Source organism: Ascidia mentula, chromosome 2 (assembly GCF_947561715.1).
Source record: "Ascidia mentula chromosome 2, kaAscMent1.1, whole genome shotgun sequence".
In the NCBI taxonomy this organism is placed as follows: Eukaryota; Metazoa; Chordata; class Ascidiacea; order Phlebobranchia; family Ascidiidae; genus Ascidia; species Ascidia mentula.
Window position 1 is genome coordinate 6,465,048 of NC_138567.1, and position 139,652 is coordinate 6,604,699.

Sequence of the window (139,652 nt, forward strand, 5' to 3'; positions counted from 1 at the left end):
TAGGATTTTTTTAAATTGTGCACAGGGATGGCCTGGAGCCTGCTGATGAACGTGGCATAAGTTAAAATACCAACTCATTTCAAATTTCCCAGCGAAATGGATTCAACCGCAGGTCAACGACTGTGACGAAATAGAGGTCGTTGCCCGATTATACCTTGGCGACAAGGTCTCTTGTATAGGCGAACATTTCAAACCTTTCCGGGACATAGGATTTTTTTAAATTTTGCACAGGGCTTGCCTGAGGCCTGCTGATGAACGTGGTATAAGTTAAAATACCAACTCATTTCAAATTTCCCAGCGAAATGAACTTAACTGCAGGTCACCGACTGTGACGGCATAGAGCCCATTGCCCGCGTACAGCTTGGAGACAGGGTCTCTTGTATAGGCAAACATTTGACACCTTTCCGGTCCATAGGATTTTTTTAAATTTTGCACAGGGATGGCCTGGAGCCTGCTGATGAACGTGGTATAAGTTAAAATACCAACTCATTTTAAATTTCCCAGCGAAATGAACTTAACTGCAGGTCACCGACTGTGACGGCATAGAGCCCATTGCCCGCGTACAGCTTGGCGACAGGGTCTCTTGTATAGGCAAACATTTGAAACCTTTCCGGGCCATAGGATTTTTTTAAATTTTGCACAGGGATGGCCTGGAGCCTGCTGATGAACGTGGTATAAGTTAAAATACCAACTCATTTTAAATTTCCCAGCGTAATGGATTTAACCGCAGGTCACCGACTGTGACGAAATAGAGGTCGTTGCCCGATTATACCTTGGCGACAAGGTCTCTTGTATAGGCGAACATTTGAAACCTTTCCGGGACATAGGATTTTTTTAAATTGTGCACAGGGATGGCCTGGAGCCTGCTGATGAACGTGGTATAAGTTAAAATACCAACTCATTTCAAATTTCCCAGCGAAATAAACTTAACTGCAGGTCACCGCCTGTGACGGCAAAGTGCCCATTGCCAGCATACAGCTTGTCGACAAGGTCTCTTGTGTAGGCGAACATTTGAAACCTTTCCGGGACATAGGATTTTTTTAAATTGTGCACAGGGCTTGCCTGGAGCCTGCTAATGAACGTGGTATAAGTTAAAATACCAACTCATTTCAAATTTCCCAGCGAAATGGATTTAACCGCAGGTCAACGCCTGTGACGGCATAGAGCCCATTGCCCGCTTATACCTTGGCGACAAGCTCTCTTGTATAGGCGAACATTTGAAACCTTTCCAGGACATAGGATTTTTTTAAATTTTGCACAGGGCTTGCCTGGAGCCTGCTGATGAACGTGGTAGAAGTTAAAATACCAACTCATTTCAAATTTCCCAGCGAAATGGATTCAACCGCAGGTCAACGACTGTGACGAAATAGAGGTCGTTGCCCGATTATACCTTGGCGACAAGGTCTCTTGTATAGGCAAACATTTGAAACCTTTCCGGTCCATAGGATTTTTTTAAATTTTGCACAGGGATGGCCTGGAGCCTGCTGATGAACGTGGTATAAGTTAAAATACCAACTCATTTCAAATTTCCCAGCGAAATGAACTTAACTGCAGGTCACCGACTGTGACGGCATAGAGCCCATTGCCCGCGTACAGCTTGGCGACAGGGTCTCTTGTATAGGCAAACATTTGAAACCTTTCCGGGCCATAGGATTTTTTTAAATTTTGCACAGGGATGGCCTGGAGCATGCAGGTGGACTTGGTATTAGTTGATATACCCACCGGCTCCATAATTCCCAGCGAAACGGCCTCAACCCCAGGTCGTTGTGTGTAACGGCATAGAGGCTGTTTGTGAGCGTAATGGCGGCGGAGACATCTGGACATATAGGCGAAAATTCAAACACTTTCCGGGCGATAGAATTTCGTTAATTTTGCACAGGGCTTGCCTAGAGGTTGCAGGTGAACGTGATACAAGTGAAAATTCCAACGGGCTTCAAAATTTCCTGGGAAATGGACTTAACCGCAGGTTATGGTGGGTGACTGCATAGAGGCGGTTGGTTGTGAGATGTAATAAATTAACCTATTTTGTATCAGTATGCCGGTATTGGTATAAAGCCGCTACACCACGTCAAAGTTCCGGCAATCGTAGTGGTTTTATTTTGCAGATAAAACTACATTTGGATGCAATCACATCCAAATGAAGAAAAGAACTGATCTGAAATGTAAACATATTGTGTTATTCTGAATGTATAACAAAAACATAAGTGATAAGTTAGTTCACATGCATGGTTGTGTTCCTATACACTGGTTTAGAACCATTTTGTAGTCAGCCACCCCCTTCCGAAAAACTCTTGTTTATCTAAAAATGTATACCAAATGAACGGGAAAACAACAAGTATACATAAGAAGGCTGGCAAATTTAACTGCGTCCTTTTAAACACAAATCGATGGTTTGGAACCGACCCTTCTACACGTTTCCTCGTATGTACTGCTACTCGTACTCATTAAATAGCAAAGTACAAAACGTTTTTTAGGAAAAGTTCACATTCAGTATTTTGTCAATCAACATTTCACTCAACATGCTTCCTTCCACAATCAAACCTGGTTTCAAATCTCGGCCGCAAAAGGATTCACGGAAAACCTGACTACCAACAAGTCGTTGACGCACGAGACGTCGACAAAACGAATATTCAACGAATCGCATTATATTGTTCATTTCATCCTGGGAAATTGTAAGGGGGGGAATTCAGTAAAAATTCAGTGGGGTCTTGCTGCTCATTTAAATTATAATTAGGGTGACTACAAACGTCTTTAACCAATTGCAAGTATGATGAGGAATCAACGTTGTTCAGTGTAAGATGACAAACTAAGTGACCAATCCTACCTTCTATCGTTGTTTTACTGGGAAAAACTCAAGGGCGATCTAACAAACTTTGAAGAGCTTGTAACACAGAATTTAACCAACAGTTATTGTATAAATTTGTAAGACCGGCCAAAACTAGCTTGTTTTTAACAATCCAAGTATTTAATTTGTCACTGCAACTGATCGATTCCTGGACAAGCGCAAACACCATCCAAATACGATATCGCGCAACGTCGAACTCAATCTTATCAATCCCAATTACGTTGTTTACAATTTTTTCTACGGTGAAACATACACACAAACCGCAACTAGACAGATCGCTTTGATGTACTAGTGAGTCGGATTTAAAAGAAACATGACGACCGGTTATTGAAACAAAACTCGAAATTAAAAATTTTCTTACTAAAGACCTGAGTTCCTTTCGCGAACTTCCAGTAGAATCATAAAGAATAAAGAACCATTTCGTTCTCAAAATTTTTAAACCACAAAATCACAAAATGCCCTTCGAAAAGAACTGGAATAAAAACATGCTCACACAAACGTTCGTTGTGAAACATACCATGAAGTGCTTTGCGAATATTTTTGAATTGTTTGCCCTGCAAAATTTCTCCCGCTGTAATAGTTGACACAAACCCAAAGGCGCCGTAAATTACAATAACGGAGTGTTCTGGAAATATAACAACCTACAACGTTGTCCGTTAACCAACTAATTGTTAAGTCGTCATGTGTTTTCGCCGGGTTTTGAGTTAAAGCACAATAAGTTTTCCCACGAGGTCTACTGCAAAGGGAACACAAATCTAACCAAGAAACTGACTGACGACAGGGCATGACGAAGGCGGTGTCAAAAATTGAAGTTGGGGTTAAAGGTATATGATTCCAAACGAAATCTGCAATTTTCTTACAGTCGTAAATTTTGTTTTGGACAGTTTGTAAAAAATGTCATCGTCGGGGTGCATTTAAGTGTTGACATTGGTTTCGGAGAAAGTGACTTTTCGTTTTCGTATTTCAAACGTTTACATATGATTTCCGAAGAGTAAAAACTAGTTTTGTTTCTTTTCCTCTTTTTAAACTTTGACTCCACAACCAATGTTCGTTTAGCGGTTTTAGTGTTGTTTGGGTTTGAAGGGGATTTGTTCGGTTTTCCACGAAAGCTCATTAACGAATCGGCAGAGTTTTTCTAAAACTTTAATGGCATCATAGTATTTCAAAGCAAAATCGTCTATTCGAGCTATTCGCTTTCCATCAATTATGTTTCGTTTTCAATCTCGAAAATGTTGCTCAATAATTCCTTGAGTTTTGTTGTTGTGAAGGATTGTTTGGTGGAGGCAACTCTTTATCACATTGCAATCTTTCGAGTACGTAATAAACATGTTGGCCTGTTCGTTGGTGGATTTACCGTCGTGGAATTGCCGTGACAAATCCCCAAGCATTATAAGTTATAACTTAGACGTTGAACATATTCTGCTTAAAACCACATCTATTAAACGTTCACATAATTTCGGATAGTAATAGACATTGGCGCCAATTTGTGAGGAAGTTCCAGTGCCAGTGGAATCAAAATACGCAATATCAAACGCGCACACGCGATAAAATTTTTTTATCTGTGCGTCGGAATACATTGCCACCATAGGAAAATGCGCCGAAATACAACGAATAAATTTTTTATCCATTTTTAGTCGCTGCATATTTAAATTTACAAACCATAAATCGCTTATTCGTTTGCTGCCACTATGTTCGCATTTAATGTTGTTTAAAACTGATTGTGAAGGCAAATATGTGCAAGCCCCGAACCAACGTTCCTCTGGCAATAATTTGTCAAACATATCGCGATATTGTTTCACAGCAGTTTGATGCTGCAGTTTTTTGCGAAGTTCTTCCCTCATTAGTCCACACACACGTCTACATTTTTTACAAGCGCGGTGATGGTTTCTTTTTCCAGTAATTTGTACGTGGCCTTCAACTTTATCCACAAACGACCAAAACGTCACTTTAAATTTTACCTCACAAACACAATTTTCACATCTTTTGTGCGTACAATACAAGTTTACCCAACCTTCCTTATAACATTTGTCAAAGTTCTTGATATTCTTCACGCCACTACAGTTAACCAAGTAATTTTTAGCTTTGTTCGGGACACAATCCGCGTAAATTTTCCGAAGGTGCATTACTGTGACATCAACGTACGCTTTACTACCAAAGTGACTTGCGAATCTATTTTGATTGCCATTCCTGAAGTGAAAGAACGAATTTACTGTCTATCGCGACGTCGGCTGCATATTGATGGGTTTCGAAACTTTTTCCACCAAGTTCACTTGTCACATCAAAATTTTCATGTAATATCGAATTAAAGTTCATGCCATTGTTTTCATTGGTCAAATTATTGTGAACTTTTGCAGATGCCTCATCACTTCTAAATTGTGTATACAGCTGTCAAGGGTGTAGTAAAAGCAGGTAAAAGTGCGACAGGTGAACTTGTTACATGCGACTGAAAATCTAGTCCAGAAAACGATGATGGAAACATCCTTTCATCGGTGTCAATCACTCTTTGCTCTCTATTATTTGTCACAGTTTTATCACCACCAACAGCAAAATCATCGGATTTTAATGGCCTATGTACAAAACAAGATTTCGAGCACAAATCAAATCCAGGACAAACCAAATGCGACCGTTTCCATTGATTTTCCGTTAAACCTACAGCGACGGCCGTTTCCTCAAATACACATCTGGGATGAAACTATTGCTGGAAAGATTCATATTCAACCATTAAAGTGCCATCATAGGGCGCGTTATAAATACAAAATAAAGCCTCACCGAAAGGCGTTTTGGGCTGTGTGGACAACTTCGGTGATGGTTCGCAACAATTACGTTGTTTGAAATACGACTGTGCCGTTTTGCGAAATGATTTATCTTCTAGCCAAACTTTTTTACTTTCATCCTGTTTTTTTCATTTCCGGGAAGTTTGCAATGTTTCAAAACTGCTTTTACGGCCCTGTTTGGTAGTTTTAACTTGTGGGGGTATTCTTGTAGGCACTCCACTAAAGATGGTAATGTGGCGTAAAACAAATTTTGCTTTTGGTGACCTGGGCTATGTGGAGAAAGATCAAGACGTTGAATCAATGTGTTTTGTAATTTATGGACTTCACAAAAATTCAGCAACTTTTTAAATCGCCTGTTAACTTGCATTCCGGTCCAAAGATCTTTGGAACGAAGAAAGTTCAAACGACTTTTCGTGGTAAACTTTTTCAATCGATGTAAACGCAAATACTTACAAATTGTGTCAATTTTTTCATTGCAAGTTTTACACCGTGAACCACCGGTGAGAACCAGGCGACAAGACAACTGCACCGGCGTTAATAAAAACAAACCGGGAATGCCACTATTTCGAATGATTTTACGAGTTAATCGCTGGACTCCGGAAACAAAACCAAAGCTATTTAAGGCGAAACAACAAATATACCCAAACCCAACCGAACATGTTCGCTTATATACAAGTGACCTTGTCGCCAAGCTGTATGCGGGCAATGGGTTCTTTGCCGTCACAGGCGGTGACCTGCAGTTAAGTTCATTTCGCTGGGAAATTTGAAATGAGTTGGTATTTTAACTTATACCACGTTCATCAGCAGGCTCCAGGCAAGCCCTGTGCAAAATTAAAAAAATCCTATGTCCCGGAAAGGTTTCAAATGTTCGCCTATACAAGAGACCTTGTCGCCAAGTTGTATGCTGGCAATGGGCACTTTGCCGTCACAGGCGGTGACCTGCAGTTAAGTTCATTTCGCTGGGAAATTTGAAATGAGTTGGTATTTTAACTTATACCACGTTCATCAGCAGGCTCCAGGCAAGCCCTGTGCAAAATTTAAAAAAATCCTATGTCCCGGAAAGGTTTCAAATGTTCGCCTATACGAGAGTCCTTGTCGCCAAGCTGTATGCTGACAATGGGGTCTGTGTCGTCACAGGCGGTGACCTGCAGTTAAGTTCATTTCGCTGGGAAATTTGAAATAAGTTGGTATTTTAACTTATACCACGTTCATCAGCAAGCTCCAGGCAAGCCCTGTGCAAAATTTAAAAAAATCCTATGTCCCGGAAAGGTTTCAAATGTTCGCCTATACAAGAGACCTTGTCGCCAAGGTATAAGCGGGCAATGGGGTCTGTGTCGTCACAGGCGGTGACCTGCAGTTAAGTTCATTTCGCTGGGAAATTTGAAATGAGTTGGTATTTTAACTTATACCACGTTCATCAGCAGGCTCCAGGCAAGCCCTGTGCAAAATTTAAAAAAATCCTATGTCCCGGAAAGGTTTCAAATGTTCGCTTATACAAGAGACCTTGTCGCCAAGCTGTACGCGGCCAATGGGCTCTATGGCGTCACAGGCGTTGACCTGCAGTTAAATCCATTTCGCTGGGAAATTTGAAATGAGTTGGTATTTTAACTTATACCACGTTCATCAGCAAGCTCCAGGCAAGCCCTGTGCAAAATTTAAAAAAATCCTATGTCCCGGAAAGGTTTCAAATGTTCGCCTATACAAGAGACCTTGTCGCCAAGGTATAAGCGGGCAATGGGGTCTGTGTCGTCACAGGCGGTGACCTGCAGTTAAGTTCATTTCGCTGGGAAATTTGAAATGAGTTGGTATTTTAACTTATACCACTTTCATCAGCAGGCTCCAGGCCATCCCTGTGCAAAATTAAAAAAAATCCTATGTCCCGGAAAGGTTTCAAATGTTCGCTTATACAAGAGACCTTGTCGCCAAGCTGTACGCGGGGATTGGGCTCTATGGCGTCACAGGCGTTGACCTGCAGTTAAATCCATTTCGCTGGGAAATTTGTAATGAGTTGGTATTTTAACTTATACCACGTTCATCAGCAAGCTCCAGGCAAGCCCTGTGCAAAATTTAAAAAAATCCTATGTCCCGGAAAGGTTTCAAATGTTCGCCTATACAAGAGACCTTGTCGCCAAGCTGTACGCGGGCAATGGGGTCTGTGTCGTCACAGGCGGTGACCTGCAGTTAAGTTCATTTCGCTGGAAAATTTGAAATGAGTTGGTATTTTAACTTATACCACGTTCATCAGCAGGCTCCAGGCAAGCCCTGTGCAAAATTTAAAAAAATCCTATGTCCCGGAAAGGTTTCAAATGTTCGCTTATACAAGAGACCTTGTCGCCAAGCTGTACGCTGGCAATGGGCTCTATGTCGTCACAGGCGTTGACCTGCAGTTAAATCCATTTCGCTGGGAAATTTGAAATGAGTTGGTATTTTAACTTATACCACGTTCATCAGCAAGCTCCAGGCAAGCCCTGTGCAAAATTTAAAAAAAGCCTATGTCCCGGAAAGGTTTCAAATGTTCGCTTATACAAGAGACCTTGTCGCCAAGCTGTACGCGGGCAATGGGCTCTATGGCGTCACAGGCGTTGACCTGCAGTTAAATCCATTTCGCTGGGAAATTTGAAATGAGTTGGTATTTTAACTTATACCGCGTTCATCAGCAGGCTCCAGGCCATCCCTGTGCAAAATTTAAAAAAATCCTATGTCCCGGAAAGGTTTCAAATGTTCGCTTATACAAGAGACCTTGTCGCCAAGGTATAAGCGGGCAATGGGGTCTGTGTCGTCACAGGCGGTGACCTGCAGTTAAGTTCATTTCGCTGGGAAATTTGAAATGAGTTGGTATTTTAACTTATACCACGTTCATCAGCAGGCTCCAGGCAAGCCCTGTGCAAAATTTAAAAAAATCCTATGTCCCGGAAAGGTTTCAAATGTTCGCTTATACAAGAGACCTTGTCGCCAAGCTGTACGCGGCCAATGGGCTCTATGGCGTCACAGGCGTTGACCTGCAGTTAAATCCATTTCGCTGGGAAATTTGAAATGAGTTGGTATTTTAACTTATACCACGTTCATCAGCAAGCTCCAGGCAAGCCCTGTGCAAAATTTAAAAAAATCCTATGTCCCGGAAAGGTTTCAAATGTTCGCCTATACAAGAGACCTTGTCGCCAAGGTATATGCGGGCAATGGGGTCTGTGTCGTCACAGGCGTTGACCTGCAGTTAAGTTCATTTCGCTGGGAAATTTGAAATGAGTTGGTATTTTAACTTATACCACTTTCATCAGCAGGCTCCAGGCCATCCCTGTGCAAAATTAAAAAAAATCCTATGTCCCGGAAAGGTTTCAAATGTTCGCTTATACAAGAGACCTTGTCGCCAAGCTGTACGCGGGGATTGGGCTCTATGGCGTCACAGGCGTTGACCTGCAGTTAAATCCATTTCGCTGGGAAATTTGTAATGAGTTGGTATTTTAACTTATACCACGTTCATCAGCAAGCTCCAGGCAAGCCCTGTGCAAAATTTAAAAAAATCCTATGTCCCGGAAAGGTTTCAAATGTTCGCCTATACAAGAGACCTTGTCGCCAAGGTATAAGCGGGCAATGGGGTCTGTGTCGTCACAGGCGGTGACCTGCAGTTAAGTTCATTTCGCTGGGAAATTTGAAATGAGTTGGTATTTTAACTTATACCACGTTCATCAGCAGGCTCCAGGCAAGCCCTGTGCAAAATTTAAAAAAATCCTATGTCCCGGAAAGGTTTCAAATGTTCGCTTATACAAGAGACCTTGTCGCCAAGCTGTACGCGGGCAATGGGCTCTATGTCGTCACAGGCGTTGACCTGCAGTTAAATCCATTTCGCTGGGAAATTTGAAATGAGTTGGTATTTTAACTTATACCACGTTCATCAGCAAGCTCCAGGCAAGCCCTGTGCAAAATTTAAAAAAATCCTATGTCCCGGAAAGGTTTCAAATGTTCGCTTATACAAGAGACCTTGTCGCCAAGCTGTACGCGGGCAATGGGCTCTATGGCGTCACAGGCGTTGACCTGCAGTTAAATCCATTTCGCTGGGAAATTTGAAATGAGTTGGTATTTTAACTTATACCGCGTTCATCAGCAGGCTCCAGGCCATCCCTGTGCAAAATTTAAAAAAATCCTATGTCCCGGAAAGGTTTCAAATGTTCGCTTATACAAGAGACCTTGTCGCCAAGCTGTACGCTGGCAATGGGCTCTTTGGCGTCACAGGCGGTGACTTGCGGTTAAGTTCATTTCGCTGGGAAATTTGAAATGAGTTGGTATTTTAACTTATACCACGTTCATCAGCAGGCTCCAGGCAAGCCCTGTGCAAAATTTAAAAAAATCCTATGTCCCGGAAAGGTTTCAAATGTTCGCTTATACAAGAGACCTTGTCGCCAAGCTGTACGCGGGGATCGGGCTCTATGGCGTCACAGGCGTTGACCTGCAGTTAAATCCATTTCGCTGGGAAATTTGTAATGAGTTGGTATTTTAACTTATACCACGTTCATCAGCAAGCTCCAGGCAAGCCCTGTGCAAAATTTAAAAAAATCCTATGTCCCGGAAAGGTTTCAAATGTTCGCTTATACAAGAGACCTTGTCGCCAAGCTGTACGCGGGGATCGGGCTCTATGGCGTCACAGGCGTTGACCTGCAGTTAAATCCATTTCGCTGGGAAATTTGTAATGAGTTGGTATTTTAACTTATACCACGTTCATCAGCAAGCTCCAGGCAAGCCCTGTGCAAAATTTAAAAAATCCTATGTCCCGGAAAGGTTTCAAATGTTCGCCTATACAAGAGAGCTTGTCGCCAAGGTATAAGCGGGCAATGGGGTCTGTGTCGTCACAGGCGGTGACCTGCAGTTAAGTTCATTTCGCTGGGAAATTTGAAATGAGTTGGTATTTTAACTTATACCACGTTCATCAGCAGGCTCCAGGCAAGCCCTGTGCAAAATTTAAAAAAATCCTATGTCCCGGAAAGGTTTCAAATGTTCGCTTATACAAGAGACCTTGTCGCCAAGCTGTACGCGGGCAATGGGCTCTATGTCGTCACAGGCGTTGACCTGCAGTTAAATCCATTTCGCTGGGAAATTTGAAATGAGTTGGTATTTTAACTTATACCACGTTCGTCAGCAAGCTCCAGGCAAGCCCTGTGCAAAATTTAAAAAAATCCTATGTCCCGGAAAGGTTTCAAATGTTCGCCTATACAAGAGACCTTGTCGCCAAGCTGTATGCTGGCAATGGGCTCTTTGGCGTCACAGGCGGTGACCTGCAGTTAAGTTCATTTCGCTGGGAAATTTGAAATGAGTTGGTATTTTAACGTATACCACGTTCATCAGCAGGCTCCAGGCAAGCCCTGTGCAAAATTAAAAAAAATCCTATGTCCCGGAAAGGTTTCAAATGTTCGTCTATACAAGAGACCTTGTCGCCAAGCTGTACGCGGGCAATGGGCTATATGCCGTCACAGGCGGTGACCTGCAGTTAAGTTCATTTCGCTGGGAAATTTGAAATGAGTTGGTATTTTAACTTATACCACGTTCATCAGCAAGCTCCAGGCAAGCCCTGTGCAAAATTTAAAAAAATCCTATGTCCCGGAAAGGTTTTAAATGTTCGCCTATACAAGAGACCTTGTCGCCAAGCTGTATGCTGACAATGGGCTCTTTGGCGTCACAGGCGGTGACCTGCAGTTAAGTTCATTTCGCTGGGAAATTTGAAATGAGTTGGTATTTTAACTTATACCACGTTCATCAGCAGGCTCCAGGCAAGCCCTGTGCAAAATTTTAGAAAATCCTATGTCCCGGAAAGGTTTCAAATATTCGCCTATATCAAGCGACTACACCACTATCTGCCTAATACATGATCGCATCAAATTTACAAGTTTTGTCACCTTAAAGTATATCTTATGTGAACGAATATTATCAGATTCGGTAGCATAGGTATGTTAAAGTTACATTTGATGTTTTTCGATAGTCAATGTGTTCTAATTTGGGTATGTAGTTGTGTTTTGTTTTTTTTGAATCCCTTGAAGTGGTGTTCATTCATGCGTGAAATATATTTCGTTGAACCAAAAAAATATTTCGCCGAAATGACAGTAGTGAGTGGTAGACAGCACAGCAGCAAGCCTGGAAGTCACGCAACGATCACGCCTTGAAAAGCAAACTGGTAATACATGGACGACTTTGAGAGAAGTGAGTCAATGTGGGAGAGCGCGTGTCAGTGTCATAATTTTGCAACGTGATCTGCACAATCACCTATCTTTGTCATGTCATTGCTATCGGTATGTAATAAACACGGGTGCACGTGTGCCTGGTCAAACTACCTGCGTGTCGACCATCACGTAATTTTGTGCTGCGTGTGCAACATACAAGCGGACAAGGGCTTCGTTGCAATAAAATGACAGAACTTATTACGCAATGTTACATTTACCAGATGCAATGCTTTCGCTAACGTCTATGCCTAATTGCTAACTTATGTTTATCGCAACTCTGGACTACCGGAAGTCGGTGGTTTAGGGTTCGGCTGCAAACGTGATTGTACGGTTTGAATATTTTTACTTAATTTAAAGTTTTGTTTAAAATCCGCTTCCATTCATCGGTTTTATAGTGTTTGTGCGGTTATGTTTCTTTTGAATTTGTTAAGAAATATATGTTTTTTGTTGACAATTTAGGTTAGATTTGTGCTTGGTGTTCTGTGTAATTGCTTGGTGATTTAGTAAAACATAGGCTGTCTGTGATGGCTGACCCTCCAGCACTTTTTACATTTGAGGTTGCTCTTGAAGTAGCCAACAAAGGTAAGTAATATTAAAATGTGAAACAAATGACATTTGGTTAATTGTTTATTTAACTATTTTGTTTCCCAGTTGGTGGAATATACACTGTTATAAGAAGCAAAGCAGAGTCCACTGTTGAAGAGCTTGGGGAGGACTATTGCCTAATTGGTATTTGCAATGAGAAATATGTGGCAATGGAAGTGGACAAAATGGAACCATCCCTTCCCCAACTTAAAAAAGCTGTCGACAGCATGCGTAGTAAAAACATCGGGGTTGGTTTGAATATGTTTTTGTATGTGTACATATATGTTTAAGAAAACATGTTATTCAAATTTAATCTAAAGGTTCTAGAAAACTTGGAGTACTAATTAGATTTCAAAAGGTTCTATTAATAACCAACACAGAAAAATTCTGTAAACTCCTAGTTTACACAACATAAAATTTAATGTATATCTTCAATACAAACAAAATAGCCAATGCAATAGTTAAGAACTTCATGCTACAGACGTTGGCTATTTTCGTTTGTATTGAAGATATATAAAAACATCAGTTATATTCTTAATGTATATGTAATTGCCCTCGTGAATGGGCAGTTGCCTAGCATAAAATTTAAAATGTTGTCATTGGCTTTGTTGAGCTATTATTGAACTCCCAATTGATAATTAATAAATGCTAAAAGATTTCCCTTTTTCTCAGGTAGTTACGGGAAGGTGGTTGATTGAAGGCTACCCCAAAGTTGTTTTGTTTGACCTTGAAACAGCATGGTCCCACTATAACAGTTGGTCATGGGAAATGTTTGAAAAAACTGGGATTGGCATTCCCGACCACGATCTTGAATCAAAACGATGCATTTTATTTGGCTTTTTGACTGCATGGTTTCTGGGAGAAGTGAGTCTTGACAATTGTGAAAGTATTTTATTTGGCAATGTGAATGTTTTTTCACCTTCATGTTTAGTTCCGAGCCCAGTGTGGGGAGAAGCCGGTTATTGTTGGTCATTTTCATGAGTGGTTATCCGGTGTCGGTCTCCTTATGACCAGAATGAGACAGATCGATGTTTCTACTGTTTTTACAACCCACGCCACTTTGTTGGGACGTTATTTATGTGCAGCAAATGTTGATTTTTACAACAATTTAGATAAGGTTTGTGTTAAAAAAATATGTGTCAAGGCAATAGTATTTTACTTGACTTGAAAAAAATTATTGTTTTTGCATTTAAATTTACCACTTATAATTTGTGTAGTTTGAATGTGATGTGGAGGCTGGTAATCGTCAAATTTATCATCGGTACTGTATGGAACGTGCTGCAGCACATTCAGCTCATGTTTTTTCCACCGTTTCTGACATCACGTCACTGGAAGCAGAGCATTTACTCAAACGAAAACCAGGTGCAATTAAATTTTGATGTTACTATTTCCCATTCCCCCCCGACATTACTCAAATGTCTGTTATGGTTTCTGTTTCTATTTGCGTCAGTTAGGAAACAGACATGTCAGCAAAATGTTTAACACTGGCTAACTTGTTATCAGTAACACTTGTTGTTGTGCATGTGTATGTGGTCGTGTTTCTCCGAGAAGTAAACATGTGTGTTTGTTTATTCATAGGTCTCTTTATCTTATAAACCTGTATCTTGCATATATATATAATATGTTCTTCCAAATACATTTAAAAATACTTGCCATGTATGGTTTATGTGCAGCTTTTCACTTACTTATAATTTTAGACCTTATTCTGCCAAACGGTCTCAGCATCAAAAACACTCAGTGTCTTCATGAATTCCAAAACCTTCATGCCATCGCAAAGGAAAAGATTCACAGCTTTGTAACTGGGCACTTTTATGGGTGTGTTTCTACACATGTGCATACCTGTAATTAGTGGCTAAACTTTTAACCTCAACTCTTTGCAGGCACTTTGACCTTAACTTGGATAAAACCGTGTATATGTTCATCGCCGGCAGATATGAATACAGCAACAAGGGTGCTGACATGTACATTGAGTGTCTCAGCAGGTTAAATCACAGGCTTAAGGTATTTACACAATATGTCTTTGTGTTTGAAGGTCAAACTAATGTTAAATAGGTGCAATATATTGTGTGTTTGATACGTAAAAATACGTTTTTGTTATTGCAGATGACAAACAGTGACGTGACAGTTGTGGCTTTCTTAATATTTCCAGCTCCCACAAACAATTTTAATGTTGAAAGCCTCAAAGGACAAGCTGTTGTTAAACAGCTCAAAGAAACTGTTGATTCGATCAAAAACAATATTGGAACTAAAGTCCTTGACCAATGCCTTAGGTTTGTATAATTAAATAAAAACTTATTTTATGATTATTGTTACTTTGTGCAGGGGTGTATATTTAAAAACGTAATCTTGTTACAAAAAACAAAGTGTCAGTATCAAGCTCATCTTTTAGGGGGAAAATCACTTAGATGCCCGTTTCTTGATGTAAAGAAGTATCTCTGCCATATGCATCATACAGTGTGAAGAATGGACACTCACCAAATTCAGTTTAAACATATCTAGAAATATTCTCGTAAACTTTCTTGATCCTCAAGTTATTTCAACTAATGTAGAAATATTTTTTATAATTTCAGGGGGAAGATGCCAACCAATGAGGACTTGATTGAAAGAGATGACTTAATAAAACTGAAACGTTGCATGTATGCAAACCAGAGCACCAGTCTGCCTCCCATTGTCACCCACAATATGGTCGATGACGGAAACGACCCTAGTATGTCTCCTTAACTGTTATAACGTCACATACACCTAGCTGTTTTTTTTTGGTAATATTTTTTATGTTAATAAACTTACATATATATTGTTTTCAGTCCTGAGTCAAATAAGGTCGACGAAGTTGTTCAACAGCAAAAGCGACCGGGTAAAAGTCATCTTTCATCCCGAATTCCTTTCGCAAACCTCCCCCCTCCTTTCAATGGATTACGACGAGTTTGTAAGGGGTTGCCATCTTGGCGTTTTCCCGTCCTATTACGAGCCTTGGGGATACACTCCAGGTAATTCGCAACCCTTTAGGAAATGCACATGTAACACCCGTTTACACTATCGCCGATTTTGTTTGTGAGCAGATAACTAGTAGGCGTTTTCCTTTTGATCAGTTTTGCTTTTACAGCACGACCTGTTACGTGTTTACGCAACATGGCATTCAAGATATTATGTATATTGGTCACAAAACAGCGAGATTACGTCATTACAGTTCGGAAACTGTTAATTCGACTTGAATACGGTGTTAAATAGGTCAAATAGGAGGGTATGCGCATACGTCAGAGCATCTCATTTTAAAACGGCCGTTACAGTAAATTCCTATACAGTAGAGCGTGATTCTCCGTGCGAAAATCACCACTCTTTGTGCGCTTACGCCGATAAACCCAAAGGTTTCATCGGTGTCCATGCTATTTTAACTTTTGCATGTATAGTTCATATACGTTGTAGCCTTCTGCGTAAAAATATACATAATTTGATTTGAGGTAATTTACGTTCGCAACACGTTAGAAATTTAGTTCCGTCACGCAATTATACTAAAAAATCTACTGCCTTGCAGCCGAATGCACGGTCAAGGGGATTCCCAGCGTGACGACAAATCTCAGTGGGTTCGGTTGTTTTATGCAAAGTCACCTCAGCGATCCGGAAGCGTACGGAATATACATCGTTGATCGAAGGTTCAAAAACGGGGATGAGTCTTGCCATCAACTCACTGACGTACGTACAAACTTGGAAGCGTATAATACTCTCAAGCGGTTTCACTGTATAATTGGTTACACACAAACTGACTTTTACTATGATGATGTTGATATTTTTTACTGCTGGCTGCAAAATAAGCGTTACTGGCTCTATTGCTCCTACGTTAATATTAATGGCCAAAATCAGCGTAAAACAATTAAAAACACTATATCACGTTGAAGATTCGCAAGATTTATTAACAAGTGTTGTGAAATGCTATAGCGGGGTATATGTACACAAAACACAATCCATACACATCGGTATTCTTGCAACCTAACAAAAACGTGCGTACGTTTTCAGTACTTGTATCACTTTTGCCGAATGTCTCGGCGAGAAAGGATCATCCAAAGGAACCGAACGGAGCGTCTCAGTGAACTGCTCGACTGGTCGCGTCTTGGAATGGTAAGAGTCTCGAACTGCGGGTCGATGTATGAATTAACAAAGTGTGTAATTGGAATTGCCTTACTTTGCAGTATTACACAAACGCCCGACGTCTTGCAATCGACCGCACGCGCCCAGAATTCTTGGAACAGCAAAGAAGTATTTCACCGGTATGACTTGCGGCGTTTTTTTTTAATCTAAGCTGTTTTATTCTGCGTTTGCATGATCCTAAAAACAAATAATTTTTTTAAAATATGATACGGTTCCAGGGATCAAATTACCCATATGATAACCTTACAGGTTTTAATTAAAGTGTTTTGGTTTGCTCGTTTTGGACAAAAAGTTTGCCTGGTTTTACTTCTGGTTGTACTAACACGTTTTAAAGTTGCGACTTATTTTACTCCACAGACCGCTTCAGTTAGACTGCCACGCCCCTACTCCGCCCCCAGTTCTCCGTTCAGCTCCAGAGCTGCCTCGCCCTATCAGTCTGATGAAGACGATGACGCGAAGGTAAGAATTGTTACGTCACAAACCCATTACCGCAGACACGGCAGCACATTTGCCATTCGGTTATCTAAAAACCAATCGTAACAGCTCGGTGGACAACTGACTTACTTTCGTATGGAGATTTGGGCATTGACTCGTAAATCCCTGAGGATTAAGTTTGGCACAGGAACATTGATGATATCGCAATCTTGATTTTTGACGTCATCGCATTTACAGGCTTATGATGACGACGATGACGACAGCGGGCTTCACACCGGTAATCTCGTTTCGACCGACACGGATAGCGTCGTTTGACCCTTGACCCCTCACCACCCTTTCTTCTGCCAACCTACCGCTGCATGTGACGTCATTTTTGTGCTTAAGCGATTTCTTTGAGCAAATCCTATACAGCTTATATAACATGTCTAACGCCGTTGTGTCCTTTCTTAAACTAACCAATCTTTATTTCTATATCCTCACAAAGATACAGTATTGTATTTGTCACTGCGATTTTTCTGTCGTCATGAAATTTGAATCAAATGAAATACGTTTTACTTGTGCGTTTAGTGGTAACGCCCACCAGCGGAAATTTTGTGTTGTTTTATTTGCCCTCTGGTAGCGCCCGCGCTTCTCATTCGGGTATTTTCAGGTACGTGTTACATTGCAGAGAAATAATGAATTGCATCTGAGAGTTTTTACATAATTAGAAGTATTTCCAAATATTAATGGTACAGTAATTTGTCATACCTCCAAAGTAGGATAGAAACGTTTTCCAATGCATGTTGCATGTGTGATTGGTATTGTGTCAGCGTGTACAATTCTGTCCAGTCGTTTACTCCAATGTAAAACGTACCGAACTCCACTGAATGTAATGTTAGCAAAAGGTGCGCGGACCCTCTTGTTTTAACGGCTACCAAGTACTGCGGAATGTTACATGCGATGTGCATGAATGAGAAACCCGTATTCCTGCTTGTTGAGCGCCTTTTCGTTGGTTTCGATTATGCTTCAACCAATTTGATTCTTGTTCTCGTGGTTGACTGCTGTTTTCAAAAATTTTCACCCTTTAATTGCTGACAAACGTGCAGCGAAATAAATACGCACCGCATGATGAGTCGGTGTTAGTCCAGTTTGAGCGTTGGGAAAACACGATACTTTGGTCTGCTGAAACTCCGGGGTTTTGTTAAACGATATATTTAGCGATGTTGAGTCACAGCGCAAGGAAAATGTCCAGACACACTTCGGAAAAACAAACCGCTCGCTTCGTGCTTCGAAAACACATTTGGTTTTTGACATTCGCCGGGCAAATTACAACAGTCATACACAGCGTAAAACACTGCTGTTGCACGCCATGCTAACGATTTTCGGAATTCACCAACGTTCGCGACTGAATGCTCAATAATTAACAATTCCTTGGCTATTACACATCATCAAACCTTTTGGTGCATTCGTGCTTGCCCGTTCTCCTTTCCAAACACATATCTCCACAATCGCCGTTCATCGTTTGTTTGAAAACTTGTGGCTCAACACGCTGATGTCACGTCTTTTCGCAACACAAAACAATGCCATACCAGGCTAACACTGAAAAGCAACCAAACAAGAGGAATGACAACATGTCTGAAACAACCCCCGGGGCTTCGTTGAAGATTACCAAACCGAAACTAAGCTAGGAACACCTTTAAGCGTTATGTCAAACTATACTGAACAAATTGCTCTTGTATTTGCATTCAGACACCCTTGTATTTGCATTTTGTTGCAGAAATTGCCATTTCTCTTTGGTATTTTCTTTTTGGCACGTACGTTTGAACCAATTGCACTGATACCAGTCAACAGAAGTTACTGCAGGCGTTTACAATATGCTTTTTGCCGCGCGTTGGTCGGTATACCACAAGGCATTTTGAAATTATTTTGAGCTTGCATCAAAAACCCACGTGACAAATAGATAGATGTAGACATAAACGTTGCCATTTTATCCCCAAATCTTCCCTATAGGGCTTAATGTTTGAATTACCTTAACTGCATCAGAGAATAAGCGCCTTTTCCAAGTATAAAGTAACTCTTATGTGACTTCCAAGTGCCAGAGAAGATTAGGTTGTATATTTTTGATTAGTTGATATTCACTAGCTCTGGAGGTTGTTTCTCCCGCGCTGTGAGCTCGCGACCCACCGATAAGCAAATCAAACACTCCCGCCCAATAAGTGCGGCAAAGAATTCAGACTGACAGCTCCCGACTCGAGTCACGTGATCACGGTTGTGCTTAAATGTGCACCTCGACATAATTGGGACAACAGAATTTGTCTAGCTGCGGATTGCAACGGTTGGAACGACCGCGAGGTTCGGCTGTGTTTTACAGCGGGAAGCATATTGGACGCGTACCTGCATTTTAACCCAATGCTGAAATTGGCAATGGGGAAAATCTGACCTCAGACATTGGTCGTTACGGAGGCCAATACAAAGGAGGACGTGGGCCCCGCATTGTTCAAGATTTGAGTATTTGGTGTAAACGTTAAAGTTTATAGAACGCCCTTTTTACAAACCTCTCTTTTACGAGTTTTTCAGCGAACTGGTGTTTAAACATGGGCCGTCACCGCTATTGTAAAGGCTTAGTTGTTTGAGCTTGTTGTGGTCTCAAGTTTTAGGACAATGTATATTTATATAAATTTTGATTTGTTAGCTGTGCAGGGCGTTTTTCTTATGTGGACAAACGCTAAAGAAATGTAAATTTTCTCAAAACTGTGTTCTCATGGATCACGTTATTAGTTCTATTGTGTTAGTTGCAATGCAAGACGCTCGCACCATCGCTTTCTAGTGAAAAAGGTGATTCATCAGACGTGTGTGATCTCAGCGGTTTGCTTAAATATATAGAACGTGTTAGATAGGAGAGGTTATCGTTTAAAGCAAATAAAATCCCAATAAAGAAAATCAAATGACTTGCAATATCAATTTGGCCCAGATCTAATTGCACCTTGCTTCGTTTGCGCAGCCTCGCCAGTCGTGGATAGCAAAGGTGTGGTTGATTTATCATTCGCGTATAGCATGCCAGTGAGTTATAGCATGCCAGTGAAATGTTTTAATGCTGGTTCTGTTTCTTTAAAGCAGCTAAAATTCTCCTAGAATCTGTCTCTCTCCCTTGTTTTCGCTTCCAAACAAAAACCAGTGTCATTGAGAATGGTCACCAAATCGCCATCCAACTTTTCGCTGGTTCGCTCTGATTCCGGGATTGACATAGCGAGTGACTGTGGGATCCACATGGACAAGACGCACTCAACCGACACCCCGTCAACTCCAACCAGCAGTCGGTCGGATCCGGACGAAGGGGCATCTCGATGGTCGTCATGGAAACACAAGCTCTTCCCGCCGCGAGGTTCCCCTGCCAAGTGGTTTACGTGGAGTAAGTTTTTTTTGTTTGTGCGAAGCCAGCGTAAGTCGCCAGGAATTTTCCATCCGGGAACTTGTCGATTTTCATGCTCAAAAATATGGTGTTGAATCAAAAATCAAATCTTTGATCGAGCAGCACTAGTTTTGTGGTAAAATAGATGCGCAAGTTAAAGATAATAGACATCTTCAGCGGCACCAGCTCTTTTTATGTGTTTTTTTTATTTTTTATCAGCACTTGTTCTCGCCCTTGTGTTTGGTGTGATTTGGGCTTTGGCCCCTAACGAGATGCAGCCGGGAAAGAGTTGGTTTGGACTCACCATCACCATCCTCCTCTGCTTCGCTTCCGAGATCCTCATCGTCAAGATTCCAACCCCGCGGGGATTCCCCCCTCCCCCACCACTTCTGGGTGAGTGTATTTTACTTTCCACCTGTTTATTTATGCCTCGTTCTATAAAAACGCGTAACCGTAGAACAGAGCTTTGATAACCTTGGTAATTCCTTCATGCACAAGTAGCGGTTATCGGAGTTAAATGCAAGAACCAAGACCAATATTTTTCGTTATATTCTTTTCAAACGGCACATTTTAGAGTAATTTGATTTAATGCGGTAGATTCTGTCTTATAATCGTAATGAACGCGCGGAGACAATACGTACATTTGGTCAGGACAAGAAACTGTGACTAATTTTATTTTTTCAAACTATTTTCAAATTAAGAAACAAAAAATCTGTCACTAATTTTATGGAAAGGATGTATTGCATGTGGGCTTAAACAAATCAATGCTGGTGTGTGTTCGTTCAGAATTTAATGACAATCCCTTAAAAAGGTTTATGATTATCAAGGCCTATATGTAACCCTAAATCAAAGGTGTTTACCTATGTAAGCCTAAATTTATACACAGCATCCCTCTTGATGGGCTTGGCGCTGAAAAACCTTCCTGCACCTGTGAATGTTGCGGCTTACATCTCGGATGACAAGAGCAGGACGCTACGAGAGCTAGCCCTCACTGTGATCCTGACCAGAGCTGGATTGGAGATCGACCCAGAGGTGCGCGACCTCATAACTATCTCAAATGAGTTAAAGCTAACACACCTGCCGGTATCATGTTTTGGCGCTTGACAAATACCGTCAATAGCTATAAAGAATGTGGTAATAACAGCCTAAGCGCTAAAAGGTGTCTGCACAATAAAATCGGTAAGAATTCAACGATTCGCCAGACCGTGATGTTTCAGATTTCAAAGTTTTGACAAGAAAACGAGAAGCCGTCAATAACTTTAAACGCATTTTCACCAAACTTGCCAAATGCTTGTTTTGGCAATTCGCCATCATACTCAGAATTCTGATACGGACTCCACCAAGCGTCATCTCGCAGAAGAGGGTCAACGATTACTTTGCAATTTACACAATACACAAATGCCCACTTGGCTCGCGGCTAAAAAAGGCACCAGCTTGCAAAGCGTGCCAACTCAAACGATCTGAGTGACGGCAACCTAAAACAAACAGGTTTTGCAATGTTTTGAGTCCAATGTATGGCGACAACGCCTAGTGAACTGGAACAAGAGCACAGATAATGTGTAGCACGAGACGTACAAAAATGTAATAAAACAGTATAGTCACACAGGGTCAGTCACATTTGGGTAAATGTTTGCGTTTCACCAATGTCACGACCGAATTCCACCTCATAATGTTTTCCAACGAAACAAAACCACGAAGAACTCCCAAGTTTTCGAATCCTGTAGCTTGCCACGTCCGATAATGTCGCACAACATGTAAATTTTCGTGGTTAAGGTTGTTTTGCACCGTATATTCTCAACGAAAGAGTTGGTGGCAACGCTCACCACGTTGAAACTGTCGTCAGATCTGTGTGTACATGTTCTAAAATTAGCGCAATTAATATCGAATATGGTTGCTTTACAGGCGATGGCGAAAGTAAAATGGGCCGTTGTGAGACTTGCGTTCTTGCCCTGTCTCGCCGAAACTGTTACTTTCGGTGTGATCGCCCACTTTTTGTTGAATTTTCCTTTCGAATGGAGCTTCATGACGGGGTCAGTATCAGTAACACACAAACTATAAATATATTGTAAATATTTTATGTTTAGCATATACACGTTGCTATATAGAAAATTTAAGGCTATTAAGTGTAGTACGACGGTTGAAAAATATGACATGATATCATCGAATTAACAGAAAACTTTTCAAAGCCTTTAATCCTACTAAGTGCTAAGAAATGAATACCATGACCGTGCTGTGCTTGTTACAAGTTTACGACACCAGCTTCCAGATGTGTCCACACTTACAATAATTTATTTATTGGTCAAATCAAGCTTAATTGTGACAGGTGGAGCGGTGACACCCAATTTGTAAACGCGTTCAGACCTGTACAAATTGCAGACATTGCACAAAGTTTGCTTTCCGCGCCTACGCCGAGCCCACTGAGAGGCTTGCTCGGCGTGCAACAAATAATGTTGAACCATATATTTAGGGATCGAAGGTTACTGGTACAGTCACAAGACAAGAGACTAGTTTTGCCTACAACTAATTTGCCTGCCCTTGGGAAAACCTTTTTTCGAAATCAATCAAAACAGAAGAAAGTATTTCTCGCTCTATATTCTGTTTTCAGCATAATCAATGGTTTGCATCAACAGCGCTGCCTCTGCTGTGCTTCAACAAGTCTGTCTTACAAAATCGAAAACAATAAACAGTGTTTTATGACGTCACACTTTCGGTTTCAGATTTATGTTAGCTGCCGTTTCTCCTGCAGTGGTTATTCCTTCACTAATCATCTTACAAAGCGCAGGCCTCGGTGTGGCTGAAGGCGTCCCTTCATTGGTTATGGCTGCCTCTGGAATCGACGATGTTTTGGCCATTGGTAAGGTTTTTTTACCTTTATCTGTGGTTTATAGAGTTATTTGACTTCGAAATATAAATATGTGTATAAGTATATGGAGCAATCGGATTTGTTAGTGCGTTGGTATATTAAAAAAAGCGTTGGCAAAAGCGAATATAACACCAAATGCATTCCATTGTTCCGTTTGTTGAAAATTTACTTCAATAATGAGACAAATGTGAACCAAATATGCCACAAAAACCTTTTTTCATTTAAGGTTAATTTTTTGATTTTGTATTTTCAACTTGGTATTATATTCATACCAACGTAATTCGTTTCTACGTCAAAAATTTGCAACGACCGACGTTTCGGTCGCTATCGACCCGACCACAGTAAAGATACCGCACAAATCCTGCATTGCGTTGTGTACTGCTGGTCTACAATTGAACAATCTTCGCAGCCGGGTTTTCGGTTCTTCTTGGAATTGCGCTGCCCGGGGGTTTAGAGGAAGAAGTGATAGGCGGTCATCAAATGGCACTCGACCCAACAACCACAGCGTTTACGTCAGTGACGGTGAACGGCACGACAACAGCACCAGGTGAAAAAAATATATAGGAATATTGCTCTAGGCATAATAGATAGTTTTTGCGTCTCAACACTCTGAAGGAAATGTCAACATATTCTCCACCAAATATAATTTTATTTCAAGTTTATGAGAAACAAATTTAAATATTTGCTTCTGTCGCCAACGCCTGTTCAAATACTGATGGCGACTTTAGGTATGGAGTAATATGAAAACAAAAATGTAATGGACTACAAAACACACTTCCGAATTCAGCTGAACGTCAACGTAATGTTATTTCCGTGTTGTTTGCTTGTGTACATGATCCTAAAACACAACAAAACTTTAATTGACTTTGTTTGCTCCGTTATAAGGAAAGTTCCAATACGAGAACTTCAATCGAAATATTCCAGTCATCTCGGTGCGGGTTCTGGGAATCGGATTGTTTGCATACTCCTATTGCTTGTTATGATTGCTGGAGAAAACAACTGACTCTTTTGTATTCGCAGTGCCACATAACGTAGGCAAGGAGATTGCCGGAGCCGTGATTGAAATTGTGATCGGCATCACTGCTGGTCTCCTGCTTGGATTCTTCATCTCCTACATTCCGTCACAGAAAATGCACTATAAGGTACTTTTTTGTGCTTGTTGTTGTCGACTTCGCGCGCCTTTTACTTAATGGAATGTTATGCTGTTATTGTATTCGACTACAGTTGGTCTGGACCATGTTCTTGTATTTTCAAAACTTGGCAAACTTATTTAAAAAAATTAATATAATTGAGTTGGTAATTGTAAGTTTATGGAAAAAGTTTTTGGTTTAGAATCTTTCCCGCAACTCGTAAAATAATCCTTTATTGTAATACCCAAAGTGGATGAAAGTCGTTAACGTGACTCGTTGCAGAGCTTTTGTCGCGCTTTTCTTCTGCTGTCGATCGGCATCTTTTTTGTGTTCGGAACGGAAATATGGGGAATTCCCGGATCTGGAACCCTGTGTGCCCTCATCATGTCTTTCGTTGCGGCCTTTCACTGGGGGGATGGCACGGTAAGTCCGTAAAACACACATTTCAAGCCAAGTTGCCTGAGCGACACTCATGCGGGAGCTTGCTAAATTTTTGCAAGACAACATCGAATTCAAATACATGAAGATAATAAAAAAAATAAACTGTAGTGATTATCTGCAGCAGCAAACTACAACTTGGTATTTTTGTTGTTCCCAATTAATAAAATTTGCTGCTTTAAACGTGAACACGCCGCAATACAACAAAGATCAAGGGAAAGTCTATTATAATGAGATAAACGCAAGTCGCCAGAAAATTTAAAAAAATGCATTTTAGCCGCAAAATATCACCTGGTAAGGTTACAACAGGTCAAACTATTTTAACCTCCAGTCACGCCCGTTTTTCACGTTTACCAACTACGTGTTGGGTTCGTCGTTTTCCAGTAATTCTCAACATGTTGTTTGGGCCTCAAACACTCCACTACCTAATACTAAACACCCCTAATATATTAGTGGGTCGTAAATGCTGCACGCTTTGCATAGCCCTTTATACAAACAGTAACGTAGGTCATCGCTGCAGATAATTTTGATGGTAAGAATTGTCCGTTTGCAATCAGCCAAAAATTTAGATAAATAAACGTGTAAATGAACACACTGTAGGTATCTATCTAAAAAAACACACTCATTTTTAAATACGAACGCGCGATGTGCATATTGCGCCAGGTGTCTCTCCAAATCGCAAACAACAATTGTTGTTGCCACCGTACATTCTTTAGGGCGTTTTTAAACTTTATTGTCCTGGGAGGGGGCAGAAACGTCATGGCATTCAGCCGTTTTATCTCCAAACGAACAAAGCGATTGTGCAGTAAAAAGTTATGCACGCGACCAAGTTTCACAACTGAACAGCCACCTGTCGTTAAATTGGTTTCATTGTAATTCTGTTTATTCCCTCCACCGCCTGTTTAAATATTACATTATGCGCGGATGATGCGTTACAAAATGTTTGCCAAGCGTTCTTGGTGTTTGCTCCAAATTAAATCAAAGACGCTGTACATTTGTAATCATCGCGATGCTTGTTTGTTAGTCATCAACAGCCTCCATTTAACGACGCGGACAGAACAAAGGAATGGAAAGTGTACCTCAGTTTTATTGGGTAATTTGTAAAGTACCGTCAAGCGGGCGTGCGGGTAACAGTTAAGTCGTGTTGGTTTTCTACATTCCAGCGTCTGTTCCGCACAGATTTTCCAAAATCGAAGCAAAACGTTACGCGTTGCCGCTACGAGTACAAACAATACATACAATATTTTTAAACGTTCTGTTCCGTTTGATTTATGTTCACACAAATAAATCTTCAGAGCATTGTAACCTTTCTAAATTGTCTCGCAAATTATTTATCCAAAGTACGTTACTCAGCCAAAGTACGTTACTCAATGCTGATATCATTACAAACAATAGTTAACAGAACTTCCCCAAGATCTCATATATTAGCATCAAACACATACTCAACAAACTTGCTCCAATTCTAACCGAGATTTAAAACACCGCAGGAGCCACTGGAAAGAATTTGGCATTACATGTGGTTGATATTTCAACCTATCCTGTTCGGACTGACGGGTGCTTTGGTGGACGTCAATATTATGGACCGTGAGTTAATTTAAATTTAAATTTTCAAATAAAGGTTACAAGTTCAAATAAAGGTTACAAGTTCAAATAAAGGTTGTTTTTTAAAGGTTACAACATCGTACTTTTCTTTGTTGCGTTTTTGTCTAGAATTAGCTAACCATTAACGTGGCGTCGCCCACAAATGACGAACGTCACAATGTCCAACTTAACAAAGACCAAATAACAGTTTAAATTTATACCCTTGTACTCGACATAAGGCCTTGCCGATGTTGATTCAAGCCGTACTGCGTTTGCGGAAGTAAGGAACAAAAGAATTTCTGCAACTTTGCATTTATCGGTTTAGTTTCTACAATTAGGTATGAGCAGATCGTCGCACAGTTAAGTTAAAATCCTGTTTGACGGTAAATGCTGAAGAACCTCATCACATCCAGGTCGACATTCTCGCCCCACATACAACCGGCCTAAGTCTGTAAAACAACCAAGTCTGTAAAACATAGAAATATGCGCGTACGTAAACGTTCAGGTGTTAACAAAGCAACCACTTGTTATCTTTGGTTAAGGATTGAAATTAAAATACAAAACCAAATTGTACTGTCAACGTTGGCAGTTGGCACACATTTCTGTTTTATGTATACTTCTGTGTGGGTCCAGAAAAGGCAACCTGCTGGCTGTGATGTTTGGTTCTTTTTATCATTTACCCTGTTTGACACCTCTCTGACCTTAGGTCAGTGCAAACATTATCACGTGGGTTGTTGACCGTTCCGACATAGAAATGTTACAGCGGCATGTGGTATATTTTCGACACTCCCTTGCGCAAATACCCGTTTGGCGCCAAGTGTTTTGACAAACATCATAGTCCATAGCACGCCTAACAACACCTGGTAATAAATATAGGTGAAAATTTTCCAGCACACTTTAAGTGTTTGCTTAAGGACTTGTAACTCTTCGGACATAATGTTATGTCGTTAAGCGATTATCTGCACGTTTTGGGATGCAGTTACTTAATGACGTATATGATTGAAACTTTCGGAATTAAACACGAAAAAATACCCAAAGAAAAAGATTGAAGTGATTGTTTCGGCTGTAAATTTTGCAAAATTTTTTTTAGAAACGAATGTAGTTTATTTGCGGTTTAAGGTTTTTAATACTACTTACAATCAACGTATACATGGCTTATACTTTATATTGCGACGAACACAAAATGTTACAGCTCAAATGTTGGTATCATATCCCATACATTTTGGCTTACGCGTTGCTGTTAGATAATCACAGCAAGAGTAAAACTAAATCAAAAGCAATAATTTTCTAACAGCGACCACTTGCGGACTCGGCATCGCTCTCCTGGCTTGCTCAATGACCGCCCGATTGATCACAAGCACCTCTGTTACCTTCGGCCTCAACTTAAAGATGAAGGAAAGGATATTTGTTTCCATCTCCTGGATACCTAAGGGCACAGTACAAGTACGTCTTATATACATTTGACTTTTAAAAAGTATGAAGACAGGTATATGGTGGAAATGTTTCAAAATTAGAGTCTCCTATTTTGCACCTGATCTTTTCCAAGCCAACCAATGAATTTTTCCCAAATAGCTGCTATTTTGTGCCCAGCGAAATAGTCATGGCAAACAACCATTGTCAAAACACTGCGATTACAAAATACGGTGACTGGATCCAGACCGATCAGATGAATCAGTTATGTGTAATATTTACCCAGCTTTATCTTTCCTCCTGGGTGGAGTTTAAACAACAACCTTTGAAAGGTGACGCCCTGTAAACGTTGGTGAAAAAAAATGTCAGGACCATATCCACCCCGAGTTAACTTATAAACCTTACAAAAATGCAGATAAGACAGACTGCTTCGACTCGTCCAAAGTCCTTATTAAAGTTAGGTAGCGTTAGTTTACTCAAGAGCACGTTTATCTAAAACTAACATGAACACGCCGGTGGTTGGGGTTAAAATTGAAACCTGTACGAAATAGGTGATCCATGTTTCTTGTTGATATGTTCGCATTGCAATCATTTTTGCGTTGGACAGAAAAACTAAAAAGTTGGAAATAATGCTACAGAATTTCCACACAAAAACAACAAACAAGCATTTACATGTTTTTGACGGCAATCCCCTAAAACAGTCAGTTTGAATTAAAGTCAGCCCAGACTGGGTACTTTGCCCGTTGTCTAGCTGACGTCACAAAGAAAGCCGATTGACGTCAATGTGTGAATTATGGTCGTAATAATAATTGCTCAACAGAAGTAGTTCGTGTATTCAAGTTAAACTTTTAAACTGAGTCATCGCGGCTAGGTTTCCCCCTTTGTGTTGAAACACAAACACTGATCTACTGTTTCCGATTAAACCACCTAAAATCTTTCTCTTTGTTTCATTCTCGAAAAACTACTTCATCTTGTTCGAAAATCTTTTTTATTCAATAAATACAACACATGTTCTATTGCATAAAAATGTAACTTTTATGCGAAATGAAATTGAAATAAACTATCTTTGTTGCCATACGATTATGACAAAGTTTTAAAATTTGAAACACGGAAAATTACGCTTTTAATTACAGCTGCGTATCATTGAATGATCTCAAAATGGCAACTTCTTTAAATTGCAGGCAGCCCTAGGATCGGCAGCATTGGACCAAGCGAGAAGACTCGGATTTCCACCAGGTAGTGTCGAATACCACAGAGGGGAGCAGGTAAATCTAAAAACAGTTGTTTTAACACATGACTTACTGCAGTGAGTAAAAACACTCGCCAGCAAAAAAATTGTTAGTAAAATGTGCTGTACGTATGTTTTCATACAGATTTTGGTGCTGGCAGTCCTTGCAACTTTAATAACAGCCCCCATCGGAGCGTTTGGGATAAGTTACTTTGGGCCCAAGCTCCTCCGAGCACCCCCCGGCTCCGCTATCAACCCCCATGACAACGAGGCATTCCAAGCGTCAGATGAAAGCATGACCGTCGTCGACGATCACGACGGTAACAAACACAGTCACAGGCACTCGCACCTCCCCGGCTTGCAAGTAGTGGTGGACCACACACTGGATGAGATCCAGGAAGAGGATACGAGCGACGACGGCTTTACGGACGAGGTTGATGCCATGTAGCATCCGTTTCCCAATATAATTAACTTGTTTATTTTGCCAATTAAAGTCGTTTTATCGCGCTATTTTACTGCTTGCTCTGTTGGTGATATGGTTTCCATAAAAAAACAGGATTTACAAACATTACCGAGTTTTTATGCTCTAATCCTTATGTTGGTTACCAGTTAAATACACCAAGAATAATGCGGGCAAACTAATATTGGCGGAAAACTTTAACACAATGAATGAAATTATGACTTTACAGAAACTTGCTTCGACTTGTAATTGCTTGCACCTCGGTAATCCGCGTAAACGTATCGTGGTTATGCGGCGACATCTGGCGACAAAACATTGCACAGCTTACGAAAAACAATGAAGTGTTATTTGAGAAACCAATGAACATGTGATTAAACAATGACTTTTTTTAAATCGACTTCAATGCATGTGACACTTACACAACATTCGTAAATATCAACAATTTAGATCTCCTGATTTCTCAGTTGCAACATCTCTGCAGACTTTCAGGACTTCAACAACGTTACCGATTAAACCCTTTTTATTATTAATTCGCAAACAAAAGTGGAGTCCATTACAAGAACCGTGTGCATTCATGTCAAGTAGTTGTATGGTTGCACTTGCACCAACGTTATGCTAATAAACCCTCACGAAAAGATGTATGTGTATGCGTTTTTCAATCTAGATTCTAGACACAGTTGATTGCTGAAAAAATATATGTGAAATACAAAAATTGCCAAAATTGCACCTTTTCGCATGAAAACCATGAAAAATCGTGGTAAGCATCTCTTCACGGTTCAGTACACGCCGCAAACGGAAATTTCTGAAAAATAGTTTTTCTTAGCGAACAGTGGAGCAAAAGAAATTTCACGTGGCGTTGAGCTGTGTTTTCCTCGAGGAGTTTGTTATGGGTTTGTGAACAGTTTACATACAGGTATATTTTTTGTTTCAATATACTTTGTGTTATTTGATGAAATCTAACATAAAATCGTTCGTAACCAAGTAACGTAGGCCTAACTTCTAAGTTTTTACGTGTAACTTCTAACCACCGTCAAAACCGTAAATTACGACAAAGCAAATGTAACGTCATTAACCGAAGTTCCCACTGCAATCCATGCATCCAACCTGCGCTGTTTATTTGTATTAATAGGAAACGATTGTCATATGTGTGCTTGGTAATGTGTTTAATTTAATTTTGAATTTAGGGTGTCTGTGCATGAAGAATGTCTTATCCAAAGCAAGCAACATATCCTGAGCAGGCAGCTAGTCACAGCATTATTCTTAGTCCCATAGTGCAAGCGATTAATCAAAACTCTCCCAGAACTTGTTTGGATTTACTGAAAGCAGACCCGGATAAAGTCAATGAAAGGGTGAGGGACTGTTAACAATATTGTTTTGTGAAAATTTTTGCATAAATAGTAATTGTAAGCCCACATGTACTAAAGCCATACTTTTTGTGATATTCCAGGGATTCAACGGATCTACCCCACTACATCAAGCATGTTTGAGAGGTCTACTCGCAATCGCTCAAATACTTTTGGATAAGGGAGCTGATCCAAATGCAAGATCTGATTTTGGTTTGTGTTTTCAATGCCATTAAAAAATGGATCATTTTTTAATCTTTAACTACCTTAGTATAAGTTAAAGGACATTGTTTGATCTAGGGTTAAAATATCAACAACAAACAAAGTTAATACAGGATAAGTTGTGTAATCCAAACAATCTTCTGTTAACAGAAGAAACACCCCTTTTGTATGCTTGTCGTCACGGTAATGTCTCCCTAATTCATCTCCTGATAACATCTGGCAGCGATGTTGACATGACAGATAAAAATGGCAGTGGTTGCATGCATTATGCTGCCATGGGCGGAAGCATGTAAGTTCGAAGTAGGAATTACAATATCCAAATTAAATCTTTACAAACTAAATCATGTTAGTTATCATATATTCAATTTGGCAATGTGATTGGTGTTTTTTTATGTGCCAAATTTAAATGTTGGTGTTATTTTTCAGTGTTGCTGTGCATTACATAGGAACACAAACCCATTTGAACTTCAATGTACAAAACAACAATGGAGATACTGCATTACATTTAAGTTGTCAAAACCGCAGTATAATGCTCACCAATTATTTACTGAGAAACTCTGTAAGTAATTAAAGACTACTTCCAGCACCAACGACTTTACATAAGCCATAGTCATATGCCAACTTAAAACAATGTGCAAACATATTAACCCTCAGACAATTTGATTAGCTTGTTAATGACTATTTGTCAAGCTGTTTTTTGTATAGCACCTAAAGTAAGTTTATTCCTGAATTTTTAAACAAAGTGACTTATCAAACTTTCATGATATTGTTTTTCTCAGAGGTGTGATCCACACATACAAAATCGCAAAGGTGTTACTGTCCTGCACACTGTTGCAAAACTCGGAGATAGTGGGCTTTGTTGGAAACTTGTTTCTATAGCGACCTGTGGTCTTTGTCATATCAAAGATGACACAGGAAAGACGCCTTTAGACGTTGCGCTGAGTGAATCTAATGCAAGGTGGAGATGTCCTGACGTTGTCACTTTTTAAGTGGTTTTTATATTTTACTTGTGCTACAGAAATAAGTTGCTTGTTGAACAACTGGCATTTTATGCCAAGCAGGATCCAAAAACCCCACCCAAAGGTCCCATCGGTAAGTTGGTAAAATTTGCAAAAGCTAAGGTTGAATATTTAAAAGTCATGATTGTTTTTAAGTCTCCTTGACAGCTTTTCAACAATAAAATAAATAGTTTTGCAAAGTAATGTCATGAAAGTAAGTCACGAAAGAACACATGCATACTTATGCCAACTACAGTCCCGATTAGTGAATGCTGGACCAGTATACATCCATCAAGTTATAATTAATTACAAACAGGAACATGGGTGATGCTTGCCATTCTCCCATTCGTTTGGGCTGGAGCAGTGTTTGCCTTGTCAAGTTACTTTGGCAGTTTTGCTGCTATCTTTGCACTTCTATCATTCTTGCTGCTCATTGCATTTGTGGCCAGGTGGGTTTTTTGTAAAGGGAATTTGACTTAAAACAGGTTACATTGGGTTGAATAGGTTCAATAACCTGTCTTTCCGCCATCAGACAATTCACAAAATTGAACGTAACGGGGATGGACCTAAATTTACACAATAGATTATCAATACTTCAGAAAATATTGCATTTTTAGGCAAATATGCATGTCAATGCCTCATGTCTGTGTGAGGAACATAAAAATATTGTTTAAAGCAAAATGTATTATTTATCACGTTTCATTTTTAAAAGGCAGGGACACAGAATACTCCATCCATGTGGGTGGCCCAATCCCATATTTCTCGGGGGTTTCGCTGGAGGCATATTTCACTGCATCATCGGAACTTGTTTCAAGATTATTCCTGATATCCTTTGATAATTAGCTTGGCGTGTTGCTTGCCAAAAAAATTGATTGGACACTTGGTGTGCATATCTTGCAAGTGTCAACAGTAAAATTGTTTATCCTAAAAACTGTATTGAACTTTAGCAGGAATGCAAAATTTTGCTAGTTTAGTATAAATTGGAAATATTCTTGTTTTACTTATGCATTTGAAATATTATTTCATCATCTGAATTTGTATTTTACCTTAATTTGTGTCTTACAAATGTGGCCATGTCCCATCCAAGCTATCATAATATTCACCATGTGTGCCTTTTGTCTTTATTACCTGCACTATTTGGTTGTTGGCGACCCTGGTATAGTTCGGCATGGCCGTATAAGTAGCGACGGTAGAGAGTTGGCAATAATGGATATAGTTCGAGGAAATGCCCTAGAAGCCGACTTTTGTCCATATACAGAGGTCGGCAGTTGTCATTGAACTAAATGCCCTTAAAAAAATCAACCTGCCTTGTGTTAATATGATGACTTTCCAAAGGAATAACAAAGTATTTTTGAAAATAATAGCAAAATGGCAACATTGAAAATCTCCTGGTTATACCACTACTTTAAGAAACATAATAAATTTAGGTAATCAAACCTGAATGGACAAAATACTGCCGCTTGTGTGAAAGAACAGTAAAGAACATGGATCACCACTGTCTCTTTCTCAACAACTGCGTTGCTGTCCTCAACCACAGGACATTTGTTGTGTTTTTGATCATTGTCATGATGATGCAGGTATGTCTAGGCCGATCTAGAAAAAATATTAACGGGGTGTTCAGTTTCGTTACCTAATTAATGAGGGCGTTGGATGCGGACTTATAAGGTCGCGCTTTCGAAAACGGTATTGTTGACGGGTTACCAACGGCACGACGAACGATTGTTTTAAAAGATAAGCGGCCATCGCCGCGTGAATGCAGAGCGCAACCGATAAACAAAGCAACTGTGGAGACGAACACTCGGTCGTAGTAGTGTTCGTTCCTGCGTAGCGGAAAGTGACACTAAAAGTTCTGACACTGAAGTATAAATATTTTATCCATAGTCTTCAACACAATTAATGCAACAACCCAATCAAATCACTTTTATTTTGCCAGCTAATTTACTACACACGTGAACAGTAAGCATAATACATAAAATGGCTCGGACACCGATAAAACCATAAGGGGAACAACCAAAAACATTTATGCTGAATTTCTATTTCAAGATGTATTAAAGCATAAGAAGTAAATTAAGAACCCCAAGTATTTCTAGTGTTTTGTCTTGCAGGTGTTGTTCGTTGTGGATGTGGTGATGATCACTGAAACAGATTCGACACTACCTCAATCCCTGATCAGCCAAATTTTTCATTCCCAGCCCTGGTTGTTCGATTTGGCTCTTCTCTGTGTGCTTTCTTTCACATGGGAGTCTACACTCGTTATATCACAACTTCTAAATATTGCAAGGGGACAAACCGTGTATTTTAAAAGGTAAGAAAAACAGCACTGCAAAGGGGGTGTTTTACTGAAATACCTATATTCCATTGCCAATTAAAATTATTTGCAGACGATGTGGTATCGATAATTTTCACACAACAATAAATAAAAAATATTCTCAGGTGCCAAGGACGTCTGTCCAAAAAAGAAGCCATTCTTAATGTTATTCGGTTCTTCCTCAACCGCCAACCAACGCCTGACAGTTGCACAGAAAAATACACAAACGATGAAAATCCTCTGCTTTTCGCATAGCCCATGTGTTTGCAATGTTACTTACCAGTAGTGCTGAATGAGGATACAGAGTATTGTTTGCCTTATCTTACCTTGCAAAGGACATTTTATCTTTGGAACCTAAATCTGTAGCATTGTTTCACTGTAATATTGCTGTACTTACTCAGAAAATCTGGTTTTATGGACTTAGTCACTGTGTTGTGTTGTTTACTGATTGCATAGCTTTGCGATACACAATACATGACATCATAGCTCAAAAATATATATTTTATTGTTGAAATTGCTTTTAAACACAGTGACAAGTAAATAACATATTAGCACCGTTATTGCTCTTGCAAGGTGAAAGTGCAATTCATAAGTTTGTAAAATGTTGTTGGAGTCTTTTAAGCAGATCTTTAGAATCAACATGATCTGGAAATGCTTGAGTAGCCTTCAAAGATGATGTGTAGCTGCTTTGTAAGTCTCCAACCTGAAAGAAAGGTTAATGTGAAACTATTTAGTAATTGCTGGTAACAGAGTTTCAAGCAGCAGTCACACTTTATGGCAGAAATTTTATAATGGTGATTGTTAAACCATTTGCAAAATGAATATCTGAAATTGTGTGGCATGTAACAATGAGTGTTTGCTAAATTCTCTTATACTTAGGAACAGTTGTGTTAAACATTTATGAAATGAACATATACCCACCGCCTCTGCTATGGTGGCTTGGTTGTAATGTGCTTCATAGGACATAGGAGCAAGTTCGGCAGCCGATCTAAACAATGCTTTAGCTCTTTCAACATCACCTCTTTGCAGTTCAAGCACAGCAAGGTTATTGTAGGCTTCTGCATGTCCATTGTTAGTTGACAATGTGAGGCGTAAGCATTGGTAAGCCAGGGTGTTGTCACCAATTCCCTGTTAAAAATAACTTGACATCTCAGCAAGGTTACTCAAAGCAGAGTGAATGTGAAGCACTGAACAGCCATAGGTAGATATCTACGCAGAAATTCAGATTAGAATTAGAGATGACTTTCCAAATAAGATTACCAACATTTTGCTCTAATTTGCCAAACTAGAGAATTATTTACTAGAGAATAAGTGTACACTTCATGATTTACTTCCTGCTGATATTGATACAAACAATTGGAACCTTAACACATATGGTGTAACTGTACCAGTGCCAGATGGGCAATGTTGTACCACACATCAGCCAACTCATCATCATTGGCAAGATCCACAGCCCTTTCAAAGCACTTCAGGGTCATGTCGTACTGCTGGGCATAGTAACAGCACAATCCCAGGTTGTTGAAAAGCTCAACATTGTAAACTCCCATTTGCATTAATCTCCTATAAGACATGAAGCTTTTGCATTGATATCCCGATAAGCGATAAATGTGTATTTTTTTGCTCAAAAATCCTTGAAATGCAACCGCATACATTATGTTAATTGTTAGGATATGAACAAAAAAAATAAAGTATATATTGCCATCTAGTGGCAATTACGAAGGGCAACATCTCGGAAATTAATTGGTACATTTTTTTAAAACTTAGAATTTTTAGTTATTTTATCAGCCAATTATTTTATCAGCTGCTGGGTAAGTTTCATTTGATTTGAAAAGAGTCCTGTCAGAAAAGTGATTGAAATTGGGTAATTTTATATGAAATCAAAAAATTAACAATTAATTGGGTTGGTAATCACGTTTTGGATAAATGGAAAAGTGAAATGACCCATTTATTTTTGATAAATAACAACAAATATTACGACAATACCTATACCTATACAGTCGGATTGCAATTTCTGGTTGGTCGGAGTAGAAGTAGTTGGCAGCGATGGAGGCTATTGCTTCAATGTTGACTCCGTCACTTTCAAGAACATCTTTGTACCACTTTGTAGTGTTATCCACATCATTCATACCTGCGGAAAACATGTTTAAATGCAATTTAATTTGGATGATTTACAAGATGTTTTGCTGTGTTAGTAACAACATTAAACAAAAAACAAGAACACAGTTTAAACAACGAACCAAAAAGATAATCATCATGCATAATTGCCTTCATTACTTTGTCCCAAAACTTCCCTGATATTACTTTGTCCCAAAAAAGCAGCACAGCACTAACTTGGTGTTGGTATTGCAATCACAAGACTCAACCACAATATTTCTTTTTTGCAAACTTACCATCGTATATTCTTGCTGTAGCAACAAGAAGACTTCCTTCTTTTGGAAACTTCTCCAGTCCTTGTTTGTATGTTTTAATGGACTGAAGTGGTTGGTCAAGTCTCTGGTACACCTAATTAACAATATGCAAACACAATAGAAAAATGATGCACAACACCGAATAGCAAAAAAAATTTTTTTTTTTACTGTAAATAGACGTTTGTATGTAAATATTACCATGTATTACTGGGTTTACAAATACATAAACTTTAGAGGATATACTTTGCAGTTTTATTTTGCCAACACATTTTAACAGAAGTTTACTTTTCCAAGCAACAACACAGTATCGAGCATGACTTGTTGCTTCAGTGCAGATTTGTATTGCTTCTCAGCATCTCGAAACATCCCTAAGCGGTGGTAACATTTTCCCAACTGCACTTTCCACCACCAGTCTTTAAACTGTTGATGCTCTGATGCTAAAGCCGCCAACTCTAACGCCTTAGCAAAAAAAGAATTTTTTTATTTATATGTTGTTGTTAAGAGCTTGCTGCAAAGTAAGCTTAAAACTTATTATCATATTGTTGTTTGGATCGTATGATTAGGGTGCCTCTGCAACATATACATACATGTAAAATATGTGCAGCCAGAGCAATTTACATAAAGCTTGCAATAAACATAATTATTTCTGTTATAGAAGAATTTGAGAACTCACGTTTCTCACATCGTTTTCATGGTAGAAGATGTACTCAAAAAGAACCTTCAAAAATAAACAGCTTTACAAAACAATGTAGGCTCAATGTTTACTTTGAAGTCATTAGTAACTACCTTTGCCAGATTTGGACGTGCGGCATATTTGTTGTAATTGAGCCTAGATAAATTGATGAAGGGGCCTCCTGGATGGGAAAGCATTGATGCCTGCTCACAAAATACATTGTTTAAAGCAGTTCATGTCAAATAAAAGCGTTAAGACTTACAGTTCCAAGGCGGACAAATCTGCCACTTGCACTGGTGACAGGTCGTGCAGTGTGAGCTGTACGTGGAGTTCTTAATGCTTGTTCCATTGTACCAGGTCTACCAGACTGAGTACCTTGTCAAAAAAGTACATATATATGACCAGGGGCGTATCCAGGAATTTTTAAAGGGGGGGGTCCAATTTTTTTTAGGGAATTCCCCGATTTTCAGGTATAAACTATTGTGGGCGAGAATCGCAAAACACGAACGCCGGTGTTCGCGCCAATCGTCACATAAACGGTGGCTTTCTGGCTTGCGCAATTGTGTAACGCTATGGAAAGTTTAACAACTAAACTAATTGACTTTCACGCAAGTAAACCGCTTGTCATTACAACGTGGCCACTAAAAAACGACGTTTCGTCCAAGAACTGACGAAAAATGACACTTGTTTCGTAACAATGCAACATGTTTGGTAACAATGCCAAGTGTTCGGTAACAACGCTCCCTGTTTGGAAACAATGGCGAATGCAACACGATGCGGTTTTTAGGTCAACGTCAAAGAAAATTTCTGGTTTTCACGCGGATTTTGACGAAAAAATACAGCGGCGTTTGTTCGGCTATCAAAAAAGACCAAAATATTTCACAAAAGGGGGGGGTCCGGACCCCTCGGACCCCCCCCTGGATACGCCCATGTATATGACCGATGTAATACAAATGCCTACAGCCGCCAATAGAGAAAAGTTTCTTACCAGGTCGAACAAAACCACTGACAGGACGTCCAGATTGGGACACAGGGCGAACTGCTTGATTAACTCCACTTGCACTAGTTGGTGCTTTTAAGCTTGTGCCTGGGCCTGTAAAATGTAATTCGTTGCTCAACATACTGGTTGCCAACTAGGTTTTTATTTTTAATTTGCTGTAATACCAGTTAGTTAGTATAGCAAAACTTGGTTGCGACAGTCTTTTTGAACTTTTACAAGTTTACTTAAAATGTCCACAACTTGCCACAAAAGTATTAAACACTATGAGAAAAAATCGAAGGAAATGTTGATCATAGTCAAGTGCACAAAATTTCTTCACTTACGAGAAACTTGGGCCACTGATGTATCATCCATTACCATCTCCGCTATTCCCTGGTCATCAGCTTCAACTTCATCGATGTAAACTTGCTCTGTCAATGCCTTGGCCTTGAGAGCCCACGCAGACTTGGAAACAAATTCAATTTTGCATGTGAAAGTTATGTTTGGTATATTACTGGTCTGGATAGTCACACCAATTACCTGGTCATAAGGATTTTTGTCTAGGATTTGCGTACATGCAGTAACGCAATCTTCAAATTTCCGCCTCTTGTATAAACTTAATGCCATGAACAGAGGATCCATCATGCACACTGTACTATTTTACCTGCATATGGAAAATATTTGTTCACATTTAAAATGATTCTGCTACAATGTTCAACAAAAACAACAAGAAATGACCCAGGATTAACAATATATGTACCATATAGATATTCAGTACTTCCCACACAAATAATAGTTAAGATTGAGAGTGATTCATAAAATTTACAACACAGTTTCAAATTGCACGATACATGGTCATGTCAATATAAAAAACAACACTTCAATCATAACGGCATGTTGCTAAATTTTCCACATATGTTTTGATCAAAGTCCAGCCCTTTTGCGCATAATCCAAAAGTAAAGATCGGGAAATAAAAATCTGATCCACACAGCAATCTTGTGGTGAACAGGAGCAATCATTTCATCTTTGTGCTGCTTGACAACAGAGTTAACTACTTGGTCGGCAGCATATTCCACATCCATACCACTTTGTATGTTGCTATCTGTCTTCCCATATTGTGAGCCATCACCTGAAATTCAATAAAACATTTCAGATGAATATGTTTTGTATGGTTAGAAGTTATCAGTTGCATGCTGGTTTTTTTGTGTCATTTATCTGTCATTGACCCAATTTTTTTAGAAATGTCACAAAAAATAAAAGCCATTTCGGACACAATGTCCCAAAGGAAATTGGCTGGTAGATTATTCAAGTTGCTTACATTTTATGAACGAAAATATTATACCGTAAATGACCAAAATAAATTGAAAATGTCCTAAATTTTTGCTGGCATTTCGGTCATTTGACAGAAATTTTTTAGTGAAAAAAAAAATCAGGTTGCATGTTCATAAAAAAGAAGATAAGGATAAAATATATTACGTTTTAATAAAGAAACACCAATGACAGTTGCCGAAATGACTATGGACTTAAATGCCAGTGTTGTTACAGAACTATTTCAATATTCCCAGATATTTGAGCACTTCATGTTTATCAAGAGTAAACCATGGTTGGCTGAACCAGAAACTTACCAACAAGTGCATTTTTGGATATATTTGTCTTGATATAACTTGGGTTAACAGTGGTCACTTGAATGTTATACTGATGAATTTCCGGACGCAACGCATCATAAAATCCCTGTGAAGCATGCTTGGATGCAGAGTAAGCTGCTCGTAATGGGACAGCAATCTTGCTCTATAGAACATTTAACTTTTGAAATAGCTTGCAACTATATAAACATTCAACAAGAAAATCAAGTAAAATAAAAATGATAGAAGTAATATAATCCAATTGTCTGCTAACTATTTTAATTCAGGTATATACTATGTGATGGGTTATGTTGCTTAAAACTTTTAGAACATTATTTGTTCTGATAAATGTGACTACAATTAGTTACCTGTACACTTCCAATTCCCACTATATGACCGGAACCTTGTGCGACCATGAAAGGCAAAACAGCTTTGGTCACTGCAATTTGGCCCAACAGGTTAACGTTAAAAATCCGCCGAAATACATCAGTGTTTGTAGCCAGGACGCTGCCTTTTTGACTCAAACCAGCATTGTTAATCAGGATATCAATTTTTCCATCACAGTGTTCAACAATGTTACGTATTGTTTTGCCAACATTTTCAATATCGGTGACGTCAAGTTTAAAAACGGCGGGTGGCTGTGCGATTTCATGCAGTTTAGTATTTTTCTCTTCCAGCTGCAATTTGACTTTTTCTAGATCTTCAACGTTCCTCGAACATAGCACAACTTTGCAGCCGTATTTTTGAAATGCAAAGCAACAGGCCTTTCCCAAACCTGAGCTTGCGCCTGTTATCAAAACCACTTTGTTTTTCAAACTGATTCTTCTGGTTGATTCGTTAGCCGGAAGTTTTTTCACAAAAATCCAGAGAAAAGATAAGACTACGATAACCAACATAATTAAGGAAAAATCCATGGTCACCAACCCCACTTTGTTTTCCAAAACAAACGTTGCTGCTAAAGTACAAGAAAGGAAAATTAGTTCATGGTTTCCACAGTTTAGCATGTGAAACAATGCAAAATCACAAGAGGCGCAATAGACTTGAAATTCACATTACCGTACTTTGTTATTATTTTTATTCCAGTTACAAACGGCCCTGTGGGCCTATGGAAAACCGCCCCCTAATAGTAGAATATTCACTTTTCTAAATGTAATTTAATGCGTGAAAAAATTGGCGGTTGCAAGTTGAAAAAGTGAAGGCGATGGCAAACATGAATCACGCTGGAATCCTTCCAAATATGCAACAGCCACCAATCATTCTCGTACTATCAATAAGTTATCGTAATTGCTGGCAAACATCCACAGCTGGCGCTGAAACCACAGTATTTATACCAATCCCGACACTCTACAAGCCAATAATGGTTGAGGCAGTGCTTCTCAACCTCGTATTGCATACGACACCCACCAAAACACAAAAGCCACCCATATGGAAAAAGCAATGAACGTCCGCATAGTAATGTTAGGCTACCATAAATATAACAAAAATCTCCATAGTGAATACATGGAAAAAAGCTAGCGACACCCTTAAAGAGTTACAAATGGCACGTATTGATGCCGCCGCACCCTTTTGGGAATCACTAGGTTGAGGGCTTGTGCGTGCCGTTGTCAGCTCAAACCAGAGGGATGTTAGTTAACAAAAAAATCGCCAGTTAACAAACTTTGGATGTGGGTAACTCAGTCATCTTACGAGGTAGCGCCTTAATATTTTTCACACGTAATAGATCATAGGCTGAACTTTTGAACGATATACAAATTATGAAAAAATTATACATATTATTATTTGAATATGAATATAACATGTGTGTTATGACATTACTCTAAGCAACTATACGTTTGCCGCTGGCAATATTTTTTGTCTCCATTCTACCAAATAATACCAAATTTTGCCCTTAAAATAAAACTCGCACATTGTCAAATTTGCAAAACAAAAACCATACCATATTTTCCTATGTTTTGCGCACGTCACGATCACATATCGGCCATAAAACCTTGCCCCAACGTATGCCGTTGAAATCCTCAACAACCTTACACACTCCTGCTATCGAATAAAATCAAATTTGGCCTTCCAAAAAAACGCGCACTTTCTTAAATTGGACAAATATTAACCATAACCCCCATATGGGTGCACAACCGCATATCAACCATGAAATTTAATCATTAATTTATCACTGAAATATGAATTAAGGCCAGTCCTACTCAAAGCGCCTCTGTGTTTGGTTTGAGACAAATACGCCACAAACAACCCAGAGACAAACCTGAAAAGTACTTAAAACATTAATAAGCCTGTACCTGGCCTATACTATAATATTGCGCTGGATACGTTGACATTTTCCGGAAAATCAAGGTACGTCCTCGATTTTAGGTTCATCCGGTATGGGGCGCTCGAAACATTCGATGAAACCATTCTTCTCATTTGGTACACTCAACCAAATATTGCTTGTGTATTTTCCACAAAACTACAATTACAATAAATCGCAACTGTCTCGCTGTTCTTTCTTCTGTTTACGATAAGATTCTTTATCTTAAAATTCTTTTTTGCGCAACATTGTTTCTATATCTGTTTGCAGCGATGCCTCGTTAAAATTGAGATGTTCCGGATGGTGGTTAAAACATAAAGCGACCGCAAACGCAATGGCGTACACCCCACAGTTACACCAACGAGACGCTAGTCGACAAAACTTTTACCTATACCAAACTGTTTTTGAACATTAGTGAAGGAAAATAAGAATTTAGAACCCTTTTGCTGAATAATATCTTTAATAACATAACACATTTTCAATCACGGCTTACGCATAAGAAGTATGTGTTACGCATAAGAAGTTTACCATTGGGAAAAACTATAATTCGTGTTTTGCTTTTCTATGCCAAAGGCCTATGCCACAAATATAAAAAGTCTATTACAATGTATGTCATGCGATAAACTTTGACTCAGTAAATCGCTTTACTCCGACCCTCCAGCATACTAAAAATGCCTCTATACACTGAAGTAATTTAAAATAAAATAAACAAACCAAAGGAAGTGTCATTGCCAATGCACCTCTTTGCACATAGCGAAACTAAAATATGACGAAACTTCTGCAGCTCTAAATAACTTTTGAATTGTAAGTGTAGCACCACGCATATTTCCCGACCTAATTCCTCACTAACTGGAACGCAGACGGAACGAAGGGTGAAGAGGGAGGCTTTCCTACAGAACTCGCACAGTCTTCTGGCATCCGGCTCGACGACTGACCTTGTCATAAATAAGTGTTACCCGTTCGTAGTTCATTCATCCACCCAACCAGAACCTACTGACTGACATGCGCTTACCTGAACAGAATAAAGGTTAACTCGCTCATTCACTACCGCGCTTTGACAATTTAACTTAAACTAACTGATATTGCCACGTGTCTTTCAATAAATAATAAGCCAGCTCATGAAATCCATTTAGTAGTCTACAGCAAGAACCGGCATGTCTCCACAAACCAACTCTTCCGGAATACGTCTACATGACAAACTAACCCGAGAAGATTGGCCTTAAACAGGCTCTGTTTCAGGTTGGCCAAGAAACCGAATTGCACAAAACCCACATATTCGAAGGCATTTAAGGAAACCGATTAAATCTTCAAGAAGTGTTATATTTGTATATTGTTTAGTTCAATGAAATTCTCATTTGTATCCAATGCAGAATATCTGAACTGTTCGTGGGTTTAGCCTACCAGATCGCTGTAGAGGGTGTGGAACGACCTTATGATTACTAAGCTAAATGATCAAGTAAATCCTGTTTACCATGTGAACCGTTATGTGCTAGTTCATGCGTTGCAGTCTAGCGTTTGGTCATTCATTCTATTTAATGCGAACGACACGTGCAATGCTACCTCTGCAACGTATACTGTTTGGATTTACAAGGATTAAAAGAATAAACATATTTTGATTGGAAGGGACTAAGAATATTTTAATGCCGAAAAAAACGAACAGGGAATCCGGAAAGTGAGGAACCGCACGCACAAACTAAACGCTATATATATTGCGCCATTCGTTTCAGGTGCATAGGATGCACATGATTTGTGTTTCTAATGTTGAACTTTTTCTCTGGATTTGAAATGCAGAATATTGCTATTTTTGGAATTTCACGTTTGGAACAGCAAAGAGTCAAAAGTCCCAACAATTAATTTTAGCAATGAGCAGAACAGTAGTTGACTAATTTCAAATGTCCTAAGAAACATGTGTTTAAATTAAATTGCCATGTGGGCCTGCAATTCAAACATCCTGTTGTATATTACAACACCAGTTGCATCAGCTAATGTTTTGGTAATCTCTGGAGACACACACATAGTGATTGCTAAAGTTTTTTTTTACAAATCTTACAAATGTCATGCAACTACTGTGGATATATCACATAATAAAAATGCATACATAACAAGTGCATGATACCAGGTGCAGAAAATTAACTTGAACTTTATGATACAAAGATCAGAAAATCACTACAGAAACTGTCGAAGATATAAAGCAATGTACAGGCATTAACATCAACCAATCTATACATAACAAAAACCACTCGTAAACTCCAATAAGGCGTGATTTCTTTTAGTTTTTCACCATGTACTCAATTGACAAGGCAAAGACTTGCTGAGAATGTTTAACACAAACATCATCTGGAATTTTGTCACACCAGGCACTGTCTGCATCATCTGTTTTTCCATCAATGTAAACTTGTAAAATTTCACCCAAACTGCAAAATAATATTGGGTATTTAATTAATTGTTCTTTCGGGCAAGCTAATACAAAATTACCCCCATTCAGGTTGCAATTCTGGACCAACCATCATTAGAGCATTAAGCTCATTCTGCAATCTTTCGATATTAACTTGTCTCAACATCTTGTGTAATTCAGCAGTTAATTTATCAGACATTTTTTCATCTGCAAAAACTCAGTGCTTATATTTCTAGCCCTGACTTACATAACATTTTGTTTCAAAGCAAAACATTACCTGTAACCATACTGATCAGCTCAAATGGGTTTTGTCCATTGTTAATGGTCCTTATTGTTCTATGCCATGAGAGGCGCTCGTAAAGAGCTAAAACATGACATATTTTAGCAGGCCGTGGAATCATTGCCGTATCATCATTTGTCAAAAGCAAATCCTTTTCAGCATAATCACAAATGGATTGTTCAATTTCGCCACCAATCTGTGTTCAACAAAAGTTTTTATTTAAAGTTTGCAAGATGACAAACTTTTAAAAAGTTACAAACCTTTGCAAGAAACTGTATTATCAGGGTAACAGTTCTCACTGCTTCACAGATATCTGCAGTTCTCGCATCCTTAACAAATGTGTCAACAGCTTGGCAGAGTTTTTGTGGCAAAGGTTCCTAGTAACAAAGACAATTCTTAGAGGCATTGAAATTGTGTTTTCGTGTGCTTCATGTACCTGCTCAAATTTGGTTTGCATTTCAGTACAAACTTTTCCAAGTCCCACATCTTGAGGATAAGTCATTCGAGGAATTGTCTAAAGCACATATTTTATTGAGTTCTTTAAACCCCTTTTGCAGGTAAAATACTAACCTCTTTCTTAATCAGACACCTTCGCAAAATAAATTGCTCTTCAACCTGCAAAGTAATTTCAACTGTAAAGATTAATAATTCTATGCATTGCACATTATGTTTATGCCTTTTGTTCCAAAAGATCCAAGTTATAGGCAATACTATGTTTTGGTCCATTGTCTTCTGTGGTTGCTTCATATTGAGCATTTGCAAGGATAAGTGGCAAGAGGTCACGGTTCTCAGTGATGCATATCAAAGTGTTCTGGGTAACACTACTTGCATCAATTTGTCTAAAGCTGAAAATTTGATGTAAATACACATGGTCACTATGAACTCTTTTTTTTCTCACTACAACATACCTTGGATTGTCTACAATCAGTTCTTTGCATTTTAACAAAACATCATTTTGTTTTTCAATCAAATATTCTGACAGAACAAGTGCACAACCTCCACGACCTCGATCACTAGGAAGGCACATGGAGATTGGACTATCCAGCGTCATATTTTCAGTAAAATATTCCCTCAAAGTATTGTATTTGTCGAAGACAGCCAAACTTTGCTTTATCTACAAATTTGTTTGTTAAATAAACATCAACATTTGAAAGTGTGATCACTCAGTCATTTTCTTTTTGCAAAGAATTTGTACTAATTTCAACAAGAAATTTATAATTTTGTTTGTTAAATAAACATCACAAATATAGAACATTGAACAAAAGAGATTCAAAAGGCAAAGTTAATTTAAAATTATAAATTTCTTGTTGAAATTAGTGCAAATTCTTTGCAAAAAGAAAATGACTGAGTGATCACACTTTCAAAATGTGCTTATAGTTTAATTTTTTGACAAGTCGCAGCATTTTTTAATATATGAATTTACCTTGTTCCACACCCTGATGTACTGTTTGATTTCTGCTTTCATATAACCTTCCGTGTCAGCAAGAAACTGATTAATGGTATGTTCATCAGTGTCTTTAATGTCAACCTTGTGTCTGTACCTGTGCATATGTGTGTAGTATAATATATCGTCTCGAAATGAGTAATGTTCTATTTAACACTAACCTTTGAATAAAAATAGTCTGAACACTAAGGATTGTACCAAGATGTTGAAGTTCACTAAGATGTTCGGTGTTCAAGAGCAATTTTAGTACAGCACCACTTCCTGCAACATGCTTTATCATTTCCTGCTCAATAGTTTACATAAATTACAACATACCTTCTCCCTTTCCATCCACACCCTCAAGCTTCAAGCGTAAATGCTGCACTGTGATGTGTGTTCTGTATTTCCAAAGCTGTGGACAGTTCCACTCAACCAAGCCTTGCGGAAAATCATCAGCCATGTTGTACTCATGAATTATTCTGAAATATTTTTTCATTATGTTGTTACATAATAATTTAAATCAACTAATTTATATCCAATTAACTTTATACTTCCAAATATTGGTCAATATACCTCTGCAGTGGATTTTTCATTTGTTTTGCTGCATCTACAATGGTTTGCTGGGATTGGTTGATGATGTTATCAGTGTCCCTAAAAACCAGAGATAGAAACTCTTTTTGAAATGCTTCCTCCCATTGTTTTCTTGATGCCATCCTGTCAAGTTTTATTTCTCTTCCACCATCAGCAGTCTTCAATATCCAAAAAAACAATTGGACATTACATTGTGAAAATTCCCCATTGGCAATTTTGTAAAAACCTACCCGCATATTATGAAATATTTTCTGCATTAGGAGAATTGCATCATCATCACTCTTTCCTGTGCACTGTGCAAGATGCCTTATGTCCTTGACCAACTGGTTCATTAGAAAAGGGCCTACTTCTTTTTGACTTTTTAACTTTAAAGCTCTGAGAAACAGTGGCAGGAATTTATTTTACCACAATGCAAAATTTTTTTGCAGCCATACATACCTTTGAACATCATTTCCTTGTCTGGATGCATGTAGCAATGCTAAATGTAGACATGCCCTGGTTGCACACGCTGAAGGCTTTGTCATACCCCTTTCTGGTACAGGCATTTTTCTTTCTTCAGCAGGTTTAAGTAAATATCCTGCTTGTGATTCCTCAGTCAAATCTCCAACCTTGTTTCCTGCATGAAGTAATCCATATTTTTGTCCTCCAATCTTTTCACCACACTCAGGACATCTACTAGCTTGAACAGGGTTTGTGCATTCTCCAATGTAGTATGGATGGTTGTTTGGACACATATACAGTTTTGGAGATGTGTGGTGGCTTATTTCTTGTCCCATGACATCTTTCACATCAAAGTAATTAGATTGTGGCATTGTTGGAAGGAATGATTTAACAATTATTCCTGGATTGGAAATAATATTTCTGAAAGCATTCAGTAGTCCATGATTACTTGTTTTCCAAACAAGTCCAGACAAAATTATTAGTTCTGCGAGTTTATGCTGTGTCAACTTGGTAAGATTTCGAAGTCTGAATTCATCCAATGCACCAGTAGATATATCTTTAAAATACTGAACATCAGATCTTCCAGTCAGGTGTGTTTGTAACTTTTGAGCAATTTGGTTGTACGTATCCTTACGTAGATCTTTTGAAACATTGCTATGTGCAGCCCACACTGAGAGTGCAAGCATTATTTGAAATATGCTGTCATTTGCTTGCTGAAGTTGGTGGATGATTTGGTCATTGGTTTTTGTTAAATCACGACTTTGGGTGACGCTAAGCAGACTATCTTTTGTTCGAACATACACTTGGCCACTGAGAGCAAATGAATCAGCATTCAGGAAAAAGTTGCCATCATCCTTGTTTTTTTGTGGAAGAAGATTCGGTGGGACAAGACATTTTTTGTAGTTTTGGTTTTCAAGCAGAATCTCAAAAGCATCTGTTCCATATCTCCGGCACAAAAATTTAATAAGGTACTCTTTCATTGCTGTAAATTTTTGTCCCTGACATTTTTTGCATACTTTGTCAATGAGGGCCTTCAGTTCATTGGGTCGCTGTGCTTCACCGTTGTGCACCAAATATATACATTCTACAACTGTTCTTGACAAAAACTGTAGGTCGGCACACAGATCCAAATTTTCCACTTGATTTAAAGTCTTTTTCTGCTTCAGTAACCAAAGTGCATTTTCCAAAAGGTCCTCTACAAATGTCGTGTTAATTTGGATTGTCTCATCAAGAGCATAACAGCGATTAAGCAGCATGTCCTGCATCGTTTGTATATAAACATCAACAAGTAAACTTCTGTTTTGCACAACTTCTCCAACTTTACTGAAATGTTGGTTGAGCTGATCTTGTACCAGTGCTTTGTCACATCTTAAAAGCAATTGCAAAATAAAAGATCTTGCCGTTGGGCTTGCATCAAATGAATCAAGGTAGGGAGAAATTTTCTGTGTCTTGCCATCACATATAACTAGATTTTCCAATGCCAATAAAATCTTTTCATCTGGTGGTTTGAGGTTGTCTTTCCTGCTGGCAGCTTGGGGACTTGGAAAGCAGAAAGTTGAAAGATATTCCAAAAACAAACTTGTGGTTGACATTTTAAACAACTCAAACTCCTTTTTTTGGTCTTTTGTAAATGTAAGTGGTTGCAGTTGGTGAGCATTGGGAACAGGAATTCTGCATATTGGACAGTTGCTTGAGTTTCCTTCTTCAATAACAATGCAAGTTTTGCAAACGTTATGGCCACATGGAAGTTTTACAGGATCTTTCATTTTATCACTCCGACAAGCTTTACAGCGAACGTCTTGCCAATTGCACAGAACTTTCAACTTAACAGTTTTCGTGCATGCCTGCAGGGTGTTGGTAATAATTGTAAGAAATTGGACATCAGCAAAGTCTTTTACTTTGCTGGCACCCATCCAAAGACGACGAGCAAGTGGAGATATTGTCTTTTGGTATTCATTTACAAACTTTGAAGTACGAGGAACCAACTGATTAAGGAACAATTCAATGAAGGTTATTTGTTTCCAGGATTTAATCAATTCTTCATCTCCATCTTCACTTTCGATTATATATTCAGCCACACGCTTCATCTCATGAACTAGTTTCTTCCATTTTTGGCAACTGTCCAGCTGGCCAATATCTGAAGCATCCTTATCCAAGTGTTTCAAAACAGATTTGAAGGCCGAAATATGAATTGTTATTTTTTCACTGTTTTTTTGTGTTTCAAGCCATTCATCTGATGGCTCCATTACAGCCGGGTGAGAAGCAATTATTTCACCCAAACATTCAAGTTTAGGTAGCATCTCCATGTAGATAGTAAAGACCTCCAAAAGCTGGTTGTGGAACTGGGATTGGTCTCCTTCCCGTTTACTTTTAAACACTGCCAAGATAGCATCTGTAATAATTTCGATTTCTTTTGTACCATCCTCAGAAAATGGTTTGTAGAGGATGTAAAGAAGATCACTGGCAAATCTTTTGCACAAATCTTCCTCTCTGCCATTTTGCATAGCTTCATGTACTATTCCAGACAAACTTGATCCCTCAATTCTTTTGTAAAAAGCCTCCAGATTACCTTCTGCGATGTTAAGCTGAGCAACAGTTGACCAATGCTTAGACATCTCATTGATCAACAAACGGCTAAAAGGGAACTGACAGAAAAACTTTGTTTTGGTTACAACTGTAAACTCAGCTCCATACGCCACATCTGTCCATTTTATGCCACACAAGTGTTTTGACTTGAAAAAAGCAAACCATATGTTAACCAGATGTTGGCTGTTTTCAACAGAAGTTTGAACAAGGTCAAGATTATGGTCCGAATCTGCAATGCTGACAAGTTTTGCAATGACTAGTCCAACAAGTTGCTGCAGTCGTAACCACAATGTTTTTCGGAAAGATCCACCTTCTTGCAAAGCAGTTTGTGAACAAGCTACTTGTAAATACCAGGTATGTTTATTGGAACTCTCTTGATCTTTCATTACATTAATCACATGTTGAAGTAGTGTTTTACAAAATTGTGAAGAGTATTCCCATTCAAAACATAGGTCACTGACAATTTTGACATGATTTCGTGTGGTTCCTTTCTGTGTGTAAGTTAACCTGGCCATTGCATCAGGAATGCAATCCTTCAGTAAAAATCTTATGTCAATTGGAAAATGGCCAGACTTCTTTTCAGTAATACCTTCCATACTTTCATTAATGATCTGTGAAACAGGCATGTTCCAAATCTGGTTTAAAGGTAGAATGTGCTGCTGTTTAGGGCGCATCTCATCTATGTATATGGACATACAGTCACTGCTGTAAAAAGTGGTGAATGTCTGGGATGTTTTAGTCAAGGTTCGTTCCAGAGTAAAGATGAAAACCACAATAATGAATGAATTGGGTTTGTGTTTTTGTAATTCCTTAACCTTGTTCATTGCACTGTACTTGGCACTTGCAATTAAGTTAGTGTGCTGTTGCGCATTGGGACATTGAATAAGTAAAATCCAAGGTTTGTCTCTGTCATCTCTGGTAGAATCCATGGAAAAATTTAAGAAACTACTTACAGTTGTGTTGTACTCTTCCATAGTCTGCAACTGTAGTAGTGTGACAAGTTGTATTCTGTAGTTGGGAAGTTTAAGCTTTTCCTCAAGGTTAACTCGATCCTGTTCATTTAAACATTGAGAAAATGAAATAAGCTCCAGCAATTTAAATGTATGTGATGAATCTTCAATTTCCATCATAAGGATGTCCAGCAATGAATCATGAGATTGCTGTGTTCTGTAAATGCCTTGAAGCTTTTCAATCTCCCTAGTCTTAAGGTTTGATTTGTCTAGTCGGACAATTGCATCCAGTGTAGCAGTCTGAAGCAATATCTCTTTTGCAAGATCACTTGCATCTTTTCCTTTGTTTTCTACTAACAAAACAGCTGATGCTGCAGTGTCATCTTGGTAGCCAACAAATGCATCATCAGGTTTGAAGTGTTGCTGCTGCTGACCTGTTACTTTTGAAAAATGATCTATCCATTCATCAAGGTTATGTACTGCATCAAGCGTTTCATTTTGCAAAATGCTTGTGATGTCAAAGATGTGTTTTTCTAGTCGATTGATAAGAGGTATAGGAAATTCATTGTATACCACTTCTTTTTCTTCAATAACAATGAGCTTAAACTTTTCTGCAATTCTGCACTTAACCCTGTGTCCTCCAAGTCCAAGATCAACATACCTTTGACCTGCAAAGGTAACATAATGTTGATTGAGAGCATCATATAAAGACTCATAGAGATCCTGAAGATTGAGTAACACTACTGTTGTTCCAGATTCCATGCAAACTTTAATTTTGTTTATGTTGCGACAAACTTCTGTGTAGTCATGATCTCTTGGAAAACTTGAACCAAAAATTACCTGGAAATCATCCCCTTCAATCACCTTTTTCAGAAGGTTTACAGCAGCATATTGTTTTGTTAAGAGAAGAAGAAAGCGACTCTCCTGTTCAGAGTATAAGTTTTCTTGCACCAGAGAAACCACTGTAATGTGTGGCTTCTGGAAGCTGGGCCATGTCTTTTTTAAATATTTTTCAAATATTTTGAAGACATTGAAATCTTGACCACTAAAATTCCGTAAAACTGCCACTGAAATATCATTAGAACGCAAATACTGCTGCTCTTGAGTGACAAGAAAAAAGATATTTTTCAAAAGTGCATAGTAGTCCCGAAGGCCAAAAAACTCTCTGGTCTGTTTTGAGCACACCTCAACATAAGCGTCAGTGATGGCAGATACAATTCCTGAATTTTGTTCAAACACTGTTTTGTTTGACTGAAAAATGGCTGCTGCTGTTTTTCGCAAGTCCTGTTTTGATGGTTCACCTCTTGTTACAAATATACCCCTGTTCATCTTAGCAGGATCAAGAGCCCAATTGGAGATGCCAACAAATCCAACCTTGTTGTATTCAGGCACATCAAATCCAGTGTGTTTTGTGGAACCAACTTCTAGTAGGGGATGAAGGACCTTAAGAGGCATTTTGGGGGAATCTTCTGCCAGGCCAATTTCATCCAGAACAACCACAGCAACAAATTTTTTTATATCCTGTTTTTTCTGTAACTGCGTGCACTGGTTAAACATTGTTTCAATTCCCACAGCATCAGACACAGCACTGCACTGAAAGGAAAGCACATGGATTTGTTTTAATTGTTGGAATAGCTTGCTTCTGGAGTTGCGTCCTTGCATTGCATCTGTAACAATGGTCTTGGCCAAAGATTTAGAACTTCCTGGTTTGCCAACAAGAAATAGAGGAATCCTCATTTCTGCACACACAATAATCATGAAAACATTTTCTCTAAGTGCCTCATTACAGGCAATATCCTTGTCCAATTGAATTTCATTAAGAAACACTCTCTGACATGCAATAATTTCTTGTTCTATTTCAGTTTCTGGCATTTCAGCAAGGTTAGCAATACATTCTGAAACCAACTCCCTGTACTCCTTGCGATCATAAAGTGTTGCATGATAACACATTCCAACAGCTTGTATAAATGCCCTGATGGCGTATGCAACATTTCGCTTTGCTCCAGGTGCTTTGGAGGCTTCAATCATTGGATTTAGCCATCCAAGTCTTTCATAGAACCACTTAAAGCTTTTGATGGTCCTTTCAACATCTCTAAGGCTGACAAAGCTGCACACATCTCTTCTTTCTCTCATGTGCTTCTGTGAGTCAGCCAAAATTTTTGTCATGACCTGTATTAACTCCCTTGTGAGACGTGGAACATTTGGCATTTCTGCTATGTCTTTTTCCACCTTTAGAACCATTTGCTTAATGTATATTTCTTCTGTGTTGTTGTTAAGTTGCCCAAAGTCCCATACTAATGGTTTCATGCTTGGGGGCAAAGGAGTGACACGGTAAACAAGGTGTCGCATAGGTATGCCTCCAAACCTGTCCATGACATTTTTAGACTTCACATTAAAGCCTAGGCCTGACTTTTCCATTGCTGCGATTGTTTCATCTGAATGCTTGCGGTATGGGTTGCAGGCAGCAACTATTTTTAAACCAGAATCTTGAAAGGGCTGACCATGAACAGTTTTGTCACAGACCACTTCTTTAATGGCATAAATGGCTTCAGTGGTGTTTGCTTCATCCAGAAAGAGAATGGTTTCAAGTCTTCCTTTAGCACAGTTTTGTTGAGCAAGACGCACAGCTTCTCGTACCTTTTCATGTATAATTGGAACTGTAATTCCACCATGTACTTTAATTACAACCATATTCTTGATTTTTTCTTTTTCAGGTTTCAGGTCATTTCCTTTGCCAGCTTTCAGCTTACTCATGAACTCAACCATTCTGGTTTTGCCACATCCAGTTTCTCCCATGATAACAACAGGAATGTCACATCTGAATCTCATGTGTATGGCAAGCATCTTCAGGACATTGTCTGTTGTCAGTTCATATGTTGGATCAGGATCAAAGACAGGCTTAACACCAAAAACATTGCACAAGGTGGTGAGTTTCATATGGCGACTAAGCATATCAAAATTCTTCTGAAGACTTACACCCTGCAATCTTAAACCTTGGTGTAGGTTGCTGCCCATTATGCCATCTTCGATTACTTCATTAGTATTAGGGTGACACAAGTTGCCTTGCCTGGATATGTTAAAATGCACAAATGACATAGTTTCATGGTCATCATTAAAGAACATGTAAGGATGCAAGGCTGATTCCCATCTGCGTCGGAGTTGATGAAGCTCAAATAGATCACCTTCTTTCCTAGCATCTTCTTCATAGGTCTCTAGTGAAGGTGTAGCAAAGTCCTGCGACATTCGAATCATGAATTTTACAACAAACATCTTAAATCCAGACAAGCCTATTTCAAAATTTTCATCCTCAAACATTGCAGTGTTAGTAAACAGAGAATTTTCACAATCAACAAGCTGTGTGTTCAAAAAACTTGAAAAATGATACAACTCAGCCCAAGAAGGTTGTTTTATGCTGCAAAACTTGAGTAAAGTTTTAAGACATTCATCAGCATTTAACTTGGGTGTGGTGTACATAAATTTATCAAGGTCTGTGCCCTTTGTAAACTCCAGTAGGTATTGGTAGGGACGTTGGTACACATCACTGGTCAACATTTCATAGTCCATCATAAGTATTGCATCATCATATTTTTTGTCTGTCATTAGTTGCAAAACATTTCTTGGTGAAGCACATTGAACCATTGGAAAAAGATCAAGTACATTGAAGAATGGTGCTATGTTCTAAAACCGAGTTTAATTTTCTTAAATAAAAATTCTTATAAAAAATAGTTGATAATTACTATTTCCAACCTGTAAGTTTGTTTCAGTGTACTCAATAGCATAGAAATGATTAGGATGCCTCTTCCAAACAACACCACAAGTATTTTGAATTGACCCAAGAATAATCAACTCAAAAAAGAATTTGTCGCCAAATTTTTCAAGCTAAAAAAAACTTATTGATAGTTGCAACATAAGTTACAATTGTTCCTGAAGACAATGCCAACTTACAGATGGAGTTGCATCAATGTGTATGAAATGTGGTTCCGAATACTTTACATCCTTGCTCATATAAAGTGTTTCTACTACGTCATCAATATTGACTATTTTGTCAAGAAATCGTAATGTGGTATTTTGCCAAAACACTTTGCCATCAAATGTCTGCTGCAATGCTTGTCTGCATCGACTTATGTGAAGTGACTTTCCTATCAACGCAATAAGAATACTGTACTTGCCAATTTCAAAACTATTGACGTCAGTAATGATTGGGGTAAAATAGAAACTATAAACCTTACCCATTCCAGCAATTGAAGACACCAAGCGAACAGAGCTGCGGTCTTTGTCTGCTACTGAAGCACTATGTTTATTTGCTTTATCAACCTGTAGCTGTTTTTTTAAGTACAGCTTGATTTTCTCTTCTCTGCATAGGAATGGAGCTAGCCTTTGATGCTAAAACATATTTGTTGTTTTACTTCTTAACATTTTATCACAAACTGCAGTAATTTACCTCATCAAAAATACAAGACACATAGTGTTGTAGTGAGCTAGTAAGTATTACCAAATAGTATTTCTCATTTTTGTTTTCCATTTGTACCAGTTTTTGGTATGTCAGTTCCAATTCCTTAGCAACACCAAAACCAAGTTTGTCCGCACAAGCAAGACAATACCCATGAACACCTTCATATTAAATAATTGTTGCATAAAGACTTACGTCATATACTTGGATATTGAGCTGTGTATATTTGTTTGTGAGTCTGACATTATCTTTTGTCAGTTAGTTAGTAGGCTAAAAGGAGGAAGGGTATTGTTTGGAGAACATGATCTCTGCAAAGATATCACCAATATGCAGGTGTTCCATAACCTTTTTGGTTCATTTCTCTTCTTGTGTTAATTTTTCATCCGCAAAATGTTTTTTGTGGAAATAACAATGATATGATACTTCTCATGAAAACAAACATGTGGTACATTACTAAGTAATGGCAGCAGTATTCTGACGTTTGATTGCTTTTCCAAATCAACAAATGGCCTTTCTAATTATACAAGAGGAAGATGGAACTGCAATTCCGACCATACAGGTTTTTTAAGTTAGTGCAAATTCTTTTTTAAATAGCACCTTTGCTTAATCACCTTGCTACATGTTGGTAATGTAAATATTATCCAAGTGTACAGGTTTCAGCTTTTGTGTGTTGAATGAACTTAATCTATGTCATTGCAAAAAATTATATAGTGGTACAGAGTAAATTATGACATAATATTGTTTAAAACAAAAATACTTTATAAAATTGTTAATGCTCTTATTATTTAACAAATCCAGAAGTTAGATATGAATTCACATAAAAATGTAATGAAAACATATGGCTACATTGGTGATGTGTACCTTCATGTGGTTGAGGACTTATTGCCCTTCGAAGGAAAAGTTCTATGTCCTCTGAAGTAGTTGTCTCAGAGCAAATCAAAACTTCAGAGGCAGTTGGTAGTGTTGGCTGTTCACCTTGCATGTAAATTGATATCACATTTCTCCACATAACATTTTCATTGCAAACAACAAGATTTGGCTTTCCAGGAACAAACACTTGTGGCCAAACTCTGTGGGGCAGATTGTCTTCTTTGTTACTCTCCCCCAGCAATCCCAGAAATGTTCCCAAATGCTCAAGACTAACACAATCACTAAGTGAAGTAACCTATTTTACAAACAAATAGATGATTAAATTCGGAATAACATAAATCCTTAAAAAAAAAAGTACTAAAAAACTTACAGCTGTTCTGCTGAAATAGCGCTCACAAACAGTGTTAACAACTGTGCTAATGTTTGCATCAACAACACTTTGCTGGATCATATCAATAACCCCTGTTAAACCAAGGTTCAGTCGTTCACTGACAACATCTTTAATCACTTCGATGTCATTTCCATTTGATGCAAATCCTTCAATAACAGAAAAAATAATTTGTGTTCCTAATTACCATAATCTTTACACCCACCAATTTCCTGATCAAATTCTTTGACAAGTCTTAAAATTTTTTCTTCATCATACTCATTTTCCAAAGCCCATAGGTAGCATTCATCTAAATCCAAGTTCTTCACTTCCTGGACAGCTGCTTTCGCAACATTTTCTGACAGCTCTCCCCGGACAAGTTTACGCACAACTTTTTTCTTCTTGCTAACTAAACTTTCATTGCTCCTATCTGCACAAAAATATTGTCCAGAAGTTTAATAACATTTATAGATCAAATTAAATTTATGAATTGTTAAAAAAGGGGGTGGAACAATTTACCAATGTCATAATCAACATTGACGTCATCATCTTTGTCAGTTATGCGGGTTGCAGTGTCTAACTTATCCAAAATTTGTTCATGAGTGACATCTGGCAAAACGCTTGACAGTAAGCAATATACTTGATCATTGTACTCATCATTTTCATTTTTGACAGCAAGGTTTTTGCACAGGTAGGTGATTTGGTGAATGTTGAAATGATTTAAATGGTAAAACTTGCTTCTTTTTTCATTTAAATATTTGATCCATCTGATAATACAAATAGTTTTACACAATACTGCAAAAGTGTTCAGTTTCAAAATCTTACTCTTTGTAGGCTGTATTTAAGACTGTAGTCAGTTTTTGTAATTCTTCGATTATCAAATCAGTGGTTGTAATAGCAGAAGCTGTTTGGTCAAAAAAAATTGATAGTGTTACTCCCCCCTTTTGATCATTGCACCTAAATGAAAACATTGTAACCACAGCATTGTTTGCAATGTAAATATACAAACCAAATTTGAGCTTTCCAGTTGTTAAACAGCATACATCCAGAACATTTTAATTTGGTGTAAGTTTTTGCCAGGTTTTCAACATGAGACAAAACAGCAACAAATCTGTTCACATCCTGTCGCCCTTTCTCAGCCTCTCCGGCAATTAGCATAAGTCGTGATTGCAAATCACGCAGCTCAGTCAGGGACATAATGATATCCTCTGTTTTAAACATCATTCATTTATCACCAGAGTTAATGGCAAAGTTTATAGTTTGGTTTTTTACAATCTTACCTTTAATGACTGTTGCATTGGATTTGAGTACCTTTACTTGTAAGCATTCATCAACCATGGGCATTACTTTATTTTCACTGCCAACCACATACATGCCATGTTCATTTATCAATTGAGCTCTTGTCAGTGATGAATTTTCTACTGAACCATGAAACTCTTTTGTAGCTTTTAGCCATTCCAAGTGCAAAGCAGTATCATTCTATGTAGATATATAATATAATTGCACATTTACACATCTTTTCTTATTTAGTAATATATTTTAACTATACCCATTTTTCCTTAAGACTTGGATCTCGTGCCACATTTGCCCACACTTCTTGACATGCTTGCATAAATCGTATCCAACTGGCTGACTTTGGCAGATCAAATATAAGAGGAGCGAATCCCATGACAGCACTGAGGAAACATGACACACGGTCAACATCCATGGGAGTTTCTCCAGCTGAGATCATGGCAAGGTCGCTCATCACTTTTACTTCTCCAACATCTGCAATGTGCAAGAATTTTGTAAACTGTTGGGTGGTAATAGTAAATAAACATTATGGTTTAAATATGCTAATTAAAAAATGATTAAACCTATTTTTGTGACAATGTTTTGAGCTGCATTTTTATGGTTACTTACTTTTCATGTTCTCCATCAGCCACTTCAGAAGGTCTTCATGTTTCACAAAGTTGCCAAGAACAGAAAGCTTTTGCTGTGGTATGTCCCCAAACATCTCTGTTACAGTTTCCATTTTATCAATATTTCTCAATTTCAAGTTTTCAAGATCTTCTGCTTTCTAAAGGACAGATTTTTTTGCTAAATGTCTATTGCAAACTTGCAAAAAATGCAACTCACCGCAAAAGTGTCAAAAATTGGAAATTTGCCAGTCAGTTTCAAAATTGACCTTAGTGTTTGAATTGCATCAACAGTTTGTTTGCTACTCAAAATCTTTTGGTAAAGCACTATTCGAGCAAGACACCTGTGCAAGCCTTTAAGTCTGGGATTTTGTGTCAAGTCGGAGTGCAAGTCATGTAAGCGATACAACCATTTTACTTGGATTGCAATCACTTTTGATTGTTCTTTGGGTGTTTTTTGTGGCCTCAGCAACCAGTTTAAGTCCTTTATTGGTACAGCACCTGCAATTTATTATAACTAAAGATACATTTCGTGATAAATAATTTAAGGTACAAACCTTTATCTAGGTTTTCAGCCATTTCTAAAGCTAAACATTTCACAGGAATCCATATTTCATTTAGAATGAAGTGAACAGTGACTGAATTTGAATTATTCTTTAAACTTTGTGCTTTTTGTTTCATTATCATTTCACAATACCAGTTTGAAAATATCTTGAAAAATAAATAAAGCGTAATTGACCACAAAGGATAAATTAAGCACACATATTGTTATTTTAATGCAAACCTGAGTGTTGAATATTGTTTTTAACTCAAAGTTTTCATTTTCAGAAATCCCAAAATATTTGTTATCTGTTCTGAGCATTGCCTCCTGGGGTATTGCATTTCTTATAACACCACAAACTATAATTTCTGACAGTTTTTTGTCCTCCACATCAGATTCAATTTTTTTTTTCATGACTGCAGCATCCACCCGAAAAATACCTAAAACACATACAAAATGTAAATATTTCCATAAACACATTCTTCTATTTCAGATCCTAACCATCAAACCACAATTCACAAATGCTAATAAAACTCTGTAGAGCCAAACGTGCTTCAAAAAATTCCTCAAGTTGTTTCTGACGATATTCAATAACATTGATGAATTGTTCTGAAGTCAGTTGTTGAACATCAACAGAAGCCCCTTTAATCTATCAAATATTTTTTGACATATTGAGTAGTTGAACATTAAAAATGAGAACATTTTGCTAAAAATACAAACAACTGTTTTACCTTGGGCAGTTCAGACATTTCTGCAAATATCTTTTTATTTTTGACAATTTTTCTCAGTACTGATAAGGAAATATTTCCATTCAACAATCCATTGGTAAGTTCAGTAACAGCATCATCAACTTCAGAAATTATTATGGACACTTTATCATTCAATTTAACATCTTTGCCCCCTAAAGTAAACAAAACTTTTTTTTAGTTTGAATGCACAAAATGTTTGCACATTTATTGTATCATTGGTGCACGTACCTAAAATTCTAACAAAGGTTGCAGCAGGTGCCCATCGAGTTAGAAAATTCATAACCTTTTCGTAATTGTTGGCGAGAGGGTATGATTCTATGACAATTTTCCATTGCTTGTTTACCAACTTCATACACAAATCTAGTATTTTTGGTTTTTTTGCATAGCGGTGCATTAGTCGTGTATCCTTTAGTTTCTCTTCCACATGTTTTGTTACAACATCAGTAAAACAATTGGTAACTGCTTGATTAGCACCAAGATTATCAAATGTTTCAGCATAAAATGTAACAAGTCTTTCTGCATCATCTTTGAATTTCTGAACAAAAAACTCACGTATGTTCTCTTTCTTAGTACTTGTTTTACTTTAAAAATATTTACAAGTGTTAGTTTACTATTCAACTTTAATCTGTGCTTTCACAAAATTAACCAACAGAATTTGCTACTGTTTTCGAACAAAACTATTAATGTCATCTGTGAATATTCAATAATTGATGATAGAACTGGAGTTCTGGCAGTAAATCCTGGCCATAAGGAAACAACAGCTGAATCAGTGACCCATTTTTTAACATGTTTTTCACATATTTAAGCAAATGCTCAAGACTAACACAATCACCAAGTGAAGTGAAGTTTTTAAAAAAACTCAAGCCAGATTTTATGTTTTTTTTTATCATTTCTAAACTTACAGCAGGAAGGGCCATAAGCATGTACCCCATGCAAGCTTCGTGCCATTTTACTTGAAAATCACCACTCCACTTCCAGCTTGTAAGGTAGTTCCACAGCTACATAGCACAAAATGTTAAAATGTCAGAGAAATCATACACAAATATTACCTCAACTTCGTTTTTGTTTAACTCTTTGTCCATTGTAGAAGTAAACAGAGCTTTTAGTGTTAGGTGGAGGAACTGAGCTTGTGTGTCGGAGATAGTAGTTTGCAAAAGAAGATGTTCTTTGAACTAAACCACATTGAAAAAAATTCAATGTCAATGTTTCCATGATACATTTAGTACAGTAAAACTTAGTTATTTCTGTTTCTGTAAATATGGATGTTTTCCTAATTTTGAAAATATTAAGCAACAAATTATTTTGTAACCTCCTCACAAAATGCTGCAGATAATATGGATTATCTAATTCAGATCTTACTAAATTATGAAAGTTAATTTTTTCCAAATTTTAATGACGAACTTGTTACTGTTTCAGTTTTAATAAGACAGTTTTAAAAAGCATTTTTTCAGTACAGATCGAGTATTATCTTGCATTTTATACTGTGTAGTAGAAACACTGGTTTTCTCTTTTAACAAGTGTTAGTTTACTATTTAACTTTAATCTGTGTTTTCACAAAATTAACCAATAGATTTGGCTACTGTTTTCGAACAAAACCTTTAATGTCATCTGTGAATATTCAATAATTGATGATAGAACTGGAAGAGTTCTGGCAGTAAATCCTGGCCATAAGGAAACAACAGCTGAATCAGTGACCCATTTTTTTAACATGTTTTTCACATGTTTAAGCAAGTTTAGACACTCCTTCTGCAAATCATTCATTCTGTAAAAATAACAGAAACAGCATTATTTCTTGCAATTTGATTCTTTCAACAGAGCAACCTTTCAATCATTTGTGGCAACGCTTTTGTCATATTCTGTACTTTATTGCAAATGTATGAACATAAACATACAAGCATATTTTCAGTCATATCCTAAAAAACAAAACGTTTTTTATTACATTATAGTAATTTTAAAAAGTTCAAAATTTATATCAACCTTGTTGCGCCGGCCCACTTCAGCCCAAAAGAAAGTAAACTTTCTGAGGATTACATTCAAATCAAACAATTGTTGAAATGCATATCTTTCTGCAGAGAGCAGTTGACATGTTGTTTGTAAACTCAACATATCTTGATAAGTTGATTGTAGCCAGGGGAATTGCTTTAGTAAAGGCATTATTTTTTCTGCAAAATCCTGGAGTTGCCTACAAAATCAAAAGTTTGGAGCTATTTGCTAAGTTCTTGGCACAATGGTTAAGATTACCGTTGATGTTCTGTTTTTCTAAATGCATACACTAAGTCTTTCCATGCTGCATGAAATGGCAAATTTGGGGCACTGGTGGCAGTGATATATTCCTTATTTCCCAGTAGTTGCAGCCATGGAACAACCATAAGGCATTGTGGATGATCTAGGCAAGCATGGATAACTTTTTCAAGGCTATTTGTTGTCCCAAAGCTCGACCTGGTCAATCTGTAACAGCATAAATATTGTTTTACCCAAGACAACAATCCTTGCTGAACGAAAAATTTATGAAAAATAAACTAAAGGTAAACTGCTTATGCATTTTCGTAAAACAACTGATAACACAATGAATGCCATAAAGATTATTCAAATACCTTTTCTGGTGTTCAGCATACTTTGCAACTTCGACAACTACAACATTTTGTTTTTCTTCTGTTAAGTCATGTAAACTGAGACACTGGCAAATAGCAGTAGAAAAATTCTTCGTTAATGGAATGTTTTTGCTGGCAAGTGCCATAAAATATGCGATTCCAGATAAGACACGACGAACTTCAGGTGAGGTAACTTTTGTTTGACACAAAATATTTAGCTGAATGCTGATGTATTGACTGATGGTTTCATCCTGATAAAATATAATATTAAAAAGAATTAGTACAAAATTTCATAAAAATACCTTGGTGCGTATTGAAATATTTGACATTGAATTGGAAATGCCACATCCACAGCTTCGAGCTTCTAACCACTGTTGCACCATTTTTATCATTGCATAGAAAGGAATATGGTTACTTTCATTCTCTGACACTTTAATTAGTTCAAAAGCTGGAAGCAGCTGTATAAATGACTTTTTGTAAATATCTTCATATGTATTGTTTGTTTCTGATTTCATATGGACAACATCAAAAGCAATAACATGTCCTTTCCAAGCACCATCTGAGTATGCAAAAACATAGTGCCATCTCATGAGGTTGTCATTGTCAAAATGTAATGTAAAAATATACGCAAGAAACTTAAAAATATAAATTTGATAAATTAAATAAAAACCTCCGAAGTTCCGCACTCTGTTTCTATAACCCCAACTGTAGACATTAGGAAATTCTTCCCAAACTTGGTTTCCATTTCTCATGATAGAATATTTGTAGGAAACAGACATCAAAGAGGTTTCTCTTTTAAACTGATACACATTTCTCCTAGACAAATTCACCAATTTTTATGGATGAGAAATACATTGTATAATTCAAACATAATACTGACTAAAATCCTAATTTTAATATAAGTGTATTTAATTTAGTGATGCAGTGAAACAGCATTTTTTTATTTGGCCAAAACCGAATATTCGCCAAAGTTCCCGAATAAATTCGGCCGAATAAACCGAAACTAATTTTGGTATCCCTCTCTTTAAATGCAATAAATTTAAACAAAACATGTGCTGGATTGGATACAATCTTATCAAACAGCCTTTTTTAGCACTCAGAGAATAACCTTGACTGCTGTACCAACTGCTTAAAGTTGATTTTCATCATGTCGGTGACAGTAAACAAATAAAACGAACACAATCGTGCAGTTTGAACAATGATTCTAATCTATGCTAAACTTTGCGTAAACCTTAGTTCAGGCCGAATAAACTCGGCAAACCAAACTTTTGGTGCATTCGTAATTTAATTCTAACCTTCTGTCCAAGTGCATTTGATAGAAAGTTTCCTTCTGATTGATATAAACATACAAAACATCTCTTGGATGCAAATCCTGAGTAACCACAGCTTGGAACTCCATGATAAATCGACCTACAAAAACAGTCAACATTCCAATCAATCAAAATACAAAATGTTACAAATGGAAATTACCATGTGGTAACCTCCTATTTGATGTGTAATGATCATAACTCCATCCTGTATAGTCATGTTCATCAAAACTTGCGGCAAACATCTCTGCTGTTTTTCTGTCATCCAGAATTTGTTGCTGTTGTTGTGCCTCTTCTGGCAAAAATGTTTTATTTTTTGAAATCATTTTAATACTAGTGTGTTTCAAGAATTTGCAAAATTTGTTAAAACTGAACTTACTTGCAACCAGGATTGTGTCTGAATAAAATTGACTTTCTTCAGATGTCTGTAACACACAAACCCAACCATGTAAAATTTTTTAACATATAAATCCACTTTTATAGCAACTTTTATATCAGTAAATAGAATATACACAAAATAAAAACCTTTTTTTTAGCTTCACTTCCCAAGCCAGCAATAGCGAAAGTCTCTGAAGTTGGTAAAAGTTCTTCCTGCAATATATGCAAAGTTTACATGTAGTTTACACTCAAACACCACTCTGCCTTACCTCATCAATCTCCTCAAATGGTTCCTGAAATGATTTAAATACTTTTTACTATTGCTTTTATTGTTGAAAAAGTTAAGCAACATTAAATAAATAAAACACTAAAAAGGATCAGAAAATGCAAGTTCTTTTTTGCTTTTTAAAAATTAAAATAATCAGCCGCTGTTCAAATCAGGTACTGCACATAAGTCTGTTTGGAGATTTGAGTTCTGTCTTAGCCACTATTCAACAACATCTAAATTTTGGTCTTTTTCTTGAGAACAAACTTGTGCACACTTTTTTAACCGATAATCCAAAGCAGGAAAAAAAGCAATTAAACAATCTAAATTCTGTTGACATAGATGTTAGAAGCTTACCTCATCACTAGTTTTCTTAATATCGTGTTCATTTTTCCAGCTTGGATGTGATGTGAGATCTTTTATCACATCTTTCATTCGACTATTGTCCATTTTTGTTGCATTTATAATGAAATGCAAAGACCATCTATGTCTAAACAGAAAAGCAGTACAAAATTGCAATAGCCACAAAAAATCTCCATAGAAACACTATACTGTATATCATCAGTATATTTCAGTCAACCAAACTCTGTTAAATGTAACACCAATGTTTTTTTTGTACAAATGAATTTAACAAAATGAACAAACAATACAGAACTGAAAAACAATAGCTAAACCTGTTTAAAATCAGTTCTGGGTATTTTTTGGCAACTTCTTCAACACTTTTCTTGTTTTTAGAGAAAATTCTCCAGTTTAGAATCAACCATTTCCAGGTGGTCTGTTCAGAGCTTTCAGTTAAAAATGCTTCAGTAATTTTCTGTAGTTCTGGATCTATTAAGAGCGATACAAGACACGGTTAAAGTAGAGCTCAAGGGTCAAAAAATCTGTAACTACCAATTTGTTCCAGAGATTCCAAAAAGTCTGTTTTCCAAGTGCTTTCTGCATTGTCTCGAAAACAATTAAGCACACCTTCAACCTCCTGATTCCCAAGATAAACATCTAAAGCAACTTCACATTGAGCTTAAGCAATGATTGACCATTTAAAACTGACTTGTGAATAAGTCACACTTGAATAATTTTTCCAACAACTATCATTTCACTTGTTTAATTATAATCATTTTAAATACCTTCAGGAATGTGGTGTAGATTTTTCAATATTTTGCACAATTGTGTGACTTGAACTGACTTTAAACAATCTTTAAAAAGGGGAACCAATGGAAATAGAGTTGACTGTATCATATTTGCGTTAGTTGGTGAAAGCTAAAAAACACAGGTCAACAATATGTTGTTTGCTGAGAAGCATTACTATTATAGTAAAGTTACTCTGTCCAACTATTGTCCAAAAATAATAAAAAAGAATTTTCTGCATGGCGACATTATTTTACCTGAATGGCTTTCTTTTCTTGCGATTCTAATGTCACTGTTTGGCTCTTGTTTGGTTGCTTTGCTGATTTGTTGTGTTGATCACTTGTAGTCTGAGGCACACAATACAAGAAATGTACATTCATAGTAGTATTGGTTGCATATGAAAAAAAATTGGCCAGTCGATAATTTCTGAGTAAACTACACATGGGAATATTGTAGCAACAGTAATCAGGTTTTATTTGATAGAATTCTCACCCTTATAAATATTTATAAAACTTATAAATATTTGAATTGCAAAGTTATATGTTATACAAGGAGGTTATGGTTGTATATATATTCTTAAACATATATATAAATGAAAAACACTGGTTACTCTTTTTTTACCCCTTCCGGTAATTTATTTTCTATTTTTAAGTCTTATCATAAAGTACTATCAGTGTTTTAACATCATACTTAGTCAAATTAAGGATGGGAAAATGGGACTGCTTATAGACCAGAAGTGGAATGGAACATGACCGTGTTAAAAATATCACTTTAAAGTAGCAACACACAGTTACTGAAACAAAATCTTTGCAGCCCATATACTGAAGTTCATTTTACTCTTGCTTGGATATATATAAAATGACAAACATAGATTTCACCAAATGAGGTTAAACTAAGTCATACCTTTGATTTTATGTGAGCGCTTATTAGCGAATCTTTAAGAGGCTTAAGATCTTTTTTTCTTTTGGAAGTTGAGAGTAATAGCTTCAACAAATGTTGTTGAAGGTCATCATTGGGAGATCTTAAACAATTTCTTGTTAATTAACCGCAAGAATTTAAAATTGACATTGCTTTAAAATGATACCTCTTGCACAAAGCAACGGAGTGCTCTTCAACCAGTTTTTCTGATCCCATCAAATAATTCCAGTGTTCCACCAACCATCTCCAATCCGAATTTTCAATTGATGTTGAAAGATATTTGCCAATAATATGCTCCAAATAAGGTCCTGATGGAAATTATAAATGAATATTCAAACTTATTTAAAGTGATGTAATTAGGGCTTACCATGTCTTCTGAAAATATGAAGCCATTTGTCTTGGGGTATTCCATTCAAAACATCCAATAAATTTAGTAACTTGGTGTTCATGTCCAAGGCCCCAAGTATTTTCTGAAGTTTTTCTACAAAGGCACCATATGGGTAGTATTTATAAACTATTATATCTTTCAAACAAACCATCTGAAGTTTGTCCATTAGTGTGAAGTTCAGCTGCAATATCATTAACATCCTCAATTTTAAGACATCCTTTTAATAATGGCAAAAGTGATTTCAAATTCCGGTTCCTTTCTATGTTAGTTGGTTTCTAAACAAAACAAATTCTTTCTCAGACTTCATCCACAGAATTTTAGAACTTAAGAAATATTGCAGTTTATAACCTTCGCTGTTTTGGGTTTTGCCTGTGCTGCAGATTTTTTATCTTCCTGCATGCTGGCAACCTGGAAAAATTCTTTTAGACAGTTCTGCATCTACTCATTTTAAAACTAGCATACCACAGTTTCCTTATGAACAAGATCTTCTTTTAAATTTGTAATTAAATTTTCAACTGCTGAATCTGTGCTTGTTATGCACATCAAAATCAGGTAGAGTATGTGTTTCCTGCTAGAACCAGTCTCAAATCTGCAATTTTGATTGTTGAGTTAAAAATAAAACAAACAAGGCTATTAAACAACTGTATACAAATTTGTTAGTATTGGAAATATTCGGCATGTAGTTTCCTTTACAATGGTTTCATGGTCTAGAAGGTATTTCCAGTTGTGTACAAACCAGCTCCAAGGTTTAGACTGATCTTGAAAGTAGTGCAAAGCAAGCATTTTCATGTTTTTACCAGCTAACAAATAAAAGCAAATGTAAATATTGGTGTTCATAGGAGTCCAGGCGGAAAACCTCACCATATGTATCAAGGGCATTAAGAAATTCACTTTCCCAAGTTTTTGTGGCACTTCTTTTTAAACTTGCGATGAGTTCATGCAGTATCTGTTTGGTCGATTCCACTTTACTTACACTTTTGTCTAAACATATTCAATAATATATAGCATCACATATTACAGTTCAGTTGCACCAGTTTTAAATAACATACCTTCAATCACAATTGACATGTTCACAATTTGTGAAGCTTGCTGTATGCTGAGGTGATCATTAAGCAAAGGAACCAAAGGCAAAAGTTTTTTCTCTATGTCCTCCAAATACTCTGACTTGGGTTCAACCTTTACAACAAACTTTGTTTGTTGAAGTTTCTTAAAGTCACAAGTATTCGGTGAGTGTTTGCAATGACGTCTCATTACTTTAGTGTGTTTTTGTTATCAACTCTTTTTCTGTTTCTTACAGAAAACGCATGTACGCATTTGCATGTACACATGTATCTGTGCTCTCAAGTCGATCAATATATCCTTGATGATAGTACATGTTGTTTGAGATACTTATAGTTGATTAGTTTTCGCCGCCAAGACAGTGAATATACTGTTAAACACAGTGACTGTTTTAGACAAAAACACGGCAGTCACAAACATCATACTTAGTCAAATTAAGGATGGGAAAATGGGACTGCTTATAGACCAGACAAGTAGAATGGAACATGACCGTGTTAAAAATATCACTTTAAAGTAGCAACACACACTTAGCTCTTTAGGATAAAAATGAAACAAAATCTTTGCAGCCCATATACTGAAGTTCATTTTACTCTTGTTTGGATATATATAAAATAATATAAAATGACAGAACATAGATTTCACCAAATGAGTTTAAACTAAGCCATACCTTTGATTTTATGTGAGCGCTTATTAGTGAATCTTTAAGAGGCTTAAGATCTTTTTTTCCTTTTGAAGTTAAGAGTAATAGCTTTAACAAATATTGTTGATGGTCATCATTGGGAGATCTTAAACAATTTCTTGTTAAGATAAAATTAACTGCGAGAATTTAAAACTGACATTGTTTTAAAATGATACCTCATGCACAAAGCAACGGAGTGCTCTTCAACCAGTTTTTCTGATTCCATCAAATAATTCCAGTGTTCCACCAACCATCTCCAATCCCAATTTTCAATTGATGTTGAAAGATATTTGCCAATAATATGCTCCAAATAAGGACCTGATGGAAATTATAAAAGAATAATCACACTTATTTAAAGTGATGTAATGAAGGTTTACCATGTCTCCTGAAAATATAAAGCCATTTGTTTTGAGAAATTCCATTCAAAACATCCAACAAATTAAGTAACTTTATGTTCATGTCCGAGGCCCCAAGTATTTTTGAAAGTTTTTCTAGAAAGGCACCATATGGATATAATTTTTAACTATTATTTCTTGAAAACAAACCATCTGAAGTTTGTCCATTAGTGTGAAGTTCAGTTGCAATATCATTAACATCCTTAATTTTAAGACATCCTTTTAATAATGGCAAAAGTGATTTCAAATTCCGGTTCCTTTCTATGTTAGTTGGTTTCTAAACAAAACAAATTCTTTCTCAGCCTTCATCCACAGAATTTTAGAACTTAAGAAATATTGCAGTTTATAACCTTCACTGTTTTGGGTTTTGCCTGTGCTGCAGATTTTTTATCTTCCTGCATGCTGGCAACCTGGAAAAATTCTTTTAGACAGTTCTGCATCTACTCATTTTAAAACTAGCATACCACAGTTTTCTTATGAACAAGATCTTCTTTTAAATTTGTTATTAAATTTTCAACTGCTGAATCTGTGCTTGTTATGCACATCAAAATCAGGTAGAGTATGTGTTTCCTGCTAGAACCAGTCTCAAATCTGCAATTTTGATTGTTGAGTTAAAAATAAAACAAACAAGGCTATTAAACAACTGCATACAATTTTTTTAGTATTGGAAATATTCTGCATGTAGTTTCCTTTACAATGGTTTCATGGTCTAGAAGGTATTTCCAGTTGTGTACAAACCAGTTCCAAGGTTTAGATTGATCTTGAAAGTAGTGCAAAGCAAGCATTTTCATGTTTTTAACAGCTAACAAACAAAAGAAAACGTAAATATTGGCGTTCTTTAGAGTCTGGCAGGAAAATCTCACCATACGTATCAAGGGCATTAAGAAATTCACTTTCCCAAGTTTTTGTGGCACGTCTTTTTAAACTTTCGATGAGTTCATGTAGTATCTGCTTGGTTGATTCCATTTTTCCTACACCTTTGTCTAAACATATTCAATAATATATAGCATCACATATTACAATTCAGTTGCAGTTTTGAAATAACATACCTTCAATCACATTTAACATGTTCACAATTTGTGAAGCTTGCTGTATGCTGAGATGATCATGTAGCAAAGGAACCAAAGGCAAAAGTTTTGTCTCTATGTCCTCCAAAAACTCTGACTTCGGTTCAACCTTTACAACAAACTTTGTGTTTTGGTTTGTCTTCACAACAAAAAAATTAGATTACATTTTCAGATGCAGTATCCATTCCAAAGCTATCAGGCAAAATGCTTCCATTTTCACTTTGCACATCATCATTTGTAGGATTGTCATCCAAAGAAATATTAGAGTACTGTAAATTCAAGAAGGTCCTTTTGACAGGGAATTCTCGCATTTAAATTGATGGAAGTGCCAGAAAACTACTTACTATTGAAAAACCCATTTCTGAAGTTTTTTGTAATTTTTCAAGACAGTCTGTCAGCTTGCATACATTTTTTTGAGAACTATTGAAACAGATCAATATGACATCCAGTAGACACTCAGGATAAGGAACATCAGTGAACCTTGGATTGTGAAAATTTTAATATACCAACATTTAGTAAACTTTAATTGTTACAGATTCCAAAAAGCTTACAATTTTGGAAAAATTTGGTTATGTTTGGACAGTTCTTCCTTGACGTCCTGCTCATTCTCTGACAAAAACGTCCAGTTCTGAATAAACCACTTCCAACCAATGTCTTTTGAGATATTGGCAAAAAACACCTCTGATACTTTTCTGAACTTGGGGCCAACTTCAACAAACAATTGAAATTAAACATTGTAAACATCCATTAACTTAAAATATTTTTTCACCATGTTTCTGCAGAGAGTTTAAAAACTGTTTTTCCCATGGTTGGTGAGAAACAGATTTTAATGATGATGCCAAAGCATTCCAGAGACCTAATTGATCACCAGCTGTTTGCCGTATCCTTGTTAAACTTTCTGCACAAGGTTTTATCAAAAATTGTCAAAAATACAGAAAATACAAAAATAAATATGTAAAAGATCCACACACAAACCTTCAGTTACACTGCCATGTCGTTTCATGTCATAGGCAATTTGCAGAGCTTTATCTTTGCTCACAAAATTCAGCAATAAAGGCACCAGTGGCAAAATCTTTTGCTTATTATCCAAAATTTTCTCCTGTTTGGAAATTTATCAATTACATGGATGAAAACTGGTTTAAATTTCTGTTAAACCTGATATGATTCTGAATCAGTGCCAGTGTTTGAAGAAACTAGTACAAATGGTTGTATGACATCTTTAGTTGTATGCTTAGGTGAGACATCAGTTCTTACACTTTCCATTTCAAAACCACTTCCATGCAGGGATTCCTACAGTAATGCTGTTTCATTGAAACTGCCAATATTTGCCAGTCAGGCATTTATTTAACTGTTTCTTAAATATTTTTAATTTTATAATCATCAAATACAGACTAGCACAACTATGTTATTTAACACTCCATTTGCGGCAGTCAGAAAGTCCACATACACTGTTAAATTTTTGTGGGGTTGAAGAATGGACAGGTTCCTTCAATGCATCTAGTGACGTAAATGCATCTGGAGTTGATGGAGGTGTGTCAGCAACCTAGTAGTGTGGGCTTGTTAATGTACATGACAAGTTACATGAGACAAATTTTGTTTTCAAAACAATTTACATCCGGAAAATGTTCCTGATCAAAGTTCAATGAGGTTTCTACAGAAGGTTTTGTTGGTGACTTGTTCACTGTTTCCGTCATTTTAACGTCATGTGTGGGAGATAATTTGTTTTCCGTCTGCGGTTTCTGAGCACTTGTTTCCTCCTCAGAATCACTTGCAGGCAAGGAAGTCTACACAATATAAAATTTAGTAAAACTGTCATAAAGATTATTATTTCAATGAAAATTCAGAGTGTTTATTTTTGCCCATAAAATTAATAGTATTTTTTTTTGCTAATTATCCAAAATTCTTTACTTGTATGAGAAAAATGATTATCTGTTACAATTAGTATACAATTTAGTTAAATTTTAGATTTTAACTTGGACAAGATGGCTTGTTCAACTCCCCTCCTTTATGTGCATGTTTAAGTAAGGCAAAGCATTATCTTAACTACTACATTAACTACAATCTGCTAAATCATTTCTGTATTCATTATACCAATTCAAATGAATATTAAGCCATTAGTATTAAAGTCATGAAACACAGGATATAAATACAAGATTCTTTGAAAGAAGGAAAAAAGTGGCTCTTACTTGAATGGGATGTAAATCAGGTAAAGACATAACTGGCTTCTCGTCTGCAGATGCATATGAACTTGATGAATCAGAACTCTGTGAAATGATAAACATATTTAAGTTTCAGTTTCACTGACACAGTCCAGGCATTGTAAGCTGGATCAAAGCCATGTTTTTCTGAAAAGTCAGAGCATGATATAAAAATTATTGCACCCAGTGATGTTTGATCCTACGACCCTGGCCTAACCAGGTTGATTGCTTTTTCACACGAAATAACCACTTTTTGTGCTTATATTCCACTACCTCTTCAAAACTTTGCAGGTACTTTTATTGGTACTGTATACTTCGTGCAATTTACTAACATAAACTTTGACATTATGCAACACAGGTTTTTTAACTTTATTGTGTGTATAACAACAAAATTTGAATCTGACATTTTTTACCACTTTTTCACTTACATCATCACTTTCATGAGAGGTCGAATCAGTGTCTTCTCCACTTCCTTCACCTTTCAGATTATTTTTTAGTTTGGTTTGGAACTTATTCACTTCAGTGTCAGATGAGGTGGAACAGAAGTAAATCAACTGCAGGAGCCATGGTTCACTTCCTTTTCTGCGAACACAAAAATTTTGCTGATAAACATTAACTAATTAGTCCATCATGCTGCAATGCATTGTTTACCAAAATATGTTTTTTTCTAGTCTTGTATTCTTTTGTAAAAAACATGAGACAAAATAGGAGGATCTATCTTACTGGGTTGTGGTGTATGTAAGCACTTCTTTGGCAGTTGATTCAACTTCACTTTGAAATGTTTTCAACATGTCCCAACTGCTAATTATCCATTCAAACCCACACTGGTTTGTTGATGATTCCAAAAGCCACTTGCAAATGACTGTATGTAGTTTCTTTTCTTGAGATCCTTCAAAATATTCACAATTTGTGTAACTTCTCATTAGTTTTGCAACAATAGGGTCATACCAAAGTTTTCAATGATGTCAGTTAAATCTTTTTTCCATGCTGACTTTGCATTTCGTTGTAAGAATTCAGAAAGTTTGTTTAGGATTTCTTCTGAAGTCATTGTGGCTTTTACTTTTTTCTTTTGACCTTTAAAATGGTAAAAAGGATTGAATAAGAATGGGCAATGTGTGACTTTCAATGTGACATAACATACGAATACACGTACCATCTGAAATATGCTTCTTTTTTTGCAGTCTTTTAACTAAACTTTGGAGTTGTTCATTTGACAAGCAATCTTTGAAAAGTGGTACCAGAGGAAAAAATTTGTGATTGATCTCTTCAGAAAAGTCAGAGCTTACCTAAACAGTATTAAGAATATCTGATAAAAAATAACTTTTTTAAGAATAAATAGACTGGCCCACAGTGCTGAAAATATTGGCATGTTTGTATTAATGTGTGTATAACTGTGTCGTGAAGAATAGGAAGCTCATTTTATGGTCACCTATTTTTTTAGCAGGGCAATTCAGATTGAGTTAATCATTACTAAATACCAATGATAGGTTGACAAAGTTGTAAATTATTTGGTCAGACAACATTTATTTAGGCTCCATACATTGTGAACAACTAGTGATTTAAGCCATGTTTTGTTATTTTTAAAGTTATTAATTAATGGACAACAAATGTTGTATTAGCTTTTCTTAATTAAACAATTAAAAAAAAAAAAAAATTTAAGCTATCATGCAAAGTTTTTTAGCATTAAACAGCAAAACATAAAATATGTGGGTTTGTATACTGGAAACACATTGGTTAATAAACAATGCTCCTATATTTTCCTCCCCTAATGGTGCAGATTATTGCCGCATTTGGGGATAATTTATGCTACACCTTAGAAATTAAGTTTGCATCAGAGACAAGGCATTGCATCCAACTTTGATCGGCCACTTTTTCCAACAAGCCGGAGCGAAAAAGGGCCTGCGCCTTATCATGTGATAGCACATAACACTTCTTTCTTAGGAATTAATACAACATATGTTTTTACCTCTGTAGTTGATTTTGACAAACTTTTACTGCCAGCAACATGGCTTTGTTCTGGTGTGGACAAAACAGGGCTTTGTTCTGGTGTGGATTTTTTTATGATAATTTCAATAGCCTTCCTTATTTCACCACTTTCATCAGTTGCAACAAGATGAGCAAAAGCTACAAGCCACTTGTCCTTGGGTAATTTTCTGTCATTTAATGTCGATTATTGTCAAAAAATAGGTAATAAGAATCTTATAATTTTGTTGCAATACATAGATGTAAATAAATTTTGAAGTGCACCAAAGTTGTAGCTAAAAATGTCTTTTTTTAAGCATAAAAAAATTCCTTATATATTCATAAGTGGCACATACTTTTATTAGTTTATATTTTTCTATAGTACACTACAGAATACAATTATAAGTCAAGTCAGAAGTTTTTTTTTTTTAATAAACTAAACTTACTTTTTTTTAACTGAAAGTGTTACTTCTCTGACAGCAGTTTCCTCTTCCTTTAGGTCAAACCAGTTTTGCAAAACCCAGAGGACTGACTCATTCTTGTTAAAACTCTCCTCTGTGATCACGGAAAGATCTTCCTTGCCTAAAAAAACATTTGAAAGGAATAACTTGCATAAGCACATTTGACACAATATGATTTACTTATTGACATGTCTAAATAAATTGGTAACTGTGATTCCCATCCTCTTTTCGATACAGTTTTAATGCTTCTGAAAACAGTTGTAATTTTTCTTAATTTGTCTTTTCCTTTGACGACATCCACATCTGCAAACATAAATATGTTAAATTATGTGTTACTGTTGATTTCATGTACCCAATATTTCAATTAGCATAATAATTGATTAAACTTGAAATAAGATGTCAATAAGAGAGGTGTGCTTCACCTTCAGAAATAAGTTTTCTCTTTTTTAAAGCATCCGCAAGTTTGTGGATTTCTTTTTCTGTAAGAGCTTCCTCAAAAACAGGAATAAGTTGTGCTAAAATATCTTCATCTTCCTCCATTGTTGGCAATTCTGCTTTTCATTCAAACTCGCCCAGTTGGAGGATTTAAATTGATAAAAACAAATACCACCATCACAATACCCAAATTGTAAATAATCTGCACTCTATATTAATGCATAATGTATTATTTATTCAAGAAAAATGTTATTTCAAGTTTACATATCTTGGCAATTAACACATATCTTGATTTGTCATGAACTGAAATATATTCACTTTGCATTTTTCATGCAAAATTAAAACACCTTTCGGCATATTTTATGCTTCAAAAGGGTTTTGCCAAAAGTAAAATCTCTATTTCAGTCTGACACAAACACTGAAACACAGCGCCAAACTATCATGCTTCCTGCATAAAAACGCAGGTTGGTGTAGGCTGACTGATTCAGATAGAGATTACTTGTATTTTACTATAAGCTATGAAGGGTAGATAAATAAAACACTCATTACGTAACATAAAGTCAAGTGAGTATGCCGCGTTTCCAAAGAGCAATGAACACCTTTTTTTTATTTTTCTTTCTAAACACAAAAGACCAACACACCCACCAATTTACCATAAATAACTGTTTTCGTCTTTGTGCTCCATCGGAATGGAACTTAGTTCCGCTTTTCCCTTTTTCTTGTCGAGCGAAACAGGAACCAATTTTTAGTTCAAAGGTCAAGCTAGCGTGCAGGCATTTCTGCAGCGGGGAAAGTACCTTTAGTGCAAAGTACCACTAGAAGCGCTCGTCTATGTTTAAATATGCAATGCTGTTTTAGGATTCTATGGTTCAATTGCTATTTTTGGCGATTAGCTGGATTACTTTACCAGTACATAATTTTTAAGTTTAAATTTATGAAGTTTGCGCACCATAATCTTTTTGCTCATATTGCCGTGATAGGATACTGCTATCATCTCCGAGACTTATTTCGATTAAACTGTTTTAAATCCAGCGGAGTGACGGTTAGGGGGGAAAGTGACAGTTAGGGGGGACTTAAAAAATTATTAGCTTAACCTATGGCCTCCCACAGAAAGTTGGGGGTCAGTATTGGGTAACCATCCCAATCCCTGCAAGTACATCACGCGACATTCACGTTTGCATTGTAAGAAAATAGTCATTTGCTTGTATTAACCAGCACGTTTTCAAGCACCATCATTGAATATCTGTTGCCGTGACACCACCTCCTGGCTTTGAAAGAAATCCCGTCCTTGAGCATGTAGTCGTTACAAAGTGTCACCGTTGGAAAGCGAACACGCCTACGTGTCATAAAATACTTTGCAATGTGACCCGAAGCTCTCAAAAGCGTTTTAAGAACACAATGGTTTGTACTAGTAACAAGATGTGAAATTCCATGAACACCATGTTTGAAAACATTTAACAAAAGAAAGGTTGTCGGTTAGTGAAAAATGACCACAAATATAACTACAGGCTGTAAGGTGACAGTTTTAAACTTTTCATTTGTTGTGACAAAACTTTGTATGCAGGCACAAACATCACACAAATGTTGACGTGTGGACAAACACTTGTTTGGTCAACCTTGCAATACATGCACACTGCACAGGTTCATTGCGCCGAAAACCCACATTTTTAAACATGCATTTGCCACTGGTTTTGGCAGCAGCGCACCACTCTGCTAGTACCAAACACAAACATTTGGTGGTCGCTTACAATTATAAAGCCTCCGGTACTACTTTTTGATAACAGCACAGCATTAATGGTGCATTAGTGGAGGTCTTCTTGCAATGCGTGGAGCGTCCCTTATAGTACGCCGATCCCCAATTTTGTAATGTCGTTTGGCATGGGGTTGTCCCCTGGAATATATGGGGGTACGTGATCCCACATCATATCTGGTGAGATAACGGTTAAGTTTTGGAACGACTCTTCCTTGTTTGTTGTGCTGGTCTTCCTTTCCAGGTAAAAGATCTGCAAATGCACACAAAATACATCATCATACCACAAATTCTTTTATTACATTGCGATATGTATTTAATACTATTTGTTTTATCAAACAGTGTTTAATTGCAAAACTGAAAAAATATTAACAGTAACTTTTTTCCAATGAAAGGTTTTAACAAACTATGGGTATACTAACTTTATAATTTACCAACTAAGCTAACATCACATTGCTGGCCATAATATGGAAATAATAGCTTCAAGATGAACACTTTGCATCAAGACAATATTGCAGAATTGCATTATTTTTGGTTATATGTGGGAAGATAAATCCTAAACTTGAACCAATGCTTTTCAAAGATAATAGAACCCAGACAAGTGAGGAAAAATTACAAAAAATTTAGATTTAAAAAACAAACTATTCTAAGTACATACAGAAGTGATCATTCAAATACAAACAATTAAATTTTAGTAATTAAGGCCAAATGGCATCTTGTGGTGTAACAAGGGCAGGTACAAAATATTATGTGACTTAAACGTGATCACATTTTGAAAAACTAAAGATTGCTGAACTCGTGCTTATAGTGTCTACATCAGTGTTTCTCAAACTTTTTCCAATCACGTACCGCTCATTTGTTTTTTAATACACTGCGTACCACCGTATTACTATACCATAACTGTTATGACATAACACCAATGAATAACAATTTAGCCAATATCACCAGTTGCTTGGTTTTCTTTATTGTGCATTTGTGACGCAATAGTATCAACATGAAATTGTTGCACAGTTGAATACACGATGTCAGAATTACTTCAACAGTGCAACAATTTCACGTTGATACTATTGCGTCACAAATACACAATAAAGAAAACCGACATCATGTATTTGCAGCGGTTTTGGCTTCTGCAAAGTGCGGCAAATTGTATAGAGTAGACTAAATCGCATACCACTTGAAAAGCTCTCGCGTACCACTAGTGGTACGCGTACCACAGTTTGAGAACCACTGGTCTACATATTTGAAACCCCATTAGTAATTGTCCTACTTCCGATAAGTCAAAACAATGAAATAAGTAGTATGGCTTTATAGCAAGGAGTGCAGTCAGCATTCCGGCACAAAAAGCTGTGCACGCAATCGCATTACAGGGTATGAGCTATGAGATAAGGTTTGAAATTATAAATTTGTTGCATTTCACAACAGTAATAATTTAATAAATCCTTACTTGCTCTCTGTGCCATTTTGACACAGGCCAAGACCTTGAAGAACTCATGCTGAGACAAATTGGTTTGTTTGCGGGGCAGCATTTCACCAGTACTGGTAATAAACTGCTTTAGTATCAGCACATCCTAAACATTCATGAAACGCTTTAATATACAAATATTATACTTTTTCAAGAAGTGGGCACCTCATATGTCACTTGTATTCCCCTACTTCTTATAGGGCATGGGTCTGATTTCACGCTTTTCCGGACATACGGAGCATTCCAGTCTTTATAAAGCTTTCCTTTTATCTAAAACATAAAAACATCATGCTGCAAAAAATGCAACGATCGTTACCTTGGCATTCTGTTGTTACCTACCACTGTAACTTTGTCACCTTCTTCTTTATGCACTGCAAAATTAGAAAACATAATTATGAATCTTGTGATTGATTATGAGAATCTTATGCACATTTACAATCGATATTTTATATTTATTAAAATGGTCCTTACACTTTCTGTAGCATCTACTGGGAATCCAAGTGGATGGTATATAATATGCTTCATGGAAGCAAGACTTTAGGGCACTTTTTGTGCCATTACTGCAAAGGGATGACAGCAATCTACCAACCAGTGGCATTACAGCCATCAGACATACAATACAAACCTACACTATGGTAAGGAGGAACACAGCTTTAGAAATTGAAACATATACATAGAAAGCAGAACATAAAGCAGCAAAAACGAAACTCGATAACAGAACCCACACCTAAAAAAATCAGCAGTATCGGTATCGGAATATAAAAACTGGGCAGTGTTTCAATATTCACAAATCACAAATAAACAGTCACACATTTTAACACAACTGTTGAATTTTTTCATCAATGTCATCAATGGACTGCTTGAACTTTTGCCACTGTTCAGCTTGTAGACTGATTCCTTTCTTGCCTGGCCTCAATTCTCCATTGTTTTCATAAAACTCCCGTATGTCTATTAAAATTTTTCCCTTAAATTCCCTGACAGACACAAACTTCATTTTTCCAAGGGAAATTTTTTCATCAGCTCCTCCGCTGCCACTTGCCTTGGAAGCTTGGGGTGCGACTCTTTTAGCATTTGTGTTGTTTTCATTCTGGTCAGCTTTGCGCTTTTTTGATTGATCTTTTCGCAACTTAGCTTTAAGTTTTTTCTCTTGATCGGAATCAGAATCGCTAGAAGTAAGCGAATTTGTTTTTGGCATAGTTGCACAATTATATGCTGCTAATGCTAAATAAAACAGACCATCTATTAAAAGCTTATAATTTACAGAGTAAAATATGATACATTGTGCCAGTGTGGCCAATGCTACTTTGCAAGATCATATAGTACAGTCTAATAGTGAAAGAAAAAACAATTCACAAATCTGACCTTGCTTCAACAATGGGTCTGAGGTTACAATGCTGCAGGTATAAACATTGGCAGGAAATGCATTGGTTAAGATAGAGTGTTTTGGTCAAGATAGAAAAAAATTATGTTAAAAGGCAAAGCAGCAATGACCAGGGAATACAAATCAAGCACCAAAAACTAAATTTTCCGTTTAAACCCAGAAAACATCGGCAATTAATATCTGGAGCATATAGGGCAGGTATTTAGTCTTGTATTTTGCTTTTTACTGCAGCAAAGCCCATGTGATAGAAAATATGAGGGCAAATGAAACAACAAACAGGTTTTCCCAATTCATTGAATATTTTTCAAAAAATCCTGTAAAAGGTATTTGCACAAAAATTCCAACTGCAAATCACGAACAAAAACCAAACCAGATAAAAATTCCACCTAAACGTACAAATTTTGATGGCTGGTAGCGACGTATTTGGATGAAGACCTTTTATCTAAAACACCACATATCAGCAGATCTTTAACAGCAGCATTGTGGCGTAAGACCCATTGTTGGCGGGAGGTCGCATGTATGAATAGCTAGATGTGCTCTTGTGCTTGTTATGAAACTTTCCAGAATTGCCCAAATTGTGGAAGTTAAAAAAGTAACCGGAAAAAAACTATTGTCATTCTGGCAGAATCCAAAATTATTGTTTCGCAAAATGCGTTCCGCATCAATGAGCAGCATTGCACAAGAAGGTTTAACTTGTACAAAGGAGTTTATTGTTGGTATATATCATACCAGTAAGCATTATTTTGCAAAATATTTCACTTCTTAATCATTTCGTACCAATACCTCTGTAGAAGTCCCAAGTTTATATTCAAAATAACCTGAAATACGGATCTTTTTGCTCATTTTTGCATTGCCGGTGACGTCACTTTCAATCAAATGCCAAACCACTTTCCGCTTCATAGGATTTTATTTAAATCTCAGTATCTGTCAACGATAGAGTCCCGAATAGCGTGAAAGTAATAAAAATCGGTAGAGATCCCACGTATTCCATCAGAATGACCTGAAACACCAGTGTTTTTGCGCTTTTTTGCATTGCCGGTGACGTCACATTCAATCAAGTGCCAAACCACTTTCCGCTTCATAGGATTTTATTTAAATCTCAGTATCTGTCAAGAATGGAGTGCAGAATAGCGTGAAAGTAATAAAAATCGGTAGAGATCCCACGTATTCCATCAGAATGACCTGAAACACCAGTGTTTTTTCGCTTTTTTGCATTGCCGGTGACGTCACTTTCAATCAAGTGCTAAACCACTTTCCGCCTCATAAGATTTTATTTAAATCTCAGTATCTGTCAAGGATAAAGTGAAGAATAGCGTGAAAGTAATAAAAATCGGTAGAGATCCCACGTATTCCATCAGAATGACCTGAAACACGGGTGATTTTTTTTCGCTTTTTTGCATTGCCGGTGACGTCACTTTCAATCAAGTGCCAAACCACTTTCCGCTTCATAGGATTTTATTTAAATCTCAGTATCTGTCAAAGATAGAGTGCAGAATAGCGTGAAAGTAATAAAAATCGGTAGAGACCCCACGTATTCCATCAGAATGACCTGAAACACCAGTGTTTTTGCGCTTTTTTGCATTGCCGGTGACGTCACATTCAATCAAGTGCCAAACCACTTTCCGCTTCATAGGATTTTATTTAAATCTCAGTATCTGTCAAGGATAGAGTGCAGAATAGCGTGAAAGTAATAAAAATCGGTAGAGATCCCACGTATTCCATCAGAATGACCTGAAACACCAGTGTTTTTTCGCTTTTTTGCATTGCCGGTGACGTCACATTCAATCAAGTGCCAAACCACTTTCCGCTTCATAGGATTTTATTTAAATCTCAGTATCTGTCAAGAATGGAGTGCAGAATAGCGTGAAAGTAATAAAAATCGGTAGAGATCCCACGTATTCCATCAGAATGACCTGAAACACGTGTGTTTTTGCGCTTTTTGCATTGCCGGTGACGTCACATTCAATCAAGTGCCAAACCACTTTCCGCTTCATAGGATTTTATTTAAATCTCAGTATCTGTCAAGGATAAAGTGAAGAATAGCGTGAAAGTAATAAAAATCGGTAGAGATCCCACGTATTTCATCAGAATGACCTGAAACACGTGTGTTTTTGCGCTTTTTGCATTGCCGGTGACGTCACTTTCAATCAAGTGCCAAACCACTTTCCGCTTCATAGGATTTTATTTAAATCTCAGTATCTGTCAAGGATGGAGTGCGGAATAGCGTGAAAGTAATAAAAATCGGTAGAGATCCCACGTATTCCATCAGAATGACCTGAAACACCAGTGTTTTTTCGCTTTTTTGCATTGCCGGTGACGTCACTTTCAATCAAGTGCCAAACCACTTTCCGCTTCATAGGATTTTTTTTAAATCTCAGTATCTGTCAAGAATGGAGTGCAGAATAGCGTGAAAGTAATAAAAATCGGTAGAGATCCCACGTATTCCATCAGAATGACCTGAAACACCAGTGTTTTTTCGCTTTTTTGCATTGCCGGTGACGTCACTTTCAATCAAGTGCCAAACCACTTTCCGCTTCATAGGATTTTTTTAAAATCTCAGTATCTGTCAAAGATAGAGTGCAGAATAGCGTGAAAGTAATAAAAATCGGTAGAGATCCCACGTATTCCATCAGAATGACCTGAAACACCAGTGTTTTTGCGCTTTTTTGCATTGCCGGTGACGTCACATTCAATCAAGTGCCAAACCACTTTCCGCTTCATAGGATTTTTTTTAAATCTCAGTATCTGTCAAAGATAGAGTGCAGAATAGCGTGAAAGTAATAAAAATCGGTAGAGATCTCACGTATTCCATCAGAATGACCTAAAACACATGTGTTTTTGCGCTTTTTGCATTGCCGGTGACGTCACTTTCAATCAAGTGCCAAACCACTTTCCGCTTCATAGGATTTTATTTAAATCTCAGTATCTGTCAAGGATAGAGTGAAGAATAGCGTGAAAGCAATAAAAATCGGTAGAGATCCCACGTATTCCATCAGAATGACCTGAAACACGGGTGATTTTTTTTCGCTTTTTTGCATTGCCGGTGACGTCACTTTCAATCAAGTGCCAAACCACTTTCCGCTTCATAGGATTTTTTTAAAATCTCAGTATCTGTCAAAGATAGAGTGCAGAATAGCGTGAAAGTAATAAAAATCGGTAGAGATCTCACGTATTCCATCAGAATGACCTAAAACACATGTGTTTTTGCGCTTTTTGCATTGCCGGTGACGTCACTTTCAATCAAGTGCTAAACCACTTTCCGCTTCATAGGATTTTATTTAAATCTCAGTATCTATCAAGGATAGAGTGCGGAATAGCGTGAAAGCAATAAAAATCGGTAGAGATCCCACGTATTCCATCAGAATGACCTGAAACACGGGTGATTTTTTTTCGCTTTTTTGCATTGCCGGTGACGTCACTTTCAATCAAGTGCCAAACCACTTTCCGCTTCATAGGATTTTTTTAAAATCTCAGTATCTGTCAAAGATAGAGTGCAGAATAGCGTGAAAGTAATAAAAATCGGTAGAGATCCCACGTATTCCATCAGAATGACCTGAAACACCAGTGTTTTTGGCTTTTTTGCATTGCCGGTGACGTCACATTCAATCAAGTGCCAAACCACTTTCCGCTTCATAGGATTTTTTTAAAATCTCAGTATCTGTCAAAGATAGAGTGCAGAATAGCGTGAAAGTAATAAAAATCGGTAGAGATCCCACGTATTCCATCAGAATGACCTGAAACACCAGTGTTTTTTCGCTTTTTTTGCATTGCCGGTTACGTCACTTTCAATCAAGTGCCAAACAACTTTCCGCTTCATAGGATTTTTTTTAAATCTCAGTATCTGTCAAGGATAAAGTACAAAATAGCGTGAAAGTAATAAAAATCGGGAGAGATCCCACGTTTTCCATCAGAATGACTTCAAACCAGGGCTTTTTCACTTTTTTGCGATTTTTTATGAGGCCCAACGCTCCACCAGATGAGTTGTACATGATCGCAACGATTAGAGAAGTCAGATTTTGGCCTATGCAGTGTTTCGTGCACAAATTGCCGGGCAAAATTTGCATTTACGATATCCACCATTGTAATCAAACAACACAGAAATGTTTGCATTGCATGCTATAAATACCATAGCTGCCAAATGAGGGTTTTCTTATTGTTACGATCCTGTCTCGTTATGCGATAGCCTTTGAGGTGCTTAATATTATCCGATTGGGAGTTTGTATTGACGAATGGTAGTGGCGAAATCGTCGGATTCTAACCTTATTTCCATACCGACATTAACATCCTTTGCAACACTTCTTGATTAAATATGCCAATTGCCCATGCTGGTTGACTTGATTCGATATTGTGCATGTTTAATTTCGGTTTACGTCGCTTTATAAAGTATGTTGATACACATACCAAACGCGTTTGTTAGTCTTTTCATAAACACGCCTAACCCTTGCGAATATGTACATGTAACCATTTATGTTGACTTCCTTTTAATCCGAAGGTTGCTTAGATTTATGTTTCGCCTTGTAAAGGGCGTCATCAGTTTCCGTGGAATGCAAAACACATATAAGCAATGTGATAAACATTTGAAACATAGGTCCAGCAAGTATCAAACCTTTTACTCAGCACTATAGATACGGTAATCGATCGACAGCCTGCCAGGGTAGCTTGGTTCCATCATCCAGTAAGGTTTGAACAAATGATTTTTTCTCTCGTTTGTTTTCCTTTTTGTATTGCGAATGTGCATGGTCGCCATTAGGCCTATTATTAGCATTGCGCACACCTTTATCGTCAATTTTGCGTGTAAAACGTACTGTGAACATACATTATTTTTCAAACATTTTTTTTACATATTGAAGTACATCCCAATATCAGGGTTAAGTACTTTGTAGCGTCATTCGATTTAAATTGCGATCGTGTGATGCAAACCGCCTTTGACATATGGGTGAAAATGTACCCGCAATCGCGTTGATAAGAATTTGCATTGACACTCACCAAGTCGCATGTGGGACAATGTCAGAACTGGAAGCTGCATTGATAAAAAATTTGTCATCGCTTTCCATCGTTAGGGGAGTTTGTTTGTGACAGGGATACTTCACCCTACGTAATGGGCTGGGGCTTTCTTACCCAAATTTTATTTACGATCCCACTGTCTTTCTCTCACAATATCGCATATCACGAGACTATATGTTTATACGGTAACGCTTTTCGCCCTTTCTGACCGTTCTATTTGATTCTAAATATATTCCATTTTATTTTATGCTATTTAGTTACATTTCATCAATAAACAATTATACCCAACTGCCTGCATCTTAGCCAAGTGCACTGGTAAACGACAATTCAAAGGCAATTAGCCAGCATAATCATCGTGACAAGTTGCAACTTCACATTCAAACCCTAAACGTATATTATGTTGTTTTGGACATACTGTTGGCCAGGCTTTAAATAACGAGCACGTTCGTTATATTGTTTGGGACATCGGTGTCATAATTCGCCATATTGTACGCGTACCTTAGATAACGTGCGTGTGTCGTAATAATGAACGTGCGCGATATCTAAAGCCTGGCCAACAGTGTCAAATTCCGAATAAGAGCGACATCATGTGGAATAATAAGGCACGCGCGCGTCAGTAAGCAACACGTTCGATATTAGTGTACATGTACCTTAACAGGATATATTTCATGGCCAACCGCGTCATAAGTCAAACTGATGTACGCGTACCTAGTTAACGAACATGCAACTTATTAAGGTGCTTGTAACTTAGTAACATGTTAAGTTGGCCGACAGTGTCATAATCTTAGGTAAAATTACTTGTACTATCGTCGTATATTTTCATTTCAAACAACAAATAGTTAGCTTCAAGTCAAAGCTTATGGGAGTCGATATGCCCTTGTTTTCTGCTTTCACTTTGCAAATATCACTCATGTATCCATCTAGTGGACATCTGTAGTTCGCACCGTTTACTTTGATGTCTCGCAACCCCAAAGAGAACCTAAAACGTGAGGTTTTACTGCAATCAACTCTGCTTTTTGGCAAGCTTAACACGATTAAATTGCGACGTAAAGATGCAAACTTTGTAAAATTATTGTGTGGCATTGCAAGCGCTGTAAAATTCTTTTGAATATTGGCAGCCCATGCGCATTAAAACAAAGTATGTACATGTTTACTATAACTTAAAATCAAAATAATTTGTAAAGGCATATGCGTACGTAAAAGTACAAGGTTAGCTGAGAATACAGCGCAATTTCGCTGTTCAAATGTTTAATTCTGGAAAAAGAGGACAAATTTGACAAAGGATAAATATTTGAAAAATACATTTCCGGTACTTACAAATTTGTGCGGGGCCATGGTATATTTGGGCCTGTGATGAAACACTTAGACTTTTAAGCAGTTGCGATAACATTTGAGGATTTGACATAGATCTGACGCTACCTGCCACTAGATGGATACATGAGTGATATTTGCAAAGGTGAAAGCAGAAAACAAGAGCATATCGACGCCCATAAGCTGATGACAGTACATGTAATTTTACATAGGATTATGACACTATCGGCCAACTTAACATGCGCGCACGTTAATTAGTTACGTTAATAAGTTGCATGTTCGTTAATTAAGTACGCGTACATGAGTTTGACTTATTACACGGTTGGCCATGAAATGTATCCTATTAAGGTGCATGTACAGTAATAGCGAACGTTTCCGACTCATGAAAATTTCAGCAATCTTTGATCCTGTTACCAATTGGTACTAACCACAGATGATGCAGAAATGTTCATGAACTCAATTGTCAAAGATGTGGCAGTTATTAAAACTCCTGATAATCTAAAACTGTCCGAAGAAACGTGCGCAATGTTTTTTCTTTAATTGTGCCTGTTTACCCAATTTGTTTCTTAGATTTAGTGGCCACCATGAAAATTGTGTTTCTTATATGTTTGTGTAACAAGCAAAGATCACTTTCACCTGTGATACATCAACATCATGCACAAATTTAACATTATTTAAGAGTAAATATCATTTCATTTGAAAATGTTAAATCAAAATATTTATTTTAACAAGCATTACCTTTACGGTCATTTATATTCACTACAAAAAGAAGGAAAAAGAATTGGACGCATATTGCACAATAAAACGTTCTTTGCAAGTTCATCAGTGTGACACATTGTGATTAGAAGGGAAAATGTATGAGATTGTGTGAAAAAACGAGTGTGCCACTCCATTAGATTTTGCGACGACATAAATTCTGGACAAATATAGAGATTTAAAAAAATCCTATGAAGCGGAAAGTGGTTTGGCACTTGATTGAAAGTGACGTCACCGGCAATGCAAAAAAGCGCAAAAACACTGGTGTTTCAGGTCATTCTGATGGAATACGTGGGATCTCTACCGATTTTTATTACTTTCACGCTATTCTGCACTCTATCTTTGACAGATACTGAGATTTAAATAAAATCCTATGAAGCGGAAAGTGGTTTGGCACTTGATTGAAAGTGACGTCACCGGCAATGCAAAAAAAAATCACCCGTGTTTCAGGTCATTCTGATGGAATACGTGGGATCTCTACCGATTTTTATTACTTTCACGCTATTCCGCACTCCATCCTTGACAGATACTGAGATTTAAATAAAATCCTATGAAGCGGAAAGTGGTTTGGCACTTGATTGAATGTGACGTCACCGGCAATGCAAAAAAGCGCAAAAACACTGGTGTTTCAGGTCATTCTGATGGAATACGTGAGATCTCTACCGATTTTTATTACTTTCACGCTATTCTGCACTCCATCCTTGACAGATACTGAGATTTAAAAAAAATCCTATGAAGCGGAAAGTGGTTTGGCACTTGATTGAAAGTGACGTCACCGGTAATGCAAAAAAGCGCAAAAACACCCGTGTTTCAGGTCATTCTGATGGAATACGTGGGATCTCTACCGATTTTTATTACTTTCACGCTATTCTGCACTCCATTCTTGACAGATACTGAGATTTAAAAAAAATCCTATGAAGCGGAAAGTGGTTTGGCACTTGATTGAATGTGACGTCACCGGCAATGCAAAAAAGCCAAAAACACTGGTGTTTCAGGTCATTCTGATGGAATACGTGGGATCTCTACCGATTTTTATTACTTTCACGCTATTCTGCACTCTATCTTTGACAGATACTGAGATTTAAATAAAATCCTATGAAGCGGAAAGTGGTTTGGCACTTGATTGAAAGTGACGTCACCGGCAATGCAAAAAAGCGAAAAAAAATCACCCGTGTTTCAGGTCATTCTGATGGAATACGTGGGATCTCTACCGATTTTCATTACTTTCACGCTATTCCGCACTCCATCCTTGACAGATACTGAGATTTAAATAAAATCCTATGAAGCGGAAAGTGGTTTGGCACTTGATTGAATGTGACGTCACCGGCAATGCAAAAAGCGCAAAAACACACGTGTTTTAGGTCATTCTGATGAAATACGTGGGATCTCTACCGATTTTTATTACTTTCACGCTATTCTTCACTTTATCCTTGACAGATACTGAGATTTAAAAAAAATCCTATGAAGCGGAAAGTGGTTTGGCACTTGATTGAAAGTGACGTCACCGGCAATGCAAAAAAAAATCACCCGTGTTTCAGGTCATTCTGATGGAATACGTGGGATCTCTACCGATTTTTATTACTTTCACGCTATTCCGCACTCCATCCTTGACAGATACTGAGATTTAAATAAAATCCTATGAAGCGGAAAGTGGTTTGGCACTTGATTGAATGTGACGTCACCGGCAATGCAAAAAAGCGCAAAAACACCCGTGTTTCAGGTCATTCTGATGGAATACGTGGGATCTCTACCGATTTTTATTACTTTCACGCTATTCTGCACTCCATCCTTGACAGATACTGAGATTTTAAAAAAAGCTATGAAGCGGAAAGTGGTTTGGCACTTGATTGAATGTGACGTCACCGGCAATGCAAAAAAGCGCAAAAACACTGGTGTTTCAGGTCATTCTGATGGAATACGTGGGATCTCTACCGATTTTTATTACTTTCACGCTATTCTGCACTCTATCTTTGACAGATACTGAGATTTTAAAAAAATCCTATGAAGCGGAAAGTGGTTTGGCACTTGATTGAAAGTGACGTCACCGGTAATGCAAAAAAGCGCAAAAACACCCGTGTTTCAGGTCATTCTGATGGAATACGTGGGATCTCTACCGATTTTTATTACTTTCACGCTATTCTGCACTCCATTCTTGACAGATACTGAGATTTAAAAAAAATCCTATGAAGCGGAAAGTGGTTTGGCACTTGATTGAATGTGACGTCACCGGCAATGCAAAAAAGCCAAAAACACTGGTGTTTCAGGTCATTCTGATGGAATACGTGGGATCTCTACCGATTTTTATTACTTTCACGCTATTCTGCACTCTATCTTTGACAGATACTGAGATTTAAATAAAATCCTATGAAGCGGAAAGTGGTTTGGCACTTGATTGAAAGTGACGTCACCGGCAATGCAAAAAAGCGAAAAAAAATCACCCGTGTTTCAGGTCATTCTGATGGAATACGTGGGATCTCTACCGATTTTTATTACTTTCACGCTATTCCGCACTCCATCCTTGACAGATACTGAGATTTAAATAAAATCCTATGAAGCGGAAAGTGGTTTGGCACTTGATTGAATGTGACGTCACCGGCAATGCAAAAAGCGCAAAAACACACGTGTTTCAGGTCATTCTGATGGAATACGTGGGATCTCTACCGATTTTTATTACTTTCACGCTATTCTGCACTCCATTCTTGACAGATACTGAGATTTAAAAAAAATCCTATGAAGCGGAAAGTGGTTTGGCACTTGATTGAATGTGACGTCACCGGCAATGCAAAAAAGCCAAAAACACTGGTGTTTCAGGTCATTCTGATGGAATACGTGGGATCTCTACCGATTTTTATTACTTTCACGCTATTCTGCACTCTATCTTTGACAGATACTGAGATTTAAATAAAATCCTATGAAGCGGAAAGTGGTTTGGCACTTGATTGAAAGTGACGTCACCGGCAATGCAAAAAAGCGAAAAAAAATCACCCGTGTTTCAGGTCATTCTGATGGAATACGTGGGATCTCTACCGATTTTCATTACTTTCACGCTATTCCGCACTCCATCCTTGACAGATACTGAGATTTAAATAAAATCCTATGAAGCGGAAAGTGGTTTGGCACTTGATTGAATGTGACGTCACCGGCAATGCAAAAAGCGCAAAAACACACATGTTTCAGGTCATTCTGATGGAATACGTGGGATCTCTACCGATTTTTATTACTTTCACGCTATTCTTCACTCTATCCTTGAGAGATACTGAGATTTAAATAAAATCCTATGAAGCGGAAAGTGGTTTGGCACTTGATTGAATGTGACGTCACCGGCAATGCAAAAAAGCGCAAAAACACACGTGTTTCAGGTCATTCTGATGGAATACGTGGGATCTCTACCGATTTTTATTACTTTCACGCTATTCTGCACTCTATCTTTGACAGATACTGAGATTTAAATAAAATCCTATGAAGCGGAAAGTGGTTTGGCACTTGATTGAAAGTGACGTCACCGGCAATGCAAAAAAGCGAAAAAAAATCACCCGTGTTTCAGGTCATTCTGATGGAATACGTGGGATCTCTACCGATTTTCATTACTTTCACGCTATTCCGCACTCCATCCTTGACAGATACTGAGATTTAAATAAAATCCTATGAAGCGGAAAGTGGTTTGGCACTTGATTGAATGTGACGTCACCGGCAATGCAAAAAGCGCAAAAACACACGTGTTTCAGGTCATTCTGATGGAATACGTGGGATCTCTACCGATTTTTATTACTTTCACGCTATTCTTCACTCTATCCTTGACAGATACTGAGATTTAAATAAAATCCTATGAAGCGGAAAGTGGTTTGGCACTTGATTGAATGTGACGTCACCGGCAATGCAAAAAAGCGCAAAAACACTGGTGTTTCAGGTCATTCTGATGGAATACGTGGGATCTCTACCGATTTTTATTACTTTCACGCTATTCGGGACTCTATCGTTGACAGATACTGAGATTTAAATAAAATCCTATGAAGCGGAAAGTGGTTTGGCATTTGATTGAAAGTGACGTCACCGGCAATGCAAAAATGAGCAAAAAGATCCGTATTTCAGGTTATTTTGAATATAAACTTGGGACTTCTACAGAGGTATTGGTACGAAATGATTAAGAAGTGAAATATTTTGCAAAATAATGCTTACTGGTATGATATATACCAACAATAAACTCTTTTGTACAAGTTAAACCTTCTTGTGCAATGCTGCTCATTGATGCGGAACGCATTTTGCGAAACAATGATTTTGGATTCTGCCAGAATGACAGTAGTGGAAAAAAGCATGTTATATTATGGAAACATTTTGAAAGCGTAATCACTTTTGCTGTTTTACAAGGTAGCTACATGATACTTAGACTTGTTGGAACAGACCGAGTCAACCACTAATTTATTTCAATATTTATCTTCGTCAGTGGGGTCCACACACACGTTTGGTGCCTTCGTTACATTTTTGTCTGCAAAAAAAAACAAGCAAAGAATCCGACGGTACAAAGCGAGCTTGTGTGTCCTGAGCTTAGGTTGGTAAAGCAGGTCTGGCCAAAGAAGTTAAGTTACCGGCATGCGCATCGTGGGCATTGTGCCCTCAAAAACGTAGCGAGGTACAATGCCTATAAATTAACTCATTGGGTTTGAATGCCTAGAATCGGGTCCCCATAACTGTGAACCTGTGAACCCAGTGTATGAAAAGGTTTTAGTGTTCGTCTTAGAGTCTATAAGGCCGAGTCAGGCCGGTCTGTTTCTAAACGCGTCGTGCTCGTATTTTTTTTTAAAAACACAAATTGTTTGAGTGCCTGTCTTGCTCGTACTTTTTGGCGAAGGCGACCTTTTGCTTACGCCTTTTTTTTCTCAACAAATATACGGCGTTTAGTTTTCAAAAAAAAACAAGTATGTATAAACCTATTTTTCGAATGTCGAAACTACGTTGTGTGTGATTGCTGGGTACATCCCTAATCAAGTCCGAATGGCGAGGCGAAATCATTCGCTAAATTTTGTATTTGATAATGTAAATTAACGTTTGTTGTAATAGGCATATACGCGCACAAGTGCTGCCTTCGCTTTTTCAAATGCTGAAATCAGGCGATTGCTCCAGACGAGTTGTGTTGCTTTGCCCGAAAACGCTTCATAGATTGGGGACATTATGCGTGCTGCGTTTGGTATGAACCTGTGGTAGAAATTTATCATACCCGCGAATTCCTGAAGGCCCTTGATGGTTGTAGGACGAGGAAACTGCTGGATTGCTTTCACTTTGTGAGGCAACGGACACGCACCATGCATATTGACTCTGTGACCGAGGAAATCAATTTGGTCAACGCCAAACTGGCACGTGGCTACGTTGATGACCAGACCATGATCTGCCAACCGTGTAAAAAGTCGTTTTAAATGGTTGTAGTGATCAGCAGGTGTTTTGCTTGCTACTAAGATGTCATCTAGGTACACAAATACAAAATCAAGAGACTGGCAAACTGTGTCCATTAAACGTTGAAATGTTTGGGCGGCATTTTTTAACCCAAATGGCATGCGCAGAAATTCAAAAAGACCGAAAGGTGTAATTACCGCCGTTTTGGCAACATCCGCGGGGGCAACTGAAACTTGGTGGTAGCCACGCACAAGGTCGATTTTGGAAAAAATGGTAGATCCTGCCAAACTTGCTGAAAAGTCCTGAATGTGAGGAATAGAATAACGATCTGGCAGAGTAGCAGCATTTAATCGCCTGTAATCGCCACACGGCCTCCAACCGCCTGTAGACTTTGGAACCATGTGTAGTGGCGAAGCCCAGGGGCTGGACGAGCGTCTGACAATCCCCATTTTTAACATATTGGCGAACTCATTTCTTGCCAAAGTGAGTTTCTCAGGAGGAAGGCGCCGAACACGCGCGTGAACTGGAGGTCCACTTGTCGTGATGAAATGCTGCACGCCGTGCCTGGGGAGCAATTCAGAGAAGTGAGGCGCTGTAACTGCGGGAAATGCGGCCAGCAAACGCGCGTAATCACACTTGTCTGAGGTGAGAACATTTATGCGTTGAAATAAAGATCCGGCTTTTCGAATAGGAAAACTTGCAAACGTTTGTGCGCTGACCAAACGCTGTCGTTGAAGATCAACTAACAAAGAATGTGCTCTCAAGAAGTCGGCGCCGAGCAGTGGCCTGGAGACATCCGCCAAAACAAAATTCCATTTAAACTTCCCAGCGGGCAAATTAAGCGAGATCAGACGTGAGCCGTACGTCCGAATACTGCTGCCGTTCGCAGCCACAAGGGTTTTGCCGGGCCTGTTTGTGTGGCGCTCAAAGCGAGTCGGTGGAAAAACGCTGATTTCTGCCCCCGTGTCGACAAGAAAATTACGCCCAGATATGCGGTCCATTAAAAAAAAGAGGCTGCTCGTTTTGCCGGCCGTCGCAGCAGCTAAAGACGGTCGGCTTGCTCGTTTCCCCGAAACGCACATGGAGGACAACACTGACGTGCGTTTTTACCGAAACGACGGTGGTAAAAGCAAAGCGTTACACAGCTTTATTCCGTTGCAAAGTTAAGAATGACTCAACGAGTCTACGCAACAGCGGCAAAAGAGAAACGCGGCGAAAAAGGCAATTAATCCGCTTCGCTAAAATGCGGTAAAGTGAGCGCTACAACTAGTTGATTATTTCGCTAACGTTCGTTACTTTTTCAAAGTTGTTGTTGGTTTGAAGTTGCTTGGCAGTTTGTGGAGTCAGGTAAGTGTTTGTAAATTCCGACAAGACATTGCACTTTCCCCGTGTAGACTTCGTATGCACAAGTACTTCTTATATTCCTTGACAACTTTTGTTGAAGAAGAAAAAATTGTAGCAAGACGCTCTTTCAACATGTTTGCCTGTTTTTGGCATGTGTTATCATAAACTTTAAAATAGTTAATCATAAATTGAAACCTCTTATACAAGGCGCTATGTAGTCAATCTATGCCCTATTGGGATTCCCCTTCATGGAAAATAAAGTATTGATCGCTCAGCTGTCAATCAAAAGTTAGTTCCGTTTGTAAGAAAAGGCAAATGTTGAAATCGTTCTGTTCTTGCACTAATACAACTTTTACTTGCAAAACGAGTAAATATGAACTTTACTGCAGAAAAAGTATAAGATGGAATTAAGATAAAAACGTAACATGGAAAAGGAGGTACTTTTACAGTTTGCACCGTTATTTTGTGATTCCTTCACTGCAAAAGAAATCAATACATTTGCTGGTCAACTTGCTAAAGCAGAGTTGCTTAAAAAAGGTAAAAATTGTTTGATTGCTTGTCAAAAATAAACTAAAAAAACCTTTAAGTTTAATAATCAGCTTGGAAAAAATGTAATGTGCAGAGGATTTGTCCTCAACACACTATTGCGAAAATTTGTTAAATTTAGTTCTGTCACCCAACCTTGCATTGGACTATTGCTGCACTTTTAAATGTTTTTTAAAAAAATTGTGTAAGTTTTTTGTTTAATTTTGAAATAAGGTTTGTTGTGTTTTTTTGCATAAAAGTATCTGACTTGGTATAACCAATAGCATGCGATGTTATTAACATCATGGTGTCTGTATTGTCATTTTGAAGATGATGTTAGCAAAATCAAGGAGAATAATAAACTTGTTGACAAGATTGGGCATTTGTTGAAGAGTACTTGGAGTAACGAGGCATCATGGTTTGGGTCATTTCAGGCAGTGCTAAAGATAACATTTGGTAATATTGTAAAGTAGTATTTTATTGAATGATAAATTGACACACAAGGTTTAGTCACATACTAAATTGATTTGATCTGCAGGAAAAACCGATATATCAGAGATTTTATTTGCTGCATACCTAAAAAATGAAAATGTTTTATGGTTGCTTGATGTTTATAACAATATTGATGCACATGAGAAATCAATACGAGATTCCACTTGGATGCTCTCCAAAAAGTATTGCACATTTTAATATTTAAATAGACAAAAAATTGTTGAAAAAATACAATTATATACATAGGAATTTTTTTGTTGTACGTTGTGTGCAATTTTTGTTAAAAAAAGAACCAAAAGCATTAACCAAATCTACACGATGTTTTTAGTCAATTGCCTGTAAAGAAATGGAAACTCCGATTACTGTCGTTTGTTGCAACATCTGCTTTAACAATTTCCAGCAATTTTGTTGAAATGTTGGAAGAAAAAATGAAACAGTCTCTCACTGATGTTAGCCTGAGCAGTTTTAATGTAAGTATACATGAGTTTGCTCTAAGGATTAGCAAAATTCACTAGTTTATTAATCTCAACTTTGAAAATTCTTTGAAGAAAAAAATATAGTGCAACTAGCAATTTGTTGATATATCATATTTTTCTAATGAAATACATACTAAGCTTCAGATCAATTTCTAGCTAATCCTTCATAGAATCTTTTTTGAGTACTACGTATTCACCGCTTGTGTTTTATTGCAAGGACTCAAGTACATCACTGTTTTCTGGTGATGTTGAAAGGGTATTGCAGCCTCTGGTTCCAATGCTTAATGAATGCCTGGATGTTTGGCAGTTTAAATCATTATGTGCTGATCTAAAAACAAAGGGCCATCTTTCATCAGGTTTTTCATATGCTTTGTGAGGTTTTCTGCAAATCTCTACTTTTGTGGAATGAAGTTTTTATCACTTTTATGAATTGTGTGATACAAACTGTTTGGGGTTTAGCCTAAATTCAAGATTAAAGTATTGTAAAAATTTTATAGTTGTACACACTTGCTTATTGGTGCATTTTTTGTTTGTTTTAGCCCAGTCAAGAAATCTGAGAAATAAAACTGACACAAAAGGTGTTAGTTTTGAAAAACTTGTTCACTCTTTAAAATGGAACGCTAAAGATTCTTGGAAAATGGATTTTGTCAAAATTTTGGGAAAACATTGTAAAGATTTCATATTATTTTTTCTTATGCCATTGATATTTCTTCATTTGGTAAATTTGATGTTGCTTAAGGTACTGACAAACTGGTGCGTGTGGTTCGTCGACATATGTATGATGGTGACAGTGGAATAGAATTGCTTAATTTGAGGAAAAACTGGGATTTATTCAAGCAATACGAGAATGCTTTCAAAAAAGCTGTGCATAAAACTGCTCATACAAAATTGTATGTTATAAATTCCAAGCAATATAACAATATTCTAATGCAACATACATTCACAGAACAGCACCATTTCCTGATTTTATTCTTGAGGGAGTATTGACATTAACAACTTGTGTTGCTAATGCCAGCAAGTTTTCTACAGATTTTTTATGTATAGTCACAGGGGAGCAAGAAGCTTTCAGTCTTTCAGAAACATCAAAACATGATTTGGATATTAAAAGAGTAAGTGTGCCTTGGGTTTAATTGAATACTGCTTGTCAGACCATATGTTAAATGTTATCAAGAAATTCTGTTTTTTATCAAAAGAGTTTGGAAGCTCATCTGCCATCCTCTGATTCTGATGGAGAGAATTCATTGCATGCATCCAGCTTTAATTTTGAAGATGGCGACATGCACAGTGTAAGGGAATGTAAACATCATAACATTGTGTTATGAGAACATTCCATGGAACAATGGAAAGTCAAAGCACTTATTTTCTGTCCATGTTATGTTAAAATGGTCTTCAACTTTTTAGGTTTTAACTTTTGATGAAGTAACTTAAGTCTGATCATTGAATTGGGAATATATTTTAACAATGGTTAAAATTATTTGTTAGCTTTTTTTCCTACATGCATTTTTAGGAAATTGGAATGAATCAGCAAATTGGAATGAATAAATTAAACCAAAATCAACCAACACCTTCAGAAAACTCCAACCAAACACTCCAAACAGATCCCAAAACCCCTGCTGCTATTAAAAAGGTTAAATCTAAGTTTGAGTTAAACTTCAAAGAAAAATTATCGAAGAAGCATTTGATGATTTTCAATTTATTTAAGTTTTGATTTTCTGAAACCAAACTTTATCCTTGTTTTTAGGAAAAACTTGGAGACCACCAACTTAATCAAACTAAGACTTCCACTTCGAGAAACGCACAAAAAAGGAAGAGTGATAACGTATGCTAATCAACAATTGCTTCAAGTGTTTCAAACTTTATTTCCCCTTTTTTTTGCAGAAAAAAAAGGACAATGAAACCAGTTCTGATGGGGAGTTCAAACATGGGCAAGAGGTAGGTTTTGTTGACAAATGGTTTTTCAATAGCTACCATGACATAGTACTTGTGAGATATCATTTTTTTATTATATTGTTCAGAGAATATGCTTCTATATTTGCCTCTACTCAAAGTACAATTGCCTTGACAACACAATTTATTAATTTAAATCCATGCAAACATGCAAAATACAGAATAATGGTTTAAAGCCTGCATTTAAAGCAGTACCGATAACATCCAGTTGTGCAGTGACAACAATTTTTTATTAAAAACTTGCGTTTCAGGAATCTAATGTGAAACGTCCTTGCTTTCAGACTGATGCAGGGGTTGAACACATGGAAGTTGATGATCATACTGAAACTCCACATCATGAAACTTATGCCTCAAAAGTAGCTGGAACAGGTTATCTCTGCTTTAATGTCATCTCAAAAATTTTTAGTAGAATATGAAATATACTTTGGAACACAACTCATGGGTTTTCACATAATTCTGAGTATAAAGAGACTGGTCCATATTGTTATTAACACTGTCAAGTTTAAAAGAAGACGTTTCGGCAAAAACTTATGCCATCATCAGTTTGAATGACGCGATTGGTGTAGCTCAATCATTTAAACATGACATTGTTAACAAAAATATGGACCAGTCTCTTTATATTCAAATACACTTTATTTTTAAAAAATTTGCAAGCAAGTACATGTTGATGGTATTTTTAAAATCACTTTTGTTCAACAGTATCTAAAAAGGAGAAATCACCTTTAGCACCGGCAGTTTTGTCTGTCAGAGAACAAACTAAAATTCTTGGATTCAACCACTATTTTAATGCAAAACACCACTCTGAAAAACGTGAGTTTTCTTTAATACAATGGAGGTTAGCTCACAAAATGATTACGATGTGGAAGCCCTTATAAAATCAACATGCACTGTTTTAGTATTGCACAGTAATTGCATAGCATTGAACTTTTTATTTTATTTTTATTTTCTTGCTTTAGATAAATATGTTCTGGAATTTCATGCTATGGCTGTAAATGGAATAAAGGAAAATGACATGCTTTGTGTGTACTTTAAGCATGATGATACAACAAATCCAATGCACTACAATGAAGTGTAAGTCATGTTAATCCCATATTTTTCGTGTTCCGAACTAGTTTGTATTGTAGTATGAAAGATTTTAAAATGTTTTTGGTGTTGTGTGCACTTAATGAATTGCTGCTCTATAACTCTGAATATTTGCAGGTTTATTATATTGTTTCACAAACAAATATCAAGAAAAGCACACTGATAAATGTACAGTAGGGTGACCACAGATTGTTAATGTACAAGCATTGTCATTAAAATAATACTGCAGACATTATGTGCTTTATAAATGTTGTTTTTGTTGAAGGCAAAAGTGTTATTCATTCATTGCTGAAGTGGACAGAACTTCCATCACATACAAATATGCAGTGCAGAGAGCAGAAAGTAATGCTTTTTTCTGGGAATTCCTTCCTGCCCTTTATGAAAATAATCAAATACGCAACAGAGAAGTTGTGTTTAAAAAAGGTACTGACTGTATTTTTTCATCATGTCACAGTCTGTATACATGTCAATTAATTGCTGAATAACATAGCATAGGTTATGAAATCTCTGGAATGGAAACTTCAGTACCAGCAGTTTACCAGCTAAGCAACGTAATAAATAGAAATCATGTCCAACCTATAGTTTGTGATATATAATATCTAAAAGTGATTAATTACAGTTTCCAATCCCTTCGTTTATGTAGATGAATATGTTTTTAGATGGATATGAGCAGAGGCATATGATCACATTTGACATTGTTAATTTTTTTCGAATGGAATTACATCAATATGAAAATCTTTGGTCAGAATACCTTTGGCATATGTGGCCCTCCTTTCGAATTGTTGCTGTTCACTCTGAGGAAAAAAACAAGGAGAATTTGCCACTTTTTGTTTTTGTGAAGTTGTTTAGTGATTGGTTTGCATCTTTTCAAAATGGGGTGCGCATACTAACTGACCACACATTACATTATGATTATGTTCATCCTAACTTCCATGTAAGTATCCACTGTTTATCGCAGAGTTATAAGAAACTGCTCATGGATTCTAAAGTAGTGTAATTATGTTTTCTTGGATTTGTATGTGCATATTCTATCACAAATATTTGTGTAGTTTATGAAAGAAAGCGACTTTTTGGCAAATGAGACAAAGTCTTTGATGGAAGACAGCGCAAGTTTCTCAAAAGAAAAGAGGGTTCTTGGAACCCTTGGAGTGGTAATTGCTATGAAATTGAATAGCAGACCATTTGATCGTGTTCCTCTCAAAATGAACATCCTCAATGGACTATCTCTACATGACGTTAATGTGGGCCAAGTGAATGAAATCTATGCACAGCTTATTCAATGTTATGAGCGCATTTCAAAGGGTAACAGGTATGTTTGTATAATGCTTTTATGATATAAAAGGATTCAGGGTATTGCTATGTTAATATTTAGTCAAATCAGAATAATGACAATTATTCCTAACAATGACATGGAATGTAACATGCTTTACTTCTGACACTCATATGTCTAACTTAAATCAATGGTGTCTGGAACTATGCATTGCCGTCTTTTATGCACGAAACCAAAAAAAAAACATTTGGCTTAACAATAAGGAAATTAAAGTGGAATTACATCACTGCAGCAAAAGCACAAACTGTTTTATTAGAGGAATCTGACATTTTTCTGTTTATAAATTGAAAAATTTCAACAAACTCTATTCATTCACAGTACTTTCAAACCTAAAATTAAAGAAGTTTTGAATGATGTGTTTTTTGACTTGGCCACGGAACCAGAGTGTTTGCTATTTCTCCCAATTTACACTGTTGCGATGAATGCTGCATCAAATGAACAACCATTAGCCAGTTTAAAAATTCCTCCCACAAAGAAATTGTCTGCACTCAAAGAACATTTTCGGCAGAACTTGTACCAAAGGTATTGAGTTATAATAACTGGAATAATAAATATAAGTTTAACATTTTCTTAAGTTGGACTGCCAAGGCACTGTAACACAATTAAATAAATTTTGGTCCAGGTAAAATTGGCTTGGTTGTGATTAATGGGTGAATTCATTGCTTTAATAGATCTATAAAGGAGATGGCTGATAAAGTGGCAATGTTGTCCCCCGTTTTTCCGAAAATGAGGGAAATATATCAAGATATTTTGAGTCCCCAAAGTGTGTGTGATCTTGTGACCAATGATCATGCAACCTCCCAACTGTTCAATGCTGTTGGGATTTTTAAAAAATTAAACTTTTTTTGGAAAAAAATGCTCTCTTATTATCAGGTAAACCTTTATCAAGAATTTTTGTAATGCCTCTTGTTATGAGATTTGCATTTTAGACCTCAAAGGAAGAAATTGTCTCTGTTCATTGCAACTTAATTTTACACTATTTGGAAACTTTTGTCGGTTCAGAGTAAGTTTTAGAGTATGTTGAATAAAACAAACAAAAGTGTTTAATTTTGGAAACTTAGTCCACAGGAAGAAGAGCAACTAATTTTCTGCAAGGAGTTACTGTCTTCTGCTGAACGGTCGGTTAAACTTATACAAAAGTCACATCATAGATATTATGTTTCTTCTTTGTGCATTGCTCGAGCTTTGAATGTAGTTTCACATGTTCTGAACTGTGCAACACGGTTTGATGAGGTACGATCTTATCATAATGTACAACCAAATGACTATTTTGCTGTTTAATATGTTTTAAGACAGTAAAGCAGATTGATGAACTTCAAAAGTTGAGTTTAAATGCTCTTAGTGAACTAATAAGTCACCCGAAGGACCAGAATTTTTCTTCTAAAGACATTGAGGTGCCTTTGATTTACATCAAAGCAGTACAATCTGGCTACATATATACCTTTTCTTTAAATAAATAGCTTTGGAACACACTTACTGAAGTAACCTGGAACAAAACATTTGAAGATACCTGGAAAAGCACTGCCATGGAAGCCATCTCTTTGGCTATTCCAAAGGCATGTTTTATGTTTTGAAATACTTTTGGCCTTAGGGCAATGATTCTTACCCATTACGTAATAGTGCAGTTGTACAGTAAACCACAAAATCGGGTAAAAAATTCAGAAAAAAAATTATGTTCTAACACAATGAAACTGGGAAATGGAAAGAAAAGGTTGTGAAACACACCTCTACAGTTTCATATTCTAATCTCCGGACTCAAATATCAACTCCACATTTTATATGTTTGCTACTAAAACCACTCCTAGACCCATTTTTTACCTTATTAAAATTTGTTTAGGTTTCTGTTAGAAATATATGGATACCAGTTTTGTTACCACCAACTATGATTTACTAACATTAGAGTGATTTTTTAGAGATTTTCAAACAATCCGCAAAAGCTACTTGAGTTTTATGCCAATGAGTTTGAGCAGATGCGAGGAAATGAACATGTTAAAGCATGTTTTGGGGATGTCATAGTCAGTCAAGTTGAAAAAAGCCTCCAGGTACTGAAATTCAAATTCTAATATATATTTTAGGAAGTGGTGGTAATAGTAGAACAAATTTTACTGCAGGGAAATACTGGTTTATTTGATTGGATTAGGCAGAAAATATCGAAACCACAAATAGTAAATGTTTGTGTTGACATTTTTTTGAAATACTGGAATCATTTTCAAGAAAACAAAGAAATTGATGGAGATGTGTTAATCTTCATGCAACAATGGCAACCTGCATCTGCTTTTTATAAGCTTTTAAGTAAGGTTTCATTTATGTTTTTTTGTCGAAGTGTAAGTGACAACAAGCAGTATGTACCTGGCTAACAATAGTTACTTGTCAGCAATGTTGGTTTGATCAGCAAACATTACCCTTCAGTTAGAAATTCATGAAAAATATTTTGTTAACATATGCTGAATCTTAGCCACCAAGGAATTGAAGTCTCATCTTTCATCTGAATGCAAAACTTCAGTGAAAACTATAAAAGCTTCAGTCATTCAATTACTTGGTTGCTTGCAAACTGGAGAAATTTCATTGTTAACATTGAAGCAAATTTTGAAAGTGGAATCTCATTTTCTGACCTGTCTTGACTGTTGCACAAAGGTAACAAGTGTTAATGATAATGTGTCCAGCGGTATATTTTAGTCAGGGCTTTAAAGTATTCTTTAGTATTTTTTCTTGTTTTTGTTTGCTTAAATATGCTAATACAAGCAAACAGTGCTTTTTGTTACCGTACATCTTTGGTTCAAGTTAACATACTTTGTTTTAGAAAACAAGTTCTGTCGATCCGCAACCCACCACAACTGAAGTGAAGAATTTGTTGCAACACAGGTTAAGTCAAATGGAATTCTTTATCAACACACGAAAAGCTGTAGATACCTTTTTGACAGAAATGAAAACGTTATTTCAAGGTAAAACCCATTTTGCCCAAACCAGGGGTTCCTAAATGGTGCCACAACGCCTTAGTACACCACTTGAATGTTTTTGGGACATAGCAAGCTTACTGTGGAAGAATTTTGTTTCATTAACAAACTGCATATCCTTTCCACCGTTTGCAGTGAAGGTTTATTGCATTACACAAGAGAATTTGTCCTAAAAAGTAGTCAACAATTTCGAGTCATTATAACAGTTTTTCTAGATGAGTGTGTCAACAGTTCATGAAAGTTAGGACTCTCTGGCTTAACCAAATAACTCTAAAAACCCTTTTCAAAATTTTGTTATTTCTGCCTTCTATTCAACATTTCCTTCATAGGCAAAATCTTCAACGACATTGATTCTGTAAGTCACCTTTTGGAGCAAGACACATCAAAGTTATTGTTGTGTCATGTGATAAACTGCAAGCACATCAGAGCAAAAGATATGTTACCCACTAAACCAGGAACATTAAGTTTCTTTCCCTTTGGTGAGGATGTGTTGCAAGAAATTAAAAACTTGCTCAGCTCGAAGGTAAGTTTTTCGGCTAGTGCAACTGGGAAAAAATTAAAATTAATACATGTTGAGAAACAGTTCATATGCTTTTATTTGATAGAAGATTTTTTGGATTGAATATGTTTTTGATTTAGTTTATGAGAAACAACAGCTCCAAATTACAATCACTTCAGGAACATGTAATAAATTTAAACTGGCAATATTTTCTAGGCACTTTCCAACAATCATGTAAAGAAGATGTTTAAGCAGAAATGGTTTGAAGAGTGTGAAAAGGCAAATGTTCCAGAGGGTGAAACACACCAAGTGTCTGTTGTAGAGTTTCTTATTGATGTTTGGACACCTGTAAGACTACAGATCCAAGATACAGTGCAAAAAATTGATGATGGTACGCAGTTATCTGTAAATAACGGCATCTAATGAACACATTACTCTTAAATTATTTTCATAAAATATCTCGATTCTAGGATCTGGATTGCTTTTACAAACTTTTGAATGCATATTTCAGATGTGATGCTTTTGTATTGTCCTAGGTTCTATTTTGGGGTCTGAGGTTGATGACTTGTTTGGAAAACTCAAAAACAATAATGAGGTTGAAACCAACTTGAAAATACTTTACAAAGTGCGCAGCCTTTCACAAGAAAAATCTGACTTCAAAAAGCTTCGAGGTGTTGGTCATAGCACATATCTGGTGGACAGTTATTTGAAACTGTGTCAGAATCAACAGCAGGCAGCAAGTATAAACACACTGCGAGAAGAGCTTAAGTTGGAAGGGGAGTTTTCAAATCTGGAAAAATCAATGGTATGAGTAGTTTAGAGGAAATTTAAACCTAAATTTACATATTAACAGTTCTAGAAAGTTGCCGTTTTGTTGCAATTTAAACCTAGTGGGGTTAAACTGTTATGGGTTCTGTATAATTTTCATGCTAAGCCTGTTTATAAAATACGATGGTTCTGGGTCACATAAGAATTTTGAAACAAAAGGCAACTTTCATGAACATACCTAAGTAATTTATTTTCTATTAAAAGCAAGTGAATATAATGCATACACTTAAAAATTAAATCACATGAACCAGCTTGGATCCAAAAGTGGGTAATGGAAACAGTTAGTAGAAATACTTGTAATTAAAATAAATCAACATCCATAATTGTTTTTCAAAGTTTAGTTAACTAGTTAAATTTATATGCGTGTTTGTATTTGTTTGCTGTTTCAGGTTTTGGCCAATCAGATGGATGAAAAGCCTTTAAATTCAATCACTAAAGAAATAACATTAACTGTAAAGGAACTGCAAGCTGTTGCCAAACATGAACAAGTCATTACAGCTTGTGTAAAACACATAAACCTTATCAAGTGGCTCAAAGAAAACATGAAAAGTAATCCATCTATTGTTTATTCGAGAAACTTAAATAAGCAATTTTGTGTGTGTGCCCAAAAAAACTTATTAACACTCTTTTTAAGTGTATAAAGCATGTTTGTTGTGAAAACTTGTTAAAAATGGCACTTCTGCATTTTTGAAGGAACCAACTAACTGATCACTTTAATCAAATTTGATTGAGGTTCTAAATTTTAGTACATTCGAACAGATATTAATGAAGTGAAAGTGATGAGCGACCTTGCCATGATCTCAGCTGGGGAAACTTCCGTGGAGGTTGATAGAGTCACATGGTTCCTCAGTGCTGTCATAGGATTCTCTCCTCTTATATTTGATCTTCCCAAAACTGCTGGTTGGAAAGAATTTGTGCAAGCGTGTGAAGAAGTGGGAAAAAATACCAAAAGAGATGGAAAACTTCTACACAAATGGGTATGGCAAAGTGGAGTTGTGATTTTATAATATGCCCTTTTTAACTCTCTTGTCTACAAGATATACTTCATTACAAACAATTATCTACAAGCATATCTGTTGACTGTGTTCACGGTTTTGGGCTATAGAAAGAAACATCCAAGCGACTGGACTGGCTGAAAACAACTAAAGACCTTCATGGATCAGTTGAAAAATCTTCATTAGAGAGAGCTCGTCTCATCAACATGTGTGGAAACTACATTGTCGGGGAAGATAAAATGTTGGTTCCTACTGTTAAGGATTGTTTGCAAATGAAGATTTCAAAATATCAAGCAAAACAATCCAAAATGAAGAGTAAGTTGGGTTTCATTTAATCTTTTTTCATTGAACCTGTTTAAGATAAAACTTTATCTGTATGTCCTTCAAAATATTTTTAAATTTCTAAATTCCTTTTTTTGTATTGCTAAGTCAGACAATGGAAGTTAGTGTACGTAAACATAAGTATAGTGCCACAAAATAAATTTAATCAACAACAACCATTACAAAATGGTCCAAACGCTTCTTTGTAACTTTGTTGGCATCATTTTGAGATCCGGTCCGTACCGATGTCTATGCAATTGCATATTTTGGGTGTGCAATCATTACAAACCTACTATTGCACAAGCTTTTATTTATTAACAAAATTTACGGTTTCCAAATTTTGAAACCGAACTAAAACAACCCTGAAATGAAAACATTTTTTTTAAGTTTCTGAAGACATCTCGATGGGAATTGGCGATTTGAGAGATTTACAATCCCGACTGATGTTGATTGCTGGTGAGGCAGAGAAAGGAAAGCATGATGTGGATCGATACATTGCTGTCTTGTCGGTCATCGAAAAACTTACCAAGGCTTATGTAAAGTTAAGGAATTCCGGCTGCCTCCTATTCAGCAACTGGAAAGCAATAATAAGGTAATGTCCAACTTTAGTCTGGCTCACGGGACTTACGACGGTAAGTTAGTCTTTTTTCACCTCTATACGATTTAGAGTCCAAACTTCTCGAACAATTTTCCACCTGTTAATCATTAATCTTTTACTTTTGTCACAATGTTAATATCTTTTGGGTTGTCAAACATTTTGAAATAGTTTAAAATAACCCTTCCTTAAATTTAAATGGTGTTAAGGTGCAACGACGACGACGGAGGTATGACAGTGTCCGTTTTTTTCGATGAGAAATCTCCAGCAATCACAAGCAGAGAAAAGGTGATTGGGGAAGTTCACAAGCTTACCACCGTACTTGAGGATGCCAACAAGACGTAAGTTACACATTTGTGGATAAATATACTTCAGATATTGTCACTTTGACCTAAAGAGCATATATGGCACATGCTTCCAACGCAGCTAAACGCGTGTTTGTAATTCATCAATTTGTGTTGGTTTGCTTGTAGTAAGGCTAGGTTTTTCCATACCGCTTTAAAATAAAGTGCACTTTTCCTATAAATACTTGCATGTTATTGTTAGTTGTACATTGAATGATTTTATATATGCATGCCATAGTCGGATCGCATATCGAAGCTACATACAGATTGTTGGTGTGATTGTTTTAAGGTGGCTTGCCTACCTTGGGGAGAAACGCACCAACCACTACCACCTAAACCACTTCAACATACACCAGCTTACATATCTGTGCAAGAGTCTGGCGAATGCGGAGGAACTGGAAGATTTTCCCGACCAGGTTTACTGTCTGTTAGCAAGCGTCATGCCAACGGCCTCTTACGAGGATATCATCGACACTCTGGATGATGCAACGAGGATCAAAGACGATGTGGAGATGGAGGAAGTTGCTGTCGAGGAAGGTAGACCATGTCGGTTTTAGTATCTTATCTTCTGATTGGTTGCCTTGCCATAAAAGCAACAACTATTTGAAAATCTGAAGAAGCATTATAGCTGCAGAATAACATATATCTTGTTTAAATTTACACCAAAATCCATGAACCTAGCTGAAGTGAGTAAAATCTTACTGTTTTTCGTCGAAACCATTATGTTAAAATGATCACCACTAATGTGAATAACATCTGGCTGTTGCGACTTGTTGGCTTTAACGTTTTAATTGCTTTCTCAGAAATGGAAACCGACACCACAATGGAACGTAAAACCAAGATAGTGAGACAACTCGTGCAAGGGGAGTTGTCGGAGAGTGTGGCGAAGGCGGCAGTACAAGCAGTGAAAAGTCTCGACCTTGACGATTGTTACCTCTGGGCTCTTGAGAACGAATTCGACGAACCAAAAGTGGAGAAGTTGCAGAAAGAGTTTGAAGAAGAAATGGGTAAATGCAAATACAACAACGGTTTTAAAATATATATATGCAAAAGAGCATAATAATCGGTGCAGCTCATGAGACCTTGCAGGTCGAAACAGTGTGTACGCCTGTCTGCAGCTAGTTCAGCAAATACAAAATTTTAAAAACAGACAAATGTGATCAAGTTCCAAGTCACTGGAAAAAATTGTACAACCCAGATAAAATATAATAAGCACAACCCTCTTAAATGTGCATAATGGACGATTCATAACTTGCATGTGTTTAGCTCAATGATTTGCTCTTTAAGTGTAAGTGATTTACTCAAGGTTTCAAGGAAAATTGGAGCAAGATCGGTGTGGTCAAGGATGTCCTTAAAGATCACACGAATCTTAGTTTGAAACAAGTGATCGAACATATTCAGGAAAACCTGGAAATTTCTGACAAAAATGACATCGGAATGTTCGTCAATACTACGTGTGAAAGATACCTTAAAGGGACTTCGGTGTGTATGAGATCATGATTTGTATAGCAACGGTTGCGTATTAGCACCAACAAGCAGTTCCGGGGCATCCATTCGGCAAACTATAAGGCAACCGTCTAGGACTCACACCATTGAGGGGGCGCATCACTTCGCGAATAAGCGCCCGAGCTATATACCAAAAATTACCCATCAGGATAACCTTTCCGATTTCTGCAATGAAACCATGCTGCCATAGCAATTTCAAATCATTAATTTTGGTAGCAGAAAATGATCAAATGGGGCGGAAAAACTGAAACTTGCCTAGGGTGCAAAATAAGCTTGGTCCAGCCAACAAGGCTGTAAGCAAACAACCCCAGTTGCGTCGTTTTTATGCGACGCAATTGGGGCTGCATTACCAGAAAAACTATTTCGTCGAAAGATGTATCTCCAGACATATCGACAGAGCTCTTAACTATGGAGTATCGCCTAGAAATGTCTTTCAAAATGTCTCCCATATATATTGCGAAGGATTTTAATTATTACTGCCTTTTTCGAGGATATTTCAAGTATATTTCAAGGATAGGACGAATACATTATCAGTAAAATTAATCTTTTAAAAATATCCTTTTCTGGATTTATTTTAAAAGAGGTTGATTGCGCAAAAAACCCAAGCCGTTGTAGTTGACGAACTACAAATTGCTAAGGATTGTAATTATTACTGCCTTTTTCAAGGTCACATCCCTGAGCGATTGTGTGAGCCTGGAACACATTGGAATATTCCTCTCTCAACTAAGTGCCTTCAACAGAGGACCCGCTTTGCCTCGTAGAGAGTGGGCGGATCAATTTGAATCCGGCAAACCCAACTTAGTTGTGTGCACGCCTGACAGTGTGTGGCGCAACGTGCTTTCCATTTACGCCAAGTCGCCTGAACAGCCCCTGCCTTCAGCTTCGGAAGTCCTCGTCTGCTCCGAGACTACCACAGCCGAAGAGGTGGATTTGTTGTTGAGAAGAGCCATCAGCAAAAATCCTGACGATGGTAGGTTTGTGACCTGTTGGCCCTTTTTATCGCAATAAGTGAAAGTTTATGGCAACTGATTTTTCTGTACTTGGAAACCAAATATTCCTCCAAACCTTGTCTTATTATCATTTTATAATTTCACCCTATTCCTATTATTTTGTAATATGCTGAAATTGGATTAGGTATTGAGCGAAATATATGTGAGCCAAAAAGGAGGACATATGTAAAGTCTTGCATACCAGTGTAACCTGATCACCATGCCCACTCGGGCTGCTGAACTCGGACCCTTTATACAAACCTAATGCAATTTAACTTTTTGTTTCTCAGGCAAACGAATTTACTGCCTGGCCTGTGCCGAACAACTCTCGTTCACCACTGCCAAAGAAGTGGAACAATGCTTCCAGCATTTGACGCAGAGCAAGGACAAAAACGATTCGTACAGACTTGTTGTTGTCAGTAGCAACAGTCAACACTACATGACGACATGTTTCGATGAGGTTTGTTGAAACCTTTTTTTCCACTTTTATAAGTTTAAACTTTTATGTTTGTCATTGCTTTACGGCAAACAGTTTGAGCAAACCTGATCTGGTGTCATGTTTAATTTTTACCCAGGAATAGCAACAGTGCAACGTACTTTAATTTGCGCGTACAAACGTTCGTATTTGTTCAGCACCAAGTTGCGAAAGGCCACTTGGCGGAGGAGGCAGATTTGAAACTCTACATTAAACGTCATCTGAGGGTGGACGAATCGTGCGACGAAAGTGTGGCGATGGTCGACAAGGAAAGGAGTTCGGTTCGACTTGTCTACTCTGAAAATGCTGGCAATGGTAAAAGTTGTTGCAAGTATTACAAACCTTTGTATATGTCATGCACCTGACACAAGGTAGGCCAAATTGTTTGTTATTTGGATATTTTAAGCTTAAAAAAATAAATTTAAGCAAGGCTCTCCCCTTTTTGCTTGTTATTTTTCAATCAAATACCTAGACAACTTATAATCGACACGACTGACTTACAACAAAAACCATAGAGGGCTTCACATTTAACCTCTTTTTCCACAGGAAAATCCTTGTACATCCAAAGGTGTCGTGAATCGGTTCAAGAGACGTTCGAAGATCGCGTATTCTTCCACGATACAGTGTTGCGGTTTCTCGACAAGACGATCGACCTGCATGACATCACAGACTCCCTTTACAGCAACGACACTTCGAACAGCGAACCACATTTTGTCCACGTCGACGTAACTCCTGCGGTAAGAGGGACATGTATTCTGTAATTGTACTAGAGGTTGTTCCAGCAATAGTATTATGCAGCACGTTTGTACGAAAAACGACAAATTCGAATCTCAATAAACGGGAGTTTCTGTACAGGTCGGGACAGACGCCAACAAGTTTCTTTTCGACCTTCTGTTTGTCGGTTCCATCCAGAATAGCCACGGCGTGATGTGGAGGCGTCACCCTAAACACTTCTACGCAATCGAATACACTCAACCACAGACAGAGGTGACAAAAATTGTTGATGTTAATTATGATTATTTTATTTCTAAATCTCAGCTTGGAAATCGTTTCTGTAATGTCGACTTTGTATTTTTGTGCGGTAATCGATTTGAACCGATTAGTTTGAGTTTTGAATCGCGCTTTGATATTGATACAAAAGCCAGAAAACGTGAAACGCAGTCAGAAGGTTAAACAAAATCGTTCATTGCCTTACGAGATTGTGTTTCATTTTATTTGGCTCAGGGCATCCCGAGCTTTATGAACATCCTGGAACTGATTCCTTCTTTGACTTGCATCTCTCCTCGAGCTGTGACGCAAGCTTTGCGGGGTGAACTGATGGACGAAGACACACAACACGTTCTAATGGACAACAGTAAGTTCAACAGCGAAGTTTACCAGCGTCCCTACCAGTACTTGAACCGTTACAAGAACCGCGAAGTCCTCGACGGTTTCTCATACTCGAAACCCGATGGAACGCCGTTGGAATGCTTGACTACGCTTCTACAGTTCTGCAGCATCGCTGAACCGTCCTGGGCCGAGCTTCATCATTTCTCAAGCTTTCTTAACGTGCAGCTGCAAGACTGCGAGAATTCCATCTTCTGTAACGTGGAGTTGGTCGGCATCGAGTCTCAGTTGATCGGTTTCAAGTCGTTCGTTGTTCGCTTTATGATCCGCATGTCTCAGGATTTCGCCACTTCGTCCTTGGGTGGAACGGAGGGAGCTCAAGTCGGCGAAGAGGCCGGAGGTCTGTTCGAACTCCACCAGCTGAGAAGGAGATGGGAGAGTCGGCTTCACCCTTACTTGTTCTTCAACGACGACACCAGGACTGGATTGCGAACGACCATGTCCTTCGTCCACTTCAACATCGTCCGAAATAAGGATACAAATACATGTGACTTGTGTCATCCAATCACAAACGAAGTTGAAGAAGAACAAATTATGACGTCACTATTGTACGAAGGTCTTCATATGAATCGAGTTTCACTGCAGCAAAACTTCGACAACCTTTCGCGCCACGACAAGCTTACTACGCTGTGTAGCGTCTTCGGTCAAGGCCTCGTTTTTGACCCCGACCCAACGTACGAATTAACCACTGATAACGTTCTAAAGATGCTTGCCATACACATGAGGTTCAGATGTGATATTCCCGTTGTGATCATGGGAGAAACTGGATGTGGCAAAACCAGAATGGTTGAGTTCATGAGTAAGCTGAAAGCGGGGCCAGGAGCAGAGATCCGCAACATGTTGACTGTCAAGGTGCACGGTGGCGTCACCGTATCAATTATACAAGAGCGTGTAAACGAGGCTGCCCAACTGGCACGAGATAACGGTGACGTGGAAACCGTGTTGTTTCTTGACGAGGCCAACACCACAGAAGCGATCTATGCCATCAAGGAAGTGATCTGCGACAAAACAGTGCACGGGAGGCCGTTTCACGATTCTGGACTGAAGATAGTGGCGGCCTGCAACCCTTACAGAAAGCACTCAGACGAGGAGATACAGTCAATGGAAAATTGCGGCCTTGGTTTCAACGTTAAAACATCCAACACTCAGGAAAAGTTCGCTGGAATACCGATGCGCCATCTCGTGTACCGCGTCATACCACTTCCACCCAGCATGCAGCCCATGGTATGGGATTTTGGTCAGCTAAATAATGAAACAGAGGAGATTTACATCCGGCAAATGGTGCTTAAACTGAACGATGACCTGCAGAGGAACAAAAGGATTGATGAAGAGATGCTTACCCTCATGACCAAGACGCTCTCTGCTTCTCAGAGGTATATGAGGGATACGAGGGACGTGTGCAGATTCGTGAGTCTTCGTGACGTGGAAAGAACGATCAAAGCCTTCAGGTGGTTTTATAAAAGGATGGAAAACTTGGATCCGCTCATAGATAGGGAAAAAGACAAGCTTACTCGGAGGCATGCACGCATCGGGTCTCAGTTACGTGCTTTCATACAGGCCTTGGGAATGTGTTACCACACCACCCTGAACGACCGGGTGGATTACAGGAAACTGGTAGCTCGTATCTTCTCCAACCATCTGCGTGTGAATGAGAATGACATCCAAAGTGAGATCGTCGCTTGCCAAAGTGTGTTCATGAACCAGGTGGAAGTAGGAGACGACATCGCTTGCAACGAGGCGCTTCGTGAGAACGTGTTCATGATGATAATCTGCGCAGAAATGCGGATTCCCCTCTTCCTTGTCGGTAAACCTGGAAGCTCAAAGTCTCTCGCCAAGACCATCGTCACAAGCGCTATGCAGGGAAAAAATTCCACAAATCCCCTCTTTAAGGAACTCAAACAGATTCACGTTTCTTCCTTCCAGTGCAGTGCAGTATCGGATGCCGTTGGTATCGAGGCTGTCTTCAACCAGTGCGCTCAAATACAAAGTCAACAGGATTTGGAAAAGTTTGTGGCCGTTGTGGTGTTGGATGAGATCGGCTTGGCAGAAGACTCCCCCAAAATGCCTCTTAAGGTCCTTCATCCTCTACTAGAAGTTGGTTCTACCAAACACACTGGGTTTGATGTGCCTGAATACAACAAGGTTGGATTTGTTGGCATCTCCAACTGGGCTCTTGATCCTGCTAAGATGAACAGGGGAATATTTGTAACAAGAGGCGAACCCACCAAACTGGATCTACAGAAAACAGCTCAGGCGTTTTTTAAATCGGACGAAGGAACTTACGGTGAAAATTCACACATTGTTAAGGGATTGACCGGCGCATATCAGGAAGTTTGCAAAATGCAGGCGGAGGAAAAAGAATTTTTCGGACTGCGCGACTACTACGGCCTTCTGAAAATGTTGTTCAAGTTAGCGTCCAATGAGGGGAAGGTTGAGTTTTCCAAATTGGCAATCTGCGTTCTCCGTAACTTTGGTGGTTACCACGAGGATGTCTTCAATGTATTCTGTACGGCTTTGGACCCATCTTTTCGAGAAACATACAGGCCAAACGTGAAAGTGATCGACCTCGTGCAAGAAAACCTTAACTCCGATTACGAAAGCCGCTTTCTACTCCTCTTAACGAAGCAGTACTCCGCTGTCAGCTTGCTCTCCAAAGTCATACAGCGCGACTTTCAGGTTATTTTCGGATCCAGCTTTCCCCGGGATCACGATTACACGGAGATCTGTCGCAACATCAACCGCATCAAAGTCTGCATGGAGTCGGGAAAAACCGTCGTCCTTCTCAACCTCCGCGACTTGTACGAGTCCCTGTACGACGCTCTGAACCAGCAATACGTCACCTTTGCTGAGCAGCGCTACGTTGATCTTGGTCTGGGAGGGCACAGAGTAAAGTGCAGAATCGCCGATAACTTCAGGTTGATCGTCATCGAAGAAAAAGAGGTTGTTTACAATGAATTTCCCATCCCCCTCATCAACCGCTTGGAAAAACACGTTTTCGAGATCGGTAGCGTCCTCACTGAAGAACAGCAGAGTGCCACTGAGCGTCTGGACACCTGGGCGAAGTCATTTGCTAATGTGCAGATAAACTTCCACCGCTTTGATGTGAGCGACGCGTTTGTAGGATTTCAGGAGGACACGGCCGCATCCGTTGTTCTTACCGTCTCGGGTAGATCGGACGAGAACGTTCTGGAAGATGCAAAGTTTGTTCTCCTGCAGACAGCCTCGCTGGATTCCGTTGTCCGTTTGTCGAAGTCCAAGCTGGAGGATGTCGATCAGGTCCAGCAAATATACACAGGAAATCAATCCCACGAAACTCTGCAGAAAATGTTGGCCGCTGAACTTGTTTACGACACCGAGAGAACCAGTTGCGTGAAGGTATTTGAAGTCGTATCGTTTTCAATGTGTCTCAACGAGCAAGATCGTCTGCGTCTCGAGACCGAACTCGAGCTACAAAAGCACCGCATCATGCTGGTCACACTCCAGCAGCTGCAGACGGAAGAAGAGTACATCGGAACGCTGGATGAGTTTTTTACCTTCGCAGGATCGGAAGAGCGTGGGGATCAAGAGCCGGTCATCCTCCTTATTCAGTGTCCCCAAGCGCAACAACACGCAAACTTGATCGCGTGTGCAAAGTACACAGCCATGAACAAGGTTAAAGATTTCGCATTCCACAGATGCCGAGCGCAGGTCATCGTCGCCTTCCTGTTCTCCCTGGAACGCAGCACCGCCGCCAAATCACTCTCGTTTACCACTTACCACAGTGATGAGTGTTTGTCAGTGTACGTTGACGAACTTCGCCCCGGTAGAAACCGTATAGCGCAAGTTGGGGTGCTTTGGAATCTGAGCATCTCCGAAACACTGGAGACAAGTCTGCGCGCATGCCGCGACAACAACCCAGACCTTCCAGTGGATATCCTACATCTCATCAAGATTGCCATCCCCGATGCCATGGCTTGCCTCACAAACCAACACGAGAAAGATCTCAGTCGCAACCGCGTAAAAATCCTCAACCAGCTTTGTTTCGACTGGGAGCTCAGCAGGCAATTTGTTGACGCTCTGATGGCGATAGTCGTAGGTTTGATGAAAGACCGTGAGAGGGGAAGTGCGAGCTCGTGGATTGTAAAAGAAGCATGTTCCCGTACCTCTCTACAGGAAGGCGGTTCGTTCCGCAACACCCTGTGGCTTCGTTTGAAACAGCTCGTCAGCGTGGCTCTAGCGAGGATCGTCAGCATGGCAGACTGCGACAAAAACATCGACGTCCTCTGTCACGTGACACCGCAAAACGCACACGTGGTCGATCTCTGGTTCGCCATTTTCTCTTCCTACTTGTGTCGACCGCAGTGGTCCAACTCTCTCACAGGAAACTACTTCGTCGTCAGCTCGCAGAAAGGATACACTTGCCAGTTTCCCTTTAGCAGAGCGGTGGCGGAGGAGCTCAGAATAACTTGGACGGTCGTCCACCAGCTGAAGGGTGACAATCCCCAAACCGCGTTTCTCAATAAAATCAAGTCGTCACCTTTGAAACAACTTCTGGCGAACGCTACTGAAACTAAAGGGAAGGACGTCATCGATAGATTTACGCACGATCTCATCCACCTACTGTACAAAGCTGGGTCGGACGATCCGGACAGGGAGAGAAATGTTGTCGGGGAAACAATTGGAATTCTGTTCGCGAAGCAGAGAGAGGTCGAACAAGAACACTACGAGATCCCACTTCTTGAACTATTTACGCTCGTGATGAAGTTGCGCAAGGATTTGGAACTGTTCGCGGAGGTAGTCGCCTCCTACAGCGGATCCCTGCAGTTTTCTAACAGCTGGCTTGAAGATCAAAAGCGCAAACGGGTTTTCTCCTTGCATGTGAGTGCGTTTCGTTCCATAGTGCAACATCTGCGCGACGGAGCTAACGAAATTGACAAGGTGGAAAACTGTAACAGATGGAAAGAACTTGTCTGCAGGCTCAAAAAAGTTGCAGAGTCCGTTTTGAACGACGCCGACGTCGAGCTTGCAACGACTTGGAATCTGATACGTTTTGTGGAACTCTTCTTGGACCAACTGGTGCCTGTGAACACAACCCATGCCAGTGAGTACCTAAAAACGTTGGCCCCCCTCGCTAGAAGACTTTGGAAAGGCGCAAGCAAAATCAACAGCCTCGCGGATGTTAAATTTCTCAACATTATCACAAAATCCCTGAAGGGCTGCACCAAGGATGTCCACCTCAAAATACTTTGCTCCTGGCGCGAAACTAAATGCAGATCGTGCCGAACCGAGAAAGCCAACGAACCAGTCCGTCTCCCATGCGGCCACATCATCTGCTACAGATGCGTGACGTTGGACGAGGAAGGCAGAAACTGTCCGGCGTGCAGAAGGGTAATCCCCGATGTACAAGCTCTCGCTCCAGTTGAGCTCACGAAACAGGACAAAAAGGAACTCGAGACTTTTAAGAGTTCGTGTACCGGCTTTTTCCTCGAGTATCTTTCCACGTTCTGTTTCCCGGACCCGGATTCTGCTTCTCAGCATAAAAATCTGCCTCCGCCCGACGATAAAATACTCCTGGCTTTGGAGAAGCTCGTGATTTGTGACAAGCGGACGCAAAAGATATCTCCCCATCTGAGCAGCTATGACACAAATCCTACAGCAAGATCCTACATCCTTCAACTCCTGATGCGTTGCGACAAACACGCGGTGAAAGAACAGCTTAACGAGCATTTTGATAACATGGCTGAGGTGATGGATGATCGCGGGGTTCTGATGGATATTTACCTCCAGTGTTCCGAAGACATGTTGGTCAACCGCTCACAAATCGCCCAGGTCGGCGACCAACTCAACACAGAGTTCGCACACGACTTACTGCACACTGTAAGAAGAATGATTAAAAGCCAGTTGAACACTCAGGTTGAACAGCTGGACGCTTGCTCTATGCTCCTTTACGTATCGCGCGTAGCTGCCGAGGGGATTCACATGTTGCTTGCTGAGCAGATCAAAAACCTTAAGTATAAACGCGACTTACAGATGTTAGTCGACGAGGTCTGTACGTTTACACGCGACCGACATGTCATGAAACAGTTCATGGTGAAATACATGTGTCGCCGTTACGGGATCGACTCCTTCGACCTTCTACTCAACGACAAGATGTACAAACTCAATCTACTCCCTCAGAACCTTGTTCCGCATGAGGACGACGATAATCCCAACCTTTACCTGCAGTTTGACAACTTTGTTTTGTCGGGGCCCACATACGTTCGTGTGAAGGACCTTCTTTTTGACGTAGTCGACAACACCAGTTTCCCGGGCTTGAAACAGCAGTTGATCACTGAAATACAACAAGGACCCGACAGCGTCTTTCAGATTATGCTCGCGTTGTCCACTTGGGCGGCAAGAGGGATGGCTACCGCCGAGTTAAGGAACGAAGTCTATGGGTTCGTGTGCAATAACATCCACATGCACTTGGTCGGTGGCAACACCCAGCAGTTGTACAACAGCGTACGCAACCGAGAACTCGACCTCTTCCGGGTTCAAGGCGTCACAGAACAGATGCAATACAAGCTCACGGACTTTATAACCCTTGCTTTCCTTACATTGAATACCAGCACTGACAGGTTGGTTGCTCAGCTTCAAAGCGTTCTTACCGACCCTAGTTTCTATGGCCGCAAATTTCTCCCGACTATGCCTGCTTCCAACTTCTTCCTTGTAAAAAACGTCATGCAGCAAGACCGTACCTACAACAACCAGCCACCGAAAGCTTACCTCTGTCCAAACGGACACGTCTACTTTATCGGCGAGTGCACCAACCCCAACCAAGCAGGCAGGTGCCCTGACTGTGGAATGAACATCGGAGGCCAACGTCACGGTTTGCTTCACCATGGCAACACCGCTGGCGAACTGACCGAGGAGTCACAAGCAGGATATTTGCTTAAAGCGCCAGAACAGCGTGGTGAGGTGGCGCCAGACCGTGCTATGACCAAGCTTTCAGTCTGCGCCATCCGAGCTTGTCTTCACGCCGCCTTGCTGCTTGCAATCAGGAAGGATGAAGTATCCGTTGCAAGGTAAAGAACAAATTTGCTTTCCACGAAATGAGTTTTTATGGTTCTGGTTTTGGGTCATTATTTAGGGATTGCTGTGCGCCGTCCCCGCGGTTTTTGTTGGGTATTATTAAAACGTTTCCCATAATAAAGAAATTTTCTTGCTGGAATAACACGTGCTTTTAATACTCTCTAAATTATTAGGCTGTTTTGCGTCAGGTTTATGCGCTCAAAATTTGCCTAAACAGTAAGATCCGGAACCCCGAGACATAGTTTCATGTTACCCATATTTCTTTTTTGAAAATGTTAACAAGAATTCACAATATACTTGCAGAGTTGTGAAAGTCCAAGGTGGCCACGCCCAGCTTGTCCAGTTTCTCATGGGTCATCTGGTGAAAGATATGAAACAACTGGCCGGGTGTATTGGAAAGAGTTTGGACGATGCGATCGTAATCATGCACCGAATACTCCATGACATGAGAAAAAGCAACGTAAGATCCAAGGCTTTTACCTTTCAAGGAATTAAATTATTCATGCATAAAATTACTAAAATTTGTTTGTAGAAAATTTAAAATTAAAGTGTTTACCTAGAAATTTTCTGGCGCTTTTTTCTCAAAAATGGTAAAACTATTTGCGTAACCCATAAGCATTTGTAGGCACAGATGAACGACGGTCAATGCACTTTTGACACGATGGCAAACAGAGAGAAATGGGAGGAGGCATTCCAGAGAAGGTTCCTCTCTCTCGTGTTCAGAGACACGGATGCGGTACTCAACGAATCTCGACAAGTCATTCTTGACGCTGGGAAATTCGCGGAGAAACCGTTACACCGGTTTGTGTAATTCATAACTTGCACTAAAACGATAAACAATCCTATTTTCCGTGACCTTCTCGTTGTGTGCATTTAAAACGAGACTAAATGACAAAAAAGCTGCGAATGGTGACTTAGGGATCATCATGACCTTGTCTGTGTTGTGGCACAAAACAGAAGCTTTGCAACCGGATTAGCAACAGCATTTTTTTGCAGGGAACACTGTAGGAATATTTCGCTCTGCGGTCGTAAATTGTTCTACAACTGGTACTCTTTGAATATTTATATCCGATCTTTGTGTACTATTGAAATACAAAAAAATCTTTAAACGTTTTGCTTCAGGTTGGTTTACGAGATCAACCAGCCCCAGCAACCGGAAGGCGAAATCGTAGAGTGGAAAAATCCAGCTTTGTGGAAGTATAGAAATCATATTGACTTGCAGCATCTTAAACTGAGATTGGAGGCAGTTGACGAAAACGCACGAGGTGGGTTGGCGAATGTTTGATGGCAAATAAAAAGTTTCAAGTTTGCGAATGCGAATTGAAATGCGAAATGCGAATTTGCGAATGAATAAGATTGACGTTTTCGGAGATAACTTTGTTATTTTTAAACCTATTTTTGAAAATATTTTGTTTTTCGAAACTCTTTGAATATTTTTTGACAGTCAAAGCACATGTTGTTTTGTTGAAACGGTTTCTAAGCCTAATTTTGAAACGTTTTGTCGCTCGAAGAACACTTTGTCTCAATAAAACCTTTCTGAAATGTTACTTACTGTTTTGTAGGAGATGGGGCAGTTCTGAAAGTCATGTTAAACATGGAAGACTTGAGTCTTATCCAGCACATCGCCACGATCTTGGAAGTCCAAGCTGGATTTATTGCAAAGTAAATTATGTTTGTTACGTTACGATTATGTCAAGGCAAATGAACCAGAATATATAAGTTTGGTCGCGCTATTTTTTTAACAGTTTTTTTTATCGCTTCTAGGTACAGAAATAAAGTGGACATTAATGAAGCGGACAAAATCACTTTGGAGGATTTCCTCGGCGAATCCGATCAATTTTTCATTGACGAACTCAGATCCTACATCGAAATATGGAACAAGGTACAACTGATTGTTGAAAGTGGCTTTACATGTGGTACTGCCTGCAACAAACTAAAGTTAAGTCATAAATCAAATCATATTGAAAAGCAAGAAAAGGACATGTCAAGCACTATTTAGTGCCGGATTTAAAATAAATAAACACAACAGAAGAATTGAAAAAGCAAATCTCGGGATATTTTGAAACTGATTTCTTTCAGGTGAGGATGCGTCTGATCAAAGCCGATCGATACAACACAGAGCGTAAATACTTCTACCGCGAGATGGCGATGGAGAGCCCGATATCGATGTGTCTTCCGAGCGACCAGCGAAGAGGTTGTTGTGCCCTTGTACTTGTCGAATACCTGGTCGAACTGCAGAACGAGCTTCTCTATAAATGCCGTGAACTGGTTGTTCCAACTCCAGAGTAAGTTAAATTACATCAAGTCATTTGAGACCGTTACAGTGCAATAAGATGTTTTATTATGTAAGGTTTCCAAACCTACCTTAGTGCAGGGACACTATTTCCAATGCAAGTGTTTCAAAAATAAAAATGAAGCATTTCATCTATAATTAATTCAGTGTTTTTTTTCAACTTCCAACGTATTTTGCGAATTAAAAATCCGATATAATCCTTAATTGAACACGACACAATACTGTTTCAATTTAATCGCGCGCCCGCTTTCAGGTTTCAGCAAGTCGACGCCGATGACGTTTCCCGCAAACACCTCGTTTGCATCGACCAGCGACGTGATCTCCTCCCTCTGATTCTCGCAAACTCACAGTACGAGGCAACAGTGGTGGGAGGCAGACCTCAACATACAATCACATACAATCTACCCTTGCTGCAAAGAAAGGTGGATTATGTTAATGGATTATATCTTGTCATGTCTGTTCTGCAGATATTAAACTTATTAGGTTGTTTAACATGTAGAATCTACAATCTTGTTGGAATTATAGAAAACCGTGTTTATCAAATCTGTCATATTTTTCAGGTTGTTGAAAATTTCGTTTTGAGGAAGTGCATTATCAAAAAGGAGGTGGGTTTAGCTTGAGTATAACACCTTCGGTGGAATTAGATCGAGCACATAATAAACTTGTACTAATAGCTTAGGGTATTACATGCATTAGATGACATTTTTTTTTCATTAAAAAAATTTATCTTGTAACGCAAATGAAAGTTTATATTAACGGAATATTCTGCTAACTTTAGGGTCAACAAAGATTCAGTAACAGATTGTTGTCAGTTTGTGAGTCTTTTTTACATTCACATTCTTATATTTATGTTGGTTTCATGCCGCGTTGTTCGTGTGTTTTGGTGATAATGATGATGTCTACAAGCGTAGGTGAAATAGATTTTTCGAGGAGAAACCTTGTCAAACAGATGGCCCAGTATTCTATGCAGTAGTTGTACCTCGAAACGCCTTTTTATTTTTGCAGACGATTCCACGGATGTCATACCCTCAGGACGTCGGTCTCCGCAAAGATTGTGAAATTGTCCAGGAAAGATTTAACCAGGTTCGTAAACAGTTTCTTATCAAGTTTCACCACGTTTAACCAAGTGTTTTTTGATGCAAAATTATTGTTGACTCCTTGAAAATGAATTTTGCATTAAACCAAATCCGTGTCCAGTTGTTACAGATTTTTTGTTCAACTGGATCGGAATCAAGATTTTTTCGGCATTTTTTTTTATCTTTTGTCCCATCTCACTTTATAACATGTTGCGGCCACGTTTGTTCTTAGGTTCCACTGCCAGTTCGACTTACTCAGGCCGTGGATGGGGCAGCACATAACGCACGAAAGGCGGATATTTGTGAAGCTGTGAGATACGTCACTCTCATTATACAGTTCCTCGCTAAGGTGAATTTCTTCATAACATGATTTTGAATTTTAATAATTATCAAATACAGCGTCTGATCCAGCTTGGCTACGTTATAGCTGCACAATAGCATAAAGCACCTCTTGCAATTCAGACTCTTGTGTTCAAGTTAAAGGCAGATGGTTTAAGTATACCTTTGATGTAAGCCAAGCTCGAGCTAAACATGATCCTGGAACAAAAGAGCGAATATAATTTTGCAGCTTGGGGGCAGTGAAGAGCAGACAGTGTGTGAATATGCGGAGAAGGAGTTGACTCTTCAACCTGACGAAACTGGGCTGATTCCACGATCGGCAAAGATTATTCACTGTCTATCGCTGTACGAGCGTCTGTCGTGGCACAGAGCCCTGCTTTCAATCAAAATTGGACAAGATCCGTTCGAGTTGGTCCGATCTTCACCCGATGGTAAGAGTTGTGGCGTTGTTAAATGCATTGAGTGGGAAAATTTAGGTGGAAAATTAACTTTTACATCAGATATGCCGGAAGAATTGGAGGAAAAAGTAAGTCAAGTCGTCCAGCAACTAAACATTGAAAAACTTCAGTTTGAGTTGAACTCTCTAATGATGGTTGGGCCAGAACTGCAGGAAGATTGGAGGTTTGCTGTTCTTGTCTTTATCACCTTCTTGTTTATTGTTTTCTAGCATTTATCATTTGGCGTTTTGCAGTAGTTAAGTAAAGCAAATATTGTATTTTGGCCTTTCTTGTTGTTGTACATGTAACGAAATTAGTAAGTGCTTGATCCAATGTTGAAGGAGCCAGAACGTTCCGGAACACCGTTGTGGCAAAAAAATAATTCCTGCCGGGACGCCGTTTTCATAAAAATACGGCTGCTGTTGTTTCCCAAATAGTTAGAAAAAACGTTTTTCAAGTTTGCTTACTTGTTTAGGAAACCGCACCGAAGGATACGAAAACACAATTGTAAACTTTTTGCGTGTAAATTTACTCGTTTTATTTTACTTTCACCTCTAGCCTGATCCAAAATGGTAAACTTCGTGTAAGAAATAAGTCAAAATAAGCAAATATCCATTACAATGTTTTGCACTAAAGCATCGCCGATGCCTTGTACGAATATGTGGACGGAAGGAATGAGAACACGGACAACAACTGGTGCTACGAAATTCCACAAGAAGTTCTTGTCAAGCATTCCCGCCAGTTGTTTGAAATTTCCATGAGGTTCATGGCTTAGATTGTAATGTTGTCATTCCAATGCTTTGTATATATATGATTTTTATCTTAACGTAGCGTGTTCATTTCTTTTCCTTCCCATTTATAAAATGTTGAAGTCTAAACTGTGATTCTTTCATGGTTCAAAATCATGATTCGAAATTCTTCAAATAATTTTGTAAAGTTCATATTTGGTGCACTAATCTTTCTTTCATGGTTTAAAATCTGAAGTGATTCCGCCATGCCAGCCCGCTGTAATATTTGTAAAATACACGAATGTAATCTTAGAGTTTCTCGTACGTATTTCGGGACAAGTACGATATCCCAAAAAATTGGAAGGCTATCTTCATGATCACCGAACGACAAAAAACCAGACCATACACAATTTGCTATCAAAAAAGTCAGTATTGGCAAATAGGTGCAGTTTTATTAGATGTTTCAAAGAAAGTCCCGTACATATTTACAAATATACAGCGGTGACATCAAAGAAGGGCAGTAGGGAAACGAATTGCAACGAACAATAAATGGCGGATGCGCGTAGAGAAAGAAAAAATACAATACATTTATTTTCTGCGCCGAAGACGTCTTGTCCCGGGTGCTGGTGCAGCAATCACTCCCACGCCTCTTCCTGCTGCACCAATCGCGTCGTTTTCGTTGGGAGTGCTTTCCAATGGCAAGGAAATATCATCGGCGTGCAGTTTGCGAACTCGTCGAACCGATTGTCGATTCTGTGCATGAAATAACGACACCATTACGTTTAGATAATACAAAATAACTGGCTAGTTCCAAAATGGGAATAAATTTGTGGTTTTACCTGATCGTGTGTAGAGAATGTTGATGGTGCGGGACTACTAATAACACTTGGCGATCTGCTAGGAGAAATCGCCGCCTCCATTCTCTTAAGTGCTAAAATGATAAATAAGACATTAGGTACAACATACCATTCAACTTCATCTTGATGGTTTTGCCATCATAAATCTAGCCTGCTTTATTAATTTTTGGCTTTTTTATTGGCTTGTGGGAAACAATGTGACGTAAAACTGAGGGCCCAAGAACAAAAAACGGCCTAAAATATTTGAAAAACCCCAAAATGTTTATCTGATATTCCTGCAAGTAGCTCGAATATCCTGAGAGTTTTGTGTTCATTCTTACCCTGGCCCACTGGCGAGTTCCTGAGCATATCTCCCATCTTACTAATATTCTTCAACTTGTTCAGTGACGTCGTATCTCCTTCATCACTATTCTCAGCAGCATTTTTCCCCTTTCTTCTGCGAGATTGACGACCGACTTCATTCTCGTCCGCAATACTCTCCGTGTCCTTGTGAAAGTGAAATTGGTGGATTTTTAACTGGTGTCTGTTGATATTTTTACATGAGAAAACACTATAACAATACTCATTTTTTTGTAAATTAATTAAATAGCAATTATCAAATAAAACCAACACCGTTTACGTAGGTTTGATCTGAATACTAAAACTAAAGCCAAATTTACTGACGAGTTTCATGTTTGATTCAGGCTTAAATAATTTTGATGGGATTTGTTGATGCAACAACACTGTTAGCAGCCGTAAGTCGGAGATAAATAAGCAAACGGGTTCAAGTGTAAAAAAGTTAACTTTCTTCGATGATCAAATGTGGCATTAAGTTAGGACAGTAGCAGCCATGCCTATATACAGTATAAATATAATAACCTTGCAGTTTAAAGTTTGATACATTACTGCATTTTTAACAAACATGCTATACACCAAAAGATGAGAATGGTAAGGTAGTATCGTATCACAATAATCGTATCGAGATCGTATGGTTGGCATCGCAGCCAAGTTGGATCCACGCCATTTTTCGTCGTATTTGGAGTCTCGTTAAAACTAGCGCAATATTTTGTAATAAAAGGCGAAACGTCAGAAATACAATCTTTTTTAAACAAAAGGTGTATATTTGTTGTTCTCCACCAGAAGAGCGTCAGATTCATAATTCAATAAAATATTCAGTTGCGGTGATTGAGAAGATAAGCAAATTGCACAAGCCATGCAAGCTTAACACAAATTAGCCCCATGCGTTGTTAATTGCGCTACCACATGCACTACGTCATCATACATTGTTGTCAAACAATCGATCCATTGTCTTGAAGCGTTTACTCAAGTGTGACCGGAGCTGTGCAGGACTCCGTGCCAAAATATCCTTGTGAAGAAACTCAAATTCAAAAATAAACAAAACAAGCAAAAATAAACAAAAACATGCAAAACAGAAATATAAAAATGTTGGCAACACAAAAAATCCATCAACCAAATAAGAGGTTTCCAGTTGGAAATTAATTGTACAATGGTAAAGTGTTAACCTAATTCCATTTTTTAAGGTACTTTCCCTTATGTGGCAGACCTTCGCTTGTACTTAGTTATTTTGTGTTGTTTGTACACTTTGCAGAAAGTGATGATGCCCTTTTTAGGGCGAAATATATTTTTCTGATAAAAATAAAACATCTTTTAAAGAGCTGTCTGAAAGATTGACTAAAAAAAGTTTTTCCCAGCAATTCCATTAACCTGTTGTAGCTAACATCAATATAATTATTGAAACTGTGGTGATGATAAAAAACAACTTATTTACCAGTTTGTTTGGCTCTTCCTTGCTTGCCTTAGTTCTTTTGCGCCCCCTTGCGGGCTTCTTCAACATCGGTGTGACGTCCATTTCAATCTCAGGTTGGGGAAATCCCCTGCTCTGACGAGCATCTGGAAAATGCGTGGGTTGAGCGCAATTCCAAAATACATGGATGCACCAAACACAATCTCTTGAAGATTAATATCAAGCGTCTTTTAAGGATATTAAACTTGGCGAGCGACGCCCTATCCCGGTTTTCAGCGAACGCAAATAATCACCGTCTGAGAAGTCTGTAGGGACGGGAGTGCTTGGACGGTTGGCAACCTTCTTCCTGCGACTGGACGTTTTCTTTACAGCGGCCGTACGACTGTTTGTTCTACGCGTGGATCGCGTCTTTCTCTTTGCAGGCACATCGTCCTCCTCTGTTAAAGTGTTTTGGGCGTTGTTAGTATTGAATATTTTGTTTTTGTACAAACCATATTCTCAGTTTATTGCGTTTGAATCTCGCCAAATGTTATGAACAAACCAACTAGGCGGCAAGGTCGAAAAATATGTCGAAAAGAGGTTTAAGTTGCAATTCGATGGAACAAAATAATAAATAAGCGCAAAAAGAAAACATGGATATTCTAAAAAATACATTTCCACCGATAGCTCACCATGCTCCGAAGAATTCTCCGTTTCTTCCACAGCCTCCTGTTTAACATTTTTCACCTTTTTGAGAGGAGTTTCTTCAATATTCGTACTCATATCTTGAACAGTCACATTTTCCATAAATCTAGTTATTGGAGACTCCACAACTGTTTCCTGAAAATCACGACAAACTTACAATGCTTACGACGCTATGTTATAAAATTGTCAAAAGTTTGGGACACGGACATTAACAATTAGTTCCGCCTAAAGATTCGATGAATGGAAACATGACAACACCGCAGCGAGTCATGAAACCCCAAAGTGTGTTTTCCAGGTACAAATTTGCGGTTTCGTAAGCGAATTAATTTTTTTCTAAATTTCTTCATTACTTGATGAAAACGCGAGGGAAACACTTCTTCATCTGTGGTTTCATGATAGACAAGTGAACTTTGTGTCGCAAAACAAAAAACAATCTAACATTCTCCACCTTTTTGAGCGGAGTTCCTTCAATATTCGTACTCATATCTTGCACAGTTACATCTTCCATAAATCTACTTATTGGAGACTTCACGATTGTTTCCTGAAAATCATAACAAACTTTCAATGCTTAGGAGCATAAATTATTCAACTGTCAAAAATTTTGGTATACGGACATTAACAAATTGTTTAGTCATCACAATACCGCAGCAACAAGATATGGAACCCAGAGCGTGTTTTCGTACAAATTTGCGGTTTTGTAAGTGACTTAAATTTTGTCAATTAAAACGCGAGGTAAACACTGTTTCATTGCAGACAAGTAAACTTGGTTTCACAAAATCAAAAACAAACATTCGGCTACATTTGATCGACACAAAATAAAACACGTGGTACAACCTTAGGAGAAACGGGTTCCTGTTTGACGGAAACTGGCATTGCTGAAGCGGAAACACTCTTGCGCTGTAAATAACCACATGTAAATACGTAACATTCTATCAATTATTAAACTATTGTTAGTACATTGCTCAACAGACAACAGGAACAAATAAAATTCTGCAACCAAATAAAGCAGTGCTTTACACATACGTAAAACCGCAACCATTCGACGAAACGCAGTAGAAATTTTACAAAAAAAACAGCGTGCACTGTCTGAAGCTCACTTATTATTGTGGCTCATTTGCTTCTATAAAAACCAGATTAACCAAAAACAACCAGCATATCTACCAGAAATTTCGAAAGAAGTTAACAAAAAACAATAAGCAACATCTACCAGGAATTTCGATCTTGAAGCCAGTTTTAAGAACCAACAAAAGCAATAATGTTGTTGCTTACCAGCGCATCGGGAGCAGTTTTGTTCTGTTTTTTCTTCTTTTCGTGTTGAAGTTCGGCTTGAAGTCGCGAATTCTCGCTTTTGAGTTGAACGTTCGCCAATATTTGGTCGTCAAATTTTTTCTACGAAGACCCATGGAGTTAACATTAACGCCGAAGTTATTTGCACGCAAAATGTACAAAACATTTATTTTAGATATTATACCTTGAGCATTTCGTTGCAAGCATTCTGGCTGTTTATTTTCGCGTCCAGAGCGGAAGCAATTTTGTCCCGACTTTCCCGGAATCTGCTCAGCTCCTCTTCCTTAGACTTAATCGCCTGTTGGTTATAAAAAATGTTCAAGTCGTGGAACCATTATGTTCACCAGCCTTGTAGCCACAGCACGAAATATGGTAAATTTCAAATGTGAAAAAATATTTTTGTTATATTTTATGATAAATGTACTGCGCTTGCACTTAAAATAACCAATCAGAAAGCTCTTTACTGCTTGTTAACCAAAGAGATGCTGATTGGCAATTTTTAGGTGCAAGCGCTGTAAACTTACCACAAAATGTAATAAAATATGTTTTCACATATTGAAATCATTAGTTTTTGGCTTTTAATACGTAACTTTACAAGTGTTTTTTTCTCTCAAATCCGACTCTGACAACAACAACATCAACAAGAACACGAATCCTTGAATTTTAATAAAAGTGTAAACCGGAGAAACTTTGTGATTCCAAAAACACCACTCACCTCCTGCAGGCGACTTTCCAATTCAACAATCTTGTCCTGTTGAGTAGTTTTTGCCTCCTTGTACTCATTAAGAAGCTCACGCTGTTCATTCTAAAATTTACTAAAGTTACAAAAACACAAAGCTGTTAAAAAATACGCTTTAAAAAACGATAAAAGCTGTTTTTGAGTAAATTCTTAACGCTTCCATTCGGGACTTAGTTTCAAACCGCTCAATTCACCTGTACTTCGTTCATCTCCTTCAGCTTGTGTTTCAGTGTTTTCATATCGGAGGCATCTGTGGCAACTTGATTGTCGCGACTTTCCTTTAAGACATATTTTACGAGTTCAGAAAGTGGCCGGAGTTCGCATGCTTTCAGTAATTAAAAGTTTTTTCATACTTGCACGTCGTGCAGTTTCGCTTTGGTCTCCTCAAACTCCTTATCTAACTTTCTGCTTTCCTTCAGGAGTTCCCTCTTCTCAGTCGTGAGATTTTCAACTTCCTGCAACGGATGAGAGAAACATTAGGAAATATTTTTAATCAAAAAATCCCAAACGGAAGCAAATGAGTCAAACTAATCCTTGAGTTGAAGACACTACACACTGTTACGATCCATCAGGTCTTATCAGTGCAGTTGGTGACGGAGATGGACCTGGTGGGTCGGAACAGTGTGTAGCGTCTACAACTCTAAATTCAAACGAAAATAAAACTTCAAATATATTTCATCCCTTACTCGCTTCAGCCGATTTTCAAGTTCCTTCGCTTTATCTTTTGTGTTTCGTTCTCTGTCTTCGAACTTTTGTAACTGTTCATCGTGTTCGCTCTACAAAAATTTAAGGTGTTGTTGCGCAACATACGAATAAAGGTTTCAAAGCTCTTTAATAACTGCGTAAATGTCTGAAAAATTAAACTTTTCATTGAATAACATATCAGAAATTGTGTCATACGGATAGATCTGCACGGTTTAAATCAACCAATTTGTAGCGCACGTACCCGCAAATCCTTCATGGTTTGATTGGCTTGCCAAATTTCCTCTTTTAGTTCTTCAGTCATTTTAAGCAGATCATTCTTTTCGATCTTCAGGTCGTCCACATCCTGCAATGAACGTTAGGGATCGTTTAAATTTCAAACATAGCCGAAATCAAACTGTTTAAAACAAAACATAGATTTTTGAAAGTTTCATGACGACGAAGTCCGGCTCTGATACTGACTTTATTGCGACGACTTTCTAATTCGGTCAACTTGTCTTTCTGGATCTGTTTCTCTTCTTCGTGTTTTTCAGCCAGTTCGTCCTAAAACACAAGTATTGCCAAGATAAAACACTGATAAATTGAAACTGAAAAGCATTCAATTTTTACAAATTTACCTACAAAAAAATAATAGTTTGTCGTTTCGAGTTCAAGGTGGTGGGAATAAAAACTATTGGCAAGATTACATCCGCCATATATTCGTGTGTGATAGCCAATAAGCACACAAGAAATCAACATTTACGAAACAGTACAAAGTAAGTCCACATTTAAATACTCAAAATCGAACCTTCTCTTTGTTCAATCTTTCGATTTTTTGTCGCAGGGTTTGCAGCTCGGATGCCTCAGCTACTGTCATCGTCGGCTGATTTTCCTGAAGACAAAAATAACAAAAAATGTAATGACGTCATCGTGTTGGTCGTATGCATTGATTTAATTTTTATATTCCACCTCGATTTCCTTAAGTTTGGTCTTTGTTTCAGTTAGCTCTTTGCTTAAAGTAGTTGTCTTCTGTAATAGGTCGTCCCTTTCGCTGGTAAGAATGTGTACATCCTATGAGTACAAAAATAAAGCTTTTGTTTAGGCATTTTTCAGCATTTGTTTTAATCAAAATACATCAAGAGTTGAAAAAGATGTGTCTAAAATTCGGCAGCAAACAAAAAAGACAAAAGACAACAACGGTGTTTTACCACACTACAACGTCCTAGAACATTACACTAAAACCGCAAACATGCGAGCAACAACATACTCTTTCTAATTCCACGTTTAAGGAGGTCCTCTTCTGTTCCTTGAGGGACACGTTCGCTCTCTCTTGGATGGCCTCGTTGAGTTTCTCCTGCAAGCGATCGACTTCCGAGATGAGTTGCTTCTCGAGTCGGTTCGCTGCATCCAAATCCTTCCTCACTTTCATCACTTCTTCCCTCTCGGATGCGAGTTTTGCCTCCACTTTAAGGGTTTCTCTCTGCACAGTAGAAAGTGCGTGAAACTTTGCCGGTCATTTTATTAATGGAAATATGCTGTGAGATCCTGATTAAGGCTGCTGCATGGTGGCCGAAACGTTGACATAAGAAAATTATTGACAGAAGAGCCATATTGCAGCAAAAAAACATGCCAGGCAGCATCAGTAGTAATTTATGCTGTTTGGGGCATGGTATGGTTACACTTGGTAAATGAAGAAGTTTATAACAGTGTTGAAACAGATCCGATATTTTCGTTCAGGAATTATGCAAACAGACATTTTGGCCAACAACTGGCGTTACATTGTACCCCAGGCTATAAGAGAACAGCTCAACTTTGCCATTAGATAGCCTTAACATGTATTGAGTTAAAAGAGAAGCGCTTTTTTACTCAATTATTGAGGAAGTGTCTTGGTAAAAATCCAGGCCCCAAAGCAACTCAATAAATAAGTTTCGATGCTGAAGGAACGAATACGTATTTAAAGAATTTAATTTTACAAGTCAGTGCTTCGATGACAATATGGGTAAAAATTAAATAATAAAATAAACAACCAAACCAGAGTATTCTCTAACCTGATTTTCCTTTTCGGTGGATTTCAAGATCTTTGCCTGCTCCCTTTCCACTTTCGCCAACTTTCCTTCAAGCTCCTCCTCCTTCTTCTGACCTATTTTCCTCTCCTCCTCCAGCTTTATCTCCAGCTCCGCAAGCTCCTTGCTCTTCATCTCTGCGCAGGAGATTGCCTCCTCAAGAGTGGAAGTGAGAGCAAGGTTTTTCGCTGACAACTTCACAAAAAAAACATCTGTATGCTAGGAACGTCAGGTTTACTGGGATCTGGGATGACAAGGCAGCCACTTTTACCAGACAAGTTGGAGAAATTATAGACAAGTTGGAAAAAATTAAGGTCCCGGTGTGGTTTCAACACACAACGCATAATATTAAGCGTTAATCAATGAAAATTGATCAACCTTTTAAGGGAACCGAAGTTCAAAATAAAAACATTCTGGTTCCAGGTCTACGCTGTAAACTAGCTTTACAGCTGCTACACCTTTACATAAAATAAAGGCAACAAAAAAATTGAGTAAAAATAATCTTCTTTGATGAGTAAAATGGCTTTATCTTCTGTAAGACGCACTTGAGCTGTCAAATTATAAAGGTCAATACAAAACCACAAATCAAATAAATGCATTTCAAACAACTTTTCGCAATACTTACAATAAAAACTCACCGTTTCAACCTCGGTTTTCAGCTCCGACATTTCCACAACTACGATCTCTTTATTTTCCTCGGCAATCAGCTCCAGTTTCGACGCCTTTTCTTTCATTGCGGCATAATCTTTCAAAACTTTCTCCAGCTTATCTTTGGTGCCGGCTAATTCCACTTCCAGCGCTCCTGCTTGGAACAGAACGGTCGACTTGTTTTCCTCCGTCGTCTTCAGATCCTCCAGCAGCGATCCTTTCTCCGATGTGGCTCTTTTGAGATTTTCTGCTGATTGTTGAAGTTCCAGATCTTTGTTTTTGAGATGTTGTTTCGAGCTTTCCAGTTCTTCACGGAGTGCGGTGAGTTCTTCAGTCGCTTTGTCCAGTTTTTGAGTCAAGTTGGAGTGACTCTCGCGCAACTTTTCCATCTCCGAAATACGACTTTCCTTTTCCTGGAACAATTAAGTGTTTTGGTCAAATCTGAAACTAGAATTAACTTAGTGCGGTTTAACCGTCTTGTTTAAACTTATTTATTGTTTGGATGAAACAGACGCAAGTAACTATCCATTGTTCCAAATTGAAAAGAAAGTAAATTCAAGAAAATTTTTTTTTTTTGCTTTTCAGCAAAATGGTTTTTGCTGGTTTTTGGATATGAACAAATGTTCTGTTCCTTAGGGTCTTTACATGCGCCCAGGGAAAAGGTTCAGTAATACTAATAAGCGTAGAACTGTTGTTTGGAAGTAACCTCTTGAATGTTTTTATACTCGTCCTGCTGAGATTTCGCTTCGTTTTCAAGAAATTCACATTTATTTTTTAGTTCCGAAACTTCAGCTTCGAGGTTCGAGTTTAACTCCTCTAGTTCGTTGAACTTTTTCACATCCTGAAAAAATGTCAGATGAAAATTCATGGAAACTCGAGGAAAAAAAGTAATAATGCAAGAGTTGAACGACACTGGTACTATCACACTATAAAAAAGGGCAATGTATAACATAAAGAATTGGGACACAGAGTACCATTCAGTAAAGTGCAAGTCCATAGCAAAGCGATGCTTATACCAACAGTAAAATCATAAACGATATAGGTGAAGGTTGCCATCTTACCACTTTCGCTTCTTCAAACGGTTTCAGATCCGCGCAAGCCTTCTCATATTTCTAAAACAGACATCGAGGCATTAAAGGTGGGTGAAATGCGGCATTGCGGTGCAACTACACACTACTATCCAGAAAAGGACACTGATTACGCAGTTAATAATCAATATTTTGGATATTTTTATTCCAATTGAATTGCAGTGAAGGGGCATCAGGGCAAGGTTTTGGACGGTGTTTTGTCAGTGGTTTTCGTTCAACAACAATCTACACTTTGGCTCCTTACCTCTAGCAGCGTTTGTTTTTCTTGTTCGTGGTTCTCGATAATTGCTCTCATTTCCTCCATTTCTCTGAGTTGTTCCTGGATAATTTCTCGGCCTGCAGATAAAAAACATTCGCAAATATATACGCTAAATGCCCTGGATTTAACAGTTTCAACTACAAACCGTCCGAATTCTCCTGTTGCAAATTCTCAATCATGGACTGACGACTTCCACCAATAGAGGACTGTCGTGATTCGGCGACTTTGACACTTTCTGTAATTTTGGAAAAAAATAGTGTAAGGTTTTGTATACGTAAAGCAGGTTTTGGAACTTGAGGTTGCTTCTAATTAGTGTAAGCATGAAAGATTAAGACTTTTTTTATGTTTTTTCACAGTGTAATCGCTGATGAAGGGGCGGAAGAAGGGTAGCAGTCGAATTAAAAAACAAACGGCCAAGCAAAGACTTCCACTTTACGGTGACTAAACAATCACCGTCATCCGTTGGGCATCAAACAAGGTGCAACCATACGGAGAAAACAAGGTGGAAACACTATGGCCAAGCAAGGCTTAACCAATAGTGCCGTCAGGCCCCGTTGAGCCTTGCTTGGCTCCATATTGCTTATCATAGAATTAAATTTTATTTACTATTCCAACATAAAAGCATTCTTTTGACTTTAAAACCATTTATCCAATGCAAATCTTCACGAAGCAGGAGCTTAATTGGTAATCATTAATCACGTACATCCATGCATGACAAAAAAATCTTGGTCATACCTCGGTCTGTTTTTTCATATTTAGACTTCAAATCATTCAACTCGGTTTCGAGTTTGGAAATTTTGTCGCTAGATTCTGTTTTCAGTTGGTTCAGTTCTTCCTCCAATCTCTACATGATCAAAAAAGTAAGTGCCTTTTTTTCATGAATTTAGAGAACGCTTTATAATGTGAGTCAATAACTTCCGACAGGTTAATGGAGAAAATTAAGCAAATGTTATTGATTAGGATTGTACTAAAAATAACTTCCTACCGTCGTTTTAGCGACTTTCTAATGTTATATACATTTTGGCTGCTATACTTTCCATGTGTGTTTGGAAACTAAGCGGAGAATTCCGACTTACGTCAGCCTTCTTATCGAGTTCGTCGCACTCGTCATCGAGTTTTTCGGCGTCTGTTCTCGCTTCGTCTCTCTGCTTCACTAGTTTATCAATTCTCTTGTTTGCGTATTCCACGACGTCGTTGTAACGCTTCTCCCCGTAGTTCTCCACCGACTCAATGCGTTGATCCAATCTCTCTCTGTGGGACACAAATAAACCCAAAACTTGAAATACACTTTTCTTAGGTCCAAAAACTTTGGTTATCTCCTCGATTCGTTTCTGACGTTCCCGGGACATACGACCGTACATACGAGTGGAATTGACAGAACAGTTGTGTGTCAGGCATAGGACAACGGAGTTTTTTAATGCACGATTATCATGATTATCTAAAAACACGACATTCACCAACTTTTACCAACACATTTCCTAAAAAAATTACGTAAAAAAGTGGACCCCTGTAAAATCCGATCCGGCAATGACCGTGAAAATAAACGGTGCCAAATTTCAATTATTTTATTAAACAAATCTTGAGGTTGGGAGGCGTCGATGTTATTCAACTTATTCCAAAGGTACTTGTAACTTACTCCCATTTCTCGTCGATTTCTTCGAAATGTTTTGTCATTTCTTCAGTGAGCTCTCTTCTCACTTCAGCCTCGCGAGTGTAAACCCGTTCTTTTTCGTGTTTCAAAGCTTCTTGATACATGGACACGCATCGGAGTAGTTTTTCCTGAATAGTTATACACTTACACTTTATAGATTATAGTTTACATACACCATATATTTAAATGCTGTAAATTTGGATAGGTCTTAAGTAATTATTATACCTAGGTGAACTGGACACACATTTATAAGGGTATACTACAGTTAAAAGGTATATACAGTATTCGGAGGTGGTATAGAATGCCTGGAACAAGTCATATGGGGTTTAAATCAAAGTCTAACCTCTCTCTCCCTCCAGAAAGCGGTCACTTCATCATCCGACTCATCTCCACTCGCATCTTCTACCTCCTCCTGTGAATCTGCTCCCTCCTCTAAAAATGTGAATATTAACCACCAGAGAATGGATGATCGCTCGAAATAAATAGATCAAAACTAGTCGATGATATAACCCGAATATTTTTTGTATATATCTACCAAGGGGTATTGCGTTCTTTTCCACTGTAATTGCTGTTATTAAAACGTTTTTACGGTAACTCCGACTTGATAAAGGGTTACAAATTACAGTTCCCATAGCAGACTTGTTTTAAAAGAACATAGCAGACTTGTTTTAAAAGAACAAATTAGGCCTCTTGGTGCGAATTCGTGATGACGTCGTGTCAAACAAACCAACAGCACTATTTTAACAAAGATTAAAATGACTAAATATAACATTTTCAACGTTCACTTTTTTTCTAACCCCTAATAGTCGTTTCCTGGGGTTGCCAACCGCACGTAGTTCTCGAGGCTTTCCGCGTGAGGGCGTTGTCAAGCAGAACGCTCAAGTTTTCCCTCGAACTTCTCCGGGAAATTCGTTGCGATTTTCTTATCGGGTTCTTGTCCATCTTTATCTGAAGACGGATTTTTCGATATTATTTAGTCCTGTTGATTCACTTCGGGCAACATTGTTTCAGTGACTATACAGCGTGGACAAACATTTTGCAAAATGTCCACGAGAGTACACAGCTAAATAAGTGAAATCAGTTTGGGTGTTTTGTGTGGTCATATCTTCCGAAGGAAAAGCCTATGTACATTCATTTTCCTTTATTTTGTTGCAACAAACTCCCGGACACAGAGATACTGTACATACCTCAGAAGCAACGGCCGAAAACTTCAAAACATGGAAGGTTTCATCGAACATGGATGCACACTGGTTGGCGTTCACTATCATACATGCTCTACCATGACCCATAAGAATACCCTGGAAGAGACGGGTGAGCCGGGATTCGCGGAACGGAACAAGTCGCTGTTGGGCTGGAAATGTATCGATGTTAAATTAGGTATTTTGTGTCGACACAAACAAACTTCTGAATTAACTTTACGCTTTATTTACACCTGCGATCTATATTATACGCATTAACTTAAGGTGACGATGGAAAATGTGTTGATTTGGGAGCTCCGAAACTTAGAAAGTCATTAACAATTAAATAACCAAGAAAAAAAACACAACGACATCAATAGTCACAAAAAATGTGAACAATCGAAGTTCCCCAGGCATGCATAAAAGCTGAACAACTCAAGTTTCGCGATATTGAAGTGATATACAAAAGGCAAACACAGCGATCTTCAAACAGCTCAGATCGATTTATTTAGAGAAAAATATATTTCGCCTAAAACGGCATCATCAGTTTCTCCATTTACCAAAACTGCCAAAAAGGAAAAACAGAAAGAAAAAAGTCAAGAATCTAACGCAAAAAGGTTACGCAAGCTAAAAATAAATAAAAATTAATAAAAACTATAAAAATATTCAGGTTTCAGGCATTAACTAAAAAATAATAAAAGTATGAATTAACTGCATGTGGTCAGACCTGTCTGTACTACTTTGCTTTCAAAAAACCACTGGCGCTGAAGATCGCTGTGTTTGGATTTTATTACATTATTATTGATACGGTGTGCGATCGACAGCCTGCCAGGGGCCTTTGGTTTTTTTGGATCCAGATTTGATTTACTAATCACATTGATATACAAAAGGTTTCTAATTTATGAGGGGAATTTCAATGGGTGGTTGGACAGATGCGACTATTAAAAATGTAAGACACATTAGAAACGTTTACCTTTTCCATGCTGTTGATTGTGTCTGAGTGTTTCAATGCATTTTCCCAAAGTCATCAGCGAGTTGTTAATTTTTCCGGCTTCCTTCAATCTTTCACCAAAGCTGTTCGTTTTACCCCAACGCTCAGAACCGGCGAGGTCGCAGAATGATATTCTATACACAGGGAGTTTCAACAGGCTGTGGATAATTGTTCGTAACTTGTAAACTTACTGTGATACCCTTGCTGATAGATGTCTGTTCACATCTGTTGTGCATACAGTTTTTATGGTGAAAATGCAGTGGCTGCAAAAAAATAATGTTAAAGTGAGTTTTTTCTAGGGCATAAACATAAAATTGATTTTATGATACAATTTGACTATTTTTAGATGAAAGAAACTTGGTTAAACGATTAGATCTTTATAGTTAAGTGGTTTTAATCTTACCTTCGGCTTGAGTTGTGGTTTAATTTGGTCTCAGCCATGTGGAGGTGGTTTCGTGCCACTGTGAGCAGTTTAAAAACCTCTTCGCGTGATGTCACCTTTACAAAACACAATAAAACAACAGGTTTTACGGTAAAAGCCAACATTAGGCCTGCAAATTTATTGGACAATATTAATTACTGGCCGCCTACTAATTAGTGCACACCTGTATTTGGTTTAAGTCTTTTACAAATGGAATTGATTTTTCCTCGGCCAAGCGAAGTGCGGGCCTCTTTTTGTTTTTGCCTTTGGGCAGAGGCTTTAGCAAGTCATAGATGTAGTCCTTGTATATTTCAATGAAGTTCACAAAGACTGCGAATCTAACAAGAATTTCAAATAAAATAATCTTACATTCAACCACGTTGCTACATATTAAATCATTTATGTATGATTAGTTCAAATAACAATGCTTTTTAATGGAACTCGAGCTACAAACTATAATCTTGTAACAGTTATGTCTTATGTGCAATAGTGCATACATACTTCACTGGTCCTTGGTCTGTCAAATCCACATAACTTTCATCGGCAACATTCTTAGTGAAGTCCAGAAATGAAAGTCTGCTAAAAGCACAAAATAATAAAAAAATTTAGATGCAAAAAAATGTAATCATAAAGTAATGTGAAAATAACAGGATTTCAAAGCACTTGCACCATCAATTCAAATTTTTCTCATTTGTAAGTAGCCAAAGAGCACGATACCTCGATGATTTACTTAAGTTGGCCGAGGTTTCAGCTGAACTCGGACAATCCACTGAAGCATCAGTTTGTGGTTCAAGACTATCCTTTGCTATGCCTTCATTCTGTTGGCGTAGATAAGTTTTAAGGGAAGTAATCAGGATGTTAAACTTGACAAAAAAGTGTCTCAACCTCTTTGATTTGGTCTGCAAGCAACATCAAGTTCATCTTCTCTTCCAGAAACTTTTGCTTTTGGTCGTCACTTACCATCATGACTTTGTTGTTTGCTTCGAGGTGCAGATCAGAATCCTAACGGAAGTGAATAAATCAGTCGTAATATTTCCACAAAACACAACATGTTAGTAAAACACATTAAAGGTAAACAAATTATTACCTGCACCATTTGGTTTCCAATACTGTTGAAAATGACATCCACAGATCTTGGCATAATGCCCTCATTTCCAGGACTGCCTTGAATTGTGTGAGTTTTGCCTGAAATGACACAATGTACATTGGAACCAACATAACACATACAAACATGTGGGTATATACAGCAGTTGCAATAGTTTTGCAAGAAAATATTTAAAGGAGTTCGAGACCAGCAAATAACAACAAATTTGCATAAAATTTAAATGTATTTTTTAAGCAAAAATGACATAGTTTAGAAAAATTGATGTAAATGATAATAAATATTGCATATAAATACCAGAGCTTGTGACACCATAAGTAAAAATCAGAGAGTTTTGGCCACCAATGAAGTCTTGGACGACAGGTAAAGCAGTTGCATCAAAAAAATCCTTTTGTCTGGGTATAAAAACTTACAATGATAAAGCAGTATATAACTATTAATTGGCTTTTGAATTTAACACTGTGGGTCTTATCATTACAAATTGTTTGTCTTAAGTGTAAAAAAAACCTTTTAAGAAAAATATTATTTGTGTTGTGCAACTGAAAACCAGAAACTAGCTGCTTCATTTAAACTTAACCACTCTAAATAGACAATTACAACCATAAGTGTTTAACATTTACACCACGAAAGTAATAACAAGAAAACCTTAACTTACCCTATATTCTGATTGAAGACTTTTGTGAATGAAAACGAGTGGCAAGTTTCTCCAACACCGTGGGTGCTGTTCTTAAACATGTTGGAACATTTTGGAGCTCGCACAATGACGTCATGCTCATCATCTGATATTTCTAAGCATTTCTAAATGAGGCAAGTGTTCAGTTAGGGTATGATGTTCTGACAGTTTTAAACAATGTTACTCTATAACAAAAGTTAGTAGCAGTTAAATTAAGACCAGCTGCCAGAGATGTGGAAAATTTTGATCATGGACAGCAAAAAACACTTTTGCACTACTTTATAAAATAAAAAAGAAAACAAAACTATAATAACATGTTACAGAAAAGTTTGTATTATTTTTTTTGGTGATCATTGATCACATGGACCAGAAAAAAATTTTTGTGTACAGTATGTAGTTTTTTTTCTCAAATTGTAAAATTGTCGAAAATTTAACAAGAGGTTTCCATACACCATTGTTTTCCAATCAAGCACAATTAAACAAACCTGATTTTCTTTGTTGCGCAAATCCTCTTCTGTAAATGGTTTCACTCTCAAATAAACTTTCATGAAAGTGGAGGCAGCTACATAAGCTTGACTGCTTAGTCTGTTAATGTGTCGCTGAACAACTTGCGGGGTTGCAAAGTCTTTCTCCAGATTCTAAGAAACAATAAAGAAAAATGTCATAAAACTGACACTCACACTCTTAAGTAATTTGGACAGAAAATAGTTTGGGTTTACTTTATTCACATGGGTCAAAACATAAAATACCTTTGTTATGTCTTTAACGGAAAATAAATCTTTATCGTCGTCATCTTGACAAAACGGAACTGTTCTTGGTAGCGGAACAGCTGTCATGACAATTTGTCTAGATATTTCCTTGATAGGACACGAAAAACCGAAGGTATGGTAAAGCACTAAATACAGCACAGCAAGAACAACGGATTTGAATCTTATCACACAAGTTATTCGACCTTATTCATCAAATAAAGTGCAAAAAACAAAGTTCTTTGGAACAAAAGTATCTGGCATCAACGCGTTTTAAACCTGCCGCGAAACCATGGAACCGTTCATGCATATCGGAAAATTTAAAAATAAATAGAAATCATGCTTCTTGTGAGTTATTTTGTCAAGAAATGGAGGTTGGATTTTTTATGGTTGATTCCGATACTTAATCAAGTGCAAATAAAAACTTCTTTTCAGACAAGCCTGTATTTCCTTTGTTGAAGTTGACAAAGCAAAAATTTATACCTTCTAAAAAGTCTTTTTGTGTCGTTTTGTAAAGCTTATGGGTCGCTGTTGCGTATATTTTCCTTTTTTGGAACCGGAATGCCAGGTAAATACCACGAGTGAATTTTTGTCTTTGTATTCTATGATAAAACGTTTCTCGGTGCTTCTGCCATTCCATTTATTTGCAGTATTTGTGGTTGTCAATATGGTGGGTG

At 38.0% G+C, this 139,652-nt stretch overlaps 10 protein-coding genes across 20 annotated transcripts; 4 read left to right on the forward strand and 6 right to left on the reverse strand.

Moving 5' to 3' along the window:
• The first annotated feature begins 12,279 nt into the window (after window positions 1-12,279).
• On the forward strand, window positions 12,280-18,083 carry LOC145890521 (glycogen [starch] synthase, muscle-like). The gene is made up of 15 exons (XM_082981625.1): window positions 12,280-12,404; window positions 12,474-12,655; window positions 13,080-13,271; window positions 13,339-13,524; window positions 13,625-13,769; window positions 14,105-14,222; window positions 14,288-14,408; window positions 14,511-14,677; window positions 14,978-15,114; window positions 15,212-15,394; window positions 15,940-16,097; window positions 16,419-16,520; window positions 16,592-16,669; window positions 16,908-17,009; window positions 17,223-18,083. Exons 1-15 carry the CDS (start codon window positions 12,347-12,349, stop codon window positions 17,298-17,300), a joined length of 2,007 nt encoding a protein of 668 aa, XP_082837751.1. The 5' UTR covers window positions 12,280-12,346; the 3' UTR covers window positions 17,301-18,083.
• Window positions 18,084-20,150: 2,067 nt separating this feature from the next.
• Window positions 20,151-29,505, forward strand: LOC145889757 (sodium/hydrogen exchanger 9B2-like). The gene is made up of 12 exons (XM_082980788.1): window positions 20,151-20,373; window positions 20,593-20,766; window positions 21,260-21,405; window positions 22,276-22,403; window positions 23,091-23,227; window positions 23,646-23,783; window positions 24,257-24,378; window positions 24,649-24,789; window positions 26,292-26,388; window positions 27,680-27,828; window positions 28,977-29,060; window positions 29,169-29,505. The coding sequence occupies exons 1-12, from the start codon at window positions 20,151-20,153 to the stop codon at window positions 29,469-29,471; spliced, it is 1,842 nt and encodes a 613-aa protein (XP_082836914.1). The 3' UTR covers window positions 29,472-29,505.
• Window positions 29,506-30,262: 757 nt separating this feature from the next.
• On the forward strand, window positions 30,263-34,802 carry LOC145889869 (palmitoyltransferase ZDHHC13-like). The gene is made up of 13 exons (XM_082980916.1): window positions 30,263-30,396; window positions 30,668-30,832; window positions 30,931-31,039; window positions 31,199-31,337; window positions 31,475-31,607; window positions 31,828-32,006; window positions 32,067-32,140; window positions 32,363-32,495; window positions 32,759-32,871; window positions 33,110-33,306; window positions 33,474-33,623; window positions 34,152-34,351; window positions 34,480-34,802. Exons 2-13 carry the CDS (start codon window positions 30,686-30,688, stop codon window positions 34,607-34,609), a joined length of 1,704 nt encoding a protein of 567 aa, XP_082837042.1. The 5' UTR covers window positions 30,263-30,396; window positions 30,668-30,685; the 3' UTR covers window positions 34,610-34,802.
• Window positions 34,803-34,815: 13 nt separating this feature from the next.
• LOC145889870 (tetratricopeptide repeat protein 8-like) lies at window positions 34,816-39,097 on the reverse strand. 2 transcript variants are annotated; one of them, XM_082980917.1, is made up of 12 exons: window positions 38,955-39,097; window positions 38,759-38,879; window positions 38,424-38,528; window positions 37,698-37,810; window positions 37,549-37,638; window positions 37,436-37,480; window positions 37,048-37,221; window positions 36,745-36,856; window positions 36,344-36,482; window positions 35,743-35,914; window positions 35,276-35,482; window positions 34,816-35,057 (listed from the first exon to the last, which is right to left on the reverse strand). In XM_082980917.1, the coding sequence occupies exons 1-12, from the start codon at window positions 39,057-39,059 to the stop codon at window positions 34,941-34,943; spliced, it is 1,500 nt and encodes a 499-aa protein (XP_082837043.1). In that variant the 5' UTR covers window positions 39,060-39,097; the 3' UTR covers window positions 34,816-34,940. The 2 variants fall into 2 exon arrangements, with proteins under 2 accessions (XP_082837043.1, XP_082837044.1); XM_082980918.1 differs by having other exon boundaries at window positions 38,759-39,068.
• A 239-nt stretch (window positions 39,098-39,336) lies between these two features.
• On the reverse strand, window positions 39,337-40,993 carry LOC145888491 (dehydrogenase/reductase SDR family protein 7-like). Its single transcript, XM_082979245.1, has 3 exons — window positions 40,406-40,993; window positions 40,041-40,203; window positions 39,337-39,544 (listed from the first exon to the last, which is right to left on the reverse strand). The coding sequence occupies exons 1-3, from the start codon at window positions 40,949-40,951 to the stop codon at window positions 39,339-39,341; spliced, it is 915 nt and encodes a 304-aa protein (XP_082835371.1). The 5' UTR covers window positions 40,952-40,993; the 3' UTR covers window positions 39,337-39,338.
• A 3,358-nt stretch (window positions 40,994-44,351) lies between these two features.
• On the reverse strand, window positions 44,352-75,307 carry LOC145889378 (E3 ubiquitin-protein ligase rnf213-alpha-like). 5 transcript variants are annotated; one of them, XM_082980327.1, is made up of 87 exons: window positions 75,090-75,307; window positions 74,848-74,970; window positions 74,653-74,788; window positions 74,211-74,397; window positions 73,398-73,530; window positions 73,193-73,318; window positions 72,968-73,133; window positions 72,673-72,826; window positions 72,233-72,310; window positions 71,660-71,830; window positions 71,494-71,589; window positions 71,202-71,336; window positions 71,022-71,145; window positions 70,816-70,944; window positions 70,598-70,754; window positions 70,391-70,526; window positions 70,211-70,315; window positions 70,029-70,155; window positions 69,843-69,962; window positions 69,631-69,781; window positions 69,444-69,570; window positions 69,330-69,389; window positions 69,130-69,256; window positions 68,962-69,075; window positions 68,743-68,902; window positions 68,573-68,690; window positions 67,896-68,022; window positions 67,708-67,827; window positions 67,496-67,646; window positions 67,309-67,435; window positions 67,195-67,254; window positions 66,995-67,121; window positions 66,826-66,939; window positions 66,625-66,766; window positions 66,444-66,561; window positions 65,798-65,887; window positions 65,540-65,672; window positions 65,307-65,411; window positions 65,090-65,243; window positions 64,773-64,905; window positions 64,420-64,443; window positions 64,298-64,363; window positions 64,152-64,197; window positions 63,936-64,067; window positions 63,761-63,875; window positions 63,136-63,281; window positions 62,768-63,024; window positions 62,469-62,716; window positions 62,116-62,322; window positions 61,852-62,056; window positions 61,696-61,787; window positions 61,471-61,636; window positions 60,924-61,046; window positions 60,777-60,872; window positions 60,103-60,409; window positions 59,857-60,026; window positions 59,627-59,774; window positions 59,369-59,565; window positions 59,142-59,295; window positions 58,805-59,085; window positions 58,589-58,745; window positions 58,236-58,453; window positions 57,967-58,165; window positions 57,696-57,894; window positions 57,512-57,643; window positions 57,206-57,453; window positions 56,913-57,116; window positions 56,690-56,856; window positions 56,311-56,614; window positions 55,441-55,610; window positions 55,229-55,382; window positions 54,945-55,138; window positions 54,747-54,878; window positions 47,461-54,677; window positions 47,253-47,397; window positions 47,005-47,180; window positions 46,768-46,910; window positions 46,614-46,713; window positions 46,432-46,549; window positions 45,917-46,122; window positions 45,685-45,853; window positions 45,579-45,623; window positions 45,445-45,522; window positions 45,269-45,385; window positions 45,006-45,204; window positions 44,809-44,935; window positions 44,352-44,747 (listed from the first exon to the last, which is right to left on the reverse strand). In XM_082980327.1, the coding sequence occupies exons 1-87, from the start codon at window positions 75,205-75,207 to the stop codon at window positions 44,603-44,605; spliced, it is 19,722 nt and encodes a 6,573-aa protein (XP_082836453.1). In that variant the 5' UTR covers window positions 75,208-75,307; the 3' UTR covers window positions 44,352-44,602. The 5 variants fall into 5 exon arrangements, with proteins under 5 accessions (XP_082836453.1, XP_082836454.1, XP_082836452.1 ...); XM_082980328.1 differs by having other exon boundaries at window positions 68,761-68,902; window positions 72,658-72,826; XM_082980326.1 differs by having other exon boundaries at window positions 72,658-72,826.
• Window positions 75,308-76,529: 1,222 nt separating this feature from the next.
• On the reverse strand, window positions 76,530-78,923 carry LOC145888925 (large ribosomal subunit protein mL66-like). The gene is made up of 5 exons (XM_082979795.1): window positions 78,786-78,923; window positions 78,654-78,685; window positions 78,480-78,584; window positions 78,297-78,420; window positions 76,530-77,105 (listed from the first exon to the last, which is right to left on the reverse strand). The coding sequence occupies exons 1-5, from the start codon at window positions 78,919-78,921 to the stop codon at window positions 76,894-76,896; spliced, it is 609 nt and encodes a 202-aa protein (XP_082835921.1). The 5' UTR covers window positions 78,922-78,923; the 3' UTR covers window positions 76,530-76,893.
• Window positions 78,924-78,944: 21 nt separating this feature from the next.
• LOC145888926 (activated RNA polymerase II transcriptional coactivator p15-like) lies at window positions 78,945-79,549 on the reverse strand. The gene has a single exon (XM_082979796.1). The coding sequence runs from the start codon at window positions 79,507-79,509 to the stop codon at window positions 79,129-79,131; it is 381 nt and encodes a 126-aa protein (XP_082835922.1). The 5' UTR covers window positions 79,510-79,549; the 3' UTR covers window positions 78,945-79,128.
• A 14,304-nt stretch (window positions 79,550-93,853) lies between these two features.
• Window positions 93,854-122,475, forward strand: LOC145889731 (E3 ubiquitin-protein ligase rnf213-alpha-like). Of its 4 annotated transcripts, XM_082980749.1 has the most exons (58): window positions 93,854-94,032; window positions 94,351-94,476; window positions 94,559-94,694; window positions 94,841-94,982; window positions 95,206-95,344; window positions 95,528-95,656; window positions 95,728-95,878; window positions 95,935-96,097; window positions 96,182-96,274; window positions 96,496-96,615; window positions 96,730-96,807; window positions 96,867-96,920; window positions 97,187-97,304; window positions 97,635-97,745; window positions 97,892-98,006; window positions 98,284-98,441; window positions 98,678-98,952; window positions 99,068-99,327; window positions 99,667-99,870; window positions 100,020-100,221; window positions 100,278-100,351; window positions 100,410-100,581; window positions 100,641-100,742; window positions 100,809-100,904; window positions 101,262-101,390; window positions 101,460-101,640; window positions 101,804-101,991; window positions 102,149-102,290; window positions 102,632-102,825; window positions 103,018-103,192; window positions 103,338-103,606; window positions 104,019-104,178; window positions 104,389-104,606; window positions 104,735-104,939; window positions 105,333-105,537; window positions 105,750-105,881; window positions 106,174-106,421; window positions 106,688-106,891; window positions 107,191-107,366; window positions 108,057-108,360; window positions 108,670-108,839; window positions 109,013-109,169; window positions 109,401-109,591; window positions 109,710-109,841; window positions 110,079-117,283; window positions 117,594-117,750; window positions 117,916-118,091; window positions 118,413-118,555; window positions 118,853-118,952; window positions 119,055-119,172; window positions 119,370-119,575; window positions 119,837-120,005; window positions 120,144-120,188; window positions 120,589-120,666; window positions 120,892-121,008; window positions 121,228-121,429; window positions 121,499-121,619; window positions 122,072-122,475. In XM_082980749.1, the coding sequence occupies exons 1-58, from the start codon at window positions 93,921-93,923 to the stop codon at window positions 122,208-122,210; spliced, it is 16,086 nt and encodes a 5,361-aa protein (XP_082836875.1). In that variant the 5' UTR covers window positions 93,854-93,920; the 3' UTR covers window positions 122,211-122,475. The 4 variants fall into 4 exon arrangements, with proteins under 4 accessions (XP_082836875.1, XP_082836871.1, XP_082836872.1 ...); XM_082980745.1 differs by having other exon boundaries at window positions 121,228-121,619; XM_082980746.1 differs by having other exon boundaries at window positions 101,804-101,982; window positions 121,228-121,619.
• Window positions 122,476-122,614: 139 nt separating this feature from the next.
• Window positions 122,615-139,080, reverse strand: LOC145888639 (uncharacterized). 3 transcript variants are annotated; one of them, XM_082979436.1, is made up of 44 exons: window positions 138,979-139,080; window positions 138,715-138,867; window positions 138,212-138,354; window positions 137,854-137,951; window positions 137,542-137,639; window positions 137,340-137,456; window positions 137,172-137,272; window positions 136,956-137,030; window positions 136,639-136,792; window positions 136,437-136,531; window positions 136,225-136,296; window positions 136,016-136,167; window positions 135,052-135,215; window positions 134,662-134,812; window positions 134,208-134,296; window positions 133,850-133,992; window positions 133,290-133,464; window positions 132,949-133,057; window positions 132,359-132,448; window positions 132,199-132,290; window positions 131,928-131,978; window positions 131,573-131,707; window positions 130,857-131,279; window positions 130,204-130,413; window positions 129,423-129,635; window positions 129,125-129,226; window positions 128,964-129,047; window positions 128,639-128,719; window positions 128,421-128,522; window positions 128,161-128,250; window positions 127,828-127,929; window positions 127,669-127,752; window positions 127,451-127,540; window positions 126,920-127,033; window positions 126,718-126,837; window positions 126,283-126,345; window positions 125,897-125,989; window positions 125,436-125,583; window positions 125,058-125,201; window positions 124,789-124,910; window positions 124,282-124,365; window positions 123,341-123,506; window positions 123,003-123,094; window positions 122,615-122,916 (listed from the first exon to the last, which is right to left on the reverse strand). In XM_082979436.1, the coding sequence occupies exons 1-44, from the start codon at window positions 139,063-139,065 to the stop codon at window positions 122,752-122,754; spliced, it is 5,436 nt and encodes a 1,811-aa protein (XP_082835562.1). In that variant the 5' UTR covers window positions 139,066-139,080; the 3' UTR covers window positions 122,615-122,751. The 3 variants fall into 3 exon arrangements, with proteins under 3 accessions (XP_082835562.1, XP_082835561.1, XP_082835563.1); XM_082979435.1 differs by having other exon boundaries at window positions 136,956-137,033; XM_082979437.1 differs by lacking the exon at window positions 124,282-124,365 and having other exon boundaries at window positions 136,956-137,033.
• Between the last annotated feature and the right edge of the window lie 572 nt (window positions 139,081-139,652).

What these genes read in the sequence shown, in the direction of transcription:
- LOC145890521 (XM_082981625.1), top strand. Translation starts at nt 12,347, where the DNA reads ATGGCTGACCCTCCAGCACTTTTTACATTTGAGGTTGCTCTTGAAGTA. An exon ending in GTAACTGGGCACTTTTATGG is followed by an intron (nt 14,223 to 14,287) that starts GTGTGTTTCTAC and finishes AACTCTTTGCAG; the next exon opens with GCACTTTGACCTTAACTTGG. An exon ending in CTTGCCATCAACTCACTGAC is followed by an intron (nt 16,098 to 16,418) that starts GTACGTACAAAC and finishes GTACGTTTTCAG; the next exon opens with TACTTGTATCACTTTTGCCG.
- LOC145889757 (XM_082980788.1), top strand. Translation starts at nt 20,151, where the DNA reads ATGGTCACCAAATCGCCATCCAACTTTTCGCTGGTTCGCTCTGATTCC. An exon ending in CCCTCCCCCACCACTTCTGG is followed by an intron (nt 20,767 to 21,259) that starts GTGAGTGTATTT and finishes ATTTATACACAG; the next exon opens with CATCCCTCTTGATGGGCTTG. An exon ending in CGACGATGTTTTGGCCATTG is followed by an intron (nt 23,228 to 23,645) that starts GTAAGGTTTTTT and finishes CAATCTTCGCAG; the next exon opens with CCGGGTTTTCGGTTCTTCTT.
- LOC145889869 (XM_082980916.1), top strand. Translation starts at nt 30,686, where the DNA reads ATGTCTTATCCAAAGCAAGCAACATATCCTGAGCAGGCAGCTAGTCAC. An exon ending in CGGATAAAGTCAATGAAAGG is followed by an intron (nt 30,833 to 30,930) that starts GTGAGGGACTGT and finishes GTGATATTCCAG; the next exon opens with GGATTCAACGGATCTACCCC. An exon ending in CTCATTGCATTTGTGGCCAG is followed by an intron (nt 32,496 to 32,758) that starts GTGGGTTTTTTG and finishes CATTTTTAAAAG; the next exon opens with GCAGGGACACAGAATACTCC.
- LOC145889870 (XM_082980918.1), bottom strand. Translation starts at nt 39,059, where the DNA reads ATGATGGATCCTCTGTTCATGGCATTAAGTTTATACAAGAGGCGGAAA. An exon ending in CTGTGTTGTTGCTTGGAAAA is followed by an intron (nt 36,857 to 37,047) that starts GTAAACTTCTGT and finishes ATTGTTAATTAG; the next exon opens with GTGTACCAGAGACTTGACCA. An exon ending in ATTGCAATCCGACTGTATAG is followed by an intron (nt 35,915 to 36,343) that starts GTATAGGTATTG and finishes CATGTCTTATAG; the next exon opens with GAGATTAATGCAAATGGGAG.
- LOC145888491 (XM_082979245.1), bottom strand. Translation starts at nt 40,951, where the DNA reads ATGGATTTTTCCTTAATTATGTTGGTTATCGTAGTCTTATCTTTTCTC. An exon ending in TGGGAATTGGAAGTGTACAG is followed by an intron (nt 40,204 to 40,405) that starts GTAACTAATTGT and finishes AATGTTCTATAG; the next exon opens with AGCAAGATTGCTGTCCCATT. An exon ending in ATCCAAAAATGCACTTGTTG is followed by an intron (nt 39,545 to 40,040) that starts GTAAGTTTCTGG and finishes ATTGAATTTCAG; the next exon opens with GTGATGGCTCACAATATGGG.
- LOC145889378 (XM_082980326.1), bottom strand. Translation starts at nt 75,207, where the DNA reads ATGGAGGAAGATGAAGATATTTTAGCACAACTTATTCCTGTTTTTGAG. An exon ending in TGACATCATTGAAAACTTTG is followed by an intron (nt 73,134 to 73,192) that starts GTATGACCCTAT and finishes AATATTTTGAAG; the next exon opens with GATCTCAAGAAAAGAAACTA. An exon ending in AAACTCTCTGCAGAAACATG is followed by an intron (nt 70,755 to 70,815) that starts GTGAAAAAATAT and finishes TGTTTGTTGAAG; the next exon opens with TTGGCCCCAAGTTCAGAAAA.
- LOC145888925 (XM_082979795.1), bottom strand. Translation starts at nt 78,921, where the DNA reads ATGGCTGTAATGCCACTGGTTGGTAGATTGCTGTCATCCCTTTGCAGT. An exon ending in AAGGTGACAAAGTTACAGTG is followed by an intron (nt 78,585 to 78,653) that starts GTAGGTAACAAC and finishes TTTATGTTTTAG; the next exon opens with ATAAAAGGAAAGCTTTATAA. An exon ending in GAATACAAGTGACATATGAG is followed by an intron (nt 78,421 to 78,479) that starts GTGCCCACTTCT and finishes ATGAATGTTTAG; the next exon opens with GATGTGCTGATACTAAAGCA.
- LOC145888926 (XM_082979796.1), bottom strand. Translation starts at nt 79,509, where the DNA reads ATGCCAAAAACAAATTCGCTTACTTCTAGCGATTCTGATTCCGATCAA.
- LOC145889731 (XM_082980745.1), top strand. Translation starts at nt 93,921, where the DNA reads ATGGAAAAGGAGGTACTTTTACAGTTTGCACCGTTATTTTGTGATTCC. An exon ending in TCTCTTTGGCTATTCCAAAG is followed by an intron (nt 100,905 to 101,261) that starts GCATGTTTTATG and finishes GTGATTTTTTAG; the next exon opens with AGATTTTCAAACAATCCGCA. An exon ending in CTGGTTGTTCCAACTCCAGA is followed by an intron (nt 119,576 to 119,836) that starts GTAAGTTAAATT and finishes GCCCGCTTTCAG; the next exon opens with GTTTCAGCAAGTCGACGCCG.
- LOC145888639 (XM_082979435.1), bottom strand. Translation starts at nt 139,065, where the DNA reads ATGACAGCTGTTCCGCTACCAAGAACAGTTCCGTTTTGTCAAGATGAC. An exon ending in CCGTTAAAGACATAACAAAG is followed by an intron (nt 138,868 to 138,978) that starts GTATTTTATGTT and finishes ATTGTTTCTTAG; the next exon opens with AATCTGGAGAAAGACTTTGC. An exon ending in ATCGATTGTTTGACAACAAT is followed by an intron (nt 123,507 to 124,281) that starts GTATGATGACGT and finishes CACTTTCACAAG; the next exon opens with GACACGGAGAGTATTGCGGA.